This window comes from Lathamus discolor, chromosome 19 (genome assembly GCF_037157495.1).
Source record: "Lathamus discolor isolate bLatDis1 chromosome 19, bLatDis1.hap1, whole genome shotgun sequence".
In the NCBI taxonomy this organism is placed as follows: Eukaryota; Metazoa; Chordata; class Aves; order Psittaciformes; family Psittacidae; genus Lathamus; species Lathamus discolor.
This window is the reverse complement of record NC_088902.1, coordinates 4,426,905-4,548,948: the sequence shown is the minus strand read 5'-3', so window position 1 is coordinate 4,548,948 and position 122,044 is coordinate 4,426,905. Positions and strand designations below refer to the sequence as shown.

Here is a 122,044-nt window from a genome sequence, read left to right as displayed (position 1 = left end):
AATACCCTTCACCAGCTTCTTCCTCTCGCCCGGCTTGCAGGGCAGGCTGCAGATGGAGCTGGGGAGCTGATTGTGTCCAGGGATGGAATGGTGACACGTATATTGAGTTGCTCTCCATGTTGTTCATATATTTTTACCGTTTAAATAAGTATTTTAAAATAGGAAAAAGGAACTAAAATAGAGGAAATAAACCACATCAGCTGTGTAAATGAGTAGACAAGAAGCAGGTACATCATGGGGTTCGGAAGTAACCTTCCCCCAGTAATGCTCTTTCAGAATAAGCTGGTATTTATACAGCTGAGGCTTGGGAAACAAACGTGGCCTCCTGATGTGTGAGGATGTGGTTCCATCACACAATGGTGATGCTGTGAGAAGGCACCATGCTCCCAAAGACACCCAGAACGTAGATGGCCCTGAGCAACCTAATGCAATGTTGTTGCCTCTGCTTTGAGAAGGGTGGGACCAGAGACCCCCAGAAGTCTCTAACCTCCAGTCTGAGCTGTGGTTTGAGTCTGCGTTCATGTCCATAGAGCTAGATTCCTTGGCTTTTCTTGACAGGACTTGTCCTATCCTTGGGGTAGCCTTGGGGATCATCGAATCATAACATCACAGAATGGTTTGGGCGGAAAGGACCTCAAAGATCACCGAATTCCAACCTCCTGCCGCAGGCTTTGGGCAGTCTGCTCTAGAGGAAGTCGCACCTGACCCACCATGGCTGCTGTTTGAGGGCTGCCCCACTCACCTGCCTTTGCTGCTATCTGGTCAGAGAGCTGGCAGGGGCTCCATGGTGGCCTGGCACCACAGGTGATCCCTTTGGGACTGTTGCCTGGAAGGGCTCCTGGCAGATTCAGGCTTCTTCCTCTGGGAGCTGCAGGGGGGTGTTATCCTCACCGTGTGCAACACGCCTCTGCCAGCCCTTCCCCTGCAAGTGGAGTCAGCGCTGGGAATCCTGTGATTATGACTGCATAAAGTAGGGTCCGTGGCCTGAGGAGCGTAGACTTAAGAGGGGAAATACTTGCAAGTCCACCATCACTCAGGCAGTTTACAGCAAGTCTCTCTGATCCTTCCCCAAGGCACCATCCCATAACCGTGATGTAAACTGTCTGCGAAAACCTATGAAATGCCTCTTGTAAAAATACCCCACCTCCGTTGTGGCGCTATTGTGAAAACACACTGAAGAGACTAAACCTACTGCCAAGGAGCTATCAAGAGGAAGCCCAAATCCCCACAGAAGAGTCATTGGGAATAGGACCATAAAAAATTGAGGGATCGTTGGACAAATCCCTTCAAAAGGCCCCCAGGAGACTGCTTCCAAAAATCACACAAAGAATTTTTAATACTGGATGGTTTTGTGGGATTCTTGGTTGGGTTTTCTTTTCACAGTCTTTTGAATGGGGTGCTCATGGCTATGATTTGACAACACAGATCGCTTCTGAAATGGCTTCTATGTGGTGTTGTTTGGGACGTTTTTAGAATCACCAAGATGTTTACAACCAATCCATTCCATAGGGATTGGCTCTACAGCAGCTTCACACCTGCCTTATGATCTTCACACTTGTTTCATCAGTGGTGTCCTATAGCATTTTCTAGCTGTCCCTTCAATGGGATCATAGACATTTGATGAATTGCTTTGGAGGGACCTTAGATCTCTGTGTTTTCAGAATTGCCTTTGGCTGCAGTTTCGGATGTGCTGGACCTGCTCAGGGAAGTTCAGGGCTTTTTCCAGCTTTCGGAGGAGCCACAGAATTGTTCCTGGGCTGGCGCTTCCAACGGATTTTCAAACTCTTCTTGGCTCTGTCCCTTAGGTGAGGTCTTTCAGTCAACTTAAAATGACTTTTGGATAGAAACATTCCAGCGTTGGGGAGTGTCTTCAGAGCATTGTAAGAAATGTCTCAGAAGTGATCTGAGAACACTTTAAAAAGCATCCCATGATATCTCATGCTTACCTTCAATATGACCTATCTCTAGGGTTTGGTTTAAATATTTGTGGGATATGATCTGTTGGATGCTTTCAGAATGGTCCAGGAACCCATGTGTGAATGAGTGCAGCATCTTCTGCAGACACTGGTAAGGGTGATACATTGATAAGTGTATGATATGCTCATAAGGATGTGATACAGCGATAGCCATAAAGATGTGATACAGTGGTAGTCATAAAGATGTGATACAGCGATAGCCATAAAGATGTGATACAGCGATAGCCATAAAGCTCCGATACAGCGATAGCCATAAAGCTCCAGCGAGATGCGTTACTTCAGAAGTATCCACACACCACGCGAGGGCAGAGTAGCTCCAAGTCTGCTCCAGCCGCTCTATAAAGAGCGTATCTTCCCAGGACCAGCGTTGTAGGAGCTCTATGAACTGTGTGCATGTGTGTGTGTGTGAGGCAGTGGCTGAAGAGCCCCCTGGTATTTCTTCTGAAGCAGCCACGCAGGAGCTCATGGTCCCTCTTAGCTTGCCAGACAAGCAGGCACTGCAGTATGTGAGTATTGGCATGTTGTGTCCATTCTGAGGTTTCTCAGCACTTTATCCAGTCTGGATCTGAAATGCCAAAGGAGGTGTCACTGTTCTGAGATGTCCATGAGAATCCTGCGTCCCTGACTTGTTCCCCAAGGCTGAACTCGCAGGCATCGGTGCTCAAAGGTCTGCACACCATGGGAGAGTGGTGATCCCCCAACAGCCCCAAGCAGAGAATCCTAAAATGCTTTAGATTAGAAGGACCTTAAAGCTTATCCAGTTCCACTCCCCTGCATGGGCAGGGACACCTTCCACTGGAGCAGCTTGCTCCAAGCCCAGTCCAGCCTGGCCTGGAACACTGAGTTTGGCAGCACTTGTAGGCAGAGGATCTGGAAGTGGTTCTGGTGCCCAGGGCTTGGCATGGTGCTCTTGTCACTCACTGAGGAGCTGACCTGCTGCCTGCCATAGCATCCCCTGGAGTTGCTGCCACTGGAAACAGTCTCTTTGCATCTTTTACCACACATTTAACCCCTGTTTCTGTTTCATAACCCATGTTACCTGACTTTGCTCCCAATGGATGTACCTTAGGGAACATGTACCCACATCTGCACTTGTGAGTCAATTTTCAGATACAATCCTGCGTCTGGTGGTTGGGCACTGAGGGGAGAGCATGACCTTGATGACTTGTGAGGAGGTGACTGTGGAACCCAATGTGTCTTTGTGTCTCTGCCTGTCTTTTGCCTTCGTGTTTATAGAGTGAGTTTTCACTCAAATCGAGACCTTCAGTTTCACAGACAACTTTCATAAGTTACCTGTTCTCTAGAATACCATGACACTCATGTAACCTGTGCTTTTTCTCTTACACGCCTTTTGCTGGGGTAGTGCCAGACTCAGGAATCTAAAAGACTACATGGGACTAGTAATGAACATGATGGTGCACCTAAAGGCTCAAACAAGAGGCCCAGAGTGGGAGTAGTGCCAGAACATCCCCAGCTTGCCCAGCGCTCCTTGCAGGGCTCTGGTTCATGCTGCCCAGGAGGTCTCTGTCCCCAGATGGGAGGACACACAGGAAAACTTTAGATCCTGCAGTTGTGGGGAGCTTTTTGATCCCCTTCCCCTGCAACTGAGTTTCATTCTTCCGGTTAATACTGGTTAGCCAGCCCAATGAGGACCCCCAGTGAAGTTGATGTAGCGGTGCCATGATTCTGTGAGGCTTCAGACAGGGATTTCATAGGTCAGAAGATGAGGTGAAAAAAGCAGAAAGAGCCTCACTGTAAGGTCAAATGATTTCATTTCTGATGAAAGTGCTGGGCAGGCCAGGCAGGGGAGGTGGTTGATCTGTGGGTTATGTGTAAGGAAGGACTGGTTGGAGATGGTTGATGGCAGCTTTGGCTGCTGGAATCATGGCTTGGTGGAGCTGAGAGAAGTGAGGAATGTGAGCAGCAGAGTAACTGTTCTGACACCGGGACTTGGGCATATTGGGGGGTTCAGTCAGATTGCAATGGAGGCTGCCTTCATGGGGAAAGCTGCCCAGGAAAGCTGCTGGATCTTCAAGGATGATCTCTCCAAACAGAAGAAAAGCCCAGCCTGATCTGCAGGAAGTCAAGTGAGCGTGGCAGGAGGCCAGCGTGGATGAACAGGGAACTCATGACTAAGCTCAAATGAAAACCCTCAGTGCACAGAAAGTGAAAGCGGGGCTGGGCTGCCCAGAAGGAACATAGAAACATCCCAGGGGTGAAGTTAGGAAACTGCCCACTGTGAATGGGTTGGTATCCTGGTGACAAAGGACATAGAAAAGGCCCCAGGCTTCACTAGCATGGCCTCCCTTGTCTCTGTGCCTCGTGGCAGGGTTCTGTTGAGAGAGGTACATCAGAAGAAGGTAAAATTCCATTTTGTTTAGGGGAGCTGGCTATACACGACCCTGAGATCAGACAGGAGGCACTGGGGGGCCCTGAGGGAGCTGGATTGATGTCATTTCAAGGCCATTCTACATCATCTTTGGAAATGGTTTACACAGCCTACACGTCTTTGACATGGTTTAGTGTGAGGTGTCCCTGCCCATGGCAGGGGGGTTGGAGCTGGATGACCTTAAGGTCCTTTCAACCCTGACTATTCTATGATTCTAAAACTCTTGGCGCGTGGGGAAGGATCCTGATGGTTGCCAGGAAAGCCAATGTCACACCCATCCTCAAAAAGGTAAAAAAGGAAGATCCAGGAGATGCCAGGCGTGCCAGTCTCACCTCAGTCCATGGGGAAGTTTTGGAGCAGATCCTCCTCAAAACCATGTCCAAGGATGTGAAAGTACCCAAAGGAGAAGAAGGTCATTGGGAACAGTCAGTGTGGTTCTCCTAAAGGTAAATCTTACCAGTTACCTTCTGCAGTGAGATGAGTGGCTCTGTGGATGGAGAGGATCAGTGGGTGCTGAGTCCTCTGACCTTTGCAAGGTTTCTAGCAGTGTTTCCCATACACGCTTGTGAAGATGTTGCTGCCATGAAGGTCAACCACAGACTGGGCTGCATTAGTAAAAGTGCAGCTAGCATGTGGAGGGAAGTGTTTATTCATCTCTATTTGGGACTTAGGAAGTCACAGCTGAAGTACTGTCTCCATTTTGAGGTCCTCAGCATAAGAAAGATATAGACATATTGGAGAGTCCAGATGAGGTGGCTGGGGACTAAAGCACAGGACACACGAGGAGGGGGTGATAGAGATGGGTTTCAGCTTGGTTAAGAGAAGATGAAGGGGAGATCTTGCTGTTTGCAGCTACCATGTGTAGCTATGCCAGGTGTGCACATTGGAAAGGCAGGAGCTTGTGGACACAAACTGCAGCAAGGGAAATTCTGCTGTGGGATTTCACCCCATTTGCATGCTGGAGCCTTGGGATGGGTACCAGGGAGCTGATGGGATCCTCATCCTTGATGGGCTTCAGAAGTTAACAGGACAAGGTGCTGAGCAACCTGATCTTGCTTTGGGGGTAGTCCTGCTTTGTGTAAAGAGTTAGACTGGAGCCTTCCAGAGGGCTGGTCTGACCAAAATTGGTTTAGGTTCCTTTCATCTCCCTGCATTCAGGGCTTGTTCTAGTTTAATCTAAACATCCTGGTGAAGGCATGAAAGTGCAACATTTATGTTCCAGTTTTGGGTGCTGTATGATAGGGGTTTTTTACACTGAAGTTTTCTCTGTCTAGAAAGTCTCCAGGATCTTGTGGCCAGGTTGGTCGCTGTTATAACAGATGTGGGCTAGTATAAATGATTTCAGAATGAGAACTTGACATTGGGATCTCCTGCTTGGTGGTGGTGTGTTTGCTGACATGTTTTCAGGTTTTGTTTACAGGCTTTTTTGTACAGTGAGCCAAAACCTACCTGTAGCCCACCAGAGGCAGGTGAAACTTCCTTTAGTGTGCTTTGCAGCTCGGGATGCTGTTTCTAAACCAGCCTGTGTTTTGATGGTAGGTGACAAGAGGATGAATCTCATCCAGCTCAGTACCTGTTTTGACCCTGTTTCTCACTGAGCTCTAACCTTGGGGAGGGTCCGGTTTTGGTTGTCTCCTTTAAGAGACTTTCACTGGAGCAGAGCTCTCATGTGAAAAGGGCATTTTCAGTTTGGAAGGTGAATTGCATTTCACCCAATGGTGTGCCCATGGTGAGACAGCTGTAATTTCTGCCTTCCTTCTAAGCATGTGGGAGGCATTAGGAGGTGAGGGTTGGTTGCCTGGACACTGGGGGCAAGGGTTTAGCATCCGTTACTTGTGATCTGGAGCACAGACCCTCAGGGGTTTGCTTCCCAAACACTTCTTCCTATGCTGTGCCTAGGGCTCCCATGGCTTTGCTCCGTGCCTCCCTCTCCTGATACTGACTGCTGAAGGTGTCCATATCTGACAGGTCCTATCTGAAGGTCCATATCTGACTGGAACATCTCACTTTTGTGTTCTTTGAAGTCTGGGGGGGGGGGGGGGGGGATGTGTTTCCTAGCAGAATACTTCTCACAATATTCCTGCTTCCCAGCAGGGTACTTCCCAGCGTATCAATGGGAAAGTGTAGTGGCCAGAGGAATCGGAACCAACTGTTAATGCTCCAACCCTGTGCAAGCTGTCTGTGCCTACATCAGCCAGCATGCCCTTCCTGGGGTCTGTGATGGAGGGAAGAGGTGTGTGGGGATTTAGGGCTGAGACAGAGTCCATATGGACAAATGTTGGATCTGAATGGCAGGGGAAAGATCCCGGCAGGAATTACAGCTAACAAAATATCCACAGACAAAAGCTTGAGATTAAACACCTTGGTTTTGCTTCCAGGAGCTCAAAGCAGCAAACTTTTGTGTGAATGAGATAGCCTTGAAGTTCCCCATCACGCATTAAGCAGTAATAGTTCTTGAGGCATGTTTGGAAGAGGTTGAAAAGGTGAGTATGGTTTTGTGTCGCTGGATAGTAGGGAAAAAGGATTAACTCTTTGCCAGCTCATATAACCTGGAACTGCTGTTGCCAGACCTGACCTGGGGGCTGTCTCAGTCTCAGGGATGGGTTTGCATTCTCCAAAATACCTGTTTTTCATTGGCATCTCAGAAGGCCGGTACCAAATAGTGCAATACCATGCAGAGCTTCTCGTCAGTTGCATTCCCATGGCCATGGCGATGCTGCCGTCCCAGGCATTCTGAATCATGGCCCAGGCTTCCAGAAAGAATAACATCGGTAGGAAAAACAATGAGATTGAAAAAACAACCCTGTAGGGTTCTCGCCTCATTGGCTTTGTTTCAGAGGAGTTGTACATCTACAGCCAGCAGGGCTGGACAAGTGAAACATCGACATCTGAGAGTGCCTACAGACTGCCTCTACATTGTCCTGGTGGACAATGCTTCCGGGTCCCTCAGGGCCAAAAGCCTTCCTGACACATGCTGTTTCTTCCCTTCAGGGTGTCCTGACAGTGCCTTGCTGACGTCCAGGGGAAACTTCAAAGGTGCCCAGCCCTGACAATGGCTTCCAGAGCAGCTCCACAAGCCAAGTACCCAGAAGGTCTCTGCCTGGAATACACCACAACAGCCAGAATGCAACCCGTAAGGCCTTGTTCTCCCCTTCAACATGTCCCACCAGTTTGGTGCTCACTCAGGCTGCCGCAGGCAGCACCACACTGAAGTTTGCCACCACCAGCTCTGGTGTGTCAGCAGGGAGCCAGGACCACCCTCTCCTTTGGGGATTGCTGACCCACTCTATCACACTGGCAGAACTTGCTGCATTGGGACTTACAGCACAGCTCCACTTATTTCCTAGGGAAATGGAAGCAAATGGCTTAGTGTTTTAATGGTCTGAGCATGAGAACTGATTTGGAGCATCTGCAGGATATCGGAAGTCTGGATCAGGATTCAGCTATCACAACGGGGCATGGTTTTCATCGTTCCCTCCTGAACTGCACAGCAGAGCTTTGGATTTTGTCACTAAATTTGGGGTTCCGATCCTCTTCTCTAACTTTTGGATCTCATTCCTCTGATTTCCTGCTGACCTCTCAAGTTTGTCTTCTTGAAACAAAACTGCAGGGCTCGTGAGCAGCGAAGGGGAGCAGAGCTTGGCTCTGAGTGGGGATTCTGCCTTTGCATGGGAGACCCTGTTATAGGATGTCCTTAAACTGTTATGCGCAGACTGTCCTGCTCATGAGCCCTGAGCAGCAGATCACAGGGTGCAACCAGGTGGGTCTGGTCCACGGGGTCTGGAGAGGGACACAGGTGATGTAATTCTGCTGCATAAAGGTGGGTGTTTCGGCTCTTCCCTCTGAAGAAGAGGGGTGTGGAGGATGATGCCAGCTCATGTGGACACACACAATTTCCCAGTCTTCCCTTAAGCCATATAGACAACATCCAAGCCCCAGCACCCCAGCTTGGCTGGAGAGGCAGGCTGCTGGTTGCTGAATGAACCAACAAGGTGTTTTTCACATGCAAGAGGACAGAAGCCAGCCTCTGGTCAGCAATGGGGCTCATTTATTGTCTCACAAGAATGGATGACATACAGCTGCAGTAATGTCAGCAGGACCAAAGCTTTGTGTAGGGCCTGAGCTCTGACCGCAGGGCTCCCTGTTGCGTTGGGTGGCAATAGGAGGGTTTGTGATGGAGAGGGTGGATCTGGGAGATCCCTGAGCTGCAGGGAGCAGATTTGAGACTGTTCCCAGTGACCGGTGTCCTCCTGATGCCATCATCCCACAAGGCTGATTTCTGTTCCCTCCTCCTACATGAGCTGCCCTTGAAATAGGGGAGGGCAAATGCAGCCCCCAAATGGCTATTCTGCATGGGGAGAAGAGCCGACAGCCTCTTCCAGGAGTGAGGTTTGGAGCCAGACCCCATTTTCACTGTGTGTGACCAGGAGCCTGGTGACTACAGACAGGAGTGCTGCAGCACATGAAGGTGGAGGGAGTGATGAAGGTGGATGCACCGTGTCAAGGTGCTGCTGAGTGACCTCAGGCAAAGCACGTGGGTTTCTCCAGGGAGGAGTTTGGATTTGGCTGCCTTGAAGTTCAGAGACCCCTTGTATGTCGGACGCTGTGGGTCAGATTGAGCATTCCCAGCTCCTGGTATGAGCTGAAAGTGGGGGTCCTGCCCAACCTGTGAGGCTGCCAGCGGATGAAGCAGAGCCTCCCAAAACAGAGGCGGTCCAAACCTCAGGTGCACACACTGCTTTTAACCCACTTCTGCTCTTCCAGTCGGTGGTGTGGGACAGATGCAAGCCCATTTCCAGGGGTTTGTGGGGCCTGCAGAGGACAAGGTCCCTATAGGTAGCCACATTATTGCAGTTGGCCGTTTCTGTGTGTTTCTGCCACAGAGCAATGGCTTTTGCTAAGACATCTCTGCCTTGAGAAGACATGCTTGGCTTTGCTGCAGGCTCCTTCTGGCTTGTGATGCTGCAGGATGATGATGAGGGTCTCCCTGACCCATCTCCTGAACTGGTGCGACCCGCTCCCAGCCAGTCCCTAGCAGGAGAAACACTCGTGCAGGGGGTTTATCTCCTCCCATGGCCAGCCCTGAGTATCTGGATCTCAGTCAGACCCCTCCCAGGCGAGTGGCAGCTGGCAGAGTGGTACCTGTTGTCCAGGCAGATGTGATGGGGGCGAGGGTAGATGGGTTGTACTGGTGCTTTACATGGAGCAGCCTGCTGTCACCTTGCTGGCCACCCGGTGCTGGGGCTGGCCCTCAGTGTGTGCTGTGGGGCTGTTGGGCAGGGCTAATCAGAGGAGGTTTATAAGTGAGACACGTAGGGTGGTGTGGGAGGGGAGGGGAAGAAGGTTATCCGGAGGCTGCTGCCGGCTGGTTCTCTGCTCTCCGAAGTGATCAGCACCTCACTGTCATTGAGGCAGGGACAATGCTCAGAGAAGCCTCTCTCCTTCCCCCTGGTGCCCCCCCTTTGCTGGCAGGGGACGAGAGTCATGGAGGGGAAGCTGTAGCTGTCAAGGATGGGGTGCACTCCCAGGGAATCGGGTGTCTCGAATATGTGGTCGATATCGGAGAAGCTCACCAGAGCCTGCGTGGAGTCATAGGAGCTTTTATCCATGTCATCGACCCCGCAGGACTCAGGGTAGCTCCCCTTGTCCTGGCCCTTCCGCCGCAGCAGGCGGAGGTCATCTCTGAAGTGGGGGTTGAAGAGCACGTAGAGCAACGGGTTGAGGCAGGCGGGCAGGGGCAGGACCACGAGAAGGATGGATTTGATGACCTCTGGGGTGATGAGGAAGAGGTTGAGTGTGGAGGAGAAGGTGAGGAAGGCTACTGGGCAGTAGAGGAGACAGTTGGTGAAGATCAGCCAGGCCACATGCTTGACCATGGCACAGTCCCAGACAGCGCTGAACTCCCCCTTCAGCAGGTTGCAGTAGAGTCGGATGTAGGTGCCTGTGATAGTCAGGAAGCAGAGCATGTTTGTCATCACCAAGGCCACAGTGAAGCCCAGGGTGGCCGGTTTCCCATCTGGAATGGGATATGGGAGGCAGAGAGGGGATGCTCCATATTCCCCAACGGAGAAGAGAGGGAGAACGGCAGCCACAGAGGACAGCAACAGGCAGCAAAAAGCAGCAGCCTTGACCTTGCCTAAGGAGGGTGACTTTCCATAGCCCCGCACACAGGAGACTGAGATGCTGCACTGCACGGCAGCCAGCGCCAGCAGGAAGATGGCAGCCTCGGAGGCAAACACCGACAGGAATCCCGTCACCCTGCAGCCTGCTCCCGTCTCCCATCTGGCGCCGTAGTTGGCAAAGTGGCCGTAGGTCAGAGCGTCGACGAGAGCCAGCACGCTGCAGTAGATGCCTGTCAGCATGTTGGCTCCGGCGATGGAGCCGATGATGAACTTGACTGGAGAGAGGTAGCTGGAAGAGGCAAAGACAGCCAGGATGACCAGCCCGTTGCAGAGCACTGAGACCAGAACGATGACCCAGACTCCCAGGCGGATGATCCAGCTCTCGAACAAGTGATCGCAAGGCTTGAAGGGACCTGGAAGAAAACAGACCCCAAAGGTATACCCAGGATATTCCCCTTCATGAGTTTTAAGCAGCAGAAATCAAAAGAAATGAGAGGAAACTGAGCAATCTTGCCTGTGAGGACACCACTGAGCTGCGAATGGGGACCAAATCCAAAGGCAGTTCCTGGTGTCCCAGCCAGCCTGAGCTTGCTGGCATGGTTCTGATGGAAGTAAGGAGACAGTGGCATCTCCCTCCTCTCCCTTTCTCCGGAAACATAGTAAAATACCCCTGCAGTGCTGCAAGTAGGATCAGGAGATCAAGGACAAGGTCTTGTCTTGCAGTATTATGGGCTGGCAGGGACAAAACAGTCTCAGTCTTGCAAGGGAACGGGAACTTCTTGAAAGCATGAGTCTGAGTGCGGGCAGGGTGGTGGATGGAGGAGCTGGATACCTCGGATTCCTGATAAGGAATCACCTGATCAGACCTTGTCCTCCCCTCATAGGAGGGCAGCTACAGCTGGGTTGGGAGAAGGGAGCTCCTCACTTGTCCCCAGTTTGGCCAGAGCCCAACCATTCCAGCTTCTGATCTGCATGTCTGAGACGTGGGAAGGGTTGTGGGACCCTGGGGACTTAGAGAAGCTCAAAGGCTGGGTTCAAAGGGTTTCCCTGGCTGCTCACCTGGGCTTGGTGTGCACTGAATAGTGGGGTGCAGCTTGGATTCCTCAAGGTCCAGCTGGAGGTCATCTGTATCTAGGTCATCTGGGGAGAAAATGAGAATCAGTGCTCAGAGAATGAGCAGGGCCATCAGGGCTAGCTGGGCTAGAAGCTTTTCCCACTGCCTGTCCTCAACACAGACCTTCCCAAACAGTTCCTAGCCCTCCAGTTCGCAGTAGCTGCTGGTGTCTGGTTTGACCCCTGCGGTCGCTGCTGTAGAGGGAGAGGCTCTTGTAGATGTTGGTGGGTTGCAGCGTGGGCAGCCCCTCTGGTTTGAGGTTACTCCCAACACTTGAAGTGGAAGAGCCCCAGCTCCCAGCGCTTTGTGACTGCAGATCCCTCCTCCCAGCATGCTTTATTAAACATAAAGAAATACTCCAGCCTGTGTGGTTACAGAAAACAAAGCCTTCAAATGCATCTTCTAAATGGAAGCTTTCTGGGCAGGCTTTGTCCAGTGTTGGTTCATCCTCAATGACATTGGAGCTTTGTTCAAAGAGAGCTGTTAGCTTCTACTTGCAGCACAAAGTCTTCATGAGCAGCCACCACCAAAGAGCTCAGAAGCAAAGAGACAAGAGGACCCAACATCTATTGCTTTATTTTATGTCCTACAATTTCTTGGGAATGTGATGCACTGTCTTGCATTTTCATAAAGGCAGGCTGATTGCCCCTGCCTGCAGATTTCAGACCCATGGGGTTTATGCACCCAACTGCACTGTCCTCATTGCCCATCCTTGCTGGGCCCACATCTCCATCACGAGGGCACCCTGAGCCAGTCGTGGGCTCACTGGGGGTCAGGCAGACTCTCCCTGGCTGAAGGGGAAGCTGCTGGAAGAGAATGGCTCTGGGTTTTTTGTGTTTTGGTGGCCCGTAGGGGTAGGTCATCACTAAGGAGAATGGCATCCTCTCAATTGAATCCAAGGCATGCTTTTCTGCTTTGTTCCTTGCTCCTCTTTTTAAATTGCCACTGATTCACAGTGCTGAGACATGGTGAGGACAGCTGCTGTGTCGCTGCACCATCCCCACCCATGGCACCAGCATGGCCTGCTGCTCCCAAGGGAGACCTTCGGAGGCTTTCTGCAAGTGGGAAGAAGGGGAAAGGATGTGGGGTTTTGCTTCTTGCAGCTCAATATCAAGGGACCTGGAGCTGTGGCTGTGGGATGAACTCTCCATGGGATGATACGGGCTGATGCTGGTGTCCATGTGCAGGAAGGCGAGTTTCCACAGTGCTGAGGATACAACTCACCCAAGTGGGATTTAGTTGCCTAACTTGTTTAGAAATGGGGTCTCTCATGAGGTCTGCTCCCTGTCTGTGTTTGGAAATATGACTGGGATTGTTAGATTGAAGAATGATGACAAATAACGTGTTCTCTTTAGTGCCTCCTGACAAGCACTGTGGCTTCCTCAGCTTCAGTGAGCTTTGGGGGAAAAAAAGCCATTTTAAAATGTGTCTGTGTAAGAGTTGAAATCTTTCGGCTGCTTTGGAGCCTGGCAAGAAAACACTCACAGTGGGATGGGAAAATGTTTCGTCCTTGTATTTTATAGTCTTATAAACCTCCAGTGACTTTTTCATCCAGAGCGCAGGGGCTGTGATGTGCAGTCACGACACTCAAATCAACGCAGAGGCTTCCACTTTCTGCCCAACTCTGCCCATGGTAATGTTAAATCCTAACCTGCCCCATCCCTTCTCTCTTCAAAGGGCCAGAATGTGCATAGTCTGAAGTGCGGGTTAAACCTTTACATGGAGTGAAGCAGTGATCTTTTGGTTTGCCTCAGCTTTTGAGCTAGCTGGGCATTGCAAAGCAATCCTTGGCCAGTGCGGGGGGGTTCAAGGCAGAAAATGTACCTCTCTGCTGGAAATCAGTGCTTCCCCTAGCCTGGGAGCTGGGGAGAAAAGCAAAGGGCTGTGGGGATGTAGCAGGGCGGACTGCATTCCCTGTTAGGTAGCCCTTACTTATTTGAATTTGGCTAACGTGCTTCCACTTATCTGAGGCCCCATGGAACAAAAGTGCTTTGCTTGTAGTGCCCTTTGCATAGAGAATGGTTCCCAGCTGCCTTACTGACACTGGTGTGGAACGAAGAGGAGGAGAACAAAAACCACGGGGCTGGATGCTTCTTCCCCTTTTCTGGGGTCTGCCATAGCCAGGGCAGGCCCCACGTGTGGTTTGCAGATAAGTGCTCTCTCCTTCACAGTTAGGGCATAGGTGGCTGCAAGGGGCCTGGGCAGGTGATTTTGGGAAGCTTGAGTGGTCTCGGATGGCAGAAGCAGCGTAGGTCTAAGGACCCCTCAGGGTTTGCTGGATGGTTGGAAAAGTTAATGGGTCTGCTTTAGAACCCAGTGGAGGTGCTGGGCTGGGTAAAGCAGTGTGCTGTTATCAAGGACAGCCATACAAGTGTGTTCTCTTCTCACTTTCTAGAGCTTCATTCCATTATTGCAAACATATGTTTGCAAGTAAATACGTCCCTTTCTATCCTCAAACTAGTGCTCCCAAAGTGGGGTGCTGGGGCTGTGATGGAAGTGGCCTGTGGCAATAGTACCACTTGCACTTTGCCTGCCCTCCCTGTTTGGGGAGGGTAGCAGGAGCGAGCTGCCGGATGCCCTGTGTGACAGCCCCAGAGCCATCTTCGGGCTCCTGCCCAGCTGCACGGGACAGGCTTAGGGCAGGGGTGAATCTGTGAAATGCCACCAATTATAACTCAAAGAGGCATCTCCTGAGCACCGAAATTTCGGAAATGGGGCCTTAAATATCTGTTGTGACAAGGGGACAGGAATGTGCCAACCACGCTCCTTTGGGCCTGGGGTGGCTCTCGGGTGGATGTGGCCAGACACACTGGGGTGGTGTCTGGGGGTTCCCAGGTACCCAGGACTGTGGCAGGATGGGAAGGAGTAGAGCTGGTCCCAGAGTCCGTGGCACCACATGCACCATGTGGCTGGCGTCAGACGGTCCTTTGGTGCTGGGATGGGTGCAGGGAGGCAGCACTGCCTGGCTGCTGGAGCAGGGCTGTGTCACTGGGGACCCATTTCTCATCCCTACACAGCTGCCTGGGACAAATGGCCTTTCACCACCCGGCCATGAGGTTCTGCAGGCTTGTTCGTAAAGGGCTCCTCAGTCCCTTGCTGGAAGCACTATGCAAGGCTGAGAGGACACGGCTGTCTGGAAGCGTGCCCCATCCCTCTCACAAGTTCTCCCACAGCATCCAAGCACCCTGATGAGCCTGGCTGTACACTGCAGGGACGGAGCTCCGAGGTATTTTCTCTTAATGAGACCAATTTATCTCTTGCATGGAAGGAATGTTTGAGAGGTTTTTTTCCTCTTTAATGAGGATGTGTTACAAGATTCATGTAACACAGCTAAATACTGCTGGTGGCCATCAGAAAGGAAGCACTGGGGACAGAAATAAAGCAACAATTGATTAAATAAAATAGGAGTATCACAAAACCCTCATTGTGAAGAGTAGGCTGTGCATTACTGAATGGTAAGGAGACTCATCTGCAAAAGCTGCACATAGTAAAGAAGGATTTTCTTGAGCATTTTGCATTTGTACCTCTGTGGTTTGGTATTTCAAGACAGAATGAGTGCTTTAACATCTGAAAATGTGAGCCTTTACGAGCTGCTAATAGTCTCATCTGGCACATCTTAGGATCAGTCAGCATTCCCCTCTGGTCATAGTATCTCGTGAACACACATATAATCCATGAGGCTGAGACTGGCCTTGGGGCCTGGCAGCCTATGGTAGGTCTTGGTCTGTCAACAGAGCCAGGAGAGACTATCTTTTGAGACACCAAATGCTTTGGTACCTAGCAAGAGCAGAATCACATCCTAGCTCACAACATGGCTCTGCCCACGGATTGATCACCGTTCAGCCCGCGTTACTTACAGTGGTTATCAGCATGGCCTGGAAACAATTCCATGGTCCTCTTGTGGGGATCCTCCTCCTCAGGGCTCATGTCTTCCGTCTCCCATTGGCTGGACATCTTGAAGAAGCTGCTGCAGCTTCCATAGGCACAGCACTGGTAGGCATAAGGTACCTCGAGAACTCTGCAAGAGGGGGAAAGCAGAACTTTGAGGTGCATCAGCTCCATGACCTGGCTCTCCACTGCTTTGCACTTTGTGCTTAACTTCCATATGTAACAAAAGCAAGTCTATCAGGTGATGGTTACATTGGAGCAGGACTTTGCTCTGGTGAAGGACTCCATGTAGGACAGAATGTGGGCCCAAGTCACGCCAAGGTGTCTCTGCACTGCCCACTTTTGGTGCTAAAGACACTGTCGGTCAATAGGATGTTTTCAAACAACAGGTTTGGAAACTGCGCTGAAGTTCCTGGAGATTCCTAAAAACCTTTCTGCAGTTCTCCCTACACTGAAATAGCCTCTTTTTCCCCTGCCCTCCGGCAATGCACCATCTGCACGTGCACCCTTCAGTTCTGACCCCAAAGCCATTTTTTGCTGAGCATCCTTTCTTTGGCTTAAAGTGAGAAGCTTCCCAAGAGCTCAAGGGAGCGCAAGGTCCTCCTTTGCTTGGTGCTGAAGGTCAGAGAGGCACCTCCAAGCTCCAGTTCCAGGAGCATTGCTCACCTCTGCCAGCTCGAACAGGGAAAACTCAGGTCTCTTGAGTGGAGCAAGTTATTTTAATGTCTGATTTCTGCTCGGGAGTCGAATTGTCAGTTAATTACAGCGTTAATTAAATAGCAGCTGAACATCAGCTGGATGAATACCAGGCTATCAGTCAGCAGCTGCATGCTCTTCAAAGGCTGCAAACTCCTGCTTCTTTGCTGGGAGTCAGGGAGACTGCTGATGGAGGCAAAGGAACCTCAGGCTTTCCAGACAATTGAGGTCTCCTGACCAGATCAGTAAATCTGGTGAAACTTTATAGGCTAAAAATATGCTTTGTTTTAAGTTCCCAAACACTTCTGGCCGAGCCCTGGGAGGCTACGGAAACTCTGTATACAAGCTGCCTTCCTGTTATAAGCTCCCAATTAAATCCTATTATTGCAAGGTGATAGCGAGGTACGGAATCTCCCAGGCTGGCTGAGGACTGTTCTCAGATCATCCCTCCAGACATATGCCTAAGAACAGGTCTATTTAATGGCAATACCTGAAAGAGGATGATATTGTTATCCTTAAGGTTATTTGGTCCATCACCTGCCATGACACATTAACCACTCCTGCACACTCAGTCTTTCTGGTTCAAATCCAAATCAGTTCCAGAGGTGTCAATGGAATTAGAGGAGGAACAGCCCTGGAAATGCTCAGCTTGACCCACTGGGCACAAGGGACTGCTGTCTTGGGTGTGGAAAGCCCTCCAGAAGCTTCTGGGATCCCCTGCTGTTTGGAAACCAGCTATGGCAAGTCAAAACCATCAGGAGAGAAAGCCCTGTGGACAGCACTGCTGAGGCAGACTGAAGCGAGAGACCCACGCGTTGCACCAGGCCTGAGCTCCTAAGCCCAGTGTTGGTGTGGCTGTGACCCCAGCAGTGGGTGTCTAAACTGGAGCAGCTCTACCCTTGGGAACGGGATGAGTGGGAGCATCAGCTCATGCATCCTTGGCTCCAAGGGAGCTACCTGGGAGACCCAAGCAAAAGACGGCTTCACTTGAGGGGCATTTGAGTCATCTGGACCACGGGGGGCTCAGCCTGAGGGCGGCTGACATGCTGGAGACCCATCACTACGGGAGGGTCAGGAGAGTGGGAGCCTGCAGCGGGGCACTGCACTCCAAGCCTTCTGCAGCCTCATTTGGCTTGGTTTGACCCCTTCAGGCTCCTCATTAATCCGTAGCAGACCAGACGCGGCCACACAAACAGAGTTTACTGAAGGAAAGCTGGATGTCATTAGCTAGGACTGGCTTCTGGGAATGTTTTCCGTTCAAGGGAGCCCTGAGCTGGGCCTGCTCCATGCTTTCCACTTGTGTGTGTGTTTGGGTGGGGGCCGATGGGCCCGGGAGCATCACCACTCTCCCATGGAAGACTTTAAAAGATGAGGCGCATTAGCAGCAGATGAAGCTCCCTCAACCTATTGGCCTGAAAGGATGGAGGAAAGCACGAGATGAGCAAGGAAAGAAGGAGACTGATTGCTATAAGCAAATACAGGCTGTGCTGAGAGCCAGAAGTGAAAGAGCCAACACCACCACTACCTCATTTTGGGGAAGCTCTCCTTGGCGAAGGGCTCAGAGAGAGCCGGGTTGCCTTGGAGCTTCAGATGGGTCAGTCCACCCAAACCATCCAGAGGCAGCGTGACCAGCCGGTTATCAGTCAAGTCCCTGATGAAGGGAAAGCAGAGAAGGGAGACTGTGGTCAGGGTTTTGGTGCTGGTTGTATCTCAGCCAAGCAGAGGCTTGGAGAGCCACACTGTCTGCCTGGATTACTCCCTCTAATGGGATGCTGAAATGGGACTTAGTGCTGTATGGGGACCAGGATCCGCTGGAGGTAAATGGATTGATACTGCAATCCCAGGGGAAAATGAGGGGCAGGGGCTAATGTTCACATTGAAAGCTCAGGATAGTATCCACCTCCTGTACAAATATCTCTCCCATGCATCTCTTCCCTCACCACTTCCCCCGTAACAGGTCAGGTATGACTGCAGCTCCCAGCCCATAAAATACCCAAGGACCGTAGTGAGGGTCTGAGGACTGGGGTCCCCTCTAAGGCCAGTGAAGATAGTCTGCAATACTCTTGCCAAAACCGTGTGTCCTGCTGATCTTTCATAAGGACATCTAAAGCAGGCTTGAAAGCATCAGAAAACAGCGGTTTCTGTTCAGGGTGACAGCATCTTGAAGATGCTTTTTCATGGTCCCCTTAATATTGGTAGGAAACCTTGGGATTTGGTCTGCCCATGTCAGTGCTGAGGCATGTACCTCAGCATTGCAGCCTTCTGATATCTAAATGGCAGGTATCCTTGGGGATATCTGAGCTCCTCAGATACCTGCTGTCCATGGCCCACTGTGAAAGAAGTATCATAGAGTAGTTAGGGTTGGAAAGGACCTTAAGATCATCCAGTTCCAACCCCCCTGCCATGGGCAGGGACACCTCACACTAAACCAGGGCACCCAAGGCTCTGTCCAACCTGGCCTTGAACACTGCCAGGGATGGAGCATTGGTATCACTGCAACTTACAGCTTGGTGAGCGAGTGCAGGGTCACAAAGGCTTCAGGGTGAATAAACTGGATGTGATTCCAGCTCAGGTCTCTGCAAGGCAAGGACATGACAGTAAGAGGGGTGTAAAGCAGGGCAGTGAAGCTGCTGACACCCCCCTGGTAAAGGGGCATGATGCGAGCAAATGTGCTATCTGTAGCCTCTCGGTCAGCAGCAAGCTCTGTCTCATTGCAGCTCCTTGGAGACAAATACGTTTGGGTCTATACATGGGTGATTTCTAACAAAGGGCACAAGAGTTTGCGTTGCAGGATCTCCTCCACTGAGACCAGTGGGAAAGGTTCCTTTGGGTAAGTTTCTGTAAATCTGGGGGGCTATGCTAACGCGCTAAACCTCAGGGCAGTAGACAGGTTATGCTGTAGTGCCAGAGCATCCCCGATGTGGTCACAGTGCTGGGCTCCCAGGCACAGGCAGATGTGGTCAGGGACTGGGTGAAGGTGAACCAAGGTCATGTGGGAGTGTTTCCTGTCATGGACAGTTGGCTTGAACACACTGAGGCTCCTCAATGAGCTCTGCTTCCACCTGAGCTGGAGGGCTCAGCACCCTCTGTCACCAGCAGAGAAGAGCCAGTGGATCAAGAAACCTCTTTTTCTCCTAAGGCTGACTACAGGAGAAGTCTCCCAAGTGTGTCTTCATCTTTCCTGCTCCAAAGGGAGCTGGAGATACCTACCCAGGTGTGTGTGTGTGTGCTGGGTGAGATGGATCCTTCCATAAGGATGCAGAAAACACGCAAGGGAAATGCTGGAGCTTGCATTCTCAGATGTACAGTTACATGACTGTGTGTGCCAGCAGCATGCCCCTATTTGCATGCTTGTCTGTAGTGTTCCATGGGATATGTGAGTGTTCCTGTGCAGTTACTAACACAATGTGCACCTCTAGGAATGCTGGCCGGTTAAATGCTGCACCAGGGGCAGAAACTTCCGTGCAATTCAGTTCCCATCCTGACAGAACAGTAAATAGAAACCATCAGCACGCTGAGGGCTCTTCTCACGTGTACAGGGACAATCGTGCCCTGTGGAGCCTTGCTAGCTTCTCAAAGGTGCCAAGCACATCAATGGGCTGTGTACTGCAAGGTTCCTGTGTGTGTATGTTATGTGCACACTTGCGTGCACTTCATACGTCTAACATGCACTGTTGAGTTGTGGGGACACCGTCCCAGATCAAAGGGGATGCTCTGCATGGGGGTCCCAGGAATGCACAGCCTAGGACTAGCGTGTGCAGGGAAAGGGGTGTTCCTGCACAAATCCCTGCCTTGCGTCCGTGCCTTTGTGGGTATCTAGAGGTCAGGTGTCTATAGTGTGTGCTGTGTATCAGATGAGTTGCAGCGTGTGGTTAGAGCATGCGATGGGAAGCATCCCCATGTGTGGGCAGGGAGGCTGGCAGGTGCTGTGTGCATTTACAGAGGGGTGTCTGCATGCAGAAGGGAAGTCAGAGGGAACATTTGTGCCCTGTTCTTTTGTAAAGGGAAGTGGAAGAGGGACTGGACAGCAAAAGTGGTGCTCACAAGTCCCCTTCTTCCATCAAAAAGTCCAGTTGCTCCCCTGCTGTACTTACATGGAGCGCAGGGCCATCAGCTGCACAAAGGTGTCTGCTCTGATCTCATGGATCCTGTTGTTCTGGAGACCACTGAAAAAGCAGAGGCCGGTCTGAGAAAGCAGCATTCACACTTTGTAGGGATCGTTGTCACCCCACAGCAGCCACTGTCCCGGTGGAAGCTGCCATTTGAGCGTGGGAGATCTACTCTTACTTCAAGGGGTAAACAGGATGATCAACAAAACAGCTTCAAGTGGGCAGCTCCAGTGCTCAGCCAGCCTCTACTTTTGATGCCAGCACAGCACAGCAAAGTACCGTTGGTGTATAGTGGTTGAATGTGCCCCATTATCTACAAAGCCATGCTGGTTCCCTACTCTGGTCCACCCTAAGCCTGCAGACTGCTTTTGAAGCGAAATCCAGTGCTGTCACATTCTAGTTCTGTTTGCTGTGGCTGGGACCTCTGAAAAGACCTGAGCTAACGAAGCTCCTGTGCACAGGGGATGTATTCTTAGCCTGTATTTGCACAGGGGAAGGCCTGGAGCTCTGGTCCGCTTGCAGCCCAGGCAGTGAGTTCCAACCCTCAGCTTTCCAAGCGCTTGGTGAAGGTTTGAGTTGGGAACTGCCTCTCTCCCCAGAAGAGCCCTTCTCCCCAGGGTGGTGCATGAGGGCATCTCGTTACTCACAGCTCCTCCAGCCGCTGGCACCGGTGGAAACTGGGCAGGTCTTCGATGTGGTTGTGCGAGAGCTCCCTGCAGGGGAAGGACCAGCACAGCAGTGTGAAGAGATCAAAAGGGAGCACCCCTGATCCCTCCCTTGGAAAGCTGGAGAGGGGGTGACTTCCATTTTGCACAGATGTAGGCAGCAATAGCCCCCGGGGAGGGGGATCTCCACTCTGCACACACACGATGCTTGCTCTGAGTGTCTTTGTGCAAGGCAAGGACTGGTGCAAGCCTCGTGCCCCTGTGGTAGCTCTTACAGCCCCCATGCAAGATCTCTGCAGCAGATCTGCAGAGAGGGGTGAGGAGCAGAGGGCCAGAGATGTGGCATTAACGGCATCATCTGTGTTCAGATGTGTCAACGTGGGGGAGAGCAGTGAAAACCACCTCCGCGGGGACAGAAGGGCAATGCATCTCAAAGGCAAGAGAGATGCAAACATGCACAAACATTGGCCCGCATACTGTCCTGATGCTGAAAGCAATGCAGTTAATGTCAGCAAAGCTAAGTGGGAAAGAAGAGTGAGGATAAAGGTGGGGTGTCCCGGTAAAGCTCTCCCACAAGGAGGGGCAGGCATGAGGAACAGGCTCTGCTGCACAGCCTTACACTCAGATAACTTGCAAGCATAAAGAGTGCCTGGGACCCTACAGCCTGGCCCATCCCAAAGGCAACACTTCCGTGCCAAGATGGCCATTGAGTTGGTCCCAGCGTCTAAAGATGAAAGATCTTCCTTGCAGGGACAGCTAGAGCCAAAATGCTGTGATCTGCAAAGTTCCAAACTGTGTTCTTTTATTTTTATGTTTTCCTCTTGTTCCCAATTTCTGTGATCAAGAATCCGTTCCCGTTGCTTTCCTGGAACAAACTTGTTTTCATTTTCAGCTTGCTTGTATAAAAACTGATGAGAGGCAAGCCTCCTGCTTGCCCTAAGGCTTCAAACTTGTATAAATCTGGCTCATGACTCATTTCCTGAGGATTTCTCTGACTGCAGACAAAGTTGGGATCTCAGGAGCGAGGGCTGTGACTCCTGGAAAGGCGCAGGAGTCTTTCTGAGGTGGGGATTTCGTCATGCACCAAGTTAAAGAAAAAAGCACATCCCTCCACTCAGCATCGTCCCTTGTTTTGCCAAGCAGGTAGAGCCAAAGCAACTTAAAGACTCTAAGCAAAACCCTGATCTGCCACGGCTGCACCATGTAAGTCCAGAGCATCATACTGGGACGAAGCAAGCAAGCTTCATGTAAAGCTCAAGGTAGTGCCTAAGAAAGTGGTGTTTTCTGCATGGAAAAGGTAACAGGAATAAGAACCCCAGGGTAGGCTTTCAAAGCTAGTGCCCTCCCTGAGCGAGACAAGAAGAAAGCTGGGTTTTCTGTTACTTACAGGACTCGGAGGCTGGGCAGCTGCTGACACATCCCTCTGGGGAGCAGATGGATGCCTGCCCGGGTCAGGGTCCTACAGGAGAGGAGGAGAGAGAAGAAATGATGTTAGCGAGAGCCAGCACACAGAGTCGGTGACCCACAAGCCCAGCTGCTGGTCCCAGGTGGTGGCAGGAGAGACAATATCAATGGGATAACGAAATACCGAGATAGAAACAAAACCCGGCTTGGAAACGGGCACTGTTGCTCGACCCGGTCAATGTGGCTACATGAAATTCTGGGATGCTGCCGCATACGGAACTCACTGCTGTCCTTCACCACCTTGAGGTCAGGTGGCAGTGCCCTGTGTGGTGTGCTCTGCTATCCCAGTTCCCCATTGCCCAGACTGCTGATGCTCCTGGAGCCACAGACACCTGTGCATGGCAGATGGATAATGTGTCCCTGTGTCCCCAAGGCAAGGCACAGCCAGATCATGCTCCTGGGCTGGGGTGCTCAGCTGTGCTCCCACACTGCGCTCAGTGTGTGGATGAGTGCCCTAAAGAGGAGAACCATGGGGGGGCCAGACACCCCATTTCCTCCAGCTCCTGCTCTGCTGGGTCTGGTGGTGTGAGGATGAGACCAGAACAGTTGCAGAAGCCCCCAGCCTGGGTGGCAGATGGTTTCTGCCCTGCCAGTGCTGGTCCCAGGATGGGCAGAGACGCTGGGTCTCATCAGACCATGCTGAAGCCCTGCACCCAAAGGTTCCTTCCTTCACAGATGCAGAAGGGAAGGAAGAGAAAAAAATAACTCAAACAAGGATTGGAGCACACTCAACAGTAGCGAGAGAGCAACTCACGGAAAGGAAAGCTGCTTTCAGGAGCCACAGGGGTGAAACGAAGCAGAGAGGTGAGTAACCAGGGAGAGGCAGAGCTGAAGACAACCAACTGCACAGCACTGTGAAAGTTGTCCTCGCTGAAACAGCCTGGACCGCCTTGATGGAGGAAGAGCACAAATAGCAGGGTAAAAGGGAGAGAGGTGCCACTCACAAAACTTCTAGGCTGGTGGTGCCCTTAAGGTCTGGGAATTCCCTGATGTCCGTCGCACCATTGAGTGACCTGCACAGAAATGAGGGTGAAGTGAGCAGGGCAGGACCCAGAAGCAAGTGTAGCTGCCCAAGGTCCCAGACCCATCAACTGTGGTGGCAAATCAGCTTCCTGGCACCCAAATGTGGTGATCGGAGGCCCAGATACAAAGGTCCCCCTCTCATCAGTGGACTGGAGCACCTCCTGTATGAAGACAGGCTGAGGAAGTTGGGGCTGTTCAGCCCGGAGAAGAGAAGCTGCGTGGGGACCTCATAGCAGCTTCCAGTGTCTGAAGGGGGCCTATAGGGATGCTGGGGAGGGACTCTTCGTCAGGGACTGTAGTGACAGGACAAGGGGTAACGGGTTCAAACTCAAACAGGGGAAGTTTAGATTGGATCTAAGGAGGAAATTCTTTCCTGTGAGGGTGGTGAGGCACTGGAATGGGTTGCCCAGGGAGGTTGTGAGTGCTCCATCCCTGGTGGTGTTCAAGGCCAGGTTGGATGAAGCCTTGTGTGGGATGGTTTAGTGTGAGGTGTCCCTGTCCATGGCAGGGGGGTTGGAACTGGATGATCTTGAGGTCCTTTCCAACCCAAACTATTCTATGATTCTATGATTCTATGATTCACTGCTGGCTGGGTGATGGAGCAGACGTCTCACACACTGAACATGCAGTGACCTGGAGCTGGGCATTTCTGTTCACAGGGGCTTGGCAAGCTCAGACCCTTTCCCAAACCACTGACATCCTTGGCATGACCCCTACTCAGATAGAACCTCCCAAACAATGGGGAATGTAAGCAGAGCATCCCATGCAAGAACCCTGAGCCTATACGTTTGGATCTAAAGAATGCATGGGTATTTGAAGGATTTATTTGCGTGAGTGCGTTCCTGCAGTGAAAGGCTGTGTGAGGCTTATAGAGATTCTGAGGTTTCCTCTGCCTCAGTATTTAGTGCTGTGCCACAAGAGGTTTGCTGAAAAGCCACTCAGTGCAGGCCTGCCAACATGGAGTGGCGGTGGTCCTGGAGCAGGCTTAGGGCCAAACATATGGAGGAAAGCACTGGCACCGCTACCTGCCCACTAAGATTATTTGTGCCATGGTGTCAGTGCTAAAGGACACATGTTCCTCTGCTTCTCCATCTTATGGGGGAAGGCAGACGCCTTCAGTGTCCTTGCATTTGGACCTACACAACAGTGTAGGTTTTGCTTGAGCAGCATGTGACAGAAGTTGTGGCACTTGAGTGTGGTCTTTGCTGGTGCTGATGCAGCCATGGAGACCTTAAATGACTCCAGTGCCTGTCAGCTGTGTTGGCAGGAGGAATGAAATGCTCCCTCCAAAGTGCCCTTCTCAAAAGGATTCTTCTTCAGCAGAAAACATCTGCAGTGTCCACTCCTTGGCTCATTGCCTTGGGGCTGGCCAGAAGAGTGGCACCATGGTCTTCTATTGGCACAAGGGCTCTAGACAAGAGGCAGGGAGAAGACCTCGAAGGTGTCGAGCTCACAGGGCTTGGAGCTTGGATGTGTTAACCTCTCTGAGGATGTGCTTGATGAACTTACAGAGTGTGGAGCTTTGGCAAGTACTGGAAAGCAGACTGTCCAACAAACTGGATGGGGTTGTCGTAAAAATGGCTGCAAAGAAAACGAGTAACTGGTCAGATTCTGCTGTGCATGAAGACAAGATGCTATTACAGGTCATGAGCCTTGGAGCACCCAGCATAGCAGCAGCTATTGACTATCCTTGTTTTCCAGACAGCCTCAGGCTCTTCCACTAGCGTGTTTCGGCTGAACATTGGTAAAACCGAGGTCTCCTGCTAGTCTGAAAGGGCTCTTTGGTGTCCTGCTGAACCCAAAGATGCAAAGATTCAACCCTGCTCTAGTGCCGTAACCCTATGATCACCACAATGATCTGGTGTCCCAGCTCCCCGACACATACAGATACTGCTGGAACTGGCGAGCAGCTTTTCTAAACACAATGAATAAACACAGGCAGATGTCAACCAGGGCTCTGAAAATCCTGTTACACGCAGCAAGTTTCCATGCAGACCACCCATACATTGGTCCTTCATTGTTATCAGCCTGTGCTACAGCAAAGTTCAGCTGCGGAGAAAGGAGAACCCATGGCAAAAGTCCTGAGGCGTAGCTGAGGAGGAGCTAATTTCAGCTTGCATTGGCCCATATATAACAAATTGCGGTCATGCTGATGACTGTTAGGAATCCCAACCAAACTTCATCAGGAAATGCCCCTTTCTGGGGGATATAAGGATTTAGGAAACATTGTTTAATTATCTTACATTGTTTGGAGGAGAGGATTCCCAACAAATGCGTTCTCTGGAATAGCTTTGATGTTGTTGTTATGAAAACCGCTGTTGGGAGAAACAAATATCTCAATATTAATGAATGAGAAAGCCTTGGAGACACCTTGTTTCTTCAGCAGTTTTAAAGTCTTCAAAACACATGGGGGATAGGATGCGCAGGCTCTGTTCCAGATGTAGCATCGTCCCAGCAAGTGAACAAGGTCTGCCTTTTGGCAGGACAAAGCCCTCATTCTGCTGTATTTACTCGGTGTACAGCTTGGTGCTCTGTATGTAACTCACTGAACCCACCAAGAATACAGAGACTTAAGGTTTAATGCCTTACAGGTCAGGAAAGAGGGGCAAATGAAATACACTTACTTTACACCCTCCAGGATCTACAATTCTGATGGAATGCTCTCCACTGTAGCTCCACAGCTGTCAACCAGAACGCAGCCTACCAGAGCCTACTTTGGCCAACAGTATTGGCCAGGAGGCATTTGTAGGTCTAGCTGTGACATTTGTGGTTAAGCTTGGGGAAAATGCTATCAGCAAACTTTTGCAGCAGAAGAGAGCTCTATGGGCACAGCCTCATCTCCTGTACCTCAAAACCAGCCAGGGAACCCTGTGCCCAAGACCAAGGCCAGGCTCTGAATGATGCCCAGGCTGTTTAGTCCCATAGGGCTGTTTGAAATTTGCCTCTTATTTAGTGACAGGCATTTCGAAAGCCACCTCAAAGTGGATTAAGGATCTTATTCTCATTTTGAATGTCCCAGTAATGCTGATTCCTGGTCTGATCAGAGAAATTCCTGAGAATTCTTCCAGGAACAAAACGATCAGATGGACTTTGAGACCTTCAGATATGATGGGACGATGAAAAGCTGCAGGAGGAGCCTGCTCCAAACCTGATGGAGAGATCTACTATTCACCTCCACCAGCCTGTTGCAGAGGTTGATGGTGGTGATGAGAGCTGATGGAAATTGAAGGGATAAACTGCTTCTAAGTGCATGTCAGAGAGGGCTGGAAAAGCCAAAAGAAAGCTTTGGACCGAGTGTTATCCTCTGGTCAGAGCACACGCGATGCTTTTGAAGAGGAATAAATAGGAAATCTCACAGCTCCTGCAGTCGTCCCAGCGTCCTGATAGCCCCAGGGAATTCCAGCAGCTCATTGTAGTTCAGGTCCCTGAAAGACAGAGAAAGGAAAAACATTCATTAATGTTGCCGTAGGAACTCAACCGAGTGTATCTGTGCTTTGAAGGGATGGAAACTTGGTTGTTAAGCATGGGAGCCGGGTTTTTCCCACTGTGCTGATCCAGCCGGTGCCTGGAAACAAAATCTCCCCCATCTCTGCAGTAGGAATATTCCCTGCTAGGAGCACAGGGAGGTGAGAGCCTGTCCAAGCCATGGCTGGACTCTTTCTCCCCAAGTCTCTCCTTGCCCATTGCTGTGCTGTGCTGCTGCTTCACATCTTCAGAGTGCCCCATCCCCATTCTCAAGAGGTCAGCCCCAGGGGCTTTGCCTTGAGTCAGTTTTCCTGCTTTTCCAGGTCAAAATGGGGCTTTATGAAGGACAAGAAAGACAAGTGAGGATTCAGCTGTGTGGGTCCTGTGAAAGGGGCACCCTTGCCCTGAAGATCAGAAGGGACATGGGACCATTCCCTTGGTGTTTGTCCTGGGGATGCCAGATCTCCCTGTCACTGGGACATGCTGTGACTGGACCCAGTGGGAAGAGCAGGCTATGGGAAGGCCTAGGTCTTCTTTTGATGGTTGGGGTGAACCCTGCAATGGAAACCATACGCTACAGGTGGAAGAAGTGTACGAGAGGTATTGACACTGCTGAGCATTAGGTTTAATTTGCAGTATAATAAATTAAGCAAAATATAATATGTTGGTCATAATGACAAGCCTGGCATTTACTTGCTCTGGCCTGGCAACCAGAAGGGACTTTTGAGCCTGAATGAAACTTCATGAGCTGCATTTGTTGTCCAAGGATGGGCTGGTACCTCTGGAAAAGGGTTTATGTGAGCTATGGGGCGCTGCTGGCAGCATGGGAGGAGCAGTCCTCTGAAGGTACCGATCCTGTTGTTGACTAGAGGGGGGCCATGGAGACGGGCTGGGCTTTAGATGCATGTCAGCCCTCCTCTAGCATGGCCAATGCTCGCCTGTGGAAGGCAGGTCCAGCTGCAATGGTAACACTGGCCCTGTCCTGGCCATCCCACAGACCAAGACACTGCAAACCCAAGCGACTGCTTCCTCCCTGCAAGACACTCGCTGAGTTTGAAGTGGTAGATACTTTGGAACATGAGTGTAATTACTGGCTCCTGGAGATTACTGTATAATTACACTTAATGGACCTCAAAGTAATTACCATGTAACCTGGATTGTGGTTTACGGAACAGAAATAACCATGTATTTACACAGCAATGAGGTGCTGCCCAATTACCTTGTAATTCTCATCCTCTGGGCCCAACCATGGTAATTACACTATGGTCTCTCTTGCCCACCCTCCCCTCCACCTTTACATAGTCCTCTCCTTTACCAGGATTCCTGCTTGGGAATTACTCCACAGCACCATCTTGGCTTTGCCCTGTAGGTATTTACACAGTAAATGAACCAAGTGAGTCTCTCCACATTGGCCTTCCCTTGTGCCTTCCAAGACTCCAGCCCTTTATGGGTTATATCCTAGGGAATACTTATCAGGTAATTACAAAGTACGTGACAAAACCAGAAGAAAAACATGGAATGAGGTTGTCTGGGGTGGATTTTATCTCGTGTAGCCCTGATAGGGTCCATATCAGATCTTGTTACTGGATTCCCTTTGCAGCCCAGGGGATGCGGCAGGTCCTGCTGTGGAACCCCCACCCCAAGGGCTATTTAATCTCCTCCAGTTACAGAGGGAGTCTGGCTGCCTGCACTGAGTGTACTTGAGCGGATGAACCCTGCTCCTGTAGGATCTCAAGGTCTGGAAAGGGTTCACATAGTGTGACAATTGCCGGTGCTGGCGATCAGCAGGGCTGGTGACAAGACCACAAGCTCTCCACCATGTCCAACCTGCAATGCAGTGGCGGAGTGCTGGATGTGAAGCTGTTGTGCATGTCCCCAAGGCCCAGGAATGAAACAGGAGCAATGCGTCCCCTCCTCATGCCAAATCACATCTATTAGGTAAGAGAGCTCTGCATCTTCTGAAGAGCTTGCTCTGACACACTCACTTCTCATCTGGGTCCAAGCAGATCAGTGACTTTTCCCAGTCTTCTCTGCTAGAGCCCAAAATGATCTGTTAAAGAGTAAATAGCCCAACACATGACTGCTCATACACCTCACCCTTTGCGAGGTGGATGTAGCTTGTTATCAGCTACTTGGATGCTCTTAGCCAGTTCCTGTTGGTGGTACCTGTCAGGCGTCCATCACTGTCACAGCTGAATGCCTCACACTGCACAGGCTCCGTTATGCAGGGGAAGAAGGGGCAGGACTTTTACATTGCACATCCCCTTGCTGAAGCTCAGGGAGGTTCGGGAGCACATTTCCAAAGCAAATGAGTGATTAGAAGTGCAGACAGGGCACTGCTGGGCAGCTTGAAAGCATCAGTTAAATCCCATTAACCTTCAGATCACTGAATGAAATCAGAAGGCGTTAGCAGCCTCAGCTGACAGACAGCCCCAAACCTCTCTCTGTGCGTAAGGTGTTTAATACCTTTAAAAGTCTCACCCTGCAGTGGCTTTCCAGGAAGCTACAGGGGTCACTCAGGGCTGGGTGTCTGCCTGTGCCCCTTCCCTCCCTTGTATCCCAAACTGAGGGCCTGGGATAAGCCACCGTGATGCCAAGGGACAGACCCTGGGGATGCTCAGCCCATTGCCATTGTGGTACCAATGCTGGGGAAGCTTTGTGCGGGGCTGAGCTGCTCCCCAGCGATACCTGACGTGTCTGTGAGCAGCCGACAGACAGAAAGTATTGCCCAAGAGAGGAGGCTTAGCTCCGCTGTGATTCACCAACAGGAAAAGGGATCTGAGGTCTGGAAGCACTGTTATTTACAGGGAATGATTCCGTGTGCTGTAATATTTGCTCCTGTCTCCCTCTAAACCTGCTTTTCCTTTCCAGCCCGTGTCTCTTCCAGGCAGGCTGCTCTTTCATCAGCAGATGAACATTGTGTTTGTGCCTCCATGTGTGTGCAAGTAGGCACAGGACCAGTGTTTCCTGAGTGAAGACACACCTTTCCCAGCCCTGGCAGCATCTCTGTGCCTCCCTTCCCCCTGTGCTTGACGGATACAAAGAGCATTGTGTTCAGCAGCTCCCTCTGGGTACAAAAGCCATCCTGGAATGCTGGCATATACTGGGCTTGTTGGAAAGTGGAAATGCAACCAGGTGTAGTCACGCTGCTCCAGCCTGGCTGCCAGCGACCCCGGTCTGCCCATTGGAGACAATGTGCCTGTGCTCGCTCCCGCCCGTGCTTCCTGGGTTTCGGTAAGGTGAGCTTCTCTCCCAGGGAACAAACCCAGCTGTGATTGTTGCAGCTCCCTTGAGTGATGCTTGTAGCCAACTGCTCTTGATCCACAGCCCTGACTTGCCTCCAGCGCTGCCCTGTGCCAAGCCCTGCAGGTACCAGGGTGTGTGTGTGTGATCTGGTTGGAGGAAGCTGCGAGAAGCCACTACCTGAGATGGTTCCTGAGATGGTGTCATCTCTTCCCTGCGGTGGGGCAGTTGCCCCTGCAGCTGGGACCCAGGCCAGGACACAGCGGTGGCTTTCCTCACCCTTCTCCTTCATTCCTAGAACTTAGGCTCTGGTTCCAGCAATGACCCAGAGACAGCCTCCAGCCTTCACCATGGGGCTGAGGATGTTATGGAGCTGTTTCCACAGATCATAGAATCATAGAATCCCAGCCTGGTTTGGGTTGAAGGGACCTCAAAGCTCCTCCAGCTCCAACCCCTGCCATGGGCAGGGACCCCTTCCACTGGAGCAGCTTGCTCCAAGCCCCTGTGTCCAACCTGGCCTTGAGCACTGCCAGGGATGGGGCAGCCACAGCTTCTCTGGGCACCCTGTGCCAGTGCCTCAGCACCCTCACAGGGATACATCCATCCCAGATGTGGCTCCCAGCTGCCCCAGCTCTGGTGCCCTAAGACTTTGCATGCTACATAAGGGGTCTCTGGGCATGGGTTCTGCCTTCTGCCCTTTTTTGGCACACCTGGGAAAGTGGACCCAATGCCAACATTACCTGGTAGAAGGATGCCAATGTACCATGGCAATGGCCATGCCAAAACAATAGGGAAGCCTCCTCCTCCTCCTCATCGTCATCATCACAACAACAGAAATAACGGGCATGGCATAAAGAAGAGTTTTCCCCATTATCAGGGGCTTTTGGAAGTAAAATTGCCCAGCCAAGATGTTCAGAAATGATGCGCAAGAGAAATGACTATAAAAACATCACTTTCCTTAGCTGGGCTCCAAGTTACCAGCTCCAGGCATCACTGTAGCATCACTGTAGGACCTTGAAAGGAGCCTTGTCTGTTCTCTTAGTTAAACTGAAAACCTCCTAAAGGTCACCTGGTCTACCCAAGGCACAATGAATTGGCTGGCTTTGCATTGCTGCTGTTTCTAGAATGAGCCTATAGCTTCGTATTTGGAAGATCTTAACCAACCCTGCTGTTTATTTAGAAATAAGAGTAAATCGACATCAAAGGCACAGTTATTTTGGGCTTTAGCTGCCAGGGTGATTTGAAGCTGACAACATGAAGCCTGGAACTATTAATATCTTCAGGCAGACCAAAAGGAGAGAAGGAGGGGAAAGAGTCTCAGGTCAATTTTCTGCCTGTGAGGGATTATTAGTGGTTCCACACAGGAAGCAAAAAAAATATTATATAGTGCTATAAATTCTTCCATAAGCCACAAAACACCACAAATTTGCAGCTAATAAACCTGAAGATGCAGTGAGATTAGAAGCTGGAGATGGGACATTTGCTGACTGCTTCAGTCCCGGTGTAGTCGGAGATGTTCCTGCGGTGCCCTGAAGGGAAGCTTTGTGCAGGCTCTGATAAGGGACTTGCATTTTCACCTGTCCTGTGCTGGCATCTAATCAGGCTGCCAGTAAATGCGATTGCTGCTGCTGCTGCTCATTGTGCTGGTGGCTGCGGCCAAGGCAAGCACGGGGAATGATTTAATTGCTAGTCTGAAAGCCCAAGGGGACAGTTGTGACCATGCAGGTCGACCCCTTGCCCGGCCTGACAGCTTTACCCTGATGCCTTATACCAAGGTCGTGGCTTGTGGCTGAGCTTGTGGAAGAGCTGCCTGGTTACTCCAGAGTATGCACGGTAACTGTACCATCAGGAGCCTTAGTTTTGTGCAGCATCAGCATAAGCCCTGCTCTCCTGGCAGTGACCAACCCGTGCAGGGAGTACGTGTCCTTCCCCAGCCCCATCTGGATGATGGGATGCAGCAAGGGTCTGTAAGAAGTGAAAGGAGGGATGATGGGATGCGGAAGGACCCAGAGCATGTCTGACTCCAGTCAGCCTGAGGCTGTGTGCTCATGGCCTAAATGGAGACGCACAAGAAGAGGATGCTCAGATGTGCACACGAGAGAGAAATAACCTGGGATCAGGTTATCCTCTGCCAGGGACAGTGCTTTAATTTGGGAAACCCATCATGTCCCAGAAAGAACCGTTTTTGGCAAATTCTAAGGAGAAGCCAGGCTGTGACGGAGTGCGATGGAGCAGCAATGGACCCCCGCACCATGGGAAGGTTGTCAGGCACTAACAGTACCTGATTTATGCCAGGAACAAGCAGCAACCTCTGTACAAGGATTCATCCTGACAGCCTGGCCTGGAAACATCCCAGCCTCTCACTTACATGGTGCTGTACCGTTTTACAGCACTTATGTGGCACTGACAGGTCTATTGCTGGGCAGGGGGGACCTGTAATGCCTTGTCTGCCTGCAGCTGCCAATCCTTCTTTGCACAGCTCTGCTCTCCATTTAAAAATGCAGCAGTGCCCAGAAAGTGTCTGTTCCAACCAGTATTTCTGTCTGTTCTCCGACTGACAAAGGTACTGCATCAAATATGGTTTCAATTCTGTTTGATTTATTTAACAAGGTTGAAATAAGCCTTTGAGAAGGGGATCTCGTGGGGGGTCTTGGGAGCACAGGCGCTGCCATGCACATATCATTTACAAGACACAAAAGGAGCTGACCGCAAAGCAGAGCAGCGGGGACTTCGGTCGCTGGGATGCACAGACAATAACCACGGAGCTGATGACTCAAGCAGGGGAGGCACGGAGGAGGTTGCTGCCCTTTGCCAGGCAGGGAAAGAAGGCTCGAGGAAGCCTGGTCTACAGCAGAGCATTTCCAAACTGCTGGAAGGAAGCTGGGGACATCTTCCTACCCCCAAGGTGCACAAGTTGCTGCTGCTTGGCCCCTGTCCCCCTGCAGTGTGCTGTTGTGTGCTCCTGGATGGAGGGAGCATGGGGTGCACAGAGCTCCTGTGCGTCAGCACATCCATGGTGAAAACATGCCCATGGTTTGCCTCTCCTGCCATTGCTGCTGCCTGCAGTGGTTGTTCCTCCTGTTCATAGGCAGGCAATTCACTCTCACCCATTGCTGCTCTCACTCATGTGATCTGAGCAAGGGAGTGAAGCTCAATGAAGCCAATAGAGCCAAAAGAGCTGGGGACCCTTGACAGCTCACAGCAAGCATGTCCGGACACCCATGGGTTGGAAGATGCAGCAGCCTGGGACTGGTTGGCCCAAGGAGACCAGAGGAAGGAAGTGTCTGACCCCCATGCTCCCAGGCAGTGTTTTGTGCATTTGTCCATGTAGTTTTACAGGTGTCTTTGTTTGGAAGAGGCACCTTCCATTTACATGACGATCAGAGCAGGCAATGGACTTTATAGCTCTGTTCTTGGACCAGACACAGGGCCCCATGCAACCAGAGCCCCGAGCCGTGGTCCCTCTCTCCAGAAAGCCTCCTACCCCTTTCCTTTTCCCCGCCCCCTGAATTTGGGTACCCAAGCCTCTGCTGAAGTCCCCTGTGGCAGAACAGGGTTGGGACCATAAAGACAAGGCTCTGATGAGCTGCACAGGGACCCATGCTGACGCACAGCAGGGCTGGAGCATCAGGATGCTGAGGAAGTAAGAGAGCAGCTCGGCACAGCATCCTTGGAGGAAACAAAGCCACTTTGGGAATTGCACAGACTTGGATTAGCACCAAGAGACTGCACAAAACACTTCAGATGAAACATGCTGAGGGAAACGGATGCCACTTGAGGAGCAAGGCTGGCAGAACAGCAAACCCTGCCTGGCCCTGAAAGGGGGAAACAACCCTTCTATGAGCTATGGGGGAGAGATTTCCCTCTTCCTTCTTCCTGCCTTCATTGCCCAAGGTGCACTTTGTATCAATCTTCTGTTCTTTTTTCTCCCATAGGAAATCCAGCTCTCCAGAGGATTCCATAGGTTCCAACTCTTCTCTGCATCTACAGACTACTCTAATTACCCGGATAATAGGGCAGCACACTGGGAAAGGCTGTGGTAAGAACGTTTCCTGTGAGGCAAGGTTAGGCAGATAGAATGCCTGGAGCCAGAGGGTTTGGATCCAGCCCTTCTGGGAGACGTTTTTAATTTATTAGCGCTATTTTCTGAAAAGAAATTAAAAGGCTTTTAAATGAATGGAGATTTGCTCTTCCCAAGTGATTTATCTCCTTTGTCTGACGAGTGGAGGAGCTGCCAGGGGTGCGGATGGGGAGGGAGAAGTCAGATAGGAAGCAGCAGGGTCATCTTAGGCAGAGGGGGTGGGTGAGGGCTGTGGGGCCAGTCTGAGCTGGTTCCCCATCACATTTGTGTCAGAGATGGGCCGGAGATGCCTGAACAATCAGAAGAGCAGCAATTTGGGGGCAGTTCGTTGCTCTCTCAGCCATAGCCCTGAGGTCTTCAGCATTATGGGCTGGTCTGGGGGGGCAGTGCTTGTTTCTCACCCCTGCCTTGCCCAGGGAGCCACCTTAGTCCTGCTGCAGGATGGGGGAGATGGGACAGTGGTGAGACAACATCAGGGTCTTGTCTGGCTGCATGTGCCAGGGCAGGAGGAGCCCTGGCCCCTGTTTTAGTTCAGCCCAGGCTCCATGCATGTAAGGGACTTGGCCATGTCCATGGACAGGACCACCGGGAGGCCCATAGCTCTTACTTTTGCTTTTCTCCCTTTGCTTCAGCAGCTCAAAATCAAGCCCTGAGCAAGTGTTGGGGGACGTGTGGTGGTTTTTGATGCAGCCCAGGATATGGTTGGTTTCTGGGCTCAAGCGCACACTGCAGCCGCCTCATGTTCACTTTCTCATCAGCCGATACCCCCAAGTCCTTCTCCTCAGGCTGCTCTCAATCTCTTCTCTGCCCAGCCTGTAGCTGTGCCTGGGATTGCCCTGACCCAGGTGCAGGGCCTTGCACTTGGCTGGGTTGAACTTCATGAGGTTGGCATTGGCCACCTCTCAAGTGTGTCAAGGTCATGGCATTGGAGAGGGCTAAAAAATGGCAGGTTATCACCCACTTCAACCATCTGGTACCTGGTTTCTTCCCACAACTCTGTGGGGTTGCTGTTTCATGACTCAGGCTTATGGGAACTGGTGAGGGAACCTCACTGGGTTTCAAGGCTATTTCAAAACGTTATTGGGAAGATGTGCTGGTGTTTGACCACTTAAAACCTGGTGGGTGCTGCACGTCAACCTGCCCCTCACCAGCATGGAGCTGCTCTTGCTCTGTACCTTGCAAAGCTGACTTGTCACAGTAGCTGCAGGGGAAACATGAAGTCATTCATCTGCCTTCACTTTACCTCTTTCTAGATCTGCTGCCCTCCTAAAATATCAGGGCCAAGCCCTCTCCAAGAGCAGAGATGCTCCACTGGGTCCTGCTTTTGCAGAAATGATAGGACCGGGGTAGGGATGCAGTGTAGATGTGTGTAAGCATCTTGCCCACTGCCAAGGCCTACACAGAGAAATGGGTGCAGATTCTCTTTCAGTTTTGGCTGCATTTGATAAAAGCAGAAGTTTCCCTCTAGCTGGGTATGAGAAGAAACATTTTCCTTAGGGAAACAGGTTCCTGCACCTAAAACTTCCCAGGCTTTGCTGGAAAGCCCCAGACAATTTTTGTTTCCTTTGAACGTTTTCAGCTGCTGTGCCTGGTTTGTAATCAGCATCTGGCCACAGACACTCATTTTAGTAACCCTGGAGAAGTTTCGGTCTTCACCAAGCTCTTCCCATCTTGCTGTTTTCCAGGAGGTAACGCCTACGGGGTAACTGAGAGCACAGTTTGGCCTCCACAAGCCAAGAAAATGTGCTAAGTGCTGTCAACAGAACGTAATCGCAATTTGAGTTACAGGGTATGTGCGGAGCCTGGAACAGTCTCCACATGCACAGGAGCTGGGAGCTGGTAGGTGGATGCAGCTCTAGAAGCTTGGCTGGGCTGTTGCAGCCAAACGTTTGCCTGTTTTCGGGCACAGAGCTTGGCCAGCTCTGGTCAGCAGGGCAGATGGGAGCTGGGCATGGACAGGGTGGGAACGGCTCCACTTGCAGGCGCAACAAAGGCTTGGAATACTTGCTGGCCTGGAGGTGAGAATTAGGTGAGGAGAAGCAAAAGGCCCCTTGCTGCCTCCTGACGATGCTCCAGTGTGATCAGATGTGGAGGGGAGGCTGGAGATCCCGTCCACAGCCCCGTGCTTGGAGCTGCAGGCGGCTCGCGGAGGATGGGGGCTGTGGGGTACTCGCAGGGCAAATCCAAGCCATGTGGAGCTCTGCTCCAAGGGCACAACCCCTGGGGGTCCCAGGGCTGCCTGGTCATGCACTGCCACAGAGCCACGTCCCTGCAGCGCTGTGCAGTCCTGTCCCTGCGGGCACTGAGAGCAGGAGAGGCAGATGCTGAGCTCCTCTGAACGCTGGGTGGCATCTCAGATGGGCAGCAGAAGGCAGAGAAAGTGATAGGGCAGGAGCAGAGAGGAAGAGAGGGAAGATGAGCTTTCGGCACCAGTGTCTGTGGAAACTGAATTATCCCCCAGGAAACGGAAGCCCTTTCCAACAGTAAATAAGGGGGCAGCTGCTTCCCTGCAGCCCCATCCTGCTTGGGATGGGCAGCAGGGTGGCTTTAGCCACCTTGGCTGAATAATTAGGTTGCTCTGATGTAGGCTGTGATGCTGCTGCCTGGTCTGCCTGTACTTATAGCCCAAACAGGGTTTTCTTCCATCAGCAAGTCCTCCACTCCCTCCTGCAAACTGCCTGCCGTTGTGCTGCCTGGGTGACACGACTCTGCCCTCGTGTTTGCCTCTACCCACCAGAAATGCCTGGGGACAAAGCCAAGCCTGCACAGTGATGGGGGAGATCCGTGGGTCACCAGAGGAGACAATCCAGCAGGATCCCTTCCTGCATCATCCCTGGCATGGTTCAACCTCTCCCCAGCCGAGCCCTTCTGGGTGGCCCCAGTATGCGCCAGTCTGAAAGTAAGAGACAATGCGTGTCGTGGTCCTGCCCCCCAGGAGGGTGTCTAGGGACCAAGGGCTGGCCTGATGCTTCCACTCCCAACCCATCACTGCTGCTGGCACCGTGCTGGGCACAGAGGGGCCCTGTCTCCTTGAATGCTGGCAAGCATCACCTCTTTTTGCCATGACCCAGACCCCCTAGGTCTCCTTGGCAAGGAGCAAGGGCCTGACTCTGACCCCAAGGCCTGCATGAAGGGACATGTTGTACACAATTGAAGGCAACAGGCACCTCTTCCAGTTCTTTCAGAGCCTTGGTTTCTTTGCTTGCTTGCTTATGTCCCCTCCTAGTCCAATGCATGACACATGAGACGCAAGTAATTCATACTGCAGTTAAAAGGCATGGTGTGTGCAAGGCAAGACCATCAGATTTAGTTCTCTTTGAGCTCAGGGTGACCCATCAGCTGCTAATGAAGATGCGTCCTGGACGAGAGCTCATTCCTGCTTCCCACCTGTCTCCTGGCAGACTGCCTGAACGTGATGCCAAGTGACACGAGAGACCATCCTGAGGAGAGATTCACAGGATCTAGAGGATTTTACCAGCTGTGAACTCAAGCTGGCCCCTCACTTTGGGCTGGTGTTCAGGAAGCTTTTGGACCAGGTGTATTGATGAGGAGGTGGAGGCCTCCCCGAGCAGGGCAGGCATGCAAGCTCTCTGGATTGCACTTGTGTCCAGGGCCCCAGAGCCCCCTCACAGACAATACCCACATGTGCAGACCCCTCTGCAGCTGGACCAGCTTGCACAGATGCAGGGGGAAAGTCCAGTTTGCCATCACCCATGAAGCATCGTGCCTTGGGCATCTGCTTGCTGGGCTGGTGCCCTCAGTGTGTGGTGAGGAGTGGATGTGCAGTGGGGCTGCAGGAGGGGGCGAACATACAAAACTCTTCAGGATAGAGAAGAAAAGAGGGAACTCACAGGGTTTCCAAGCTGTGCAGCCCATCGAAGCCGTTGGCTCCCAGCCTTTGGATTCGGTTGTTGTGCAGGTGCCTGCGGACAAAACAGAGATGGTCAATGGAGGTGCACGCTGACCAGTCTGAGCCATGGCCCAGGGACATCCTGCAAGCTGAACACAGCCTGGGTTGGGGTGATGAGGGGTGTTATGAGGTCTCCTCTCTTGCCCCATGAGTCACGCGTTGGATGCTTGCAGAGCACCTACAGAGCTCCCGTTTCTCCCAAGCAATCCAGGCTGAGGTAGGAGTTTCCCTGAGACCTCCACTTTCACAGCTGCCTGGTGACTTTGGATGAACAAGGTTAAGCGAGAAGCTTCAAGAAGCACCCTGGATCTCACCTTGCGTTGGGCCCAACCTTACAAAGTGCTGGGTGGCTTCGACAGTTGCTCGTGGGCACTGAGTACTATTGAAGGACACAATCACATCTGGACTCCTCAGAGCCTTCATAGTGGCAAGAAGGCTTTGAGCCCAAAATCATCCTGTTGGTCCTAGTTTATTATCTTGCAATGAACTGAGTAAGTTGCCAGTGCCTGGATTAGCTCCAGTCTGGTTGCAAGGAAAGTTGTCTCACTTTAATGCTCCAGAGTGCAGGGGCCATGTGAGATGCATGCACATTCTCTACACTAAGGCAACATATTTTTCCCTTGTTCCCATTCATTGTGGTGCTACACGCCATGAATATCTAGTGCTGTGGAGCTCCCAGCCTTAATGTTGGTGATGGAAAGCTATGTGCTGGAGCCAGCTGGGGTACTTTTGCCTTGAAAGCTCCATGGGCGATGAGTTCCTGGAGCCCCATCTGCTGGGTTTTCTGTTTTCAGGGGTCCCTTACTCCCACATCTCAGTTTTTTGGACTATCAGGAAGAACGGGAGCGTTCCTCTCCGGTTGTCAGAAACTCCGTGTGTGTGTGTGTGTGCAGCTGAGCGGTTTTGCCATCCAGCTTCCTTTACAGCTGCTGGGAGCTGCGCTGTTAATAGTGCATCTCCCTTCGCAATCCCACTCAAGGGCACTTTGAATTCCATATAGAGAGCAGCTTGAGGAATGTCCGTTGAAAAACAGGAGAAGACAACCACTGCTGCCCAGGCTGCACTTCTACCAGCCTACGCTTAAGCACATTGTTATGTCCATGCTTGCACTGAGATGGTCTTAATGGAGAAATGCCCACCGAGGACATGGGGTCCTGTGGGGCAGGGCCTTTTTGCCCTCTGTCAGAGCAGGCTTCTCCACCGTTCCTTTTACAGTTTGGGTTCTCCTTTAACACTGAGTCCTGTGTGGGGAATCTGCTGCCACACCACTTGCCTCTGGGGTCCTTTTCTCCCTTCCCCATGCTCAAGGATGCACCAGCCTTTGTCCGACGCTGCTGCCTCCTTCCAAGAGCCCCGGGGAGGCTCCATGCTGGCAGATGGATCAATGACTTTTTCCTTATTTGCTGCTCGATCTAAATCTGTCTCTGCTTGAAAAACCTCTCACTCCACCTGGATTCAAGCGTGAGCTGTTTGGCTGAGCACAGGCAGCTCCCACTGCCAAATATTCTAGGGTAAAATAGGAGGGAACTGGGAGTGGAGGAGCAGCCAGGCTCTAGGGCAGGTTGGTAGGGGCTTGCAAAACAGAAAGCAGCCCAAGACGGATGTTTGTCATTGGGATGAGAACATACAAACGTTTCAGAGGAAGGGGAAGGGAGGGGAGAGATGTGTGATAAAGTATGCTTGCTCCTTGGAGCAAGTGGGAAAAAAGAAAAGGATGCTGCCTGCAAGAAAACTTGGTTTGATCGTGACTCTTAGAGGAGAACAGAAGCTGAGCTCAAAATCAGAATCTTACAGGAGAAATTTCTCTTTATCACAAGGAGTTCAAGTCCAGACGATTTTCCCTGTCAAATACTATGGGTTAGCTGCAGATCGTGTTGCCCTTACTTCACTTGGCACTTCCAGTGCAAGATGGTACCAACCATTTTGGGTCCCTTTGAGCACTGGCTACTGCAAATAGAGGGTTTGGATCTGGAGTCTACAATCACAGCAAGAGGTATCACAGAAACCTCTCTCCCCGTCCCTCTGTCTGCTGTAAGGGGACAGTGTGGGGAGAAAGGAAATGCTGAATGCTGGGCAAGGTGTGAGCTACGAGGAGTCTTGTCGGGGTGGTACAACGGGACACACCAAGCAGTTGAGTGCTATCACTCAAGTCAGGCAACAGGACAGAAAAGCAATCGCCTCCTGCATTGATATCTGGCTCTAAAGCGCTTTGTTTGGAGGCAAAGTAATGAAACTCCTCAGAAGGAAGTTATTTATGGTGAGAAAACGATGAGCAACCAGAAGGAGTTATAAAAAGATTTGCTGTCCAAGCTGAGCTCTGGAGCTCTTCACCAGCCCCATGGCAAGAATAGAAGCAAAAGAGCTGGAAAGGTAAACACTCAAATAGATGTCCCTTTCTTCCATCCTGCCTCTTTTAGTTCCTCCCCTGCTAAACAAATTTCAACGAGTGGAATTGCAACATCTCCAGGGTTTGTCAATTTGAGCTCAGCCCACAGACGTTATATTCTGCCCTGTAAATTACAGCTGGTTTGATAGCAGCTCGAGATGCTCGGTTCTGGGCTATAAACAGCCCTCTTGTGAGGCAAAAACATGACCAGCCTTTAAGCCCTTGCTATTCTTATTGGAGCTGATATCCAACAGTTTCTAGAAGGAAGATTTTCTGCCCTTGACAACGATTTCTTATCACAAATTGGGCATAAATGTGATTTTCCCAATTTGATTTGAACTGGTGAAACTGGCTTGGAAGGGTAAATGTATTTCTGGTACCCACATTGTTAACTGGGTGCTGTTAATTTGGAATGGGTGCAGAGAAGAGCAATAAAAATGATCCAAGGGCTGAAAAAAACAAGGATGGAGACTTAGAGTGCTCAATCTGTTTAGCTGAATAAAAACAAGATGATGTGTGCAGTGTAACGTATAGGATTCTTCCTAGTTAGAAAATGGGTGCTAAAATGGTTCTGTGATTTAGTGGGGAAAAGAATAAGAACAAATGTCTGAAGTCAAAGCCAAAGAAAATTCAAATGGGAAGTCTGAGCCTTTCTTTTAACACTAAAGATGTTGGAACAAAGTACAAAGAGAAGTGGTGGATTCTCCATCCCTTTCTTTTCTAGTGAGTTCGGTTTTTCTTCTCAGAAAGGACGGATGCAAGTATTTGCCAGCAGTTATTTGTGTTAGATGATTTGAGCCGAGTTCAAATCCGACATGATATGAATCCCCTCACCGGACCAGCCAGTGCCATGATAAATTTCCAGCTCCATTGTGGCAAAATTGTCCTTCTCCTCATCTTGGCCATGGATAAGTAGAGAAAACGAAGTCACAAATGGTGCAAATTCCCATGGATTATTTCTGGCGGTGAAGGAAGAGCATGAGACTTGTCTGGTGGAGAACAAAGCTCCATCAGAAGTGACATCCTCAGGGGTGCATTGGAGCGCTATTCACTTCTTCCTCAAGTGCTGGAGAGGGAAATTCACTTTTGCCGAGGCAGCGGGCTCGGTCCTCAGAGAGAAAAAGCACTTTTGCAAACTGAACAGCCCGTGAATGGGACCCAGATGTTCCAGGAGACATTGTTCTTGGTAATAATGAACTGCACATGCCTGGCACCCTCTGCCAACACCGAGGGTCCCAAGAGGAACTTGTTAACTCCCTTGTGCAGGTGACGGTAGCGATGCACAGGCTTATCCTGACACTGATCTACCAGACTGGGGTTTGCTATCCTGGGGAGCTCAGAGTGCCACAGATGTCAGCTGGAGCTGCTGGTGCTCAGCTCCCCTGGAAAGCAGGGATGAGATGTTTGGTGTTTGCTCCCAGGCAGGGAGGACACTGGAAATCCGTGGTCCTTTCTGAAAGTTATGGCCAGAGTAACATCAGAACATGGGCCAAAACTGGAATGGGAACATAGGAATCTTGAAACTAGTTTTCTCCTCTAGTCACTAAACCATGCTGTTAGAGCCAGAGCTACATCATGTCCTTACTTGCATCATGTCCTTACTTGCATCATGTCCTTACTTACATCCTGTCCATGATCAAAACTGTAAGAAAGAGAAATTCTACTAAATATACTTCATTTACTGTATTCAGACATCAACACCTTCAGCTGGAAGGTCTTGACCTAGGAGGGAACCACTTGCAGGTGAGTGGCTTGTCCTCAACAATAAAACATCAGCTGAAATTCAGGCTGCCCAAATGCAAAGTGCTGGGGAGAGGAGGAAAGACAGTCTTCTAAGAGCATATGCAGTAACGGGCTTTATGTATCTAAAGGAAAGGGGTGTTGGTGTTTAGTAGCTGTCAGAAAAACAGATCAAATGATTAGGGTGACTAGAAGAGAGGAAATGGGCTGCAGAGCAGCATTATGTCATCATATAAACTGGCATTAATTTTTGTCTTTGCTACAGTGCGTGGTTCTGATCTCTCCATCTCAAAGGTGCGGAGGAACAAACAAGCGTGATATGTAGAGTAACTTCTGATTGCACAACAGCGAATGGGATGGGGACTGGAAAAGCTGCAACGAGGGAAGGGTATGAGACGGTGATAACTACAAAGATGGCATAGAGGAGGTAGAGACAGAGTGCAAGAATTGGAGGATGTGAAGCCAAACTGGCAGTGACATGAAAACAACTTGTATTCTAAAGACTTGTGTGCAGGTAGACAAAGGCCAGGTAAGACAAGCAGAGCATCTTTTTAGGATTATGGGGACAAGTTAACCCACTGGCTTCAAGCTCACTGCATGTGAGGCAGCAAATGCTGGGTCCTTTCGACAGCAGCATGGTCAGCATTGCAAGAACGTTTGAGTACGTCCTTGTGAGATTTTACTGCAGGGCTAGCAGACCCCTCTGGGGACCAGGGCTGAAAGAGGTGCTGTGATTCCTGTTATGAAAGTTGACTTTGCTGAAATCAGTCAACAGAGGAGATGAGGAATGCTAACGAGAGCTGCTGTCATGCACTTTATCAGGCTGTCAGCACAGCAGCATGGGGGTTTCAGATGCTCGCTTCTCAATGAAAAATCTTTTTTTGCCCCAAGAAAGATGTTTTTTTTGAAAAAAACCCCTTTGCTCGTACAAATCATCAGCTGAAAAATATTCAGAACTATTTCTGCTTGTAGATGCTGAGACACATTCAGTCCTGAATAGATCAGACTTGGAGGTAACATCTTCAGTATCCTATTCCCAAGCCACCCTGATCAAACAAGCCATCTCTCTTCTGCCATCAGCAGAGCAGTGCCAACATCACAGCACATGAAGCTGGGGGAAGGATGGTGCCAATTACTGAGGCCCAGATTTCATCACAAGTGGTTTACCCAAGGCTCTGCTTACTGAACACCCTGCAGCTCTAGCTAGAAACCTGCAGCAGCAATAGATGGGAATAAGATCGGTGAATTCCTCAACAGAGGTGTAATTTATTAGCAGAGACCGAACCCCTTAACTTATTCCAGATTGAGGCTTGTATATCCTGATGCTGGTGCTTTGTGTCGGTGCAGGATGATCACCCACATCTCTCCCAAAGGCCCAAGGTGTGTGGAGGAGGAAAAGCACATCTCTGCACCTGGGAAGGTCGTGCCCTCAGCCACGGACAGCCGTGTCCCTGAGCCTTGATCAGGCTGTGTATGGGAGATTCCCCTGTGCTCCTCCACATCTGCCCTTGGCTCTGCTCCCCCAGGTGGTCATTTTAACACCTCTTCAGGCTAGAAGTTTCCCGATGTTACGGCAGCAGCCGGCTCTTCTCCATCCACATGGAAATGCAGACACTTGCAGAGGAACGTGCATAGGTACCCTCTGCATCCTGGTAGGAAAGGTCTCCTAATGAACTTTACTGCTGAGCTGTGCCGGCTTCTCGGCTTGGTAGGCAAGGCTGAAGCAGGGAAGCATCCCTGGTTGGGGTGCGGGAGAAACACTGGGTGCCTTTCCACTGGCTGCGCACTGACAAGGGTGGGCATGGAAGCATGGGAGAGATTTATGGGCCCAGTTCTGCCAAGCACTTGTGATCCCACAAAAATTTATCATCGTGTCTCACAGTGCCTGGCAGGATCACACATGTGGTCCCTTCCAATTGTCTGTGGTGGGACATTATTCTCTCCCTTGTGACCTAGCGGTCAATGACTTGTATTTCTTGAGCTTGCCTGTTTAATTAAGGAGTTGCTTCTCACCCAAAGCATGGGATAAGCCAGAATGAAAGCAGCATGCTTTTGAGACTGAAAATAAAACCCCAAATGTCAGCTCACCCGCCGGGCTAGCTATTAAAGCTGAATGAAGTGGTTGCATTATGATGGTCATGGGATGCCTTGTAGAAGGAGCAGTATTGTGGGTGAAAACTACTTATTTGACATTTCTCAAGTTGCTTCTAGCATTTCTCCTAAATAAGCCTTTATGCTTTGTCTAAACAGCTGAAGTTGATGCTTAATAAAGCTTTAGACTGTGCTTTGTCCAAGCACTTTCTGTGATAGATGGCTTTAGTAAACACTTCAGATTTTGAAAGCAAAGTAATTGGTAAACTTTCACTAAGGCACCACATGCTGAGGTTACTTAATACCCTGCTATCAATACATATTACAGAACTCAGTGGTAGCATTTTAGGTGTATATAGGAGCTCAAAAGCAGCTGGCAATCACACCTGAACTTGCTAATCAGCACCAAAAATTAATGAGGATCTAATCTGCACATGCGAGCTTCCTTTGAAGAGCTAGATAAGCTGCAAGGCTCTGCTGATGGAAAGGATGCTCCCGACCTAACTGCCAAGGACATCGCTTTGTTTCCTGACTGCAGAGTGTTTTATTGTGCCTCGCTGCCCATGGAGGAAGCGTTTCCCTCCTGGACCAGGTATGTAGCACTGTTCCCTACATTGCTCTGGATGCTGTCAGTCAACTGGACAACAACATGCACCATGGGGTCGCGATCACTGCAAGGAACGGTTGATCTGCATATATGATACAGTCGTGCAAATAAGCATGCAAAGACTTGGACAAGGTGTTGAGGTTGGACCTTTTGTTCAAAATCATGTTTGGTCAAAAAGTTTTCTTGGCATGGATTCTAATGACAAAAAAAAATGCTGGTTTATGTGGATAGAAATTCCTGTCATTTTAACACAGGGATTGGAGGGAAAATAGAAATGAGAAGCTTTTTGTTGCTCCAGTCTTCAGGTAAAAAAAATATCTTTTTATTTCCAGGTTTTGTGGTTTATATTTTTTTGGTTGGTTGGTTTTTTTTAAATGAAAAGATTTTTTTTTTTTTTTTAATTATATTGAGGAGCTTTTTGGCTTTTCAATGAAAAGTGGAGAAAACATGAAAAAAAACCCCAAATGAGGCAATTTTAGCATTTAATCTCAAACGGCAGCGATTCCTTGTGAACAAAACCTCTGCCTGCTGCCCCTGCAGCAAAAAGCTGCTCCAGAGGAGCAGCCACACAAGGAGGACCCCATTTGCCATGCACGGTCAGCACCTTGTCCCAGCCGGAGGATGCTGTGGCTGTGAGGGAGTAACAAGCAGAGAAGGCTTACAGCACCACGAGGCTGCTCAGGTTCTGGAAGGCATAATCGGGGATGTGCCAGATCTGGTTGAGAGCCAGGGTCATGGCTTGCAGCGCTGGCAGGTGGTTCAGAGCTTGGACAGGGATCTCCGTCAGGGCATTATCATCCAGCCATAGGTGACGCAAGGAAAGCAGCCCCTCAAAGCTCTTCTCGGGCACCACAGAGATAAGGTTTGCATCCAGGCGTCTGAGTGGGAAAGAAACAGGGTGGGGATAAGTGAGAGATGGATCTAGCGTTGCTTTATGTGCCCGCAGTATTATGCAAAGGGTATTTTGATGCCGAGGCGGGATGGATTGATGGCCAGGGAGATTGGATTAGGCTGTAAATAGTGATTAGCATAAGGCTGTGCTTGGAGATGTTTGACCACTGCCAGTGATGATCCCTCCTTGCTGGCCACTTAGTGCTGCCAGCTAATGGCAGCTTCTTAAACAAGCGGTTGGGCTAAATCCTTCCACATGGACCCACCAGATGGACATTGGCCAGCAGTGGCTTGCAGGCACCCCACTTCAAAATGAGCATCAAAGCTGCATCCCCTGGGGCTGGGCTTGCCATGGATCTGCCTGAGCTGATCTGCAGAGGCACATCCCTACCTGGGGTACCCCACACCTGCTCACACCCGCTGCTGCAGGACAGCCAAACCGTGTGGCCAAAGCCTCATTCCCAAAGAAAAGGGATTGTCTGGAAATGGGAAATATGTGGCAGCCCTGCTTGGGGTCCTGCGTTTGACCCGAACAGCCAGAGCTACCTTTAGCAGCACCGCGAACGAGTCAGACCATGTGTCATGGTGCAGGAATTAAGCTTGTGCTCACTGTATAGCACATGTTCAGGCCTTTCTTTCTCCTGCATCTGCCAATTGCTTTTTCTCTGTTTCCTTTATTACACTATGGAAACCTAAGGCGGTTGAATTTGAGATTTAATTTGGTGAGAAACTTTAATTTTTAAGACTTGTTTTCGATCCAAAATAGAATCAGAAGCCAAAAAATAGCAGGCTTATTATGGAAAAAAAAGGGAGAAGCTAAAACCCTAGAATTGGGAATCATCTCTGTTAAAGATCTGTTACTTCAACAGGGGTGAGCAGGATGCAATGTGTTATCTGTAGATTTTAAAATCAAAATCTAAGAGGAAAACACTTCAAATCTGGATGAAATACAAGGAACCAATTATCCGTGGAGAAAGCAAATTCTGATTTCCATCTGCAGCCAACAGAGCCTATTTTATTTTTCCGAGCTATCTAAAGGAAAGATCTCTGAATTCAAATTGCAAAGAGAGAGCACCCTGTCCCTTATCGAAACAAGAGGGAAGGAAGTTAACAGCCCTCAAATCCACAAACTTCCACAAGAGAATGGGGTATAGAAATCAGTAGTTTTGACTATTTAAAGTACTATTTTTGATGGAAGTTGGACATTGCAGCAGACCCAACCACTTTTCCCCCTGGAATGAGGTAAATCCAAATAATAAGGAGCAGAAAAGCCAACCCTGCAGCAGAGCAAGGGAAGATTAAAGACTCTGGTTGAAAATTTCCATCCAAATGTTTTGGGACAAACAAGAACTTCTTGATTAAAATGAAAACTTGACTGGGAAATGTGAATCTTTGCTTCATTTTCCCGTTCCTTCTTCGGTGTAAGAATTCTGTTTGGTTTTGGCATCGTATCTTTCCCCAAACCAACAAAGGGCTGCTTGCTTTTGTCAGAGACATTCTTTCACCCAACTCCTTATATTTTCACTGTAAATGGTTTGAAAGTGAATGCTCTGTTTCAAGTTTAATTAATTAAAGAATGGACAATGAAACATCCGCTGAGCATAGTTGTAGTTTTTCAGAACTAAATGGCAGCGGGTTGGAACCGGGTGACCTTAAGGTCCTTTCCAACCCAAACCATTCCATGCTTCTATGAAGACCCTAAAACAGAGCCAAAGGCTGGTACATTGTGCTGAGTACCCCGAGTTGTAAACTCTGCAATGAAAACATCGACATGAACCACAGGGGAGTTTGACTTCAATGTGATGGTGCACCAAGTATTGGAGAAACCATTAACGGTAACGGATTTGCTCCATGGCTATTTAGCATATGGTCAGGAAAGGCTCCTCTTCACATCCATGCTCCATAGGTATGAGAGAAAAAGCAGTGAGGTAGCATGGGTCCTTTATGGGATTTTGAATGGACTCGGACACCTCCCTGTCTTTGTGGATCCCTGTGTACAGAGACAATAATTTGGATGCATCTAAGGAGTCTATTAACGTACAAATGAAGGAACAAGGATGTGTCCAGGTGAAGACATTTCACACACAGCATGATGGGCAGGATTCCTTATGTGCCTTTGCAGCATGGCCAAGGGAACACAGACTAGGTAATGGCTATGTTCCTGGTACCAAAAGTGTCTTTGGGTTGTCTAATTGCTCTTCAGGGAGCTGCTGGCTCTTTCTGGAATAGAGGTGCATTCTTTCTAATAAAAGCTGTGCATGTGGGGATTGCTAATTGCTATGGCTTTCAGACAGCTCTCCACTCTCTTCTGGAAGAGAACTTCTTGGCACAGAGTCGTTAGTAATTATATCAATTATACTAAACAAAAACCAACCCAACAGTTCTCTCCTTTCTTCAGTGTGTGACTCTGGCTCCGTAAGTGTTTTGTGTTATGATTTATACCTAAGATAATTGGTCCGATTAGTGGGTAAATGGGACAGCACAGGCTGGGGCTGGCTCCTCACCTTCCACGGGGATGTTTTAATCTTTATTTCACCAAATCACTCAGTTGGTTTTCCTTGCAAGGATTAACCCGTTTGTTGCTTACAGAAGAAGATGCCTCTTCCATGAAGCACTTCCAAGGCCACCCCTAACCCATGGCACTGAGGCCTCGTCTCCACGCTGTGTGAACACTTGCAGGGACGGTGACTGCAGCCCTGCCCTGGGCAGCCTGTTCCAATGCCTGAGCACCTCAATGTCTCTCTTGCAGTGAGGGGCCCAGATCTGAACACAGGATTTGAGGTGCAGCCTCACCAGTGCCCAGTGCAGGGGGACAATCCCTGCTCTGGCCCTGCTGCCCCACTAGTGCTATGATCTAAAGCATTCCTAGAAGGAACCAAGCAGGTAGGGAAGCCCATTTCTAATGAGAAAACTGTCAAAGAGGTTATAGTCCTCCTTCCCAGTGTGTAGAAAATAAGCCAGTGCAACCAGTGCAGCCGTTCAGGAGTTCAGGTGTGGGGTGTGTGTGTAGCTGACAGTGCAGTGAGCATGTCCTAAGTTTTGTAGTAATTCTGACAGGTCAAGCTATAATCTGAGATTTTTGGTTTCCTGTGCCACAGACCCAGCAGTTTCTAAGAACTGTCTTGCTCCAGTAACTGCTTCCCGAGTGTTTCAGAGGGTGTACAAATGTGTTTCCTAGATATCTACAAGCACATGCATCCTGCTGTCTGTAACATGACTGGCAGAAGTTTGCGGTAATGGATAACCAGAAACAGTCTCTCTGCTCCCTAACAGATGTGGTGCAAATCTCAGGCTACAACTGGCAGAAGCAACTTCATCCGTATCTTTCCAGTTCCTTCTGGATGTGGAGCATTTGCAGGGAGCACAAACTGGAAACGATGACAATGCGCAATGCCATGCTCTCAGGAAATACCCAGACCTTTGCTGCTGTTCTTCCTTGCACACAGTAGTGCCAATAATAGCTGGCTGCCTGGTTGCCTTAGACAAACTACGTGGAGTAACCTGTCTGATGGTCCTCCACTGCCCACAGCCAAGCCACAAGAGGACAATGGGACCTCAAGCTCCAACCCATCCTCCCAGTATTTCTTGCAATGTTATCGTGCTATTATTTCCCTTGATGAAGTTGGAGAAAACTTGCCACCAAAGATCATATGAAGCATCGGGTGCTACTGAGCTGGGTTGTTCTCTCTCCAAACTGGTGAGCTTCTCTGCATCTTGATTATAGGTCAACAGCTCAACATAGGACATAAGGAAGGGATGGTCTGGAGGGTCAGTGACCGGCAGCAGTGCGAGGAGGAGCTGGTTGCACACCCCTTCCTGAGACCACCCCTTTCTTGGGGAGCAAGGTACTTGCTGTGTTCCTGGCCCCAGTGTGCATGTGTGTCGGCTGAACAGAGCTGATCTCACCAGAAATGTCTAATTGATGCCTTCAGGCAATCATGTCTCTCTTCCTGTCTGAGTTTATCTTGAAAGGCTCGATTGAGTTACCTCCTATCCCATAATAGGATCTAAGTTCCTTGTAGTAACATAAGAAGGAGATGATGTCACTGCAGTTAACTGCTCCGATAACTTACTAATGACTGGGGCCAACACCTCAGGTCCTTTCTCAAGCAAAACTCCCAGACACACTGAGTCAGGACCTGGCTTGTGAGCTCCTGGGGAGCTTGCCGTGCAGGGAGGGAGGATGGCTCCAGAGCCCTGCCAAACGCCCTGCTCAAAGGCACCCTGTCCTGCCACAAGGGTCCCTGAGCCTGCCCAAATAGCGCAATGAGGAGCAAAGGTTCTTCCACCAGCTGATACCAAATAGAATAGGAAAAGGCAGCAGGGGATTGCAGTGCTAACCTGGAAGGTGCAAAACTGGGTTCAGTTTCTGCTCTGCCCACTGTGTCATTGTGGTCATAACGTACTGCAGATATAGTGGGAGAATGGACCTGTTGGAATTGGTCTAGAGGAGAGCTACGGAAGTGGTCAGAGGGCTGGAGCACCTCTCCTAGGAGAGGCTGAGAGAGTTGGGGTTGTTCAGCCTGGAGAAGGCTCTTGGAAGACCTCATTGTGGTTTTTCAATACTTAAAAGGGGTCTATAAGAAAGGCTTTTTAGTAGGGTCTGTAGCAGTAGGACAATGATCAATGGTTTAAACTAAACGAGGGTTCATTCAGATGCAGGGAAAGATTTTTGTTTTATGATGAGGGCAGTGAAATACTGGAACGGGTTGCCCAGGGAGGTGGTAGATGCCCCATCCTTAGAAACACTCAAGGCCAGGTTGGTTGAGGCTCTGAGCAACCTGATCTAGTTGAGGATGTCCCTGCTCACTGACTGCAGCGGCTGGACTACATGACCTTTAAAGGTCCCTTCCAACCCAAACTGTTTTATGACTCTATGAAAGACGCATTATTGAACAGGTAAAACATTGCCTTGTGGGCTTGCTGCAATGCCTGGGCTCTCTGCCTCTGCTGCAGAAGAGCTCGTAGCCCTCAAGGAGGACTCACAAGAGTTCCTTAGCTCCATTTCCAGGCTAAAACTCTTGAGAAAACGATCCCAGGCAGTGAATGAAAGTCCAAGATGCAAACGTGCTCCCAGCTGGCTGTGGAACAGGAACTGGTTGGAAAAGTTTGCAGGGCTCTGGACTGCAGTGAGTCTTCACTCCTGACTTAATGGGACAAGTACCTCTGGGAAGCCCTCCGCGAGGGATGCTCAGGAAATGAAATCAGAGCGATACCTGGGCTCCACACAATGTACCTTTGGTAGAGACAAGAGGGCTTTGTTATCCCCAGCTGCAGACACCTCCAAAACCCCTCAGGTCAGAACTGTGCAGAGCAGGATTGCCAAGATCTCTGTGCAGGTACAGAAACTGCTGACAGTTGGACGTCTGCACCCCACCGCTGCATGGGCTCCCTGACCAGCTCTGTCCCTGCGCGCCTGGCATTGCCCCCCTTGCCCATGGTGCCAGGCACAGGGGAATGGAGAGTGTACAGAAAGGAGGCAGAGAGAAGCAGAGCTGCTCAAAGACCCACCAAGCGGTGTGGGTCCTGCATACTTGCTGGGGAACACAGTGTTTGTCAAGCATTCAAACTGTCTGGAAAAGGGAAGGAAAAGGCAGCTCTTTGGAACAGAAGGAACAGGGCTCTGGGGTGAGTGGCTCTGAACAGGTCACAATGTCCCAGCAGATCCTCAGGGCCAAGCATTCAATGGGACAAAAGAGCTGGTTTGCGCAGGAGCCTGAATGCACAGGGCCCAGGCCCAGGTCAGATGAATCGCAAGGTCCCTGTCTGGCAGTGGGGACCTGCAGGGTGTCACAGCTGGGTTCACATCTGCCTTGCTCCATCCACTTCCCACTCGCGGGATCCAAATGTCCAGTCTGCGGTGCTTGACTCAGGCAATCATTGCTAGACCAGTGGCTATTTCGTTCTGATGGGCACTCGGGTGGGTCTTCCTCCTGTTGAGGTTCTGGACTGTACTGCAGTGTGTTTGAGTGCCTCCTTGTGCTGGGTGAACATCCATAGGATCCCCTGTGCCCATCCAAGGTTCATTTCTTGCTTGCCTCCTCTCTCGAGTTTACCTGAAGCTTCTCTGTGGTTCCTCAGGAATGCTTACACATTCAGTGCATGTAACATCTGTGACCCATCTTCCTTTTGCACTGACACATCTACTGTATGTAACATCTGGGACCCATCTTCCCCTCTATGCAGCTATATCTACTGTACATAACATCTGGGTCCCATTGTCCATCTTCTCTATTGAGTCGTCCCTAGGGAAATGCAGCATGCCCTGGATACTTATGTGTATAGGCGAGTGAGCTAAGGTTCATGAGTCCCCATAATAAAGGTCAATGGAAAACACATTGGAGCTTACTATATGACTCATAGGCAAGAGTGTGTGTGTGCGGATCGTGGATGTGAGCTATGGTTATTGTTATTTCTTTAGTGTCTAAAATGTTCTAGGTAATGGGAGGGCAGTCAAGATAGCATGCGCCTTTTCCTGAAGGCCATTAGAGCCTGAGACTGGAACTGACAGGGCCTATGGGACGGGTATGAAGGTGGAATTAAGCTTTTGTGTTTGTCAGAGTCTCTTTTGAGGGACGTTTGCTTATTGAAAGGTGGTTACTGCAGTCATTGCAGCGTGCCCAGAGAAAGGGAGGAACAATATAGTAGTCAGTATAGAAAAGTTCTGCGGCGCCTACACTTCGTGTTGGGCACAGCCATGTAGGTATAGCCACTGCTAGACAAATAGAGCTCAAGCCATACAACCTGTGCTGTGACCTCTTCCCTTGGGAGCACAGCCGGTGAATTCTAGAGATGCTGGGGCATGGCAAGGGTGTCACTCACCACCCCCCCTTTTCAAGTGTTGCCAACCAGCTCTGTGAATGGGAAAGCTGGAAAATGAAGTCTCAAGAGAGGAATCAGAGGCACGTTCCAGAGAATTTTAAAGTCTATGAAGAGATGAAACTGCTGCTCTTTACACACTGCGTGCACGGGTGAGGCATGCAATAGCGTCAGAGAGATGCTCAGCTCTGCTTTGGTACCCATGCTCTGATGATGTGTGTTGCTTGGTGATCTGTTTTTGCCAGATACAAGTGAGGGATGAGGAGAGGGACATTTTGGTTTTGCTCTCCAGGGGCAGGAAAAACACATCTCGTGCAGCCTTATTCACACAGAAGTTGAAACCGATTACAGGGTCTTTCCATAGCCAGAAAAGAAAACCAGAGTCCTCCAGAGACTGATTCATGCCTCCAGACAGGGCTCTGAGATAGCAGGGATGATTCACCCTCTGGAGATGCTGATAATTTTCCACTGCTGACTAGCTGGGATGAGTAATATCCAGACAGCTATGGTCAGAGGAGACAAATCCACCTGGTCTGCCTGAGGGAGGCGTGGGCACAGCATGAGCTTACCTGAAGGGAAGGAAGGTTGTGTAGTGAGGCCATGGAGAAGGGATGACTCAGAAGAATCTGGTTTCCTTCCTGGTGGTATCTTAGGATCTTCCCCCACGAGGGAAGGATCTAGCACTCCAGTCATAGCAGAGGCATGAAGACACCAGCCTCCTGGTCCCAGCCCCTCGACTTCCCAACTACAGAACAGGCTCAGGCTGCTCTGTTGCAATGGCAAATGCCAGCGTGGCTGATCCCACTGCTCTTCTTTGAGGGTTGCAAAAGGGTGGCAGTGAAGCTGCTTGTTGGGTCCTACCAAGAGCACAGTGATCAAGCCCCTATAAAAGAGTGTGATGCCCTTTCTGCCAAGTGGATTTGCCAGTGGGAGGAAGGATTACAGCACATGGTGCCGGTTCGTGCTTCCATACAGCTGGTGAGGAATACTGACAGCAGCCAGGCTTCAGCAAGGACTCACTGCACCACAGGTACACCACTGCATGAGAGTTACCTGCAGTGCATCCAGATGTATGTCACGCCTGTCTGCAGTGCTCACTTGGATGTGTGCACTCCTTGACTTCCTTCTTTGCAGGAATTCCATTAAACACTTGAAATGCCAAAATGGAGACCAGGCTTCTAAAAACACGAATGGAGATAAAACCCCACTGACTTAACTGTGCTCCTGTCCAGAGCTGGCTGCGGAGGAGAGGGGCCTGAGGGAAAACAGGGGATTTCGGGTGTGGAGCAGGAAGGTTTTAAACAGCAAATGTCCTCTGGAGCGAAAGGAACTTCTTTAGTGCTTATTCTGGGCTCTCTTTCCTGCCACAGAGAGGCTTTCTGCTGCAAGGTGGTCTGTAACATGTGGAATTCAAGGTTCTGTGCTCTCAGCAATGCTCAGCACCAAGCAAGTACTTGGAGCTGCTTTGTTTCAGTCTATTTTCAGATAGGTAGTGCCATTAAGAACCGTCTCACTCCTCTTCCCTGCCCTCTTTTTCACTGTGCTGCAGAAAGACCCTGTAGCCAATAAATCGTGTCACAGGACTGAGGTGGTCTTGCCACAAGGCAACGTCTATGCCAGCAGATTGTAAGGCACTGAAACGTGACGTTGACTTCATAGATTTCTGTTTGTTTTGGGTTTTTTTTCCATGGCTTTTCTCTTCTAAACACCCAACGGAAACAACACCTTTGTTAAACCTTACTGCATCACGTGTGATTGGCAGAGAAGAATATTGCCGTTAACAGCAAACTGTCAAATCTCCAACAGATCAAAGAAGTGAAACCAGGAATGAATGGACTGAGCTCTTCAGGCCATGCTGATTCCAAAGTAATATTTTTCTTCCTTCTGTCATAAGAATTTATATGCTTCTGGGGATCCGATCAGGTGGGAAGAGCTTTCCGCCTTTGTCTACATCAAAGTCCACATGTTCTCGAATTGCTATAATTCATCCTTTGCGTTTTAATCTCTGGCCATATGTATAAAAATCATTACCTGCCTTGAGGAACAGGGGATGAAGTAGTCTTTAGTGCATCTCCGTAAGAGTCCAAAAGGTTCCTGCTAAAGATGTCAGAGAAGTGGCAAGGCAATGGGTTGGAAGAACTGGATTATTTTAGTTAAAGGCAAGATGAACCTGTATGCAGGGAATGTAGATCAGGTTGATTTAGTGTTAAGAGGTTATGAGTCAAGTAAAGCTGGAGTGAAATCAGAATATAATGGGAAATATTCGTAGAAAACATGAAAGTGCTTGCAAATTTATCAGAGCAATGTCTATGAAGCTGTCCTCCAGGTTGCATCCCATCAGCTTATGAAGACACCAAATCCTTCTTCAGGACAGATGTAAAGAGGACAGACACTGCTGTCACTCTTTCCCATCAGGAATGGGAAGGTGATGTTAGCAGGACCAGTGCTGATGGGACTGGACTGTGGCTGACTTCTGCTGGGAACAACAGATTTGTGCCAGAGTGGCAGGTGAATCCTGAAAGCGTTTTGGATGGATGATGGAGGTGGTGAACAAAGACTGTGAGGGAGAAAGGAGAACTGAAACGAGAGCAAGGCCAAGATCTCAGAGAATGGGACCTACTGGGTGTAGGTCCATCAGAGAATCCCAGACTGGTTTGGGCTGAAGGGACCTTAAAGCTCCTCCAGCTCCAACCCCTGCCACGGGCAGGGACCCCTTCCACTGGAGCAGCTTGCTCCAAGCCCCTGTGTCCAACCTGGCCTTGAGCACTGCCAGGGATGGGGCAGCCACGGCTTCTCCTTGTGCCAGCACCTCAGCACCTTAACAGGGAAGGATTTTTTCCTAATATCTAACTAAAATCTCCCTTCTGTCAGCCTAAAGCCATTCCCTCTTGTCCCACTCATTCCTTTGTAAAATGTCTGTCTCCAGATTTCTTGTATTGGAAGCTGTTGTAAGCTATTGGAAGTCTGTTATAACCTCTCCCTAGAGCCTTTTGCTCCCCAGGCATCACCGCTGCAGCCATACACAGATGGAACAGCAGCTGGATCAGCCACACTGTCTGAGGTGTGTCCTGAGGCCACCACACAGCCACCCGTACTGGAAAAGCTCTGACACTCTTCTGGCTGGCACCAGTCCCCCTTCCCCTTCCAAACTGCTATAGACAACACCCACCGTGATGAGCCAGATACACGTTTAGCACCTTCCCAAAGGGAGAGAAACTGCAGAAAGAGCCAGCCATTCTCATCACTTTCCATAAGTATTTGAAGGAGAAAACCCAAGAGTTTATCTTGATCTCTTAATCCATCAGATTTCTTTTCTCTTTGCTTTCTCTGCAAGCCTGGTAATTATAATTTATAACACCTGCTCACTTTGAAATACCTTGGACTCCCTCTGCCTGGCAGAGGAACAGACACAGTGCCCATCTGCTCCAGGTAAGTGCTCACAAACCACAAAGTCGTTAATTAGACTGACACACGACTCTTCCAGAATACACATGGTGTGTTGTTACTGCACTTATAAACCACCGGTAACCAGATACTCTGCCAGGGGATCACAACTGGATCAGAGCATTACGTAAAGCCTTGGCACCCGTAGCAGGGCTCAGAGCATTGCCATCAGGTGTGCATGTTCTCTCTAATCCTCCCCACCAGGTTTCCCAACACGCTTCCCAGATAAAGCAAGCCTGCTGGGAAGCAGCTCCCTCACACTCGGTAGGAAGCTCAGGCTCCAGTGTTGTATTCTCTTCTTTTGAAATCTAAATTCCTCTTTGTGTTCATTTAGTGATTCCTGCCAAGGTCTCCTTCCTGACAACTGGGGCTCCAGGCAGTGATGCCTCCACATCCTGTAGCTGACAGGGAGCAAGGCAGGTCTGGTTCTGGCCCCACGGGCATGGCTGCAGCTTCAGAGGACCTGAGATGAGGGGTGTTTGTAAGGACAGGTATGTCTGATGTGGATGGGGGTATTTGGGTGGATTTGACACTTGCCTCCTCAGCCTGGCTGGCATCCATGGGGCAGAGTGAATCATGAGCACCTCTGGTCGGGAAGTGCTGAACCCATATAAGTGGATGCCTCCCTCTGGAAGAGGAGGGGTCCAGAGCACATGAAGTCCCTGGTGAGTGATACCCGGTGATGCTCAGGCAGCCAACCTGGAGCAGCCAAGCTTTGGGTCAGCACACGAAACGACACGGAATGGGTGCCCTTGATCCATGGATGCCCTTGGCACAGTTAAGTTGATGAGTGAAAACCTCTGCCCAGTTTGCTGTATTCCCAGCACTTGTGTTAGAGTTTGCAGGAGTCTGTGTGCTTAAAACAGTATGTGCCAAAACTCAGGACTGCATCTCAGTTAGAAAAGGTATGGGGCAATGGGAGCATTCTTTTGGAGAGCATCCACAGGGGAACACCCTGTCCCTCCAATCTCACCTAAGCTTGCCTGAATCAAAGCCAGTTTTTCTGGCATGCTGTCTTGTGAACAACTCTTCAGGACCTTCCATTACTTGGAGAGCCAGTATTGCCTCATTTAGGCGTTAGGTTTTTGCTACCTTTCAGCTTTAGCTTGGTGCTGTGCAGTCAGTAAGTACCAACCTCTCTCTGTCCAACAGTGGTTATTGAAGCTTCCCATTTTGTCCCACTTGTTTGACCACCTCATCCTTGAATAGCCTGATAAGTCCTATTGGTAGAACTATGCTCAAAGCTATTGTTCTCACTTAGTTGGCTGCTTCTGCGATAAACCCTGAGGAAAGACTTGTGTATTGAGAAGCCTGTTTTTCCTCTCCTGTGCCAGCTTGTCCATAAGAGATGCACACTTTCCCTTCAAATCCTGCCTGAATCCCAGGATGACGAATGGGGACATCAAATGCAAATATCTGAAAGAGCAAGAAAATAACCAGCACACAATCCCTTTCTGTCTAGTACAGCTCTCTGTTCCACTCGTGCTGGCTCCCATTTTCACCCCCCTTTTCAGCTCTCCTGCCTGCTTTGCATGTGTTGCCAACTTGCAAAGCAGAGAGTTAATATTCCGTGAGGTGCCCCACAAGGATAGGAACTCATCAATGGTCATGATGTGCTATGAAGGCTCTTCCCTTTCTGAACGGAAAACAAATAGAATGAGCAACACAAGTACACTGGGTCTTAGGTAGTCTGACAGTTAATGCTTGGAAACCACGCTGTAGGTGACCTATAGGGGTTCCAGGCTGGCTACACTTTTGGCAGTGAATACACAAGAGTCTCATAAACTTGTGGAAAATGACTCAGATGTTTGAAAAGGAGAGAAGCAAAAAAGTCTCTCTAACACAGACCTACACCAGAGGCTCTTGGCCTGAGGTTAGCAACTACATTTGGAGAAGTCATGGCAGCACCAATGGAAACCAAGCAGAGCATCTTAGTTCTGTACCTGCCTTCAGATGCAGTGAGTGTCCACCCTGTGCCGCTACGGTTTGCAGTGGTTCAGCCCAATTCAGAATGCTCTTACAAGCTTCGGTGGTGCTGATTATACAAGCTGGGCACTTACCAAACAACCCTTCCCTAAATTCAGGATCTGCTTGCAAGTGTGCCCTGACTCGGGAAAACTGCAGCTACTTCAGTGGTGTGTGATTTTTAGCGAGCACAGTGGGACAAACCTGCTGTGGATATAGTTACTCTGGAGGAAAAGCATGATTGCAGACTCAGCTTCTTCTCATGGCTCATTCACTAGAAGTGATTTAAAGCATTTCTACCCTGACATAGATACCCTCTATCTGGGTAAAACAGCCCACCTCGCATGCTGACAGATCAGTGTCCTCTGTGCTCCTTGGTAGGTCCCTGCCCCACTGTGGTCCAGAGCAGAGAGGACAGAGCCCCTTTTGGGTGGATATTTTCCATCATTCCTTGAAATATGCATTGGCGCTGGTGGCCTTTTCAGCACAGTGCACACATGGGGAGCTGTAATTTCAACATCCTTTACCAAGACAATGTTCCTTCCTTGAAAACTGCCCTCCTCTCCCTTCTAAGCTAAGTGACAGTAATCTTTGCTTTAATTGGAAAAGAAAAGGAAGAAGGGACAGAACATCCTTGACAAAGGAACTAATGACTCAAGTGCTGGGAAGCCCTGGGGCCCCCAAGGGACTGTGCAGCTCACAGCAGTGATTTTTAATGACTTACAGAGATTGGAGGTTTGGAAGATCTCTCAGTGCCTCCGCAGGGATGCAACTCATCTGATTGTTCTGCAGCATCCTAGAATTAGAAAAAAGAAAACTTTATGTAAAAGAAAAAAGCCAGAACCCTGACACAATACGGAGGGTGTCACTGATTGTTTCTGAAGCTGTTCTGGACTCCTATTGGAAAGCTGGAGGGATTGGAAAGCATCCTGTTGGTCACTCAGGGCTCTTAAGCAAGCTTAAGGCTGCTGGCAGGCCAGCTGCAGCCCTGGGATCCTGCAGGACAGGGGTACCAGGGGTGAGCTTGGTGAGGGAAGGATGTGACCATAAGGGGGCCTTTCCGCTGCAGTTAGTCCAGAGTGCTTACTGCCAGTGCTTCCAGCCGAGTTGTCCCTATTAATACTTGTGTAAGAGAACAAACTCCCAGTGTGTGCCAGTGGTGGTTACCTCTGCAGGGTCTGTGGAAACTGGCCTGTGGGCAGGATTTTTATCCTACTTGTGGGACAGCTGCGAACACAATGGGTGAGGAACCACTCCATAGCTCTTTGCTAAGGGGCTTTGGGGCACTAGCACAAGTTGAAGCAGTAACTGGAGCTGTTGTGGAAAAACCCAAACCAGCCCAGAAGCTTCAGAGGAGTGGGTGACTGGAGCTGTTGGGCTGAATGGGCAGGACCCAGGAGGACTTCTCAGGAATGGAAGTGAGCATAGCGCATGGAGAAGGACCATAGGAAGCTCATCAAGGTGGGCAAATTTATACAAAGACCAGCACAACTTCAGGGGCTCCGAGTCCTGCATATGGGTGTCTCTCTGCAGCTGGGATGTGCTGGAGGGATAAGGCATCCTGCAGGCCAGTGGAGGAGTTCAACAATTCAGGTCTGTTGAAAATCAAGAAGATGCACAGCTGAACAGAGTGGGCCTTTAGGAAGTGCTGGTGGGGTTTTTGGTGGGAAACACACTGGATCTCAGTGGCTCTATGAAATCTGAGCTCAGTGTTTAGAGCTGGCAAGTGGAAGTATCTGGAGCCAATATTTAAGTGAAACCCATTGTCATACTCGTGCTGGATCCTGCTGTCTCCCATCTATTACAAGTCCCTTTCCCAACCAGTAACACAGACTGAGAGACTTTCCAGACCACCAGCAGCATGGGCTGGTTCCAAAATGAAGCCAATTTGGCACAGACAAACAATTTGGACAGCATGCTAAGGCACATGAAAAACAACAAGGTGCCTGGTGACAGCCAGCACGGCTTCACTAAAGGGAAATCCCATCTGACCAATTTGGTGGCCTTCTGCGATGGGGCAGAGCAGCTGACATCATCTACCTGGACTTGTGCAAAGCGTTTGATGCTGTCATGCATGACATCCTTGTCTCTAAACTGCAGAGACATGGATTTGATGAAAGGACCACTTGGATGAAGAACTGGCTGGATGGCTGCATGCAATGTCACTACATACACAGCTCTATGACCACCCTGGTTGGTGCAGTTTCTCAGTTGCTGAGTGCATTTTTCTGTCTTCAAGCAGCTGTATCAATGAGTAAAGTCCTACAGGACTGTGCTGGCTGATGAGCCACTATTAAATGCAAGACGAGACTGTCTGGACAAGCTAAGGACCTTGATTAAGAGTCCAACACTGTCCCACACGACATCCTTGTCTCTACATTGGAGAGACATCAATTTGGTAGGTGGACCATTCTGTGGATAAAGAACTGGCTGGATGCTTGCACACAAAGAGTTGTGGTCAATGGCTCGATGTCCGGCTGGAGACCAGTAACGAGTGGTGTCCCCCAAGGATCGGTGTTGGGACTGGTCTTGTTCAACATCTTTGTCAGTGACATGCCTTCAGTGTGTGCTCACAGCCCAGAAAGCCAACCGTATCCTGGGCTGCATCAAGAGCAGCGTGACCAGCAGGTCCAAGGTGATCCTGCCCCTCTACTCTGCTCTCTTGGGACGTCACCTGGAGCATTGTGTGCAGTTCTGGTGTCCTCAACATAAAAAGGACATGGAACTGTTGAAACAAGCTCCGAGGAAGCCATGAGGATGCTCACGGGACTGGAGCACCTCCAGTAGGAAGACAGGTTGAGAAAGTTGGGGCTGTTCAGCCTGGAGAAGAGAAGCTGCGTGGAGACCTCAGAGCAGCTTCCAGTGTCTGAAGGGGGGCTATAGGGATGCTGGGGAGGGACTCTTCGTCAGGGACTGTAGTGACAGGACAAGGGGTGATGGGTTCAGACTGAAACAGGGGACGTTTAGATTGGATCTAAGGAGGAAATTCTTTCCTGTTAGGGTGCTGAGGCACTGGAATGGGTTGCCCAGGGAGGTTGTGAGTGCTCCATCCCTGGCAGTGTTCAAGGCCAGGTTGGATGAAGCCTTGGGTGCCATGGTTTAGTGTGAGGTGTCCCTGCCCATGCCAGGGGGGTTGGAACTGGATGATCTTGAGGTCCTTTCCAACCCTAAATATTCTATGATTCTATGATTCTATGAGGATGCTCAGGGGCTGGAGCACCTCCCGTATGAAGATAGGCTGAGGAAGTTGGGGCTGTTCAGCCTGGAGAAGAGAAGCTGTGTGGAGACCTCAGAGCAGGTTCCAGTGTCTGAAGGGGGCCTATAGGGATGCTGGGGAGGGGCTCTTCATCAGGGACTGTAGTGACAGGACAAGGGGTAACGGGTTAAAACTCAAACAGGGGGAGTTCAGCTTGGATCTAAGGAGGAAATTCTTTCCTGTTAGGGTGGTGAGGCATTGGAATGGGTTGCCCAGGGAAGTTGTGAGTGCTCCATCCCTGGCAGTGTTCAAGGCCAGGTTGGACAGAGCCTTGGGTGCCATGGTTTAGTGTGAGGTGTCCCTGCCCAAGGCAGGGGGTTGGAACTGGATGATCTTAAGGTCATTTCCAACCCAAACTATTCTATGATTCTATGAATATGGTGAGCAAGGACTACTCAGGCCAGCAAGTGCTCAAAAGCAGGTCTGGATAGTTCACTGCCACCTTTGGTTGGCACTGTTGTGGTGACCATACTGGAGCTTGCAGACACTTGCAGACATGGTAGAGCAACCTGCTACCAACAGCAGCCTGACAGGAACCAGCATAAATCACAGCTCCTGAGAGGTCATGTTTTATTTTCAGAAGGAGGAGGATCGTTTGTTGGCAGAGACCATGCCTGAACGACCAGAAAAATGCTGGGATCGGGTCCCATCACACCAGCATCCTTGCACAAGACAGTCTTAGCAGACTTACAGCCCTCAGAAGTACAGGCCTGTGCATGATAAAATGTCCCCATCTTGGGAAACTGAAGTGACTCAGCCAGAACAGTCAAAGGGCTGTTATTGCTTGAGGCAACTGTGCCTGGAGCTTGTGCATGGGGATTAAAGACATTCCAACCTCTGCACGTTTCTCTTCCCTCCCCATGGGAGCGTCTCTTGGATATACCACACCATTCCCTTTGTTTCAAAGCTATTTCTGCTCTGCACAAGTAGACGTAAGGTCTCTCTGGGGATTCCTGAAGTGTCCCAAGCCACCTGCAGACCTGCCATTCAGAGGCAACATGGCTCTTTTTGGCGATGTTTTGATGTATGCTCAACAAGCCAGGCTAGACAGTGCTTGCCCTGAACCACACGAGGTGCTATGGCTGCAGCTCAAGGTGGGAAGAGAAGGAGGGACCAGTGGGGGTGGCCATTGGGTAGAGTCCATCCATCAGGAAACGTGGCACGTGTGGAGCAAGGCCATCCTGCCAGGCTCACTCCATCCAATAGGAGTTGGATGCAGAGCAGTGTGGACAGCACTGGGACAGTGTGTGGATGGGAGCAGCTGCAGGCAGCACCGAGTCACCACGCTGGTGCAGGCAGGCTGTGGGCAGCGCTGGGTCTGGATGCTCCACAGGCTCATTGAGGAATGGAGCAGCAGTGTGGGCCACCCCAGCTGGCTGCTGTGGGTGCAGGGTCTGCGGCCAAAAGGATGCGCCCAAGCATTTTGGCCTCCACATTTTGGGGTGAGGCAGGCTCAGGTTGTGGTTGTACTTGGAGTCTTTCCCCACGGAGTTTGGTGTGGAATTCCTTCTTGGCTAGTAGGTGCTGCTGCTGCTGCAGCATGTTCAGCCGCGGGAATAAGAGGCCTGGCAATCCTGCTTGTGCTGCAGAGAGCATCTGAAGAGGGATACATGTGCAAGGGTGGGATGTGGTGTTAAGTCGTGGCAGCACAAGCTTAGTCACATTGCCAGCTGGGATGGATGCTTCCTGGCAGATGGAGCTCCATTCAGGGCACTTGGAGGTAAGGGGCATTCAGGCAACTCCAGAGGAAGGACAGGCAACTTTCCAGTTTTCCAGAGACTGGTGGCATATTCCAGCTGGAAAGCTCCAAGGCTGGAAAAGCATGGACCAAAGAGTTAATTTTGTCAGGGAAGGACCTTGCCAGAGCAGACAAACCAGCCGATGGCTCTGGTTTCTATTGATCTACTGAAGTGTGGACCAAGAGCATCAGCCTCTGTGGGGCAGGTGTGGGCTGGCCAGCGCCCTGGGAGAGGTGCACTCGCAATGTCTTTTCACAAAGGAATGTTCCCATCGGCTGAGAAGACCTCAGAGCTGCCCCTGCTGCCAGCCTGCACCCACTGAGGGGAGCTGAGGAGGCCACATCTCGCCTTCGGCTCAAGGCTCGGTGTATGAGGATCTTGGCATAATCCCTGTGTCACCGCGCTTTGCAGCCGGGCAGCCTGGCTCCTCGCTTGCTCTCCTTCAAGTCTCCACACAGCTGCCTCCGCGGGTGTACTCCTGCGTGGTTTCTGCACAGGCCTATCTCCATGGCCACTTTCCAGGTGGTTTTTGTGCAGGGAAGCAGCTGGAGGAGGCAGAGCCAAGAATCTCGTCCTGCTTCCAGTAGCTCTGGGATTCACTGCGAGGGCAGGGAGAGGACCATCTGCACAGGCAGGTTTGTGGAGGAAATCCCAGGGTGTTTCCCATCCTTTCTAAAGGATAAACTAATTCTCTGGAAAGACCGGGAAAGCACCAGCCCCCCTGACAGCCCAACATGAATGCAAGGGTTTACTTATGGACATGCACATGACCGCAATCAGCACGTTAATATTGCGTTATGAAAACTGCTACCATCCCCAAGCTGTCCCCATGGGGGACACTCCTGTCACCAGAGGTGAGATCTCTGATACTGATGTGGGTCAGCTCCTGAATGCCTACAGGCTTCAGCTGGTCATGTTTGGGGCAGCCATTCCCAACTCCAGCCATGCCTGTCACTGCCAACCCTCAGGCACCCTCTGACAGAGCATCCACAGCTCTAGACATAAACTGTCCTGAACGTCCCTGGTGCCGTCTGCTCCAAAACCTGCTAGTCCTGTTTCAGATATGGAGCACATGCATTTCCTTCCTTATTGCAGCAGCTGCTTGTACTTAAAGGTTTGTGTTCATCCCCTTTCACTTCTTCAGGTTAAGTAACCTCGGTTCACTCATTATTCCTTTAGATCATCATCAGACCTCTGATCCTTCTCACTGTTTTTGAATGAAGCACTTTGGTTTTCTTCACTGGGCTGCAGGATCCAGTGTCTTATCCCTCCAGCACACCTCGGACACAAGAACAAACCCATGTGCAGGACCAGGAGCCCCAGAAGTTGTGCTGGTCCTCCTGTGAAGTTGTCCACTTGGATAAGCTTCCCCATTGCAGTGAGCACCTGTGGGATTGACCACTGGGGCTTATACTCCCCTTTCACAAGTGTGGAGAACCAGGGATGATGAACACGGACCAGGGATGATGACCATGGACCTACACAGTTCACAGCTCTCCCACCTGCCCCACGACCTCCATCGGTGAAGCTCCTCTCAGAGGGGTCCCAGCAGCTTTGCACCCTGTGGAAACTGGCTCTGAGTGCATCAGTGAGGAAGCTCGTGGTGCTCTGTGGTCCCTGCACTTGGCCTGTGTCCATGCAGAGCAGGCAGTGAGGAGGTCACCAGGGAAGGTGAAGAGAGGTCTTGAGGATGACAGGGTGGAGTGGGGTACAACAGAGTGATTGGAGGCAAATGAGGAGTTGATGGAGCAGGGATCTGAGGCTGCCGGTGTCTAAGGCGCAGACTGCCCTCTGCATGCACCAAGACATCTGAGGCTATTTGTGCTGCCCATGGACCAGTTTTACACCGGAGATGCAGGAGCAGGACATGGGCAGAGGGTTTACTTTCAATCACGCCCAGCCCTGCCTTGCCCCACTGGTAAGGAGTGGTAATGAGGTTGTCCTGAAGCATGAGGACACTGATTTCAGCTCTCACAAGACAGCCTTGAGCAAGCTTCTCCATCCAACCATTTCCCAGTTGGAAATGCTCTAAGCCTTCAAGCCATTCCTCACAACAGGGTCACCGGTGGACGTGCCACTGGTACTGCATTGTGGTGGAGTGCATTGGGTGGCAGGACAGAGCAAACATGCTGCTCCCCTTTCTGCAACCTGCACTGCCTCCAGAAGGCAGGCACTGCTCTAGTACTCTGCATCAGGAGTTACCTGGGCCTGACACAAATAGGAATTGATCAAAAGCGGCTTTAAAAGCTCTCGCGTTCCTGGAGGAGAAAGTTCCTCTTGTTGAAATTGGGTGGGAGAGCTGCGGTTTTTCCTCAGTTCCTTTGATTTGTTGCCTAATGCAGGGGATGGATAAATCTCTAAGCCCAGAGATTTAGGGCAGGATTCATACTTTACATCTTCAGAAGACGTAGTAAACAGCCCTATGCTCTCTAATCCTGGAAGCAGGTTTGTACCTGCTCGCTCTGTATAAACTGGACCAGCTACAACAATTTCACATTGTGGCGGAGTTCAAAACATCCCCTTGGGGATGAAATGTTTATTGCAGGAGATTTTTAAGATGGTTCTTAAAGGGAGAAATGGATTCTCACCTCAATACCCTGCACAGACCCCATGGGACTGTCATGTGGATGCAAAACCGGTGTGACTGCATGAGTGGTGCGACAACCCAGCCCATAGGAAAGTGCCTGCTGGTAGCCCTTGTGGCTTAGACTTTCCCCACGCTATAGGCAGAGGGTGGGTGGCCTGCCCACAATGACAAGGAGGCTTTCATCTACCAAGGCTGGCCATTACCGGGGGCCGGAGGGGTGGTGGCAATGGTGGCTCTGCAGAAGGGAGGGAGTTACTTACAGGATCTTCAGGCTGTAGAGGCCAGAGAAAGCTTCCCCTGGGATCCTGGAGATCTGGTTTCCAGAGAGGCGTCTGCAGTGAAGAGAAGAGCCAGCAACGTGTCAGCATCCTTGTAATGACAGTCCCTTGTCTGCAGAGGCTTAACGATGCATTCATCTTGCCACAGCTCCCATGGAGGAGGCTGCAGCACCTGCAAGCTGAGCCATGGTCACAGGCTTGGGGAACCTTTGCCTTTCATTCCCTTACAGCCGGGGAATGGGCAAAGAAAATAATGCCTTGTTAGCCCTGCCAGACCTGAATCCAGCTCCCAGTGACAGCCCACGGCTCCAGTCATTCCCTGGATACCTGCAGAGGACCCACTCCATTTTACAGCCCAGGCTGCCTGTGAGAGGGACCTCTGCTCGAGGGCATTGACCAACCTACAGACCCTGCTCTATGCCAGGCACCTGACAGTGAGGGTGGAACAGGGGAAGAACCACTTTCTGCTCGCTCATGCATGGTCCTGAGAGGACTGTCCCTAAATCATGGACCCTTTTCTGGGCCTTTTGTCTGCATGTGGCCTGTTCCTGCATCCTGCAGGTTCTCCTTTGTCCTGCCCATCGAAGCTCAATGCTAGTCAATTTTCTTGAACTCCCACATTCCCAACTCTACTTTGACCTGTGTAGTCACAGCTAAGGCCCAGTTCCTCCAACACGAGTTTGGTATCGCTGCTGTGAGGGGAGACAGGGGAAAGGGCTGGAGATGGGGAGTACTATGTAGTACCACAGGAGAGCCAGCTCATCTGCCCAAAACCAGGACAGAAAAGTCAGAAATGGTTCTCGAGCAAGTTACAGCTGGAGGTAACTCTAGAGGGAAGGCAACGATGGGGACAATGCAGCCTGGGAAGGCTGATGGATGAGGATGAATGTGAAGGGATGAGAAAGGAAGGCAAAGTGAAGAGCAGGATCGCAATGGAAAGTGGAACCAACAGGAGGGCAGAACAAAGAGCAAGGGACAATGTTCAGAACTGGCTGAAAGAATTTGTCCATGGAAACCTGTGGCATTCACCATTGTACAGCATCACCCGATCAGAGCCCTCAGGTTTCAGCAAGGCCCAGAGCAGGCTGGGGCATTAGCAGGGATTTGGAAGTTTTACTGACACTGGAAACTGCATCACTGTTGCCATCACTTTCACTGATGTCCATGGCTCGAGTCTAGGCTTGACCTAAGGAAAATCTTCTCCTCTTCTTTCATGAAAACAGGTTCGGCAACCTATTAAGACCCCAAATTGCTACTGCATTTGTGTTTTACTATCTGATCCTCAAGTGGTCAAAGAAAGGTCAAGGTTGGACTTCGCCATGGTCACAGGTAAGAAACCTGTTGCCCACTTGACTTGCATCTCCCCGAAGGAGACAGGGAACATCATTTGTGACCAGACTCATCTTCAGCCAGTCCAAAGCAGGCCCGAGAGGTTGGGCATAGGTGCTGGCAAGCTTTTTCTATTTATTTAGCGTTGACAAAGCTCGTTCCTTTTTACACATTTTGCCTGTGAAGGAGGCCGGTGTCGAGGCTGAGCAGTGTCCCCCAGGCTGGAAGCAGTGTATTGCAATGAGGACACGGGGAGGATCTGGGCTGTTCTGGGAGCCACACTGCCCGGTGGCAGAGCAGACGTGTGTGGGTGCCCGAGCCCTCTCCCTCCCTGTCTCTCCCCTCCGGAATCTAAGGAAAATTGCTCCCATAATTAGGCCTCTGACAGCATAAACAGCACAGGGTCGTCCCTTTAATGTGTGTGAGCAGGTTGTAACCTGCCTCTCTGCAGTATGCAAGCTGCCTGGCAGGCTGGGCTATTTGTCACTCGGGGGCTGTGATTTGGGGTAGTTGCTCCTTTTGATTGCTGATTTCCACATGGGAAGGAGTGCTGTCCGGAGGACTGGAGTGCTCGCCCAGAGGGGAGGTGTTCCTGTGCAGCATCCTCAGCCTGCTCCCAGCATCCGTCCTACCAGGCTGTGCTTGCTCAGTGAGGGGCTGTCTGTCCTCACCTCCATGGAGCTCCTACCTGCCCCCATGCCTTAGCTGGCAGCAGTCTACAAGTATTCACTGCTAAATGTGCCTCTTGTTTCCTGGCAGCTCTGCACCTTTACATTCACTTTCCTGGGTGTGTTTGATAAGTCCCTAAATGGATCTGGGACCTCCAGGATTAGCAGGAAAGGAGTGTGAAGCTTGGGGAGCCCAGGCTGGGGTTCCTGGCCTCAGAACAGGGCGGCAGGGAGCCCCATGTGCTGGCGGGACACATGCTGAACCAGCTTGCGGCATCTCAGCACCATGGGCAAAGCAGAACAAGAGGGGAAAACCCCAACTTTCTGCGGGAGATGCCCTGGTTTCGTGGGCACCATCTCTGAGTGAATTCACAGGAGGCACAAAGCATCGCCCAGCCCCAGGAGTTAGGTCTCTTTTTAGGATAGATGAGTTCAATCCAGCTCTATGTCCTGCTGTCCTGGGGCTGACACTGTGAAGCAGGGCTGGGAGAAAGGGAAAGCTGTGGATTTAAAGTGACCGATGGAAGAAGAGGGAGAGAAGGGGCAGGTGGAAGGGGAGGGTGGGAGCTGGCGTTGGCCGGCTTGTGCTGGAAACCTCCTGTGTTCAGTGGATTTCAGAGTCTGCTCTCCCCCCACCTTCCCCACTCCCGTGATTTCTGGGAACATTCCTCCAGGCTTTGATCTGCATTCCCAATACACTCCAAGTTGGAACAAACTCATGGTTTACCACCTCATGGTTGCTGCAGTTCAGTTACCACAGGCTCCCACCCCCTCCTGTATCTTGGGCTTCTTGGTCATGCTACAACTTCCATGGCACACCCAAAGGCTGTTTGTTGGGCATGATCGCTCATGTCATGTGCTCAGGCAACACGATGATGCTCTTATCATTCACATTAGGAGGCAGGAACATTGCCCATTGGCAGGACAGGACAAACATGTGTGTCCATATTCCAGTGGAATTTTCCCCTTGCCAGATCTTTATTGGGCATGTCAGCCTCCCACTTTGATCTTCTGCTCCGGTTCATTTCTCAAGTACTAACACTGTCAAGGCAGAATCTGTGCCCAGTTACTCCATGCTTCTGTCTAAACAGTGTCATCGTGCCAAGACTGTGCCATCCCCTGGGCACACAGGGGACAAGGGCTCTGTGTTCTGCTTGGGTTTGTCCTTGTGCTGGTGCAGAAGAGGAATGAAGCTGATTTAAGCCGTACAAGTGAAAACATCGGATCTTTGAGGAAAAAGCCAGACTTGAACTCTCCCTTCTCTTACAGGAATCTGCAGCTTGTCCTAGTCTGGTATCACCTGGAGTTGTCTCTAACGTGCTCCTTGCTTCCTTGCTCCATCCCTGAGGACAACACTACACAGGCCTGTTTCTAATTCTGCTCCCTGTACCCCCATCAAATGCCTGTTCCAACTCGATAGATTGATGGCATTCGTTTCTTTTGTTTATGGTTCTCAAGCCAGTTTTCAACCCACATGAATGTTCGCATGCAAGCTAGTTTGGATTCATTTGCCAAGACTCAACTCCTTAATGAAAAACCCAATGCAGGACATTGAATGCCTTCACTCCATTCCCTTATAAATTGTCAAGGTTTTCAGGGGATATTTGTTAGTTCCAAACCTTGAGAGCAGTTTTGACCCTTGGCTCTATTCTCTTTGCCCCTCTTGGGATACCTCAGAATAGAGTTAGTATTTGGAAGGCAAAAAGGAAGGAAATTGGAAGGAAAATTGGGACCCTCACTCGCAAGGATTTTTCAGTTGCTGCACATGAACCCCAGCCTAAATGGAGTAAAAAAAGAACTGAAATCTCTACATTTTCACTACATTTTGAATTTGACTTGGCCCCCTGCAATAACTTGGCTTCAGTTTTCAGTGTTCATGATGGAGAACCTCTTAGAAGCCCCTGTCTCCTGTCCCCACCTGCAGCTTAGCCAAGGCCTGCCTCCACGCCATGCCAGATCGCACAGGGATGACCTTCGAAAGGCTTCCTCAAGGGAGTTATCCTTAAACTCTCTCTGTGCTTTTGCCCACCCACTGAATTGATGACCAGTGCTGTCCTCTGCCAAGGATCAAGGTCAACCAGGAGGACAGAAGTCCTGGATGAACCAGGGCTAGACCAAGTTGCATCCTGGGGCTTTCTCAGAATAAGGATCTTGGCAGCATCCTGCGGGAACCATGGAGTCCAAGCAAGCAGGGAGCTGCAGCTCCTCACCTACAGCCACCTGGAAACAGAGAGCTGTGTCAGGCAATGTTGCCTCCAAATTTCAGCATGGCAAAGCAAGGTCATGGCTCTACAGGCATTTGTCTCTCTACCATAGACCTCTTCAGGCTGCTGTGTCATGGAAACCAACCAAAGGTGCTCTGCTAGGAGCACCCAACTCCAGAGATGTTATTGCATTGCTCCAGGGAAGGCTTTTCACCATGGTGCCAGCACACTTGAACATTGCCTATAAATGTCAGTACCCTTTACACAGCAGAGCTATCACTGCTGAAGGAGTCATGCCCCAAGGCCAGCATTACTGCCATGCTGCCTCTTACAAGCATGAGATTTCCTTGGGGTGAGACCCTGTGCGGGACAACATCCCCAAAGGTGGATGCTTTGGATGTCTAGGAGCTGATGTGGGTGATGGTGGGTGCTCCAACAACAGGCATGGGCACACCACAGTAGTGCTCTGTGACCCGTGATGGCTCCACTGGTCCTTGCACCCGCATGATGAAAGGCATGAGAAGGGGGTTCCCTCCCTGGTGCAAGGGAGAAGAGGGCTGCTCTGTTCCCAGCATACATACTTGCATTTTGCTTTGCTTTATGCTGTTTCCTCCCCTCCAGTCCCTTCGGTTGCAAGAGCTGCCTGAGAAAGGGAGCAGCCTGCAAGGGGAGGCTACGGTGTGGGTCCTGAGCCTGCTGTGCCTGCGCTGATGCAGAGGCAGGGCACTCCCCGTGATGCTGAGTACCTCTGCCCTGGGGGCCTGAGAAGAGGCAGGTGAAAGAGCCAGTGGCTGGGAAGGGGTCTGATCTTGCCGCTGTGCCCTGAAGCAGGAGGTGAATGGCAATGAACACCTGCCTTTGGCTGCAGTTTCTCTTCTTGGCACCAAGTGCTCTTGTTTGGATTCAAAGCGAGGTAACAAAGCCCTTGCCGGCAAACACATTTCAACATGTTATTATTCCCAGGCTGGCTTTCAAGATCCTCTTTCTATTCCTTCTGTACTGATTGCTCTTGTTTCTCTTGGCTCCCAGCTCTGGCTTTTCAGGCTTCATTAACTGGAATTTATTAGCAACTTTAAACAATCTCCCTGCTGCCAAAAAGAGAAAAAGAAAGAAGGGCGAAAAATAGAGAAAGAAACAAAGAGGAGACACACTAAACTCCGGCCTCCTTCCTGCCTGTGTGAGGCCCAGCTCTGAATGAACACCTCTGTCAATGGAAGTTTTCTTTGAAGAGGAGGACTGGTGAGTGCCTGGGCTGAGATTGCGTCTGCTTCCAGCACAGCCTCTCCTGTCTCCACTTTTTCCCTGCTGGAGCTGGAGGTTGGTGGTGACAGAGGGGAGTGCAGATTGATGGAGAACCATTGGAGAGGAGTCCCTGGTGGCGTGGGCTCTTCAAAGCCATCTGAGATTGGAAAATCTGGTCTCTTGGCACCCTCCAAGCATGAGTGCTAATTGCATCCGCAAGACCTTCCTAAGCAGCTTGCAGTAAAAACTAATGACTAACAGGTCCTGGCACACCTGAGAGGCCCATTCTCATTGCTGAATGGATGGGTAAATAGAGGCACTGGCAGGGAAAATCAATTCACCAGGACCACACATTGAGCAAGCAGCTTGAGCTGGAGCACTCCTCTTGCTCTCATCTGTGCCCTAACTACACTGTTGCCTCTAATCCCTTGTGGGACACAGCTTCCTTTCCTCTTTCCATTATTCCTGTTCCTTGGTTGAACCCCAGCTCCATGCACAAGCTGAGCCTTCATCTAGCGGCTCTCTGAAGTTCATGAAGTTCCACCTTTGTGGGGAGCCTGAGATGGTGCTAAATTAGAGGCACAGAAAGAGGAGGCATTGTAAAAGGTGTGAAACACCAGCTCTCCTCCAAGCTGCTGTGACCCTGAGCTACTGGGACTAGATCTAACAAGAGAGAAGATTGGCAGCAGCAGAGCATGAGAGGGAAACTATTGAGAAGCTTGTGGAGGAGGCAGAGGAACATGGACTTCCTCTGGCTGTCAAAGGAGATGAGTTTTACAGACCACATTCACATGTGTTCAAGGCTGTCAGGAATTTCTAGGATGTTTTGCAGTGTTAGACCAAGGTAAAAATGTCCCAAAGACGTAAGAATTTCCAGAGGACCTGAAAAGAAGGCTTAAAAATATGTGTTGAATTTGGCAAATATTTTTGGCTGAGAAACCTGTGATTTTTTTTCAGAAGGTTCAAGCATCTTTTTTAAGGCATCTTTGCAATAAACCAAGTATCACGTGGGATACCATTTAGTTGTCAAGTTTGGCAGGTAGACAGGCAAGTCTTCCTCCTCATTAGGAGATACTAACATTGAGATACCTGGATTGCCCCTCATTGCTTAGCTTTCTGGTCTTCACTCACTTTGCATGCCTCAGCATGGGCAGTTCTTCCATGGGGAAGTAGGCTTGGTCTCAGGTGCTACATGTCACCCCAGTAGACTTAAGGAAATATGTTCTGCATAGATGAAATCTGCAGAGATTTGAGCTCTTAAACCTGAACAAACTTCTATTGAGGATGTGTAAACAGGCAGGATTTGCTTGCTTGATTCTTGTGCACATCCTGGCACAGTGTGATCCCATCCTGAATGTCATGGTCCTGATGTAATGTTTTGGGATGAAAGTCTGGTAAAGATAGAAGTGAAAAGAGCAGGGGAAATGCCAGGCAAGTTGCATTACTGGTTGATGACAGCCCTATGAATAATGTACACAGTGTCCCTGTCTGGATGTTGTTGAAAGAATCACTTTACATTCCTGATAGTGTATAAAAATCCTTCCTTGCCTGGTTTCATATAAATTGCTTTATTTCCACAAATAGGATTACTGTCTTATTGATGTCAAATTCAAGCAGGAACTTGGCTATACATAGACGTATAATGCTCCATTTTCCATTTCTTTTCCTACCCGTGATATTTTTTCCTAGTCTAAATACCTTTGCGTTCCAAATGACGACTTGTGGCATTTTGAACCTCTAGTAAAATGTTCTCTAACAACTTCCAATTATTTTTCAGATTTTCCTGTCTAAAGTTTTCCTTTTCATCTGTTTCATTCCTAATTATTTTTGGCTGTGGGAAACTGGCTCTTTTGGAGCCTATGAATATTTATTCATTGCTGCTTAAGACTGTTCTGTTTTGTACCTGACGTGTAATCAGGACACAATTGCTTGCAGCAAGACAAGAGTTAATTGTCTACAAAAGAGTATGGCCTCTGTGTATGAAAAGCTGTAATACCCCCAGTGAATGCTTTGGGTGTTCACACTTCAATGCAGATATTGACAAAATGGGAAGAGAAAGGCTGCAAGATGGATGTGAGGTCTTGAAAAAGCCACCTCTGGGCACAGCTCAAGCTCCAAAGCTAAAGAAGGGTTAAAGATTACTCCTGGTCAGTCTGTAAATGCCTAATGGGGAGGGAGATTGCATAGCTCAGGTCCTTACAGGTCTGATGAATAGGAACAGACAGATGAAGAGCTGCAAAGAAAACCCCATGGTATGGTTTGGTAACAATGAGATTTGAGCTCTTGTGGGAACAACAACCAGTGGTATCTGGTCCAGTCTCGCTAGTCAAGACTGAATGTTCAGACGAGTAAGTTTGTCTTTGCGTTTGTGTCCATGTAAGTATGTGGAGTCACCTGCAAACTCTAAATGCACAGATGGGATTTCTGGCTCACGGCAGTGGTGCCTGGGCATGGCACATCACCATGCAGTGAAGAGGCTCATGTCAGGAAGGGGTTGGGCAGGTCACCACAGCCTGTCCATATCACTGCCATTATGCTCTGCTGCTGCATGCCGATGATTCAGGGTCGCTCCACTGCAGAACATATGGCCAAGAACATCTGGGAAGTGAAAGTGCCTCCTTCCAAAGTGCTGCAGACACCTATTCCATAGGAAATCCTGACATTCTGGAAAATCCCATTTTTGCAGTGTTGATGTTGTGTATGGCGGTGGCTGCAAGAAGTGATTTGAAGTGTTTCATTTAGACAGGTTAAGCTGTAGTAAGTGTAATATAGAGAGAGTAACTTCACAATACATAGATCAAATGCAGCATTAATATTGGTATTTCACTAACTGTAAAAAATGTGTTTTGAAGAAACTGTGTTTCTGAACAGAAGCTATCGCATTGAAAGGAGCAACAACGTGAGAATAACACCTGGAGGCATTTCTCATGGTCAAGCTGAATAAGACCGTACAGGAGCAATTTACCCAGGCAGAAATGGCCAACCTAAATATTCTGCCCCCCAGGTTCCCATTTTGGGGGATCCCAAGGGATTCCAGTGGTTTCTAAGTGGTTTTTCACACTTTCAGATGTGGGGTCCCTCCTTCACTGACACACAGCCACACGCCAGTGCCTGGGGACTGCGAGTGCTGTGTCTGAGTGCCCCTGCTCAGGCTGCAGCACACATTGGTGCCCAATGGAACATCCCAGCCTTTGGGACAAAGGTTTTTTACTTCAATTGCTCAGGCTCATTGCCATTCGAACTGCAACGTGCCCACAAGCTCTTGTGTCTGTGGATGGCAGGAGGCTGTGATTGGCCCCTGTATTCAGAAGGATGAATGAAGCTCCCTGTTTGCGGTCTCTCCTCTGGGGTACACTGTTGATTTTTGTGTAATGGATTGGGTCCTGTTTAATTTTGCCTTTTGGCACATTCACCGTCTCAGCCTAAAGGTAACGACCGCAGTCAAAGCCCTAAGCTAGAGCAAAACCCCCTTGTTCTGGTGTGCAGCCTTCTTCCATCTCAGCCTATAGTCACAGTGACAACACTTGGGGTCGCTCCCAGAACCACAGGCACCCTCTCCATGTGCCCTGGACCACGCCAACAGAGCTCTGCTGCTCCATACTTACAGCTCCTCCAGGAAGCGCAGGTGACGGAGGGTCCTGGGCTGCAGCTGGCTGATGTTGTTCATGCTCAGGTCTCTAGTGGGGAGGAAAGACAGAAGTCTCTGGTCAGTCACAGAATAACCCCCAGCGCCAGGCTCTGTGGCCCCTGCAAATGGGATTTCAGCAGCAGTTTTATCACAGCTCAGGCTCTGACTGCAGAGGGATGGAGAGCAGTAACCAGAGAGACCCTTGCTCTTTCAGGGTGCTCTGCCAGAGCTTCTCTGAGTTACGCAACAAGTTACAACCTTTCTTAACACCACAAGCAGTATTAGTGGCATTGGTGGACGCACATCACAGCTAGGGAAGGTCTAAAGCCTTCCTTTACAGCTTCTCTGGAGAGGTGTCCTGTAACAAAACCAAGTGGTTTCGTGAGCCCTACTTGAAGCTACTCCTGCCAGAGATTGGGTTTGGGGTTTTTTTGTCTTTATAACTTTCTCCTCTCCAGAGATTGGGAAAATCCCCAAAAAGACCTTTCCGAATTCAAAATTCTTTTTGCAGAATGAATGCAAAAATGCAGTTATTTTCTGCAGTGTGTGTGCAATGAAACATTCGGTAGCTGGATGATCCTGGGATACAAGAGAAGGGTTAACATAGCGTTTTGTGCTGCTTCTATTTTTATTTTTAAATCCCTAAGGGCAGTTGCTACTTAGCACCCATTAAAACATCTTCTTTCCTACATCAAAGTGTCTCCTGTTTATGTTGTAATGAATCAGCCTGATGTTTTGACATGTTGTGAAACAATGCAAAAATAACGAAAAATAACGTAAAATGAAAGGCTACGGAACAAAACACGGATCTGAAACATCCAATCGCCTTGAAACTCCGAGGCATATTCCGTACGTTGCCTTCTGCTGTAGGGAATACTCTTTGCTCACCACAGGAGATGCTTTTCAAACCTCATTGAACTGCATTTTGGATGCCTGGGCCTGATGGGGACCCCTTCACCCCTGGGTGGGCAGGGGTTGCAGGGATGCACAGACCCTCAGCATGAGTCCTATCCAGCAGCATGGCAGTATGTGGCTGGTGGTAATGGGGAGGTCAAAGACGTTTTGACCCCTTCTTTTCTCCCCCTTGATCCATACCCTAAAGAGGAACAAAACACACTGTTTTCTGAAGTAACCTTCCAAAAGGCAGAGGAGAAATTCCATTATCCCATCAGTCTGACAGCCTCACAGCTCCACCTCACATGGCTTTCCTTCACATCATAGAGTCATAGAATGGTTAGGGTTGGGAAATGACTGGCTCCCTTCCCTCTCACCCTCTTGCACCCCTGGGGCTCCCAGCCATGGCCAGGTCTGAGGGAAGGGGCTCTTCCGTCATCTCTTGGGATAATGAATTAAAACTCAGCCCTGATTTCCAAAGCTATCGCACAAGTAACATTTTGGGTCATTTCACTGAAATCTCACCAATGTTTTGGGTGTTTGGATGCTTTGGTGCTTTGCGGTCCTGCAGGACTTGAGTGCAACCTACCCACACTCACTGACACAGCACTGAGAAGGGGAGGCCCATAGTGCAAACCTCTTCTAGCTAATGGACTGTGAAGCAAGTATGGTGCTATGTCCCCATGGTATCAGGACAACACAGAAGGGATGGTGCAAGGGCAGATGGTGTGAAGGGATAACGAGTTCCTCCGAGGGCTGGAAATCAGCTCCCTGAGCACAGTCCTGGATGCAGTGATTTGGCTGACCACAAAAGGACGAGATGTTTCTCCTCAGGCTGTCCATGATTGTGTGAAAGCTGAGGCACAGGATTCCTGCCTGCAGTGTTGTGGGAGTAAATATTTGTCTTATTACTCATGTAAAGATGTTGTTGACTTGTTGCTGTGTTTTCCCAAGCTCATGCTTTTCCTCTTAGTAAAGTTGCTTGTATTTATGTACATCCCCAGTGCATGCAAGAGTGGAAATGCTTCCTGTCAGCACAACCAGAGAAGCTATTTATCTCTTTGAGAGGTTGGGGGTGGTTACTTCAGCCAGACACTTTCAGTTAAATATAAAAGGAACCCATGGCATTTGAACCTTGTTGGATTTGATTTTGGACTTTTTCAGCACCACCTGGCAGAAAGATCAGGGATGCATGGACTGAAGGGAAGAGGAACCCCTCTGACCGCTCTCAGCTCTGTCAATGACTGACTTTGCAAAATAGCTCTGCCTTTTGAGTCTCTAGGATCCAGTGGAGTCAACCAAGTGCTGAGTCACTCATATCTAAGCATGGCTATTGCCATTTACATTGGAGAAACCACTATAAAGATGGGGACCAAACCATGACAGGTATTACAGAAATGCATAACAATTCAGATCACAAAGGCCTTTAAAACTCTAGAAGAAATTGGAAAAGAGGACACGGGGTGCTGCAGCTTCATCCATGCTTGCAATGTAGGACCAGCAGAGCAACTGTCCAGATTCTTGCCTTCTAGTTCATGGGACCAGACTGCACTGGTGCCCTGAGACAAGCCATCCCTCTCCTGTACTAGAACTCCTGTGTTCCCCTTTCCCCAGTCACTGGCCTGTCTGTCCTGTCTGTAAGCTACCAAGGCAAAAAGGAAACCTTCCGCTGTCGAATGATTTTGCATGGCTGTGGTCTGCAATGCTGACAGTAAAGCAAACTGCTACTGGAACTGAAACTCTCTTCTGGTATCACCCCCATTTACCCAGGAAGCAATGTCTTTTAAGGACTCTTGCATTAGGTGTTGAGATCACTTGTGATTTCAAATGGCACTGCACCAAAGCCATCACAGCTTATAATTACTGCGATTTAACATCCCCCCTTCCCCAACTAATTCTAAACATTTATCGTAAGCATTTCTAACTTGTACCTGCAGGAAAACTGAGACACAGTTCATGGAAACTGAGCTCATGTGATTCAGCCTCAGACCTTACAACTCCTCTGGCCCTCGAGGGGTTCCTTAAATTATTTGCTTTGATGTCGCCTTCTTTCATGAGCAACCTTTGATTATTCACTGATTAGCTGATGTTTCTTACCAAAAAATGAAGTGATACACACCACGCTTCGGGTACCCTGGCAGGACCGCCTGCCATGCTCGCTACCAGCGCTGTGAGACGGTTACCACAGTGTTTTAGTTCAGGGATAATATGAGCTTTAAAGATCAAAGGGATTTCTCTTTGGCATTATTGCTCAGGCAGGTGGGATGCAGGCTGTGCTCTGAAACACGGAGCCATGGATGTCCCTGTGGAAAGCAGCACAGTCCCTCCCAGCAGGCTCAGCTCTGGTGAATTCACCTGTGGGACCTTGTAGAAGTGCATGTTCTGAGGTCAAAACCTCAGGTTTCTGTGCTTCAACGTGTGGGACTGCATGAAGGGCACTCTGTGATGCTTGCCCAAAGTAGCCCTAAGCAGTAGTCCCAAAGATACCTCTAGGGAGAGAGAGATTGATGTTTCACACAAACTTCAGGTGTTCTAAAAGCTGCCCACAAAACTGGGGGGAGATGAACCTTGCCTGCGACCCCCAAAGCTCCTGATATGCCTCTCCCATATTATAAGCAAAGTGTTTCCCCCGAGATGCACTCTAATGTGAATGAACACCAGAAGTCAGCAGACCTAAAGCAAACCAGGTTGAAGCCACAGCAGAATAACACAACGAGACTGTGGCTGCTCAGTCAGGAGGGCTCGAAGGTGAAACCTGCAGTGATAGCTTTGGCTGAGGCCAAGCACATCACCCTCAGAGCCAGATGTGCATCTGGGTCACGATCTGCAAATCGTACATGGCTGGCAGAGAGTTGGTGCTCTCCATCATGGGACTTGGAGATTTCCTACAGGAAGAGCAGCTCCCAGGGAAGACATTCCCCAGCCATCTCTTTCTGTGCCCCAAAGGGGCAGAAAGTCTGGACACCAGCTTCTGACCCCTAGATGCTTTCCATGGGTACCTCTATTTCTCAGCATGATGAGAAGCCTGTGTCCTCCTGCAAGAGCAGGGGGAAGTAGCTGCCTTCAAGTAGATCTTTGATCTACAAGATCTCCACAAGCTCAGGGTGTGTTTTAAGGGGAAGACTTCAAGGAGTCAGCAATGGGTGCTCTATGGGCTTTTGGTTTCTTTCGTACCTCAGAGAAATCCTACGTATGTGTCAACGGCTGGAATTGATGCCAGACATTGCCCGAGCCACTGGACAGGACTTGCAGTACTTAGGGAAATGGACCTTGTGCTCCTCTTTTGTACAGAGACATGGCCATTCCAGAGAGCAGATCTGATTGCTGTCTTCAGGTTTGGAGCTTACAGGAGGCTACTGAGAAGCTCAAATGGTGACAACCTTCTCGAGCCCTAAGATGCTCCACTAAATGGATATCTTTATGACTTTCAAGATGCTTAGGATATCAATACGCTCTCTTCCCAGCACAGACAATGTAGCTCCTCTCAGCATTAGTGCCGAACACAGGGGTTCCTGGACTGCAATAAACTCCTTCCTTACACTCAAATGGTTGTGGCGAAAAGCCAACAAGCTGCTATCCCCTTGGTTAGTGAATTGCACAATTGCAGCATGAAGGCCTTCCAGGCCAGCATGCTGATTGCTGGGGGAACTGCACAAACCAGACCAAATCTGCCATCCTTCTCCTGGAAAGGTCCAACACTAAACCTGTTCTTGCAAGGCATGAAATACTCTTGTCTCACTGAAATCGGTGATGAGCAGCGTCTCTATCTTCTGGACGCTCTCATTATCATCCGGTGAAAACGCACAATTACACCACCTTAAGCAAAGAAGCCCAAAGGCAAGAAATGATGGTTTTAGGGATTCTTCAGATTATACTAGAGTGATTCATAAAGGTTCTTGTTATCTCCTTCCCTCTTTATCTTGAAATCTTCGAGGTCACCACAAAATACCTGAATTGCTCAGGGCAAAACTAGGTCTGATCATAGAATGGTACTTGGAGCCATAGAACCTAAAAGCCTGCAGGTTGAATACTACACTAAAGGTAGTCTCCATGAAGAAAAGGAGAAAGGGAAGATAAAGAGATCAAAGCAGAAAGAGCTCATTTGTATTACACCATATCTGGAGGCACCAGCCCTGCTTCAATCCCCCATCACTGCAACAGGCAGGAGCAGAACGTGTTTCTACTCCCACCTCTCCATGTTTGAAAATAGATCAGCCATCTTAGATCATCCCCTTGTGTAGGCCCTATCCAAGATCTCCAAGATCTTTCAATTATAAAGACTCATATAAGGCCAGTTTGCCAGGGTGAGATTAAGCCCATCCCTGCACTATCAGGTCTCCAGGAGTGAATACCAATGACCTACAGCAAGCTCAACTCTCATGCCACTCTGGCTACTCCACTTCCAGCTCCTCTTGTAACTGCTTTTCCTCTGCACTGTGTTATGATGCTCCATGCATCAGAGCAGAAAGGGGCTGAGAGAAGGAGCAATGCGTTTCTGCCCCTGGGAATGGTTGATGTGAGAACAAGAAACATCTTTTAGAAACCAAGTGCTAGGTCAGGGCTGTCAGTGGATCCCATCCCATGCAGGGCCAACAGGGCAGTCAGTGCAGGAGGCTGCTTTGGGCTGGATGTCGAATTTAAAGCATGAAAAATGACATTGCAAGCAAATATCCTTCCTGCCCACTGTGTCATTGGAGCAGCCCAGCAATATTTAACTTTAAGCAACTAAATGGTCTCTATTAGATCCTTAGAAAGAGCCTCACTCTCCCTGCATGTGGGTTTGGTCCTTGCCCTTCTCTAGGTCTCTGCTGGGCTCCAGCTCCCCACCCGCTGGCCTCTTTGGGGACAGACTTAGTCACTCTCATGGAAAGCAAAACCTCCCACCCTGCCAGAGCTGGTACCCACTTAACACCCAGAGCAGCTATCAGGGAAAGGTAAACCCAGGAGCGCCTTCCTCTGCTGCCCAGCCAAAGCCTTTTGAAAGAGATAATGAGCAGTAAACAGCAAACAAATGTAACGGGTGCATCCGTCACGTTCCCCACGCAGTGTCCTTGAAATCAACTGAGTCATGGAAATACTGTGCTTTCAAGTTGGCATCTTCTGCTTTGGTTAAGGCAGGGTACTCACAAAGACAAACATGTTGAGAAACTCTTACCCAGCCCTGCTCTGGGACACTAGCCACACTCACCTGAGGGCTGCTGGGGGGCACAGTGCTGTGTCTCAGGAAGAGCAATGCAGAAGGGTAGAAAGCGGGTCAAGGCAAGCCAGGGATGGTTGTAAGCCACTAGGCTGTTCTAGGGAGCCAGAAACTCTACGGCAGAGGCACTTGCCTGAAGGTTGGAGCTGTTCCGCACCCTGCAGTACCTGAGGAGGCAGCTTGTTCATCACAGTCTGCCCTGCTCGCTCCAGGCTCCTGCCCAGCTCCTCCAAGAAGACCTCTGTGGATGGCTCACACTGATGTGCAGTGGGCACAGGACAGTAAAGGGCTTCTGCATTTGCGCAGTTAACATGGGAGGAAAGAACAGGAGCACAATGGTTGAGCCACTGTTGGTGCAAATGTGGTGGGAAGTGAATCACCACCGAGATGTTCCTGGAAGAGCAAATGATCCATTTGGAAAACAAGGCTTGTTGGACTGTACCAAAAAAGCAGACTCTGGAGGAGCAGACAGATCACAGGAGAGGGAACAGGGTCTAAAGAAATGGCTCAGTGCAGAGATGAAGATAACAGGACTGCTCCGCTTGGCGAAGATGTATGTAAGGAGAGGCGTGAGAGAGGTGATGCTGGGTTGGTGCATGAAGAGGATGCACTTTTTAGCTACAAATTGCTGGTGAAGAATTTTGTGGGGTCCCCCTATAAAGACACAAGACAAAGATATAAGACATGGTGGATAAATCTACCTGTGACTATTCAGAGTGATTGTCTAAAGCTACATCTGGCTCAAGAGTGCCTAAACTGCTGATTCCTAGGACATGGGAGATGGGGTCCAGCCAGGACGAGGGCAATGCAGAAGAGGTTTTTGAAAGCCATCTTCTTGTTGCTCCTAGTGGCTCTTGGTGAGTTTTCATGAGCAAACAGCCGAGAGGCACAGCCTGGCTCTGCTGGATGCCAGCTTTCAGCTGGACAGCTTTTCCTGCTGGCTCTTCCGGGTGGAAATTTCCACAGCCCAAGCGCTTCCTGACTGGGACTGGCTTTTGAACTGCCAGCTTGGCACCCATGCCTCATTCAGAGCACTTGCTGCAAGCTCTGCTTCTGCTTTTAGGAGCTTGCTAGGGTGAAGCCAGTGTGCTCTTCACACATGTGCCGTAAACGTCCTTCCAATGGCATACCAGGGGCACATGCAACCACTGTCATCCACATCCTGACTCTGCACAAGGTCTGCACAAAGAGGAGATCACGGAATCCCAGCCTGGTTTGGGTTGGAAAGGACCTCAAAGCTCCTCCAGCTCCAACCCCTGCCACGGGCAGGGACCCCTTCCACTGGAGCAGCTTGCTCCAAGCCCCTGTGTCCAACCTGGCCTTGAGCACTGCCAGGGATGGGGCAGCCACAGCTTCTCTGGGCACCCTGTGCCAGCGCCTCAGCACCCTCACAGGAAACAGCTTCTGCCCAAGAGCTCATCTCAGTCTCCCCTCGGGCAGGTTCAAGCCATTCCCCTTGGCCTACTGGCAAATCTCTGAAGAGTTTGTCTGTTACTAAATGGAAGAAGCAGGCAAAATCTGGACAAATTCTGATTCATTGCAGATGTCAGACCGGATGATTGAAATGCTTTCTGCTGACATCAAAACATTTCATTCACTAAAAGCCAAGCCAGGACAATGCAACATTTAATGACAGGCAGCACCTGCACGTGTTAACCTGAGGGTAAATTTGGAAAAATCAGACGTAAAATGAAACCTGAATGGAAACAAAACCATTCCCTTGAGCCGAGCGTCTCCAACGTGTTTTCATTCAAAAAGTTCAACCCCATTTTCTTGCGTTGCCTGGAAAACTTTTCTATGTGGTGAAGAGCAGGGCACTACCACTGTGGTAAAGGTCTATGGCCACATGGGAACCTTGGTCTCGGTGCTGGGTTGTGTTTAGACATAGGAGATATCACCTAAACCATTGTTCCCCATCTCCCCTTGATGGGAAGGTGAGTTTCTGCGTTTAACCAGCGCACTGCTTTGAAGCCATCTGTGTTATCTCCAGGGCTGTGCATGCCCTGATCTGAAAGCCCATGTGCTGGGGTGGAGCGGTGGCTCAAGTGTCAGGGAGAGGCCAACGCACGAACAAAAAGCTGGCAGAAGCTGTTAGGCCTTGGCATTTGGAGACTTCTGCATGGGCTTCCTCCCCTTGCATGTGACCTCTTGGACTTGCCAGAAGTTGATGTCAGTGCTGCAGCTGCGCATCGTTCTCTCAAAGAGCAGGAATCCAGTTGCTAAGGGTATGGAGGCTTGTACTTGATTTGGCACTTCTGGACAGATTCTGTAAAGTTCCTGGAAAAGCACAAGAGGTTTGCTGGCAAGGAATAATAGGAAAAACCTCGATGAGAAGCCTGTGCCTTCCTGCCTGTGATTCCTTGGAGCAGATTGTTAGCTCCAGAGATAACTGATTTCTCTTACCCAGAAGGTGAAAAAAAGTCTTAGGTCAGAGGAAAACGAGCACTTAATGTGCCAGATGCAAGCTGATGGCTTTACACCCAAATCCGTGACCTGATGTAGGAGTGCTTCTCTAGTACTTGTTAGAAAGCTCTGTGGAAAGGAAGCGTGCAGCTCTCCAAGAGTTAAGGTCCCAGGTGGGGTTTATCCAGGGGAGGTTGTGCTGGGGACAGAGGCTCTCCCATTAGCAAAGGCTGGCCAAGAGGTGAGGAGAAACCACATCTTCACCTCGGCTACAGCACCATGTCCTACGCCAGCATCCTTGCACCGTCGTGCTGAGCCAGCCCTGAACTCCTCTGTGCCCCGCGTCATGTTTACCACCACAATGTGTTGAACCAGACACAGCCTTGATGAGCACGGGTCTCTGAACTGCTGCTCCAAGGCTGGGAGCTGGCAGGAGAGACCAAGAGAGTCGGTGTTTTGTCCCAGGAAACAGTCCCAGAAACTCTAAAGCGCTTGCCCCTTCCCACGCTTGGTTTGGAAAGGCTGTGCTGCAGGAGCCTGTGTTTAAATGACACTTCCTAAATGCTCCCAGCTACCGCGACCAACCAGCAAAGACAATTCAGTGTCACAAACAACCGAAAGAGCCAAGGCTGTGTTCTCATGCCTGGAACGGGTGGAAGGCTCAGTTCTGGTGCCTCTGACACTGCTCTATCCAGCTTTGGTGCCAGCTGTGTTGCAATGCTGGCTGACGCACATGAGAAGGTGGGCTGTGGTGAATATTCCCATCTGGCTTGCGGTGCATTGGGAGGCAAAGTTGCTCCTCAAGCATCACTGCCTTTCTCTTACAAGTGCTGCTTTCAGAGCCACCCTATGAAGCTGAGCTTGGGCTTGCCCCTGGACAGCAGCAGCACTGGGGGAGCTGGCATCAGCTGCGGAACCCAGCCCTGAGCGCAGACTGCTGATGCAGTGTCACCACTCTACCCTTCCCGGCCATCCCGATTTTCAAGCAGAACAAGATATATCTTTCCTTTTTGGCTCATGGGACACTTATTATGTGAGCATCACCCCCCCCAACAAGGACCCAGCTCTCATACTGCCTGGCTTGGGTTAGAAATGAGTTACAAATCTCTTAATCCAGCTGCAAATCTGGCTCTGAGGCACGGGGCTGGCTCTCACCGTAGGTTTGTTTCACAGGCAGCAGCCACCTGGGTGCAGTGAGCACAATCCTTGCCCAGTATAGCAAATGCGTGCCCTGCATAGGCACCAGCGGTGATAGGGAAGCGAGTGTCCTTTGCATCCTCAGGCTTTGTCCACGTTAGGAATCGTGTGCCTGTCCCCTCTGCTCTGGGGCAGAGAAGTGCAAAAAGCTGAGGGATGATGGAGCTGGACTCCTGCGCTTCCCTGGTGCTCAGCTCCCTGCTGGCTGTTGGGGTGCTGGCAGCAGCAGCATCCTGTATCCTGGCTTCCGCTGCAGGATATGGGATGCTCCTAATTGCCCGCCCTGCCCAGAGAGGACCTGGCCATTGCAATGATGGGGCAACAGAACCTCCCTTAAGGTTTGCACTTTGCGTTTCGGACTGGTTTATGGCACTGCTTCAGTCATGATAGTGAGAAGCTGCTGTTGAGATATAGAAAGCTACCTGTGCAGGCTGGGATTTTCAAAGGAACTGAAGTAAAGCTCTGAAAATTGCAAGCAGCAACACTATGACACCTGAGTGTCTGCCCTGGGCTGAGAAAATCATGTCATAACCTCACACCTGCTTAGTAATGAGGCAGTGTCCAGCTTTTCAGCTCACTTGCATTGGAAACAGTGTGCTCTGTGCCAAAACAAGCCAGAGAAGGAACAATCACGTCATGACAAGGCTGAATACATTCAATGCACTGAAGCAGGAACAGAAGGCTCACTCTGGAGCAGGACTAGCTTGGGATGGTCTGGCACTGCAGATGATTTATTCTAGAGATGGACTTGGCAGGTGCTTTTATGGAACGGAAGTTTGGTTTTCTATTGTATTTAACCTGCCCCCAAAATAGTTTAAACCATTCTGCTTTGTGGCATGGCCAGCTAATAACTACCTCAGCTGGGAAAGAAGTGCACCAAGTCACCCTCTTCTATTCCTTAGGAGCTGGATGGTGCCAGCTGCTGTTGGAGACGTGATTCTGGTGTTGATCAGAGGTGGCCAGCCCCTCCAACATCCTGCAGCCAAGTGTACGGGTGGATTGGCATAAACACTGGGGAACTCCTGCCTTCCCCTTTTGTTGTGTGAGGAGAGGATGGATTTGGGCATGAGAAGGGAAATATCCCCTTACCCAAGGAAACAGAACAGTCTATTTGGCTGTCTCCACCTGATAGTCTGTTGGCAGTGTCTGTGCAAGGGTGTGCTAAACACCCCCAAAACAGGTACATCCTGAAGCTTCTTGTTAGCTTCATAACCAGCCCACGCAATGACCCCACAACTTCAGATAGCAGGAAAAATTAGCAACCCAGGGCCACCAAGGGACGTGACAAAGTCGTGCAGCTGCAACCAGTGATTGGGTTAAACCAAGCCATTACTAAAGAATAAGCACCTGCCTGCAGCAGTCAATACTCCAAGCAACGTGGCAGCCTGAAGCTGTTGTGGGTCCAGGCAAAGCGGCCTTTCACAGCAGAAAGGATGCTGAAGTGCTGGCCTGGCTGGATCAGCAATTCCCGACCCGTGCCTGCTACACCCGCAGCAAGAGGGAGCACAAAAACGCCACGTGGGCAGTTGCAAGTTGCGAAAGTGGCTCTTCCATCTGAAAACGGATTCCTTCTCACCCCCACACAGCCCACAGGACCTCACCTTTTGCACCAACTTTCCACTGGCCTTGCCATGCACCCACGCACTTGTATGATCCGGCATGTGATGCTGCCGGTCCACGTTCTAACGCCCTATCAAAGGCATCAGGGAGATATCTTAATCCTTACTGCTGGGAGAAGTGAGAAAGGGTTGGGACATTTTTATGCTCTGAATAAAGGGGAGGGGGGGGTCAGCAACCAGACACGGTTGGGAAACCTGGCAAAAGGAGTGTCTGGGCAGGTGGGGTGAGCTGCGCCCAGAGGCACAAAACAGTCACAGCCCAAGGATTCAGGTTCGCCTGTGAATGGAGCTGGCGCACAGAAGGCAAATCTCGCCCGTAGCAAGCACACCGCGCTCAGCACCCTCCCTATCTCTGCTTTGCTGACAAGGCAGCACAATGGAGGCAGCTCCTGAAGCAAAGAAAGTTCAGATTCCTCCAGCCAATTACCTCATGGCAGTAAATCTTCCACCTCGCTTTCCCAGTCACTGGTGAAGCCTGGCTATTGTCTGGGGAGCCCGTCTGTCTGCGCCAGCACAAAAGGGAGAACAATCAGTGGGCTTGAGTAACATCCGATGTATCAACAGATGGAGGAATAAAACAAGGAAAGGGCCAAGGAGAGTTGGGTGGGGAGGAGATCCCCAGGAGGCTGCTCCATCCCATGGGTGCAGGGGCACTCAGCCTTGCCTGCCTGGTGCAGGTGTCATTCAGGCTGGGTGCTGGTCAGGGTCATGCAGGGAAGGACTGGGGACCCCTTCATGTGGAGGTTTTCAGAGAAGGGATTGCTGCCCACAGCATTGCCCAAATCCTGCCCACGCACCTAAAGCTTTCATCCCCATCAGGTCAAGCTGCTTTGTCTTCTGAGAGCAGAGTGGTAAAGAGCCCCTTGGTGCAGGTGAGCACCTCCTGGTGCCTCCTCTGCCCCTCTGCCGTGCTGGGCAGTGCTCTCCATCATCAAGACAAGATCCTGCGCTGCCAAGATCCAGGCTCTTGGAGAACAGTGTCTCCAAATTATTGCCATCTATCCTGATGGTCCCGAGAAGGGCACAAAGCCTGCATGTTCACCAGCCAATTAGGCTCAATGGATGGCAAATGAGGTGCCCTCTCCAGCCTTGTTGCTTGGTGCCCTCATCTGCCTTGCTGAAACCAGACATGAGCAGCCTCACCCTTCCTTCAGACAGCCCAAGGCACTGCTTTTCCTGGGAAAGACCAAGGTCCTGTGGGATTAAATATGAACGCAGTCCATGCTTAATCATCAGGGCACTGTTTGCCTGCTGTATCCTGCACAGTATCTGTGCAAGACACAAGCAGCAGCCGCAGTAATGTCTGTTTTCCAAGGGTTTGTCAGCAGTCTGGAAGACCCAGGAGCTGCACCTGTGAGCTGATGAAGCTGAAGTGCTTCCCAGCTTTAGCTCCTCCATCCGCAGTGCTCTGCCTCTCAAGGCAAGCTGTGGCCAGACTCCCTATCCCAGTCTTGCTAGACAAAATTACTGCAAGTAGGAGAAAGGAAACTGTATGAAAAAGGATTTCTGCAAGCTCTGATGGGATGAGAGAGAGCCCAGAGATGTGCAAATCAGAAGATAATGAGGATAACCAATGAGAAGCAGAGGCCAGGCTTGCTGGCTGGGCTGCATCCCATGTGGCTGATGGCTAACCACCACCTCTTGCTGCCACTGCTGCTCCACCAGATCTGCTCTGAGGACCACCAGATGCTTCTCAAGTGCTTTGAGGGCTGCAGAGCTCTGGACAGGTAACGTGACAGGGCACATCCCCTGCACCGTGCCCTGAAGAGCCTCTCTGTGTGCAGGAGGTGGAGGCTGGGTGCAGGCCTATGAAGCAGTTGCAGCTCAATCCACCAATGCCAGGAGGGCACAGGATGCTTCTCTGATCCGTCTGCCAACTTCGCTGCCATCTCCTCTCTGCTCTGTGCTTTTGATGGCCTTTTGGCTGCAGTGGGCACCTCTTGTCCTTTGCAGCCTTGCTGCAGTATTGTGACACCTTTTTTCTGCTTCCTCTTGGGCAAGTGACTTACCAAGTTATATTAACAGGGACTTTTTGGACAGCTTGGGTCAGAGGCATCTTCACCTGTAGCCCAGCAGGGCAACAGAGGCATAGAAAGGCTTTGGCTGCATGCTCAGCCTGAGATGACTCCTCTGCCCTGTTTGAGTGAAGCTGACCTTGGACACAGAGATTGAGGCTGTTGTGTGGGTAATCCAGGGAATGCTTTGGGTTTTGACTGCCTTCCCACTCAGGATGTGGCCACACTCCTTGGGGTATGGGCAGACACGTTATCATGGTTGGAATGGTTGCTGGCAGCCTGATCCTCCATAAACCATCTTCAGAGTCATGACCTTCCTTGCTCCAAGTCCCCGTGGTTCCTCCTCCTGCAGGGTGGAAGAGGCACCTCTAGATGACAGTGAGACAAGCAGCATCCCCAACTCCTGTCCAGCTCTTGTCTGAGCTTGCTTTTATCTTGTGCAGTTCAGTTGTATGAAATGCGTCTGGAGGAAATCAGTGGTTGTGTCATTTGTCCCCCGCATTTGCAACTTAGCTTTGGGATCAGCAGCTTTCATTGCCCCGAGACTGAGGCACAGAGAGAAGGAATCTTCTGCAGTATGCCTTAGAGCTGGCACAATTCCCATGACCTGCCAATCTGTTGCACACTGTGGGGGGAATCTGAAACCACAATCACTGCCACAAAGTGATGTGCTAACCCAGGCAATTGTGGGGATTGATGGATGATGCCCGACAGAGGAAGGGAGACCTCACTCTCATTAGCAGACTCCACAGGTGCTGTGCAGATGTCTTCCTCTGAGCCAGCTGCGTCCATTCATTATCTTGAGCTGTTCCTCATTGCCACAAACCAAAGGTCACCCATCCTGCAGGATGTGCTGAGTGGTCCCTGCACTGCTCCTCACAGTTGGCAGGGCTGGGTCAAGCTGCCTTTGATGGATGGTCTTTTGTGGAGTGGGACTGGGACTGTGCCCACAACCTCTCCATTTGTCAGTGTCCCAGTGGAAGAGGTGGGTATCCCCATCTGCTCATAGTAGCAGGAACATCTCTACGCTTCTCAGTGCTTGAAATGCGAAGTGCATGGGGACCCAGCAGTAGAATTAGGCAATCCGAACATTGCGAACCCCGAGCAGTGACTGAGCGTCTTGCATAGAAACCAGTGCCATGCCCAGAGGACACCAGAGATGTGGACTGGCAGCTGGCAGTGGAGACTTCAGAAACCTCTGTTGAAGAGCTGCAGCCTTGTCCCTTCTCTTGTCCCTGCCTGCAGACTCAATCCTTGCCATTGGAAACTGAGCTGTGCCATCACAGGACATGCCTCATGTCTATCCTAGAGCCAAGGCTGTGGTAGGTCAGGGAAAGGGCACAAAAGACTGCACAGGCTGGTGGGAGGCAGAAGCCAGCCATGTATGAATGTTGCAAAGCTCTTGTACAAGGTTAATCCCATTCTTTAGCAGGTTTATGTATGTCAGAGGCAGCAAAGTGTGGGATAAGGAAAGAAGAACATCCTGGTCACAGTTACTCAGCACCGGCTGCTACAGATATCTCGTAACTCCAATGAGAGCATGGGGTGTCCATCACACAGAAGGTGCATGTGAGATGCTGTGGGTGATGACAGGATTGTCCTGGAGCTCCTGCAGGGAGCAACCATCTTTGTTCACAGGTGCCAGGGGTCCTGGTGCCCAGGCACCATTTTTTAGCAGAATTCTGCTTGGAAATGCAAAAGAAAGGCAGAATGAGCCCTGAATCACGCTAAGACTACTGTACTGGTGCAGATCTGCCTGTTTGGCCTCTGGAAAACATGTGTAATAGCTCTACTAACTCAATATGCCAATGGTGCTTGGATGCCTGGCATTGTTCTGAGTTTCTTTGCTCCATCAGATAGTACATTCCCACCTCCTTGTTATATCCACCTGCATCAGTGCATTCCAGTCACAATAGTGCAAGCAATTCCAGTCTTGCTTTCAGCACCCGAGATGTCCATCTCCAGCCTTCAAATTCCCCATATGCTTGCAGAATGATGCCAATATTAATTTATCTTAAGGAGACATCAGATTTTCAAGGCAACCACCTCAATGCATTAAGCTCCTTTCCAGCCATGGCTGCAGTGTAGGTTCCAAACACATCCATCCAGCCTCCAAAAGTCAACTCAGTTTTAACAACCAGGTGTAAAACGCATCCTCCCGATAGTTGCTACCCAATCCCACAGGGGGACCTTGACCAGAAAGCTGTGTGGGTGCAGGACTGGCAGCATCAGGTCCTGGAGCCAGGCTGCAAGCATTGGAGCTTGGTCAGGGAGAAACTGCTTAGGGATAGGGAGAAGCTGCTTAGGGACAAGGAGAAGCTGCTTAGGGATAGGAGACAGCTTCCTGGGCACAGAGGGGCAGGTGTGGGATTTCTGAGCAAGGCTGGTGGTGTTTGTTCTGCAGTGCACAGGGGAACAGGCCCCAGCATGTGTTCTTGGTAAATAAATGAGATTACATCAAGAATACACCCAACTCCTATAATTTACTTTTCATCCTAACAAAACCAGCCCTTCATGACTTGGGATATTGTCAACTTGCTTGGGCAGAAGGGTTAGCTATTGCTATTCTTTATGAAGAATATTTGGTTTCTTTTGTTTGCCTTTTGAATTGGGAACATTTAGAGGCCTGGGAAATGTCTTTTTTAAAGCGAAGTACCTCACTGTGTGTGACGCCAAGAGCTGTAGGAAGTGCATGGGCTTGACCTTGACACCAGTCTCATGTGTGCTGCCTTCTTTGCTCCCACAATCTGCATCTGCCCAGCTCCTTCTCAACTGATCTTCCAGAAAGTGACCTGGGACAATGAGGTTTGACTTCGCAGAGACAATCACTGGCAATTCCTAATGCCTGGTGAGGATGGGAGGGGAGAAATCAAGACCTAGGGATGCTGTTGTGGTACTCCCAGAACAAGCAGTGGCCACTCAGCCAGTCTTTGATATCTGACCCAACTCCCTCTTCCCTTCTCACCAGCCTGCCATCCTTCAGCCATGCTGTGAGTAGTATTTCTCAAAGCCAGGTTGATCCTTGGGACCAAGATAAATGCAAAGAGTCCCTGTGCTTGGTGCTCAGAATCTGCGCTCCGTTTGCTTTATCCCTGTTAAACGAAGAGCCCTAAGAAAAGCACCACTACGTTCCCTGCCACCACTCTTAGAGATGCTCCATGTGGATTACAAAGGCCATGTCCTGCCATGCGGAGGGTGTGCCTACATCTGCTGCCATGTATGTGTCTCCATGTACTGCACAGGCAGTGGGTTGGGAAGATCTGGCACAGGGAAGGTTTGGAAGTGGCTGACCCCCCCCGATTCCAGCTGTGCTAGTGTCTCTCCATGGGACGCTCAGACAGTCCCTTCCCTTTGCTGGGCCCTTGGGACCGCTGGGAAATGAGGAAAACTGAACTTTACCTCTTGCAAAGACTCAAGAGCTGAATCAAACCCCAACCAAATAGCACAAAGTCACAGTAAGAGCATTGGAGGTGCCCAATCACCTCCAGCACGTGTACGTTGGCTGGGAAGCCTCTTGACTCCGACCATGAGTTTTGTGGCCCCTGGCCAGGGCAGTCAGTGCAGTGATTTCATCAGAAACTGCCTTTGCTTTGAAAGTAGCAGCCCCTGGTGCCGTGGGGGTTTAGGCTGGTGTCCTGGCTGGGGCTTCAGGAAGGCTGTAGGGGCTTGGCTGCAGGGTGCAGGTCCCAGCCATGCCAGCCCATCCTTCCATTCCATTTGTGTCTTCAAAGCACTCCTTTCCTGCTCTGCACTATTCATATTGCTGCCTTCCCTACCACAAGCTGTAAATCCTCTTGACAGCAGGGGAGAAGAAGGCACCAAGCCCAGCTCTGCTCTACACGGAGCGATGCTCCCTGCCAGAGGATGGTGCCAGATCTCCTCATCTCCCTCTCCAAAGCTGTCCCCATGTCCGGCTCCCTCCATGTGCCCTTCTCTCCGTGGTTGGAGAGGAGCATCTGCTGGGCAGCTCACAGACTGCATTTCCCCATGCAAAGCCAGGATTGCCTCCTGCTGTGCTCACTTTGTGCTGTGCTGGGGTACTCAGCCAGCAGCAAAGGGGCCAAAGCAATCAACTTCCAGAGACCTGACAAAAGGGGGTTTGACTAACATTTGTCTTGTCAAATACACTCGTGGAATGACAATGCAAGACCTGGCAAATCCACATCCTGCTTCGAAATTACTTGTGGAGGCAAAGGCTGCAAAATATTAAAGTGCTCCGCTTTCACAAAGTCCCTTGGAATACATCAGTCTTGATCCAAAGTGACACAGTTAAATAGATTGAATTGCTTGAAATCAGTTCAGACAAAGCAGTTTCTTCAACTGAGAACAATTGTTCCTATTTTTTGACTTGTGAGAACAGTTGGAGTATTTTCCTCTAGGATTTTGTTCTTGTTTCCTATGGTTTGTCTACCTCCACCTAACAAAGACCACCAGCCACGCATCAGCAAGGACCTGGTGAAAGGCCAGCTAATCCCATCAAGGCTGCCTGAAATATTCCCAAGGTATTTTTCAGAACAAAAGCAAAGCTCGGGATACCATATTTGCTTTCCTTAAATATCTGTTTTCCACATGGAAAACAAATTTCCAGCATTAATGTCTTTAGCACATCACAGTCACCCTGGGGGTCCAATTAGGAAAACTGCTAGCAGGATTATCAGAGCTACAGGTCCAAGCAGGTGCCTCCCATTATACAGTTCAGTGTCACTGTGAAGTCAAATATGGTTTTGTTCAGCCCGGCCAAGTGCTTTGACTGAGCGTTAGAGGACGCCAGTCAATTCATCACGATTCAACTTTCCCAGTGGAAACTTGAGATGCTCTGGCAAACACCGCTATGTTCTGAAGGAAATATTCAATTTGAGGATAAAATGCATTTTTCCATTAAAAAAAAACAAAACAAAACAACCCTAAATCAGAACCTTCCCTCTCCCATTCAGCAGCTCCTGCACGGAAGCCAGCGTGCAGCACTCACCTAGGAAAACCATGCCAGGAGCTGCTTGTTTTGGAGCCAGGCTTTCAGAAGAGTTTAGCTGCTTTGTAGGTACCTCAATACAGCCGGGATTTCATAAGAAAGCAGCAAGACCAGTATCTGTCAGCACAATGGCTCAGTTTTTAAGCACACCAGCACCAAATAGGCTGGGCACTTAAAAACTGACCTAGATGGAGGTCCTTCAGAGGGTCTCTGTGACACAGGATGGAACACGAAGAAGGAAGCAGAATACATAGTTCTTGTGAAGTTATTCTTATCTTGGCAAGAAGGGACAGGGAGGTGGTAGTAGTTGACATACCTATTCCCTGTCATTACCATGAAGGGCTGAATGGCCATTGTTTTATAATCATTTCCCTAGCAGTTCCCACATGGTGAGGGCACGTTGAACCCACAACAGGCTTGAAAACCCCTTCTGAAATGGAATTTTTCCATAGAAGTGCTTCATCGTGGGAACTGCTCTGAGCACAGGCAGGAGGAGAAGCCTGGCAAAGTGAGCATTTTCCTAAGCTTCCAAGTCAAAGGCATGTGAAACTGGCTGGGGCAGTAAAGCAGGACCTGCTGGAGTGAGTAGAAGAAGAAGGGATTCAAGACCGGTGCAAAGAACTGATTCATGGATATTACAGATCTGCTTTTTCTATCTTTTGCTGCCTCTTTCCTAAGCTCTGGACCTACAAGACTATTTCATTGCCGTTTGGAAGGAAGGTAATCCTCACCTCTGGTCATCCCTTTTGATTTCAGTGGACCTATCACATAGTTTTAGAGACTAGGTGTGGTGCAGCTTCCCTCCTATTCCTGATCACTGCCTAATTAACAGCTGCCTTTTTGATTGCCCTGGGGACCAAGCTGACACCTTCATCAATCTGCTTGCATTGCCTCCCTGAGCTCCTTCTCATATGGTCGTAACATCCGTGCAGCTCACTCGTGTGTGCACACCAACAGGATTTTGTCCCTGGGTTTCTCCAAACCGAATTTTGCCTCTTCTGTTCTCCTGGCAAAGCTCTGTTGTGTGGCAGGGGTATCGATTCCTGTGATCCTCTCCTGCTCCTCAGTTCCCCTTGCCTCCTGCTCTGAAAATGCCCACTGAGCCTTCTTTCATTTCCTTTCTCCTAATCAGTCATCAGGCCATATCAACTGCATTTCTTTAAGGCGGTTTGATGGGGGCTTATCTTGGAGACCCTGGAAACCCAAGAACTGATGTCTGTTGGACCAGATACCTGTTGGCAGCTTCAATGAATGGTTTCCTATTCTCAGACCCTCCTCTTTCTATCTCCTACTCCATCTACTTTTCATCATTTTGTCTACTAATTTCTGTTTCTTCAAGCTTCATTCCATCTGATGGGCTTAAGGACCTGTGATTCTCGGGATTGCCCTGAAGGCTTTATAAAACTTGTTGCATTTGTCCCTTTGCATTTTTCAGACAGCAGAACTGGTTTAAGCGATGGGCTAAGCAGGATGATTAGTAGATCAGTAGCCTCAAATTTGGATGCCTTTAGAAGCTGTGAGAGTGTCATTCATCTGCATCTGACAATTTTTGTTATTCATCTTACCCATTTGTTCTCAGATTTGTCCACATTAAAAACGGCTTTGTGATAAGCACACACAGCCTGTTCTCAGGAACAACAAAGAAAATGATTTACTTCTATGGTGACGGCTCACTCTTTGAGCAGCTCTTTCTATCTCTGCCACCTTTTGGACTGTCAGATCACCTGCTTCTGTATGTTTGGAAATAGTGTATATTATTACTAGTGGCTGCTGTTACATTGCAGACGGAATTAGTTATTAAATCCTTTCTGGCTCACTCACCCCCTTCCCCAGTTCTGTGAGGAGGGATGAGGGACTGGCTCTCCTTGCACAGGATTTAGCCCTTTGGAATGAGGGGATAACATTATTAATTTCTGATTTTTGTCTCCATCAATATGTCATCAGGAATAGTGTCATCCCAGTCATGATCTCAAGAGGAAAGATCATTGGCATTACATCAGCCTTGCCCGAGTTAGAAGACAAGGCCTTGTTACACCAACAATATACTTGGCTATGCAGACAATGCCGCTCCCCTTAATCCTCCCTTTGGGCAGATGACCACACTGGCCCTGAAAGCCAGATCTGGGTTCTTTTATCCATTACCAGAGACGGTGTGAAAGCAGTTGGAGAATATCTCTAAAAGCCAGCCAGAGGGCTTGCACGTCCCCCAGCTTTGCCATAGGTGTCCTCCCATTCTTTTTGCGTGCAGGTAGGATGGTTTATTTCCATCATACATCAAGGTTTTGGAAATCAGGTAAGAGAATCGTGAGAAAAGACATCCATTACTCTTGATCTTGAAAATTAGATTGCAGAGATCACCTTTACAAAACTACAACTGAGAGACATCTGAAGTTTGGCAGGAGACTCCTCAGAAGATAAAATGAAAACGATCCTTTGGACCAGAGACAAGACACTTTAAGTACATGGTCATGCCCTTTGGCCTATCCAACGCTGCAGTTCCCTTGCAAAATGTTTAATGAGGTTTTTTAGAGATTTACTAGATTCCTTTATAACAAGACTCTTGGACAAGGGCAGTGTGTTTGTCACAGGGCAAGAACCAACCTGAGCAGCTTGTAAAATCAGTCCCAGGTGATTTGAGTTGTCACAAACTCATCGAGCAAATTAGAGAGGTGAAATTCTGAAAGGCCTTCCATTGAATCCCCATGCTGCTTCACCTTCCCAGAGGCAATGGAAATGAACTCTGAGAAATCACAGACCTTGCCAAAGACAGTTACTAGGTTCCAGTGCTTTCTTAGCTTCATTAGCTTTTATCACCAATTAATTAAAGACTGCACCAAACAATCTTTCCATTTCTGGACTTCTAAAAGAGGAGGACATTTGAATCGCACCACCTCAGTTTAGATGTCTACAATGCACACATCTATGTCTGAGCTAGACTCTGGATTCCTTTTATAGTCCTATGAAGAGAAAAAAGTCATTTTACGGTGTGATTCATACAGCCTATTTTAGGTATGCATTTTGGGTGGAGATAAATTACACCCTGGTTGCTGAGGAAACGTGATAGTTTTAAACAGGTTTTTATAATTGTCCCATTCATAATACCCACAGACCCTTCCCATCAGTTCATTGTTAAAGCAGATGTTTCTCGTTGTGCTGGAGGAGTAGTGATAACTCAGTTAAAGAGCTTTCAACCACAACTTCCTCCCTACACAAGCCATTTTAGTGACTGACATTAGCTGAATCCAGGAGAATTAGTTATTGGCAAGCTACCTGCAACAAAGCCATTCCTGAAGAGCCAGGATGGGAACACTGAGGAGGCTAAGGCACCATGGCTGCAAGACTCAACTGCTGCTAACCCACTTTATCATCTTTCATTTCACTATCGTGTGTTTTGCCTGTTGAGAAGATGGGGAAAGCAGGCTTTGTACTGAAAGCACAAGATAACCAGCTCTGGTCTGCAGCCCTAGAGATCAGCTTTCAAATCACCTGGAGCTTGCCAATGTAGCCTGTTTAGGTCACTCAGCCACCTGAAAATGATATTGCACACTCATGGCTCCTAGTCATCAACCAAAGCAAGGTACCCACACGACATCCAGACATGAAATTGCTGACTCTGGCTAGGAGACACAGTTGTAAGCCCATAAGGGGCTCTTTGGTTCAAGGCTTGAGCTAAGGCAAGTCACATTTCTGACACTATAGGTCATACAGGGATTATAAGCTTTTTGACTGGCCTACCATGCCTGGAGATGCCTGGGAGTGTGTTATATACACTGAACCCTGCAAATATATCAAGGCTGTAGAACTAGTGAAACCCCTGCATCTTTAGTTGCACAAGCACTTTCTTTAGCTTACATTTTTGATGTAAGCTTACATTTTCTACCTCTAGGGAATCAGAACAGCTCTTTTTTGCCTTAATGAGCTTAAGACAATATACCTTCTACCCTTGCACCTATCGTTCTGCTACTAATGAAGCAGATCAGCTTTTCTTAGCTTGTAGACTTGCTGCTTAATGTGATTTCTGACTGAAAGCCTGATTTCATTCATGTTTTGGAAAGAACATCTTTGTCCTATTGGGTACAAAAAAGTTACTCACTGTTGCATATTCACTTTAAGGAAATGGGTAAATAGAGAAAGTAAACTATACTCTGGGATGATGGTTAGGATTGTACAGTCTCAATGACTGGTTATATTTCACCCTGCTTGCACAATTTCCATAGCAGTCCTCTATTCATTTATCTGTACAGCTGTCTGGACTAACAGGTTGAGGTCTATCAACTATTTCACTCTCAGTCACACTAAATTACAGAGGACCAGATTTCTCAGCCAGGCCAGACTGTGCACTGGGATTACAGTCCCTTCTGGAAAAATCAAAGGAAGTCTTTAAAGCCCAGCCAGATTTTCACTGTTGGGAGTCTCCAACTCCATCAAAAGCAGAGACAGTCTAGACAAAACACCTACAAACTTCACTCCCATCTGAAAAATTAGCTCTTGTTTTTGTGGTGAGCCTTTCACAATTTCTGCTCAGGTCAACCCAATGAATCGCATCTTTTCTACTTTGAGTTCTCCCATTCTTCATGAATCCCCATGAAAAGCACTCCCCTCCCTCTAATCATAGAATAGTTTGGGTTGGAAAGGACCTTAAGATCATCCAGTTCCAAGCCCCCTGCCATGGGCAGGGACACCTCACACTAAACCATGGCACCCAAGGCTCTGTCCAACCTGGCCTTGAACACCGCCAGGGATGGAGCACTCACAACCACCCTGGGCAACCCATTCCAGTGCCTCACCACCCTTACAGTAGAGAACTTCCTCCTTAGATCCAATCTAAATTTCCCCTGTTTAAGTCTGAACCCATTACCCCTTGTCCTGTCCCTGCAGTCCCTGATGAAGAGTCCCTCTCCAGCATCCCTATAGGCCCCCTTCAGATACCGGAAGGCTGCAATGAGGTCTCCATGCAGCCTTCTCTTCTCCAGGCTGAACAGCCCCAAAGGTTTGGGTTGGAAAGATCATCCAGTTCCAACCCCCTTCCCATGGGCAGGGATGCCTCACCCTTGACCATGTTGCCCAAAGCTCTGTTCCTTGAACAATGCCAGGGATGGAGCACTAAACAGTTGGAAATGAGGAAGCTGAACTGCTAGTGCCTACATGAGCTGTCTCTGCTAGCAAAGTCAGTGCTTAGCCATGCCTTTCAGAGGACAGGCACCACACCACCTTTGGGGGGATCAGGAGCTCCTGCACATAGGTAGACTTAAATAAAACCAGGAGACGGTCATCTTCTGCCCTGAGCTCATGCATTAAACAGGGAGCCATGCTCTATAGTCAGAATTAATATAAGCAGAATGTAATATAAGGGAAAGAGATAAGTCCTTCAGATAAAATCACATCCAGTTATCAAGCCCTGACACAATCGCAGTCCACTGAGGAAATCATAGCAGTGACTCATTCTGTTGTCTCCAGGATAAACCTGGTTGAGCCATAGAATGAGATGGGAACACAGCGCTAAAGCAGATCCACCCTATCTTGAGGTCCCTGTGGCTGACAGGTCTCTGCCCTCCATGCTGGACTAGCCCATTACATCCATGGTTTTCAGGGCTTGCATCTCCCTCACCGGAGAGCAAGCCAGGCAGGCAAGCCCCAGCTCCATGCTGGATGGGTGCAGAATGGCATGAGAGCAGAATTCCCTTTCCACTGGATGCACACTGTTAATAGGTGACCTTGCTCTGTCCCGGGCACTGTGCCCTCCAGAAACAGGAAAGCAAGCTATTCCTGGGACACAGCTCTCTGCTATGGTCACAGGTTGCTGTTCCGCCTTCCTTCTGGTAGACCCTGTTGCAGACCTCCAAACCCTGCTCCATCTCTGTCTGCAAGCACTGGAACAACGCTTATCCCCATCCCAAAGGATTCACAATGGGGCCACTCTGGGAACTTACTCCCAGATGGATGCAAGACAAACTATTGATTTACACTGAGGGAACTCACAGACAGCACCAAGTCACTGAGGTTTTGTTTTGGGCAAACAGAGGCTTTTGACAGCAGGAAACAGTTTGACTGCTCCCGCTTGGCGGAAGTTTCAAAGCTCCTGTTCCGACATCCCTGCTGCTTGTTCTGCTGTGAACAGTGACCCTCAAGCACAGTTTTTCTGATTCCCTTTTTTTGACAGATGTAATCCAGTGCAAATCCACTTGGCTGCAGTGCCTGGAAGCTGGGGGATGTGGAGGATTAAGAAGCAGGTAAATGCCAAAGAGTGGGAGAACAGTGCCTGGAATTAGTAAATCACCAAAGACAATACAGACGAGACGGGTTCATCTATTTCGATCAGTCTCTGCATTCTTGTAGGAGGCAGCAGAGCCAGCAAAGTGCAGAGCCTGCACACATCACTAATAGTGAATTGTTCCATGGAACACTGAATGGGAAGGTTCATTAATTACAAGGAGTTTTTAAACTGTGGGAGTTTACCCTGGCAATGGCCAGGCTCTGTGGGCATGCCCAACGTGCTCTGATGCTCTCAGAGATTGGGAAATTGTAAGCAGAGCTTGTGCAAACCTCCCATCTCTGGCTGCCATATGCTGGACCAGTGCCCGAGTGCTCAGTGGTGGTTTTACTCAGTTGATCTTGGTGCTGGTGCCTTGATGGGGCTCCCACCCTGCTCCTGCCAGAGGCCAAGCTGTGTGGGACAGCAAGAAGGGCAGAAAGGGGTGGAAGGCAGGACCCTGGTGTGAGGCACTTTGTGCTCTGACACTGCTAAAGGCCTGGGACCTCTTTGGTAGGCTGTGGCGATGTGTCCTCACATGCATAAAGCCACATGCATGGGGTCTGAGAGTCCAGAGTCCCAGCCGTCATCTACCCAGTGCTCAAGGGAAGATGCCACCAAGTACAGCCAGCAAGAAGGGATGCGCAGGAGCTCTGAGCTGGGGAGAGCTGCCAAGGACCCTACTGCACACTTTCTCCTCCCCACAACTGCAAGTAGGGAACTGACCCAGATGTTGCTCAACTTGAAGGAAAGAAGACCTTGCACCATCCACTTTTGCTCCCAGCTCCCTGGCAGCTGCAAGATGTGGGAACCTTTGCCTGCTGGCAGCGGATGCTGCTCCAGTGGAAAGCCCTGAGAGCCAGCCCTGCTCCCTCCCTTTTTAGATACGGATCAATGAAGGGATGACCCCAGCACCTCTGGCCCGGTCTCCTGGGAGAACAGCAGTGAAGTGCGTGGGCCATGTCTGGAAATCAGATGCCCTGCAGGTGACTCAGTGGCACTCCCTCTGCTCATGCACCAAAGCATCTTCTGTCCTGTCCGAACAAGTTGCACCAGCATGAGCAACAACTAAAAGGCAGCAATATCCCAAGATGCCAATATCCGAGAGCCTGGTGCTGCCAGGACCTATCTGCAGGAAACAGCCCTTGCTCAAGGAACATGTGGTAGGCATCATAGAATCATAGAATAGTTAGGATTGGAAAGGACCTCAAGATCATCAGTTCCACCCCCCTGCACAGTGAAGCACCTTCTTTGGCATGGAGAAGGCCAGCAAAGAGGAAGTGCAGCGACCATGGCAGGCTCCAGGCTGATGAGGGCTACACGTCCTCCAGCCCCACCACTCCAAAGTCCACAGGGCAAACAGAACCCTGTTCTCACCTGCCCTGTGTGAAGTGGGGAGGTCCCAGGTAGCACCCGGCCAAGGGAAGGTTAAATGCCAGCACACAGCACCTCCGGCACAGCAAGTACCACCCAACAGGCACCCTGCTAGTCCCTGTAACTTCTCCCCCATGATCTCCTGTTCTGTTGGCACAGTTGCCTCCACTCCTGCAGCCATCGCTCAGTCCTTACCTTCATAGAGGCTCCTTTCTCAACAGCTTGGGATCTGTGTTTGAGGAAGATGCTGAGCAGTTGGCATCCCTGGTCTCTGTCCTCTGAGCAAGCAGTGAATGTGCCTGGCACCCCTAAGAGCTCTACAGTGCAGGACCTTTGCTGAGCTCTGATTCCCTTCTAGGGAAATGCTTCTGACACACAGGTTGTGGCTATCACTAATCAAGGTGACCTGCCAAGTATGGCTGTCATGGTCTGATCCTCCATTGGGTTCAGCTGTGACGGGGCTGACCTCAGCTGCTCTGAAGATTTGTGATCTGCATCTGCTTGAGCTTTTGGGCACCCCCAGCACCTGCTTATGGCTTGCTTTATCAGAACCGGATTGATTTATCAAGGGTTAGCAGAATCCTGCCCACGACAGCAACAATGATCAACGTCAGGATCAAACCCAACAATGGGATTAAATAAAGGATGATTTTAATCTGGCTGCAGCCACAAATTCATGCAGTGATAACAGGATCCGGGAGCAGAGCCTTGACCTCCACATTAGCCTGCAAAAACCTGCCAGAGAGAAGTACAAGTGGGTGGATGCTGGAGTCTGGCAAATTGATGGAGGTGTGAACTGGTTCTGGCTGGGCTGGAGCTCCTTTTCTTTGCAGCAGCCTGTAGGGTGCTGTGTTCTGGATCTGTGACTCTGTTGAGAACACTCCAGTGTTCTGGCTATTGCCGAGTGCTTGCACCCCATCCTTGTCCCACTCTGCCCCACCTCCAGAAGGCTGGGGGTGTGCAAGAAGCTGGGAGGGAACACAGCCAGGGCAGTTGATGTGAACTCATCAAGAGGGTACCCCATACCATATGGCATCATGCTCAGCAGTAAAAGCTGAAAGGAGGAGGAAGGGGGACATTCGTGGTTATGACATTTGTCTTCCCAAGTAACCCGTACAAGCGATGAAGCCCTGCTTTCGTGGAAGTGACTCAGCACCTGCATGCTGATGGGAAGTACTGAGTTATTTCCTTGTTTTGCTTTGCTTGCACACCCAGCTTTGCTTTACCTATTAAACTGTCTTATACTGACCCACGAGGTTTCTTACTTTTGTCCTTCTGGTTCTTTCCCCATCCCACTGTGGGGATGAAGCAGCTGGGGAGGTACCGACCTGCTGGTCGGGATCAACCCCCATAAGCTGTCATGCAGAGAAGCTCTCTGGGGCAAGGCCCAGTCAGTGCTTACATTTATTGCAACTCATCCGGGCCCTTGCAATCTGGATGGCAATGTTGCAGCCAGAGTGAGAACCATGGTGGTGGTCACTTCCAAGAGTGGCTCCAGACCATCTCTTCTTTCTCCTAGACTGGAACACCATAACCCTGGAGGGGCCACTCTGCCTTCCTTTTGGGACCATCTTACCAACCTGCTCTTAAATCCCAAATTATGGGCTGTCTGCAAAAGCAGAGACCAGGACAGAGATGCTCTGCTTCCCATCTGCTTCACCAGGAAGTATTTCCTGCTCCTATGGATAGCTATGATATCCATATCGTATCTACACATACCCCACGGATAGATGTGGGCTCTATTACTGCCCTAAAACACTTGAGTTTCCCACTTAACTTGTTACTGTCTCTCAGTCATGGCTCTATTAGCTAGCACCATTAACCTCCCTCTTTGAGCTGAATCTTACTGTGGATTACTAGAGCCAGCAAGCTCTATAAATGATGTTTCCATCCACAAAGAGCCCTGACCTGTGGGACAGGGTCAGTGTTCTGTATCTCTTCGGAGGTAACACAAACGGTCCCTGGAGGAGGCACTGTGTTGGGTGAGAGGAAAGGATCAACTATTGGGATCGCAGGGCATTGCTGCCCGGAGTCCCTCTTGTAATGAGGAAGGAGCAAAACCCAACAGCTGTTGACACTGTCAGATGGAGAACAGCATTTTTACTGAAATTGGGAATTGCTGGTGGTTTTCAGCCGTTTTTGGCTGAAAATTATCTGTGTTCAGACAAAGACTTCCTGAAATGAAACATTATGGCTGAAAGCTTCTGAAAATGCCATTCTGGCCTTGTTGTGCGGGACTTTTGAAGCTAACAGCCATCAAATCTCAGCCAGCAGAAACGGAGGATCCAACCCAAGGGATCCATCTTGGTCATGGGGACACACACATGGCAGCCAGGATCCTGTTGGCCTTTCCTTCTACTGACACAGCCCATGTGGGCAGACTTCCGTTGTGGTACCATCACTGCAGTGAGTGATACAATCCATGCATTTCTGAACCCTTTCCCCTGGATCCTGCCAGCATCCTCCCTACCATAAACCAGAAAAGCCTGGGTCTCTGTGGCTAGTAGGCATCCAAGCCCTGCCTTCCAAGGCAGCGTGATTTATAGACAAAGAGACTCCAAGCATTTACAACAGCAGAGATGGAGAGGTTCTGCATGCAGCTCGGAGCAGCTTGGCTTCTTGGCTGAAACTCCCAGCCCAAGGTAAGATGAATACCAGCTGCATTCCTCACCATGCTCGCTGCCTTCTAAGGGCAACAGGGATGCCTGCAGGGATTTTGGCTGAGGTGCTCTCCAGCCAAGCCCAGCAATAGCCCGGGAGGGGTTTGGGAGGTCCTCTGGTGGGACAGGCTGCGTTTCAGAGATGCCAAGAGTTGGCTCATCTCAGAGTGAGCTCTGCTACCCTGAGTGACAAGCGGGTTTCCATTAACTGCAGCAGACTCTATGGTGTCACTAAGGAGCCACAAGACATTAGACCATGATGGCTCTTGCCTTGTCTCATTCTCCGGTGGGTGGTCCCAAGAAAAGCCTTTCTTTTGGTGTCAAGTGGGTAACGAGAGTCTTCCTGTCTCCAGCATTGCTGCTGGAGGCCTGGTGTGGCCTCACACTGTGAGTGAGACTCAGGCGCTTCTGAGTGCTGGGGGAAAAGCTCCACTTCCCAATGCAACTGGGAAAGAGCGAGGCAGGGCTGGGGAGCTGAACCCTCCTGCTGAGGAGCCAGACCTGGCTTGTGGGAGTTCAGCAGTGGACAAACCTCTGTGGATGGACCTGATGCACCATCCCCGATGTGAGGCAGCCTCTGCTCTGTGGCCCTTGTGCTTCAGGTAGATGCCCTGCTCCTGCACACCTGATTTCACAAGGCACATGGAGTTACAAGTCAGGGGCAATACTGGACCAGGAGAATACAAGAATTCCCAGGAAGCCGGCACGTCTTGGTCAGAAAGCTTTGCACACGGAGCAAACTGACAGGATGGGTGGATGAAGAAGGAGCACAACAGCCTAGGACATGGGGAGACCTGAGTCCCAGCGCCTGGCACCCACAGAGCCGAGTGGAAACGTGCCCAAGGATGCATGGAGTGATCCTCAGGGCTCCTCCAGTTTGCCTGGCTGGGGCACAGCAAGGGGCTCGGGCTGCTCACAGACACACATCTGCGGTTTACAGCCCTCCAGAGACTATTGGCAAACATCTTATCAGGAGAGATGTTTTTATGTCTGGATATTCAGATGCTTGGGATGATCCATTGCTCCAGGGACAGCAGCTCCAGGGACACCTTTGCTAGTTCAGGGCTGTCAAATATGTTCCTGTCTTTACTTAGTGGTGAGTTTTGCTTGGCACTGCTCAGTTGCACAGCTGTGCCCAAGTGCTGGTACCAAGGCTGGCTCTTCAAGCAGCATCTGCTCTGCAGGCAAGGTTTGGTTTGATGTGAATGTCACATCAGGCTTAAGCTGCTGGATGTCTCCTGAGAAAGCTGGTTTTTCTAAGGCTCTTGAGCTGATTCTGGAGTCAAAAAAGGCTCTGGCTGGCACTCCAGATCCTCCTCTGTTTCTTCCAAGACCACCAGGAATAGTTATAACTATTACAACTATTATAACTTCCCCTTCCTTATAATTATTGTAACTGTAATAACTTCCCCTTCCTTGCAGATGTTTTGAATTCCCCTTTCTTGTACCTGCCAGAAACAGCATCAGGTGAGAAGGAGGTTCCTTTGCAAAAGTGTAGCTGGTGGTACCCCAAAGGACTACCAGGATGCAGCTATTTCCTGCACATTTATCTCTGGCAGTTGCTCCACACTCTTATGGGAAGAGTCTGTTTGGGAGAAGCTGCTCTGCTGCATGTATTCCTGGGCACTGAAGTGCTGCGCAGAAAGAGCAAGATAGAGGCTTAAGGAGACTGTGAAAGAGCCTCTATGTACATGAGCCTTGTAGACAGTTATTCACCATCCCATCTCATATCCACTCCTGAAACGAAAGCTCTTCCAGGCTAAACTGGTTCACACAACACTGGAGAAGAATGGAAGCCTGGATGCTTGAAAAATCTCCAGGTGCATTGGTGCAATCAATTCAATCCACTCCCTGGTTTGCCTCATGGACCAGGTCCTACAGGGTAGGCTTGGATCCGGCTGGAGCTCATCAGCTGCATCCCAGAGGTGCCACATCAGAGCTAGCCTGTACCAGCCACAGCCAGCATTGCTACCCAAGAAAGGAGAAAGCCTCCTTCAAAGAGGGGTCCAGTTCTAGCAGAACAGCCCTTCCCACTGCCGCCTGCCTCCCGTGCCCCTGGCTCAGCTCTTAGCAAGAGCAGCGCCCTGCAGACCTGTCTCTGCACTCTCATACACGATAGCCCCCGAAGCAGCAGAGCCAAGGCCTTTTCCCAGATGTTTGAAGTCAGTGGGAAAACTCCAGCTGATTTTGCTCGGGCTTTCAAAGCTGATGGAAATCAGAGCAGATTAAATCCTGCCCCCACCTTCCCCAGGAGAGGCAGTTGGAGCTGCTCACTGGGGTGAAGCCTTATGCTTTGCAGAGCCAGCGACACAGGAGAAAATCACTGAGGGTGCTGTCACGGGGAGCGCCTGGCTTCACCCCCATGTGAATGAGATGTGAGCGCAGAGCAAGACAGAAGAAACAGCTTGAGGCCGATGGCAAAGGCTGTGCAAAGCCACAGCCTCTATGAAGGATCAAAGCTGGTCCCTGTCTTCCTTCATGCTCTGCTCCCAGGCTGCTCAGGGAAAGGTGATTTATGGCTGGAAAGAGGATGGTGAGCTCAGGATGCTGGATCTGGCCCCATCTCTGCTGGCATGCAGGAGGATCAATGGGCACATGAGCTCTCTCTCAGCTCAGTGACACTGGGAGCTCACTCCAGTTTCCACTCCAGCCCCTAAATCCTGCTAAGAGTCACCCGTTCCTGCACTTCTCATACCAGGCAGGTCAAGCACCAGGGACTTACCCTATGACAGCTCCAGTGTGCCTGGCAGCAACTGGAATGTCTCACAAAGAGTGGTGAAAATGTCTGATGGAATTTTTCCTGCAAAAACTGCTCTGGAACAACTCCTCCTGGAGACACCCTTCTGAGAGAGCAGCTTGGGTTTGGGAATCGTGCCTGCATGCAGCACTTCTTCCATAAAAGCCCCTGAGCAGCCAGAGCCAGCTCTGCTGCCCCCATGTAGACAAAACCTAATTCCAAGGTGAGATTTCCTTAAGACGTATCTTGTATTTCAGGATCTTGTGGTGTTACTTTCATCTCCAATCCACATATTGCAGCCCTATAATAATAATAATAGTAATAATAATAGTAATAATAATAGTAATAATAATAGCAATAAGGATAATACCTTTTGTATGTACATAGCACCTTTCATCCGAGGATCTAAGTCACAATTACAGCCCCACACATTCCTGTATATTACAGCCCTATAATTCTAAGACTGCTCAAGTATCCAGACTTCAAAGGCAATGTGGATTTCCCCTGCAGCCCAGTCACGGTGCCCAACATGCTGGAGACGTTTCAAAGGTGTTTCGAAGGTGCCTTGGCAGTAGCCAGAGATTGCCAGAAGAGCCAGAGGAGCTCTCTGAAACCAAAAGGAGCCTTCGTGGATTCTTTCCTCCTTTCTCCCAGCCACTCTTTATTCTCCCTGGGAAGTCAGCACCGCCCCGGGAAGAGGGTGATGCTCTCACAAGACCTGTGTGTCTGTAAAGTGGGAGGTGAAGAGATGGAAATGGTGTGGAAAGGAAAAACAAGTGATGGCACAAGCTCAGCCAGAACCACAGTGTTTCAGTAAAAGGTAAATTCACAGAAAAATGATGCTCCACTGAAAATGAGAGGGAGGAGGAGGGGAGGGATAGGGAAACATTCCATATTCTTTTTGGAGTCAAACAAAACCTTTCAGGGATACCCACAGCAAACATGGTTTGGTTTGGTTTTAATTGCATGGGAAACCTGAAAAAGAAATCTATTTGTTTAAGCCAAGCCAATCTTTCCCCTCCTTTTTCTTCAGTCACAGCTGAACGAGCTGTTATTTACCCCCATACATTCAGGGAGAAATATGCTAAAAGCTTCCTATAGACAACAGGTCAGATGAAAGAGCTGGGGTCTGCAGAAGCTCTGGCCAAGCAGTTGGGTTCAGTTCTTCCACCAAGTACACCAGTGCTGCCCACGACCTCCAGCCAGCTCTGCTGCGGCTCCAGAGTGGCACTGCAGTAGCTGCACTGGTTGCGGCTGCATCCCTAAGCAAGGAGTGATGAGGTCAGTGCACGTGAAAGGCAGGATACAAATCCCAGAGCTCAGGTTTGCTTTTCCTCGTGTTGTGGTGGAACAAATGGAAAGCTCAAGAATGGTTTAATAAAGTCTGAAAAGGTGTTTTAGCTCGAGAGGTCCAGACATGTGGCTGGAAAGGGCTGAGAGCCTCCAACTCTTCTATAGCACTGTTGGAACCAGTTGCATCTCAAGGCACATTAGAGGAGGGTTTATTAGGACTGCTTTAAAGATAGGGAGACTGAGGCACAGGAAAAGGAGAGAACTTGTTTGGGGTGAGCCATAAGGTTGGGACAGAGCTAGAAAACAGCTCAAGCTTCTTGTGCTGCACTCCAGCCCTCTGTATCTGCCACCTCCACTGTAACAGGCAGCCAAAGCTCACGGAGCACCTGCCTGTTCCCGGGTGTCTTCGTGCCCCTCCATGCGGGAGAATTCCTTTCCTCGAAGAATCTGCCAGATGGCCAGCGGGAGGCTGATCCCTGGAAACGGACGGGGTCTGCCTCATGGCATCGCCAAACGAGCCAGAGCACCTCATGGAGGAACAGGGCAGTTTTCACAGCTCACCTCAGACCCGCCACGCTAACCAGCATGGGCTGCAACACGTTTCCTCTCCCCCCTCGTCAATAAATCAAGGCTTCCAGCGTTCATGCTTCTGTCACCAATAAATCTTGTGCTGCCTTACACCACATGAAAGCACAACAATACCTTAACCAACAGGCACTTCCTTGCGCAGGACTGCAGCTGCAAGCACAACCTGCAGCACCAGGACCTGCGGGTTTGAAGAGAAGTTAGAGGTGACACGGGTACAGCGAGGCTGCTTCCGTGCTCAGTCAGGCCCCACATGCTGCTGCCAGAGCACATGGAAAACCACGCTGCGGCACAGGCACCTCGACCATGTGTGGAAATCACTGACACAGGAAACTGGTGTGACCGTTACCTGCAGCTATCGTCAGGGTGCTGTCCTGGTTGTGATACCTCTGGAACTTTGTGTGCAGTTCTGGTGTCCTCAACGTAAAAAGGACACGGAGCTGCTGGAACAAGGCCAGAGGAGGCCACGAGGATGCTCAGGGGCTGCAGCACCTCCTGTATGAAGATAGGCTGAGGAAGTTGGGGCTGTTCAGCCTGGAGAAGAGAAGCTGCGTGGAGACCTCAGAGCAGCTTCCAGTGTCTGAAGGGGGCCACAAGGATGCTGGAGAGGGACTCTTCATCAGGGACTGCAGTGACAGGACAAGGGGTGATGGGTTCAGACTGAAACAGGGGCAGTTTAGATTGGATATAAGGAAGAAGTTCTTTACTGTGAGGGTGGTGAGGCACTGGGATGGGTTGCCCAGGGAGGTTGTGAGTGCTCCATCCCTGGCAGTGTTCAAGGCCAGGTTGGACAGAGCCTTGGGTGGGATGGTTTAGTGTGAGGTGTCCCTGCCCATGGCAGGGGGCTTGGAACTGGATGATCTTGAGGTCCTTTCAACCCTAACTATTCTATGGTTCTGCAAATCAACATGCCTGACCCAAAGGTCCTTTCTTAGCTGGGTTACTGCTCAGGCAGGAGATGTCCCAGTCTTGGGACATAGCTTCGGGACAATACCTGGGACAACAGCTTGGGACAGTATCTGACAACTCCCATGCCTTTATGTGCATGGAGAAGAAAGCCTTATAGTGCAGCTTTGTGACTCTGCACCTCACTCTTCACTTGAGAGAGCAGCAGCAGGAGCACTGTTTTCATGCCCATAGTAAAACGGACGATGAGGGCTCAGTGTCACCGCACAGAACCTCTCAGCACATGTGTGGGCATCCTCCCAGCAGCCCTCTCTGCCCCCATGAGCGCACCCCCTGCTCCCCCAGCAAGAGGACACCACATTTCCGCTCCTCTTCCACCCCTGTGGTTCCCACCTCTGCATGCAGAGCCCTGAGAGATGACACACGTGGTGCTTGGGCTTCACCTTCCCTTTGAAGGAAGAGGAATGTTATTAATTGGTGCCCCACGGGGATGTTCAGCGCTGAAAACTACCCTGTCTCCCCTGGGTCTCTTTGTAGTGGGACCTGTGGCTGCTCACATGAAGAGAGAGCAGGTCCCTTGAGCAGGTCCTACCCTTACAGGTGTGTCTGCCTCACTCCACTCCCATGGGGGCTGCTTTTCATTTCCAAATCCTTCAAAGAGGTTTAAAGAGCTACAGGAAGGGCTGCAAACAAGGCAGATGGAGATGGAGAAGTGCTGATACCTCGGGAGACTCCTCTGCCAGCCCATGGAGGGGAGGAGACTGCAGAGCTTCCCTCCTTCATCACTGTCAGCAAAGCCTGTGCTGTGGATCTGGGAGAGGTTTTGCGTTACCCCTTCCTGGATCCCTGATGCATCCCTGCTGTGGGCACCAGCTGAGCTTCACTGTGTCCTGCCCTTGCTCCCCACCACTTGGGCTGGAGCCTGGCTCTCCTTTGGCTTGGCTGAAACACTGGATGCTTGTGCTTGGTCCTGCTCTTCATGGAGGCTGTTTCTGATCTCTCCTCAGCTCCTACCCGAGTCCTTCTCAGTGACCTCCTCCCAGCCCTGACAGTCCTCCCCTACCCCTTCCTACTGCTTTTCAGGGCACTGCTGTGGTGATCCCTGCCTTGGCCCTGGCTCTCTGGCACCCAGGAAGCACCCTGGGGATGCCTGCAGGGATCTCAGCATTCAGCTGCTCTCGGTGCTCCTTTCCCCACCCAGAGCTTCCTCCTTGTGATGCACAAAGGGGGCTCATGTTCCTGTTCCAGGGTTCCAAGGAGCTGCCCTCCAAGGAAAGATGGGGGGGGGGGGGCGCATTTTGTCCCACAGCAATGAAGGCATTTTGACACCCCGGTCTGGGCTCGAAGGCAGCAGCACCCTGTGCCCGGCTGTTGGCACTGAGGAGGTGATGGGGGTCCCTCACCCCCGTGCAGTGAGTTGGGAAGCGCCGCTCTTCCCTTTCCCTCCTCCACCCTCCTGCTGCTCCCTGACCCAGGCAGGTGCAGAGGAGGAAAGGCATTTGCAGCCCCATTGCTGCCTTTTGGCACCAGAGCCTCTGCCAGAATCAAAGCGTTTTTCAAAGAAAACCCTAAACTCCTTTAATCGCCAGCGAGAGCTCCTCCCGCACAGATCTAAGGGCCGTGAGCTCAGTGTTTTCATTGCCCCAGGCAGATTTATGAGCTTATTCTTCAAGGAAGGGAGGGAGAGAGGGGAGGCTGTGGCACATTGCTTAGCCTGGGGGGCGGGCAGGGAGGAGAGGGGGAGGATGGAGGAGGGCGTTTGCAGTGGAAGTGCGCGACGCTGCAGAAAGCCAGGCTCTGCTGCGGCCGCTGCTCTCGGGCATGGCGAGGCCAAGTGGGATCGGATGTAAGCGAGGATGAGCCCGCTGCTGCTGCTGCCCAGAGCGGAGGAGCAGCAGCTCCCTCCCACCCTGCTCCCCGAGCGGAGGTGCCGGATTGAAGGGAGCGCTCGGACACGGCGCGGCTGCTGCTTCCCAGCATCGCTCACCCAGGCGCATAGAACCGGGACTGGGGCATCCCTCAAAGCATCAGTCGGAGGGACCGATCTCTCGTCCGCTCCCAGCCAAGCTGCCCTGGTTGCAGTTTGCAGAGCGAAGGAGGAGGGAGGAGGTTTGCTGTCTGCCCACCCCGGAGCACAGCCCCATCCGTGCACGTTTGCTCTGCTCCACTGTGCTGCCTTCCCCATCGCACTCCTTATCCATACACCTGCTCCCTCTTTGCCAGGGAATGCTGCGCTCACTGCCAGCTTTGAAGCAAGTGCAGTAAAGGTCTGGCTGCTCCTTCTCCCTCTCCCTCATCACCCGCAGCACTGCCTGTTGTAGCTGGAAGCATTTCGGGACTGCAGCCCAAGTTTGTGGAGCAGCTGCTGTCCAGAGAGCACAGCATCCCTTGAATCCCAACAGTACCCGCCCTGGGATGGCAGCAGCCAAGCAAAGCAAAACACTGCTGGACCCAAAGTGTTTCTCGTTCATCGTATCAAGAGATAAAAGGGAGCAGAGGTTATGGTGGCTCTGCCACCATAGAGAAGAAGGTGGCTGGAAGAAGATGAAGCAGGAGGAGATAGGAAGAGCTGTCGTAAACCTGAAAGTTCACCTCACTGGAAATTCAGAGTCGTCAACATTTCCTTTCTCTTGAACCCAGAACAAAGAGCCAGCAAGTAAACAGTACAGAACAAAAGAAATCAGTAGTGTGTTTTAGAACCATTAGGGTGCTTTGGTAGTATTGGAGTCCTGCAGGGTGAACATTAAACTGCCTCAGGTAACCCGAACACCAACAGGTGAAAAGACAGAAACAGAAACTTTCCTTTAAAAAGCCACCACGAAGTGAAAACACTGAAATCAACTCTCTTGATTCAATGTGTCACCACATCTCCCCTATTCACAGTCCCGTGAGCACTGCTCCCTTTGCATTAGGGTTTTCCTTTTCAAAGAGATGAGGTATTGCTTAGAAAACCATCCCACCACATGGAGCTCGAGCACTGACCTCCCTGTTCATGGTCCTGCAGCCCTGGCTTGGCTCTGAGCACCACCGATCCCCCCAGGACACTGCTTCCCTCACCACTCCTTTGCTCTCTGTTGGGTTCAGTGTGTCCCCACTGCTCTGCCCCGGGCCTTGGGCCCTGGGACACCGCCATGCAGCATCTGTGGCACCAGGCTCATGACAGCCATACAGGGATGAAGGTCCTCTGCTCTTCGACTGCTAAACCAGCAGTGCTCTGAGCACTGCCATGGGCCAAGGGATTGGGATATTCCAGCTGTTGGCTGGGGTGAGAGCTCCACGATGCCTAGGGCATACAAAAGGCCATTTGGAAGCACATGCTCAGTGGCTGTGGCTTTTCCATGTTGCTTTCCAGTTTCTCTCACAATCTACTCTCAAGCTGTCCTCATTCCAAAGCTGTTCAGGTTGGTTTCCTCCTCTTTACAAACTGGGGAGCACAGGGGTGGGAATTACATTGCTTCCGATTAGTTTTCATCTGCCTTCCCCATAAGGGAAACAGCAGCTGGAGTCAGTGTTGGACTCATGACCAGCAGATCTCCCTGGCACCTGGGCCTTGGACAGGTCTTGGTTTGGCACACTTGGGTACCCCAAAGTGCAAGGCTTCATTAGTGCTTGGAGATGCTTCCGCATGGGATCTTCAGCTCAGAGCAGAGCATGGATGACGTGGGGCCCCCAGACTCCCAGTGGGATGCTAAATTCCAAGCAATGGCTCAAAATGTCTCTGCAAAGCGAGAACAGCCCTGAAGGTTCCTGATCCCATTCACTTCAATGGAAACAGTGTGGGAATGAGAAGCATTTTGTCTGGGCAGCCTCCTGAGATGCCTGGCACTATCCGGGAGCAGCCAGGCTCTGGATGCTCTTTCTCTGCTGCTCTTTCTTCTTTCTCCCAATCCTGCTGTGACAGCAACAGCTCAACAACCTCAACACCCGCCTTGTGCCCCAGGTCTTTGCTGACTTTCCAGGACAGAGCAACACCATCACTCACAGTGAGCTGTGCAGTGGCTGCCTGGCTTCACTGCAAGGTGTGCATGGGGCCTGGGACAAACACATGCAGTCATCGATGCTTCTGGGGATGGGGCACACAGCAGAGGGAGAGCCTGACCCTCCGTGGTGCTGTAGGGACCTGGGACCCTGGGAAAGGGGGGAATGGCTCCCTCAGCTGAGCCTTGAGTCATGGTGATACTGATGTCTTGTATTCTACAGGTTTGTGTTCTCCATCTTTATCATTTCCACTGCAGTATCCCCACGGTCCTGCATGCTCCCATCTCCCATACTGCCATATTCCCTGCTCCATCTGCGTCCCAAGCATTGCTCCTATGAGTAAGTTTGATCAGTCTTCACAAGAGAAGGAGAAATGGAGGAATGTTATTGCCACCTCTAACTACTGACTGGGACAGTGTAGAGAAGACGGAGTGGATGTGCTGACTGTGTCCTGTCATGTGTAAGGCCAGGCTAAGACACAGTTCGTACCCTCAACCCCTCCAATACATCATGCTCTAAAGCTCTTTGCCAGTCCCCGTGTGATGAACCAGACAGGTTGGCCTGTGCTGCTCCAGAGAAATGGGCTCTTGGAGCCAGCAAGAGCCCTGATTGAGCTCAAGGATGCTGGCAGGAGCAATGCAGCCAGCAGGGACCTGTCACCTAACACGGACAATCCCAGCCGAGCTGCCTGCTTGGGCTGTCTCCAGGGCTGCCAAGGGACAGCAGTGTGTCTAAGTGCCCCCCGCAGAGATGCCCCTAAGGAGAGGTCGCTGTTTCTCTCACATCCCCCTGGCCACAGCTGCAGACTCACCAGGGATGCCTCCATTGATAAAGCTTGGATTTGGATGGTGGGGTAAGGTTCGAGTCCAGGGAGGTGCAAGAGTGAGCAAGAACAGGGTTCTTGGAGAGAGACAGGCACAGGGGAGGCACAGCATTGTCAGGATGGGGCATGAATGTGAGCTCATTAGTGGGTGAGGCAGTGTCTAATAAGAGGTTATTACTAGGATCCTTTATTTTGCACCTGAGGGAGTCCTGCTCCTTACAGAAAGGAGGACCAATGATTTCCCTAGAAGACAGGTTATGGAGCAAAGAAGATGGAAAATTTTGGGAGCAGCTTCCTTCAGCTCCGTGCTCCCCGTTGCCATCACACAGCTGCTTTTCAGCACTTGCAGATCTCCCCATAATCCTCTGCATTTCTTTACATATCTGAAGGTGATTTCCAAGCCTGAATTCACCTGCAGAACGCAGATCCCTCTGCAGTATCCATCCTTTCTGCAGCATTTACGCTGATCGGCTTTGAAAAAAACAGCCCTGACTGCACACCTTATAACTGAGAAACTAACCTTGCTGAAGGCCGGCCAAGAAGGTGGTGACAGAAGCAGGGAGGAAACCCTCTGACAACTCCCTGCTCATCCTGCCTTCCCACCTCTGCTCAGCCTCAGCCATTAACCCACCGGCAGCAAACGCGCCGGTTTTCCCCCCAGCAGGTCCAGCCCCAGTGGGAGGAGGGAAGCTCCGGACCCTCCGCCACGTCCCTGGCTCTCCCCGAGGCGCTCGCACCGGGGGGTCCCTGCAGCCCCGCTCTTCCCGCACGGGGATGGGCGGCGCAGCGGGCGCAGCTCCCGCAAATCGCTGTCGTTGGCGCCACCGTGTGAGCGGAGCGGCCGCCCCGAGGGACGGGGCTCGCTCCCGGGGCTCGCTCCCGGGGCTCGCCCCGAGCGCCAGCTCGCAGCCACATCCGGACCTCAGCCAGCGGCAGCCGCAGTCACCGGCAGCACCAGGCCAGGAGCATCTTTAAGCACCCACCCGCTGGGGTCCGCGCACGGGAGAGCCGCTGCCCAGGGCTCAGTGTCTGTGCTCCGACCACCACGGTCAGTGGGAGCCCTTTAACATCAAGCTGCCCCTTGTTTCATGCAGTGGAGCCGGCTGCAGCTCCCAGCCCAAGGCACAGCTCTGATGTGCTGCAGAGCCGCAGGTGCCTGGTCTTGTGATGACCACAAGGATGGGCTGCGTGCTGAGCAGGGCTGCAAAGCTCTGCAGCCCCCCTGTTTACAGCCCACATGGTTTTAACCCCCTGCGCCAGGGCATGTCCAAGAGCCACAGTGACTGCAGTCTTAGGCAGCTGGCTCCAAACTTAGTCCCAGGATGCGTGCAGAGGGGACAGCTTTATACACGACACATCTCGTGTGACAAGTGCTCTGTGGTTCCTTGTCCCAGGGAAACATAGCTTGTATTACACTTCTCAATCATCTTTCATGCTTTCCAGTGAAAATCATCCTTTCCTGTCATATTTCTTTCTCACCTGACCTAACACAGCTCTGGCTAACGAATGGTTGGCATGAGACAAATCAATGCGATCCTCTGGCAAGCAGGTTGATTGGAGAAGCTGTTATCCGTCTGTAGCAGCTTCAACCTGAAGCTGCTAAGCCCTTTCTGAGTTAGGGTGCTCAGCTTTAACAGCTGAGTAACTGCACATCAGGAAAAGCCAGCAACACCAGAAAGCCAGCAGCATGGTTTGTGCCACGTTGGGACACCAGCTCCCTCACCGCACGACTGAACACAAACCGAACATCCCCAGCACTGCCTGGGGACCACCAGTTGTCCTCAATGGCGGTGGTGCACGCAGCTTCCCTTGGCAGCACCTCAGCTGCATCCCTAGCTGGGACAGCCAAGGTCCTCACCAGCCCATCTGCACAGATGAGGTTGCTGGCTACAGCACCTCTGTGAATACAGATGAGCGTCTTCCCTAGTGCATGCCAGGTCCAGCTTGTCTCCCTGAGAGAGGTGTTTCCTCTCCTGGTCAAACCCTGAGGTACTTCCATGGAGTCCCCTGCTCACCCTGGGGACATCCTCAGTCATCTCTAGTCAGATGGCATCATCGAGACCATCTCCGGGGCTAGAAACAAGCACACCAGAGCCCTGCAGCAGTGTAACCCATTGGGGTATTAATACCAGAAATGATGGGAGATATTCAGATCATTAAGAACGTAAAAGTAAATAAATAGCCAAAAATAACCCACCAAAAGCACCACACCTCTTTCAAGACTTTACTATTCGTTTTAAAGAGGCACCTTGGACACTGCTGGTGGCCAGCTCAACCCAAACCCCATGACTTATCACAGCTATTGAAATGTTTGACAGAAGGACCCCAGAGCAGTTTGCACTAATTGCTCAGTATAAATACTCCATTATGTTCCCAGACAATCAGAATCTACCCAGCAAATCAGCTCCTCTGATCCACTGTAATCAAGAAGCAAAGCATGCATAACATTGCAATATAAACAGCATTTGCAGAGGGCTGCAGGGAGGAGGGGGAGCTGGCTTAGCTTGGCAGGTCCTGGAGCCATAGCTGCTTTTTCTTTTTCTTTTTTTTTTTTTTTTTTTTTTGCTGTTGTTTTGTTTTGCTTCTAATTTCCAGAGGAAATTCAATTTCAGGAAAATGTGGCAGAAGCTTCCGAGCTGCAGGAACGCCACAGCTGAGCGAGGGATCCGGAGCAAGCATTGCAAACCAACCCCGAACCCGGCAAGGGCTGTACTTACAGGTAAGCTGTTAGAGGGCTCAGGTTGGCAGGGACCTCCGAAAGCCCCAGCTCGGAGCAGTCCACCGAGAGCACGATGCCATCCTCTTCGCAGTGGCACTGGGGTGGGCACGAGGGTGCAGCACCTTGCTCTGCAGGCACTGCCTGGACGCTGGTGGAAGAGGCCAGGAGAATGCCCCAGAAGAAGAGCGTGTCCATCCTCGCCTGCGCCGGTGCCGCCGGCTCGCTCCGGTGCTGCGGCTCGGCTGGATGGAGGGCAGCGATCCTGCCGCCTCGAGTGCAGCGGGCAGGGTACCGCCGGCAGGTCGGAGGGAGGTAAGGATGCAGCCAGGGAAGGGGAGGCATTGTTGAATGATCTTGGTTATTGGGTTTCAAGGGCTGGGCAGGGGCGTGAGATGCTCCAATGGGAGGAGTTAAACTTTCTACTCTTTTCCCCTCTCTCTCTCCCTCTCGGAGCTGGCAGGAATTTCATTCAAAGGGAAGAAAGGGGGAAAGAGAGAAAGAGAAACCTCAACAAACACAGTTCTTCAGAGCTCTGGGACCTGCGCTTGTTTGGGTCCAATGCTGCTGTGAGATAGGGCAGGGGAAGGCAAAGCTGGCTCTGACAGGGCAGAGGATTTTAACTACAGAGGCAGGAGTACCCAACCAGCACTTCAAGGGCTCCAGACTTCGGGACGCTGAAATTCAACCCCAAATAAAGGACTCTGTGTGTCTGTGCTGGCTGCTAACCCCAGCTGCAGCTGAAAGTCAGGGAGTGAGGAGCTTGCAATGAGCTGTTTGCTAAAGAGACCGTGCCCAGGGCTGTGGGGTTGTCCTGGACTTGGACCCTCACCCATGAGCAGCCTCCTTGCTGTCCCCATGAGGGGCAGGGGCTGGGTGGGAGATGCTGGGGGACGGAGCAGCAGTGGCATGGGGGGAACTTGGTGGGATCTCTCCAGGGCACTGGGATGTGGTCCTCTTGCAACCATGCTGCTTGCTATGGTTTTGCCTAGGTCATGATCGAGTGTGTGTGTGAGCTGTGTTTGCAGGAGCTGCATAGCACCAATGCCACAAGCAGGCAGCTGGTTTGCCCCTAGGCTGGAGGTCAAAGTAGAGGAATAATCCACTGAATGGGGGTTTTAAGACAGGAGCAGGCCTGTGCCAGTGCAGTTCAGAGCCTTTGGGGTGTCCCGAAACATGGGGGATGTACATTAGAACACGATTTCTTCCTGCTTGGGTGTCAAGGAACTACCGAGTTCTGTGGCAGCAGAAGCAGCTGCTTAGAAAAGGGCACTGGATCTGCAATGATTTAATTGGAATGGAGCCCCTTCCATCATGAGCAGTTCTGGAGATGTCATTAATTAGATGTTTGTGATGTGTTTTGACAGCTCCAAATGTAAAACACTGCTTGGTGGAGAGATGGGAAGCCCTCCTTGGAGAGAGGGCTCCTCCTTGGGCTCTTTGACAAGCTTGCTCTCCCCTGCTCTGTCACAGGGCTTTAGCATGGCCTGAAATGGTCAGATTTGCTCTGACAGCACCCAGGAACTCGGTGTCAGTTTGGAGAAGGTGTCAGGCCCATCCCTCTGCTCCTGCCTGCAGCAGCAGCTTTTATCTACAACTTCCCCATCCCTCTCCATCCTAAGAGCAGCCGGACACCAACTGCATTGGGAGCTCCTGACAGCTTCTCACTTAGTGAATTCTCCCTGGGGATCCCGAACTCTGGCAAAGCTCACTATTAATAGAGCTCTTCAAAAGATCACACTAAAGAGATTCCTATTGAGAGCTGCCATTCTGCTGAAACAGAGCCATTTCCTCAGGAAGGCATTGACTGCAATGACATTTTTCATGTTGTTTTTGGAGCAACACAGCCTGAAGTTGGAGGCTTTGCTCTGTGGGGCTCACTTTGCTTCAACTTTTCTGTTTGCTTTTCATTCCAGCCTGGCTGCGGTGTTTCATTTCCATGTCTCATTTCTGTGACACCTGATAATAGATGGTAATATTCAAAGTGCTCACTTATTCCAGTGTGTCGCCCGGCTCCTGGCAAAACCGAGTCTGGGAGTCAAGCTGTTTGGAGCAGAAAGCGTTGCTGTTTCCATGGTAAACGTGGGATTTCAAAGTCCCCCTGGGGTGGAAGTGGCACTTTCCAGCCACCTCTTCCTGAAGCTGTGATTTGCTGCCAGTACTTCAGGCTGCACCGGGCCCTTATTGAAGGCACAGGGAGCTCCAGGTCCAGCTCATCCCTATGAACGCGGGTGGATGCTCCTCAGCCCGGCTCACACGTGTTGGTGTGTTGGCCTCTAGCGGCCGGCTGCGCTCCGGGGAGCTGCAGGGCTCTGCTCCACAGCAAGCAGAGCAGCGCTGCCTGCTCCCTGCGCTGCTCGCACGCTGCAGCTGCATCAGCCAGGCCCCCAACAGGCGCTGCTGCACCCCATCCACAGAGACCTGCTTTGAACGGATGGAGCTGAGACTTTGGGATCACATCCCAGGGCTCTGTGGCTGAGCATGGGGCCTTAGCACGGGGTACCTCTGGGTGGCAGGTGACATCCCAGCTGCTATTTCTCCTGCTGCTTCCACACTGCATGGCTCTCAGGTCTTCCTAAATCTCGCTTAAAAGCAGGGAAAAAAACCCACCTTGGGAAAATCTGGAGTACATCCTAAATGGGGAGCAAAGTCCAGCTCATGCGAGCTACTGCAAGCTCCTATGGGGGAACTGATGGTGCCTGCTGGGGCAGGGGATGGATGGGGATGGAGGTACCCGTGCTCCCTGGCAGCAGGAAGGTCTGGTGCCAATGAAGTCACACAGTGAAGGATGGTTCCTCCCTGATGCCCAGGGCGCAGAATAGCACAAGCCTCAGGCACTTTGACTCCCGGCTCTGGAGGCACCGCTTCCAAGAAGCCATGGGGCAACCTGAGAAGAGGGAGAGAGTTGCAGAGCTAGTTAGAAGCTCTGATAGAACCAGAACCCTGCTTCAGTGTCCTACATGCTTGAAGACCTTTCTTTTTGGACTGCCAGCATCAAACGGCTCAGGGAGCCAAAGCCATGGCAAGCCTAGCACATGCAAGAGCAGGATGTGGAAGAGGGAACCTCAGCTCTGATCTTACTCAGCTGTCCCAGGAGGAATTCCTCTTTCTTTTCAGACCTACCTTGGATCTGCCTGGCCCTAGCACTTCTGCTCTCCAGGAGGTGCCTGACAGCAGCAGCTGGTGAAAGACAACACTGGAGATCCTGGGGAGGAATAGGCTGCATTCCTGCTGCTCCTGGTGCTGGTACGGCTCAGGTGGAAGATCCATAAGCAGCTATGGCATCCCCACACCATGGCTAGCGCTGGGGCAGCCGCAGCCTGGTATCAGGCACCTAATATCACGGAGGTGATATGTCCCCCTGCGCCTTGTAGGACCCAGTCTCCAGCTTGGAATGTGGCAGGGTGCCATGGGCTCCCCGTGGGACAAGCAAGGCCCTGTCACTGTGGTGTGAAGATGTGGCAGCTGCTGGACTCCCTGTGCCCTGGTGGGAGCTGGGGACACGGGAGAGACCAGGGCAGAGGAGAGGCTGTGGGATCAAGGAGCTGCGGTGCCCTGGAAGCCACCAGCAGGTTTGCACAGCTGTGGGTCCCCAGGGGATGCAGGAGCTGGGTACCCCCCTCTCCTGCCACTTGGCATTGCCAACCCATCCTGCCCCTGCTCTGGCAGCCATGGGGGGGGTTCAAATGGCCCCTCATCTCCGTGATGAGCATTGCCCTGCTCACCTCCAGGGTCTGGACCGCACGGGGGCCGATGGAGGAGGGTGGTGGTTGGATGCTGCCAGGCTGGAGCAGGCTACGGAGACCACCACAGCACGGTGCAGAGCGCGCTGGGCGGCCCGAGCTGGAGGCTTGTTTTGTTCTACGGTTTTGTTGTCTCTCTCGTGGCTCCGAGCTGCAGAGCTGGAAAATCATTCATGCAAACCGCAGCTCCCCTGACACCCTCTGGAAGCATCTGTGGCTCCAGCCTCCAGCAGCAGCGGGTGGGAGGTCGTAAATTCATCATCATCACCAAGGCAGCCTCCTTTTAGACAGGACCTGGAGCACGGAGCAGGAGGCTCCAGCCATACCCAGCCCCATGGGTGAGACCTGCGGGCCAGTTTATGTGACAAATGCCTGTCCCATTGATGGGAAGGTCCCTTTGTACCTACCAGAGCAGCTGTGCTTTAGCTTCAGATGGCTGCAGGTTCACCTGGGATTACTGTTGTGTTGTGCTAGCCAGATGTGAGACTCTAGGACCACTTGCTCCTGTCCATCCAGACAGCAGCATGCCTCCCCCATCGTGGCTTTCACTTGCTTCCTTATGACCCTCACCACTCCGTGCCACAAGTCCTGGGTCTGTGCATCCAACATGCATACCTGTGTTCAGCTGTGCCCTGGAATGCCATCTTTGTGCATAGACACACAGGAGACCATAGCTGCTTTCCCAAAGGGTTGCAGAAGGATCCTGGTGCAGCAGCCCACAAGGGAAGGCAGATGGACAGTGACATGCAGAACTGAGCCCTGCTGACATGAGAGGTGATGTGGGGCAGGTGCCAGCAGAGCTCACCCCTCGTCTTGCTTGGTCTTGCCATCAGCTAAGGGTAAAGTGGAGAGTAGCCAAGATGTCTCGTGGATGTTATCCTGCTCTTCTCCATGAAAGGCAAGAGCCCACAGTCAGCCCCTGGGAATGCTGTCCCATTCTAAGGCCTCTCTCCTGTGCCACAAGCTATAGAGCCAGACTCAGACCCTCTGCATAGGGAGCATGGTTTTGAGCAAAGCCCCAGCCATAACATCTCTGATAGAGGGTAGCTCTGATTGCAGAAAATTAGAAGAGAGGCTGTGGAGTTCCTGCCCTGCCTTATCCTTGGCAGCTGCCCCATTAGGATCCAGTCCTGGCCAAGCTATTGGGACACTCTGGTAGCTGCAGAACCCCAGGCTATTGTGGGGTGATGCACAGTCAACGGGGCAATGACCACGCACCCAGGGTATGAGCCCCACACACTGCCAGGCTCTACAAGACGAAACCTGTGGTGATCCCCTCCCAAGGCCCCTGCTATCTCATGGCAATGGCTGCTCCTTTACCTCTTCACTCTCACTTGTTCAACAGCATCAGCAGGGAGATGCTAATGATCCAGTTCATCTCTCCCCTGTTTGAGGGAATGAGCACCAGTTCTTTCCCTACATCAGCAGCTCCTGTGCAGAGAGCTCTGTCTTCATGCTTTGCCAGCTGCAAGTCAGCTGTGCTGAGGCGAAGGCAGTGAGGAGAGGACCCTTCACTAGAGGGATGTGAGCTCTAGGGAAGAAGTATCAGCACTTTTAGCATCCTTGCAGGGTTTGTTAGAATGGACTCGAAGCTCCTGGTGATAATGTCTTGTAGCCCAGGAACTACTTTTAAGGCTGGCTGGAGGTGGAGGGTAGAAGCTGGACT

General features: G+C 50.6%; 1 protein-coding gene across 1 annotated transcript; it reads right to left on the bottom strand.

The window, feature by feature from the left end:
* Positions 1-9,662: 9,662 nt before the first annotated feature.
* Positions 9,663-116,980, bottom strand: LGR6 (leucine rich repeat containing G protein-coupled receptor 6). Its single transcript, XM_065698227.1, has 18 exons — positions 116,637-116,980; positions 74,997-75,068; positions 65,931-66,002; positions 58,813-58,884; positions 45,632-45,847; positions 38,087-38,158; positions 26,803-26,871; positions 25,690-25,761; positions 24,956-25,027; positions 23,368-23,436; positions 22,347-22,418; positions 20,942-21,007; positions 20,280-20,351; positions 18,690-18,761; positions 17,711-17,836; positions 15,459-15,619; positions 11,547-11,627; positions 9,663-10,900 (listed from the first exon to the last, which is right to left on the bottom strand). Exons 1-18 carry the CDS (start codon positions 116,978-116,980, stop codon positions 9,663-9,665), a joined length of 3,018 nt encoding a protein of 1,005 aa, XP_065554299.1.
* Between the last annotated feature and the right edge of the window lie 5,064 nt (positions 116,981-122,044).

Coding starts and splice junctions, on each gene's coding strand:
- LGR6 (XM_065698227.1), bottom strand. CDS start 116,980: ATGCCTCCCCTTCCCTGGCTGCATCCTTACCTCCCTCCGACCTGCCGG. Junction 58,885..65,930: donor CTCTACAGCCTGAAGATCCT/GTAAGTAACTCC, acceptor TTCTAATTCTAG/GATGCTGCAGAACAATCAGA. Junction 21,008..22,346: donor CTGCCCAGCCTCCGAGTCCT/GTAAGTAACAGA, acceptor CTTCCCCTGCAG/GGAGCTCTCGCACAACCACA.